Here is a 143435-nt window from a genome sequence, read left to right as displayed (position 1 = left end):
GCCTGATCCTCCCGGCTCAAGTGATCTTCCTGCCAGCCCCAAGTATTTAGACCACAGGTGTGCACCGGCCACTGGCTTTTTTAATTTTTTGTAGAAACATATCTTGCTGGAGCATGCCTCCTGCCAGCCCCAAACTCCTGAACTGAAGAGATCATCCCACCCTAGCCTCCCAGTTGGGATTTGCATGGAGCTCACTGGCACCCAGTCAAATTTTTTCTCTTTCTGAGGGAGGCAAGAATTAGTTGCTGCAGACCGATGGATTTTGCCACTGCTCACAGGCTTTACACTCACGAGCCTGCTTGTCCCATTTTCCTCTCTATGTTATTGTTTTGAAACCTGCCACATTGTAATTGCAAACCTATTGTTTCAAATGAGGGTAGTGTAAGCCTTGTTCCCAGCATCTATCTTGGCCAGAAGCAGAGGTGCTTTCCTACAACTTTTACAAATGTACTTTGCTCTTCTTCTTTTTCATTTCTGGAGATAGAGGCTTACTTAGCTCAGTAATTATTCAAACTTTTTGCCTCGATATGTTTCTAATCATAGATACTAAAAGACAGTAAAAACTCCATATACATACATGTATTACTTTTAACACTGTTGGATTTTTTTTTTTTTTTTTTTTTTTTTTTTTTTTTTTGAGATGGAGTCTGGCTCTGTCACCAGGCTGGAGTGCAGTGGCTGATCTCTTCAATGCAAGCTCCTCCGGCCTCCGCTTATGCCTACTTTCCTGCCCCTCAGCCTCCCCGAAAGAAGACCATAGGCCACCGCCTGCTAGTTTTGTATTTTTTTAGTAGAGACGGGTTTCACTGTGTTAGCCAGATGGTAGTCGATCTCCTGACTGCAGATCTCACTGGCCTCCAAAGTGCTGGGATTACAGGCTTGAGCCACCACTCGCCCACTGTTGGATTTTTTATAATTTTTATAATGCCTACATGTGGTATTGACCGGCCTCCTCATGTTACAAATGATGGAGAAGTCACTTGGGAGGTTGGGCATCCCGCCCAAGGTCATGTAGCATGGGCGGGTATCTTTAGCTAGGTCTTTTTCTCCAGCTTCACACCCTTTCTACTCACAGGTCGCTTCTAACATGTACCTAAGCAATTTTATTTGTTTCTGGAAAGAAACTACTTTCTCAGTTCTCCTATGATTATATGTGTTTAAAAAAGTAAAAGGAATGTGAGTTGGCATTGTTGGAGCCTCTGTGCTATACACTTTGGGAGGGGCAGAATCCCTTGAGCCTAGGGAGTTGGAGAGACCCGCCTCGGGTAACATAGTGAGACCTCAATTACAAAAAAAATGCTGAGGTGTACTCAGTCCTAGAAGGCTGAGCCAGGAGGATTGCTTCTAAGCCCAGAGGTTCTACTGCCATAAGAAGATGGTGCCACCAGCCGTCCTGCGAGAGTGAAACTCTTCAAAAATAAAAATAATTTATTTTATTTTATTTTTATTTTTTTTTGAGACGAGTCTCTCCGTCAGCCCAGGCTGGAGTGCAGTGGCACGATCTTGGCTCACCTCAAGCTCTCTGCTCTCCCAGGTTCACGCCATTCTCCTGCCTCAGCCTCCCGGAAGTAGCTGGGACTACACATGCCACCATGCCTGGCTAATTTTTTGCATTTTAGTAGAGATGGGGTTTCACCAGCAGCCAGGATGGTCTCTCGACCATCTCCTAACCCTGTGATCTGCCCGCCGCCTCCCAAAGTGCTGGAATTACAGGCGTGAGCCACCGCGCCCAGCCAATAAAAAAATTTTTTTTTAGAAAAGAAGTGTATTTCTATTATTCAAAGGGGTGAGCCATGTGAGTAGGGTCAACTCTTTAGAAACCAGTTAGTTATTCTAGATCAGCAGTCCCCAACCTTTTTGGCACCAGGGACCGGTTTCACGGAAGATAATTTTTCCACAGACCGGGGGTTGGAAGGGGATGGTTTCAGGATGATTCAAGTCATCCCATGATTGTGCACTTTATTTCCATTATTATTATTACATTGTAATATATAATGAAATAATTATACAACTCACTGTAATGTAGAATCAGTGGGAGCCGTGAGCCTGTTTTCCTGCAACTAGACAGTCCCATCTGGGGCTGATGAGAGACAGTGACAGATCATCAGGTATTAGATTCTCATAAGGAGAACCTGCACAGTTCACAATAGGGTCCGAATTCCTATGAGAATCCACTGCTGCCACTGATCTGACACAGGCGCAGCTCAGGGGGTACGTAGCTCACACACCACTCACCTCCTGCTGTGTGGCTGGTTCCTAACAGGTCATGGACTGGTACCCAACCATGGACCAGGGATGGGAACCCCTGCTCTAGATCATCTTATTCTTTAGCTTTACCTCCTTCTACCCTGCCATGGTGGGATTAATGACATCTTAGCTTGTGAAGGGCATTCCATCACAGGATGGGCAAGGCAGCAGATGTTGTGAATTTGCTGGGATTGCTACTTTATTGGTGGTTCTGGCATGAGGTTTGAAAGCAACCAGTTTAGCAAAGCTAACTGACTTTCTCCAGGACTTTTGTTTTCAAATTTCAGCTATTTGCAGTAGCTCTTTGTCTTAATCCAGAATGGAAAAACCGGAGGCTGTTATTCTGTTGCTAGAGCAAAGAGAGAACATCACCTGCTTTGACTGCTACAATGTATTTCATCTATCCATCCCTACTTTCCGAAACCACCAAGGCCACAGGACTGCCTCCCCATTTTTACAGGACATAGAAACACCAAGAGCCTCAGATTGTGTTGTTAGGAGAATTGCCATGCTCAAGGAACGCTGACAAGAAAATAAGCTAAAAAGATTATTTTTTGTATTTGGAGAATGGAGTTTGTAATAATCATATTCCAAAGCTTACATCTCTTCTGATGTTAAAACAGCTGAAAGCTGCAACAGCCGGGCACAGTGGCTCACGCCTGTAATCCCAGCACTTTGGGAGGCTGGGGTGGCAGATCACTCTGAGGTCAGGAGAGTTTGAGACTCAGCCTGACTAACATGGCAACCCCATCTCTACTAAAAATACAAAAAATTAGCTATGGTGGTGGCTTCTGTAGTCCCAGTTACTTGGGAGGCTGAGGCAGGACAGCCATGCGGACCTGGGAGGCGGAGCTTCAGAGTGAGCCAAGATTGCACCACTGTACCCAGCCTGGGCTTACAGAGCAAGACTGGCCTCAAAAAAGAAAAAAAAGCTTAACAGAAACTTGAGATGATACAACAGAGAACTGCTCAGTAGCATCAGACCCTTGCAAGGAGGTTACTTTGATGGGATTTCTATCAAATTCAAATAGATAACAAGGAAATATATTCAGTGCATGTGTTACTTGTCGTTGACTACTCCAAAGCCCTAATGGCAGCAAAGGGATCTGAGCATGCAAGGAGAGAGTGCACTGAGTCCACAGCTGCTATGTTCTCCAGGGAGTTTGTTTGTTTGTTTGTTTGTTTGAGACAGAGTCTCTCACTCTGTTATCCAGGCACAATCACAGTTGCAAGCTTGACAACAACTGCCAGGCTCAAGCAATCATCCCACCTCAGCCTCCTGAGTACCTAGGACTACAGGTGTGTGCCTGTACAAAAAACATCCGGTTAGTTTCTTATTTTTGTAGAGACAGGGTCTCCTTCTGTTGCCCAACCTGGTCTCGAACTCCTGGGCTCAAGCAATCCTCCTGCCTCAGCCTCCCAAAGTGCTGTGATTACAGGTGTGAGCCACTGTACCTTGCTCCAGAGAGGTTTTCTTTTGTTTTCTTTTTTGTTTTGTTTGTTTGTTTGTTTGTTTGACGGAGTTTGGTGTGTTGCCCGAGCTGGAGTGCAGTGGCATAATCTCAGCTCACTGCAACCTCCATCTCCCAGGTTCAAGTGATTCTCCAGCCTCAGCCTCCCTAATAGCTGGAATTACAGGCGCCCACTACCACACCCAGCTAATTTTTTGCAGGGCTTTTTAGTAGAGACAGGGTTTTGCACCATTTTGTGCTGGCCAGGCTGGTCTCTTGAACTCCTGGATCCAGGGTGATCTGTCTGCCTCAGGCCTCCCAAAGTGCTGGGATTACAGGTGTTTACCTAACCCGTTCTCGAGAACATCTATAGAAGAAGAGACATCTTTAATTTCTTCTTCTTCTTCTTTCTTTTTCGAGACAGAGTTATTTTGTCACTCCAGGCCCCAATGCAGTGGTGCACCTTTGGAGCACCACCGCAACCTCCGCCTCCCTGGTCTGCCTCTATCTCCCGCCCCAGTTCCCGCTAAAATGACCGTGCCACCATGCCCAGCTAATTTTTGTATTTTCAGTAGAAACAGAGTTTCACCATGTTGGCCAGGCTGGTCTGGAACTCCTAACCTGAAATGATCCGCCTGCCTCGGCCTCCCAAAGTGCTGGGATTACAGGCATGAGCCACTGCTCCTGGCTGCCATCTTTAATTTCTTATTGGACTGCTGTGATGTTTCTTATTTCTCTCACTCTTCTAGCATTCCGTCTGCTCCCTTCCCCCGCTTTTCCTCCAACAGTCTCCTGAGTAGGATTTATGGAAAATATGTTTGGTTGTTTTTCTAAGTTAGAATTTTATGAGTATTCCCAAGCAATCAGGAGTTATGTGTCTATTTTGGAAGCACAATTTTAAAAACTGCAGCATTCACTTAACACTTTCACTGAAAGTATAGCTTCAAAAAGTGATATTTGTACTCTTAAAACATTTAGATGAGTGAATCAGAGATAAAGGAACAATTCACATCCCAGAACTCCGTAATGTCCTGAAAGAGGTGCTTTATATGTCACAGACATTCTCAAATGTCACTGAGTCTTTCCTTGGTCTGAAGGTCGCATTTCTCCAGTGTCTCTTCCATACCATCTTGCTCTCAGGAAAAGGAGAATATTTGGGTTCCGGTCACAGCCCTCCTCCTAACCTCCATTTCTGGCCTTGATCTCATTCTCTACAGCTGTAAAAGTAATAAATTGAATGATCCTCTGAACAGAGAGCTCCTGTAGCTCTGAGTTTTCATGGTTCCAAGAGCACAAATGAAATAACAGCATAACCTAAATTTTATAGGAACGTGACACTCACTTGACTGTGTCTAGACTGTGTGTGTGCGTGTGTGTGTTTTAGTATTCTGGGAAGACTGAGAATTGCAGTGAATGCGCTTCCAAGCAACGACAAGCAATAAAACTCAGCGCAATATGGCTGACCGTTTCTATGGCAACCTCTGTTGACCCTGTGTATGCATGTTTTACTCATTTTGGTGAATCACATTTTAAAATATAAATGATCTTATGTTGATGATCATGATTTTGTGACCATCAATTATTCGTGACTGTGATAACTCCGCTATTGTTTCTGTTCTGGAATCAGAAAAGCTGTGGAGGAGGTTGGGGGAGGACACACTGGGAGAGAGATGACTCATTTTAACCTTTTCTGGAACAAACAAGTGATTACTTCAGAAAAAGATGACTTCAGCATGTACTTCCTCCCACCACCCCCATGAGCTGTTCATGGTGATGTAGACATGCCTGTCTGCATTGACCCTGTCCTTTAAGCACTGCCATCAGGCTGGGGCTTTGTTCTTTTGTTTTTGAGACAGGGTCTCACTCTGTCACACAGGCTGGAGGACAGGGGCACAATCACAGCTCACGGCAGCCTTCATCTCCCAGGCTTAAAGGATCCTCTCACCTCAGCCTCCTGAATAGCTGCGACTACAAGCATGCACCACCTTGCCCAGGCAATTTTTAAATTTTTTGTAAAGATACGGTCTCACTACTTTGCGCGGGCTGGTCTTGAACCCTTGGGCTCAAACAATCTTCCACCTCCACCTCCTAAATTGCTAGGGTTACAGGCTTGAGCCACTGTACCCAGCCAGCTTCCGTTGTTTTCTTTCTTTTCTTTTCTTTTCTTTTTTTCTTTTTTTTTTTTTTTGAGACGGAGTCTCTCTCTGTTGCCTGGGCTGGAGTGCAGTGGTGCAGTCTCAGCTAACTACAACCTCTGCCTCCTGGGTTCAAGCAATTCTTCTGCCTCAGTCTCCCGAGTAGCTGGGACTACAGGGTGCCCTGCCACCATGCCAGGTTAATTTTGTTTTTTGTTTTTGTTTTTTTGTTTGTTTTTGTTTTTGTTTTTTGTTTTTTGAGATAGAGTCTTGCTCTGTCACCCAGGCTGGAGTACAGTGGCACAATCTCGGCTCACTGCAAACTCGCCTCCCGGGTTCAAGAGATTCTCCTCCTTCAGCCTCCCAAGTAGCTGGGACTATAGGAATCCGCCACCATGCCAGGCTAATTTTTGTATTTTTAGTAAAGACAGGGTTTCATCACGTTGGCTAGGCTGGTCTTGAACTTCTGACCTCAGGTGATCCACCCACATTGATTCCCAAAGTGCTGGGATTGCAGGCATGAGCCACTGCACCCAGCCAATTTTTGTATTTTTAATAGAGACAGGGGTTCACTACATTGGCCAGGCTAGTGTCGAACTCCTGACGACAGGTCATCCACCCCCTTCAGCCTCCCAAAGTGCTGGGATTAGAGATGTGAGCCACCACACCCAGCTCAGCTTCTGTATTTAAATGAGTCTGGAGGAAATTTTTTGGTGAGACACTGGGTTGTCCTATTCTTGTTGGGGACAACTCTTTGGGGGCCTCAATTGCTAACGTCTCATCATGGGAATTTAAGAACTGCTAAGAAGCATCTTCATCAGCCCCATTAAACCAGATGGCCACACAGACTCTAACATGACAAATCTGAGGCTTCCTGGTGTCACAACTAGGATAGTGAATTATAGATTCAGATCCTGGCTGGGTGTTGTGGCTCACAACTGTAATACTAATGATTTGGGAGGCCAAGGTGAGAGGACTGCTTGAGACCGGGAGTTCAAGACCAGCTTAGGCAACATAGTGAGACCCTGTCTCTATAAAAAATTTAAAAATTAGGCAGGCATGGTGACATGCACCTGTAGTCCCAGCTACTTGGGAGGCTGAGGTGGGAGAATTATTGCCTAAGCCCAAGAGGTTGAGGCTGCAGTAGGCCAAGTTTGCACCACTGCACTCCAGCCTGGGTGACACAGCTGGGCCCTGTCTCTTAAAAAAAAAAAAAAAAATTAGATTCAGGCCTCTACATCTGCAGGACACCAGCATTTGAGAAATCGCTTGTCTCCATGGCCTGGCCTGGCACTGGTTTTCATCCTGGTATTAGAAATGCGTCAATGCTCCCTGGAGAAGGGGCCAGTTTCACCAGCACCTGCCCCATGAGCTGTGAGAATGCACATTCTAAAAAGGAGCCAGACAGGGCCTGAGTCCCTCTGTGACTCATGGGCCGTGATAAAGGTGTTGGAACAATCATGTTTCCATATTGGCTACAGGAAGCACGATTGTTCTCTCATTGTGCATTGCAGGGGCTGGAGACTGAAGGAGTGACCTGCGCTGTTGTCCCAGGAGCCGGGGCTTTCTCAGAAGCCCTTTTCTTGTGATGCCCAAACAACCACGTAGAAAATGCTAATTGGTTACCCTCCAAAACAACTGTGAAAAATTATGCTTTGAGTTTCAAAGCCCCATCACAGCTTTTATCTCACCAAGACCCCCTAGGCCAAGCTTGTGCACAAGCTGGGCCACATGCGGCCCACGACGGCTTTGAATGAGGCCCAACACAAATTCCTACACTTTCTTAAAACATTATGAGATGTTTTTGCCATTTATTTTTTAGCTCATCAGCTATCATTAGTGTTAGTGTATTTTATGTGTGGCCCAAGACAATTCTTCTTCTTCCAATATGGCCCAGAGAGGCCAAAAGATTGGACACCCTGCCTGGGCTTTTCCGATTTAGCCCTCCCGCATTTCCCAGAGCAGGACAGTCCCTCACACCAGTCTCAAGGGCCAGCAGGGCTTTTCCTCACAGACTGAGCTGTGGTTGCTAAAGTGTTCAGAAGCGATGATAACATAATCAAGACTCTTCCTTAGGGCTTGAGGGTTCCAGCAAACATCTCTGCCATCTGTCTGCCTGCTTTTGCTGTCACTTCTGAAATTCTGGTATCATGCCTATGGTCAAAGCAACTAACTTCTGTGGCTACTAGAACTTTCTTCCTGCTTTTCTCATTCTGTGCTTCCTGCTGCTGTCGATGAAACTCAGCTTCTTATTCCCAGGCACTCTCAGAGTGAGGATCCACAGGAGGCTTTGATTCTCAGGACAGATAACCCCATCTTTCCTCTGGTTCTGACCTATTTTTCTGTGTCCTTGTTACTGTGGTCATACCCAGAGAAGTAACATTTTGTCTTGCATTTGTAAAAATCTCTACCTTTCCCCACAAAGGAGTTTCAGCACAGTGGCTGTTTTAACAGATATCTTGCAGCACCTACCACATGTTCCCTTCCTGAGTCCTTGAAAGTAATTTTCAGCTTTTGATCGGCTACATTGTTCTTCCCAGCTACATTTTTGGGAATCCCAGCAGAATAACTTGTTACTCTTTTAAAGGTCCTAATGATCAAATGAAACAAAACATCCCCTTTTTAGCATCACCCACAAAGCCCTAATGCTTGCAACAAAGATTGTGAAATGGCCAGGGAACAGTTTGTGAGACAGAAAGGATGGCTTTGTTGATTAGCAAAAAGCTACAAGGTGGACACTGGCAACACAACAGGATTGTGTAGCTTCAAGTGAAACTTGCTTCAAGTGAAACAAAGTTGAAATTATTTTCACTTTCAGTGTTAAATGGGCTTTTTGTTTGTTTGTTTCCAAATTACTTGAGAAGTTACTAATCCAAGCTGGTATGAGTGGTATCATTTTAGTAATTAGATTAATGCGCTACCAGATCCTAGAATTTCCCACTTTACCAAATAAAAGAATGTCCTGTGGAATTCTGCTAGACCAAGACAGGCTTTTCCTCTGAGCAATAGTGATAAAGTTGTCAAAATACATGAACTGGTGGCATTTTAAAAAAAAGTAATAATGTTATAATCGAGAGGTGGTCTTGCTATGTTGCCCAGGCTAGTCTGGAACTCCTGGGTTCAAGTGATCTGCCAGCCTCGGCCTCCCAAAGTGCTGGGATTACAGGCATGAGCCACCGTGCCTGATGGTGGCATTTTGTCTTCTTCAAGGAAAAAGTTAAAAGATGAGTCAGATGACATTGTCAACAACATAGTGAGACCCCGTCCTTTCAAAAAAAAATACCAAAAATTAGCCACACGTGGTGGTGTACCCCTGTAGTCCCAGCTATTCGGGAGGCTGAGATGGGAGGATCATCTGAGTCTGGGAGGCCAAGGCTACAGTGAGCTGAGATTGCACTGCTGCACTCAAGCCTGGGTGACAGGCTGAAACCCTGTCTCAAAAACAAAACAAAACAAATACTGCCACCATGCCTGCCTAATTTTTTTTTATTTTTAATTTTTTTTTTTTGTAGAGATTGATGGGAGGGTCTCACTAGGCTGTCCAGGCTGATCTCAAATTCCTGATGTCAAGTGATTCTCCCGCCTTGGCCTCCCAAAATGCTGGGATTACAGGGATCTTTAAATGCTGGGGATTGGCATATTTAAAACGAACACACTGTTTTAGTTTAAGAGACTAAAGAAGTGTGTGTGTATGGAATAAATGAGCCTGGACTGAATCTTGTCTTTTAAAAAAGTTATAAAAAGATGTATGGGACAACTGGGGAAAATTAAATATGGACTGGATATTAAGTGATATTAAATTGTCTTAGGTGTGTAAACATAACATGATAATGTAAGAGAATGTACTTACTTTTAGGAGATGCATGCTGAAGAATTTAGAATTGAAGGGGATTGTTGTCTGCAACTTACTTTCAAACGGTTGGAGGCCGGGCACAGTGGCTCACGCCTGTAATCCCAGCACTTTGGGAGGCCCAGGCAGCGAATCACCTGAGGTCAGGACTTACAGACCAGCCTGGCCAACATGGTGAAACCCTGTCTCTACTAAAAATACAAAAAATTAGCCGGGCATGGTGGCGAGCACCTGCAATCCCAGCTACTTGGGAGACTGAGGCAGGAGAATCGCTTGAACCCGGGAGGCAGAGGTTGCAGTGAGCTGACATTGCACCATTGCACTCCAGCCTGGGCAACAAGAGAGACACTCCATCCAGGCGTGAGCCACTGTGCAAAAAAAAAAATGCAACCTTGCAAGAAAAAGTACAGAAAAGACTGTAAGTCATATACAGACACATGATTGAAATTAAATCATATAAACATTTCCTTATATCTGTACAGAGGCAGTTTCATGTAGTAATTAAGATTCTGGAGCCAAACTGCCAAGGTTCAAAGTGAAGCTCTGTCACAACTGGCTGACTGTATGGCCTTGGGCACGTTATTTTTATTTGCTGGGCCTCACATGACCCCAGTGCTCAGTCTGGAAAATTTTGCCTTGTGACATTTTAAAAATTATTAAATCTAGACGGTGGACATATTAATGATTCATTGCACCCATTCCCTCCGGCACAAAACCTGCAGCTGGGCACGCTGGCTCACACCTGTAAATCCTAACACCTCAAAGCCTGCAAGTGATCAATTTGGAGGCCAGGAGCTCTGAGACCAGCCTGACCAACATGCAGAAACCCCATCCTACCGTAAAGATATAAAAAAATTCCATCTGGGTAGTGGGCTGCAGGGTCTGCTTATCCTGTGCCACCCGGAGGCTGAGGCAGAACTGCTTGAACCTCCAGGAGTGCTTGGAGGCCGCAGTGAGCCGAGATTTCACCCCACTGCACTCTGGCCTGGGGAGAAAGAGCAAACTACCTCCTCAAAAAAAAAAAAAAAAAAAGTGTGCAGATAACCTTGGTTGGTATTTTAAAATATATTACTTTAAAACAATCCCAAACTTACAGAAAAGTCACAGGTATAGTACACATAACTTTTCTCTCTGAACCACTTAAAGTTTAGGTGCTTAGTCACATACTTTTTGGGTTGAAAAAAAAATTAAGTTGTTAACCTGAGGCCTGATCATCCCTGAATGCTTTAATGTGTATTTCCTACAAATAAGAATGGTGGCCAGGCGCAGTGGCTCATGCCTGTAATCCCAGCACTTTGGTAGGCGGAGGTGGGTGGATCACCTGAGGTTAGGAGTTCAAGACCAGCCTGGCCAAACATGGTGAAACCCCATCTCTACTAAAAATACAAAAATTAGCCAGGTGAGGTGGCGGGCACCTACAGTCCTAGATACTCAGGGGGCTGAGGCAGGATAATCGCTTGAACCTGGGAGGCAGAAGTTGCAGTGAGCCAAGATCACACCACTGCACTCCAACATAGGTGACAGAGGGAGGCTCCGTCTCAAAAAAAAACAAAAAAAAACAAAAAAAAAACCATTCTCTTATATAACCAAAATATAGCCATCAAAATCAGGAAACAATGTAATATGTTGTTACCACCTAATCCTCAAACCCCATTCAAGTTTTATCACTTATCTCAATAATGTCCTTTAATCAGGCATGGTGACTCACATTTGTAATTCTAGCACTTTAGGAGCTAATACTTTTGAAGGTTAGAAGCCTGTTATTTTGTAGCATGTCCCTCAGTTTGGGTTTGTCTGATGTTTCCTTGTGGCTAGGTCAGGTTCTGCATCTTCTTCACCCATGCTACTTCATTGATCCACTGCACATCAAGTCCTTGGTTTCGAGGACACAAACTTAATGAAGACGGTCCCCACACCACAAGGTCCCTCTTCACCACACACACTGAGTGACCTCATCTGCCACTCACCCTCTTCTGTAGCTTGGGTGCCGGGAGCGGGCCATGTAAGAACTCTGGGCCGGCACGCAGCCCAAGCCTGTGTAATCCCAGCACTTTAGGAGGCCGCCGAGACGGTGGGATCACAGGTCAGGGAGACGAGACTAACTCTGGCTACATGTGAAACCCCTGCCTCTACTTAAAATATAAGAAATTAGCTGGCTAGGTGGTGGGTGCCTGTAGTCCCAGCTACTCGGGAGGGGCGAGGCAGGAGAATGGCGGAACTCAGGAGTTAGGTGTAGCTGATTGGCACATTTAATTCTGTGCCTGGGTATTAGAGTAAGACCTGTCCTCAAAAAAGAACTCTAAGTGGATGAGGAGTAGAAGGTGATCTACCTGTTGCCACTGAACTCCAAGAAAAACTTTGTTGAGTTCACATGTCCAGTTTCAGGTCCAAGATATACAGCAGTACTTTATTTTCTATATTAGTTACCAATGGAGCCAGGAAGAAACCAGGAGAGGGAAAATAGGGTTTCTACATGAAGAAGATGAGTGGAAGCCTGCATCACTTAATGGTTGTCCTGAGTTAATGGAGGACAATACATGGAACACGTTCTAGTACGTCAGCCCAACCCAACTGCACTGAGGTGAGGGAGCAGGCAGAAGACGGGAGTGTGCATGTTGGCAAGAGGGGCAGATGGCACTCAGGGATTCTTAGTAAGTACAACTGACTAAAGTGTTTTTGGGTAGAAGGAAGAATTGAGCTGCAGCCAGGCGAAGACAGAGCGCCCCCCTGCCAGGAGCTCATGCTGAAGCAACACAGTAAGTCCCCGAGAATCTTGAATCTGTGAACATCGCCCAGACAGAACAGGCATGCAGGCAACACTTGGAATGCACAGCAAACACACTTTGGCCTCTGGTGGCCCAAACAAGTCTGAGTGGGCACAGAAAGGCCAATATCTTGGCTAGGAGCCACCATTCAAGTGTAGGAGAGCAAGTTCAGGTCATAAAAGCCATCCACATCAAAGTGGCCGATCCTTGCGGAGGTGTGACTGGCCCGGATCATCTCTGTCAGTGCCCACATCTGCTGCACCTTGGAGGATAGCCTGCTGGGGTCTGGGAGCCCCTCATAGAGGAGTGCAGGTTGCTCCCAGGGCACTGGGGGAGAGAGCCACTTGGGGGAGATCATGGAGGGGCTCTTTGGTCCCTGCTGATAGATCTACAGCTCCTCCACTGTGAAAGACAGCCACAGTGGTGATGGTTGCTGCAGAATCAGGCGTAGCTCCGATACTCTGGCCATATCACACAGTATCTGATACTTGAACAGCGACACATATTCCTGGGCTCCTTCCTCACTGTGTGGGTCAGGCATCAGACAGTAGTCCCGTAGTCAAGTCACCCACTTGGCTGATATGTGTGCAGAGGTGTGCTGACAGACACGGATGCTCTAAAAAGCTGTGTAGTAATTCTTTTTTTTTTTCTTTTTGAGACGGAGTTTCACTCTTTTTGCCCAGGCTGGAGTGCAATGGCACGATCTCGGCTCACCACAACCTCCGCCTCCCAGATTCAAACGATTCTTCTGCCTCAGCCTCCCGAGTAGCTGGGATTACAGGCATGCGCCACCACCCCAGCTAATTTTGTATTTTTAGTAGAGACGGGGTTTCTCCATGTTGGTCAGACTGGTCTTGAACTCCCGACTTCAGGGAATCCACCTGCCTCGACCTCCCGAAGTATTGGGATTACAGGCGTGAGCCACCGTGCCCAGCCGCTGTGTAGTAATTCTTAAACATGATCTCCTCGAGGGGAGTGACTCAGGGGAAGATGACATCAATGACTAGCATGCCAGGCCAGCATTGGGAAGTCTGCACGTCACCCACCTGCAGGGCTATGGTGCCTTTCACATGGTAAGGCACCAAAACGCAGGACATGGTGCCAGCAGCTGAGATTAAGTGCAACCGCCACTCCAGGCCCCTGACCACCAGCCCTTCCCGCCATCCTCAGGTTCTCATCTTGGATAGGAAGATGACAGAGGCAATGTTGTGCCCTTCTCATTTCAGCCTATGAGGTGGCACATGGTTTGAATACTGGTGATATTCACTTTGATTCTTTCGTTAAGGCAGTATCTGCCATGTTTCTCTATTTTAAAGTTATTATTTTCCTATTTCAGTTCAGAGTTGGGAGGTACTTTGAGGCTACGTCAATATCCCATTCCTCATCAAACTTTCCACTTATTCATTAATTTATGGCAGTATGGACTCACGGTTTTCCATTTTATTCAATAGGTTATAATTCATTCCTTTCATTATTTATTTTGATTTTTAACTTTTTGTTTTAAAATAAGTATAGATTCACATGCAGTAGTAACAAAAATTATAAGGGAGAAGCCATGCACTCTTCACTCAGTTCCCCAATTGGTAGCATCCGGCATAACTATAGTACCATGTCAAAACCAGGATATTGATGTTGGTGCAATCCAGAGTGTATTCAGATTTCACCAGTTTTATGTGCACTTATTTGTGTGAGTTTAATTCCATTCAGTTATTTCACCTGTAACCACCACCACATTCAAGACAGAGAAGGCTTCCATCCCCATAAAGCTCCCTTGTGCTACCCCTTTATAAATGGAACAGACACCTACCTTCTCCACCACCCTAATCCCTCGCAGCACCTAATCTCTATTTTCTTATTTCAGGATTATTGTAGAAAATAAATCATACAATACGCAATTTTTTCAGATTGGCTTTTTCACTCAGCATAATCCCGTGGAAATCCACCCAAATCGTTGTATGTATCAAGGGTTTGCTCCTTTGTATTGCTGAGCACTGTTCCATAGTATGGACATATCACAGAGATAAACATTCATCCCTAATGGTGAAAAGGCATTTGGGCTGTTTCACTTTGTGGCTATTACAAATAAAGCTGCTATGAATGTTCATGTACAGGGTTGTATTTTTTGTGATCCTCCCACCGCAGCCTCTAGAGTACTTGGGACCTGGCGCTGACATGCCCTGCGCCCCCACCCCAGGCGCCCGCCTGCTTCTCGTTCTTTTTTTTTTTTTTTTTTTTTGAGACAGGGTCTCGCTCTGTCGCCCAGGCTGGAGTGCAGTGGCGGATCTCAGCCACTGCAAGCTCCGCCCTCCAGGTTCACGCCTTTCTCCTGCCTCAGCCTCCCAGTAGCTGGGACTACAGGCGCCAGCCCAGCCCGCCCGGCTGGATTTTTGTATTTTTAGTAGAGGGGGTTTCCTGCGTGTTAGCCAGGATGGTCTCGATCTCCTGACCTGCGTGATCCGCCCGTCTCAGCCCCTCCCAAAGTGCTGGGATTACAGGCTTGAGCCACCTTGCCCGGCCTCGTTCTTTTTTTAGATGGAGTCTTGCTCTGTCACCCAGGCTGGAGTGCAGTGGTGCAATCTCAGCTCTCCACAACCTCTTCTGGGTTCAATTGATTCTCCTGCCTCAGCCTCCCAAGTAGCTGGGATTACAGGCACCCACCACCACGCCCAGGTATTTTTGTATTTTTAGTAGAGATGGGGTTTCAGCATGTTGGCCAGGCTAGTCTCGAACTCCCGACCTCAGGAGATCCACCTGCCTCGGCCTCCCAAAGTGCTGGGATTACAGGCATGAGCCACTGCGCCCAGCCTCTTTTTTTTTTTTTTTTAATAGAGATAGTCTTGCCATATTGCCTAGGCTGGTCTTGAACTCCTAGGACCAAGCGATCCTCCTGCCTCCCGAAGTGCTGGGATTATAAGCATAAGCTAGCGCACATGGCCCGTAGAATATATTTTCTTTTCTTTTCTTTTTTTTTTTTTGAGACGGAGTCTCACTCTGTTGCCCAGGCTGGAGTGCAGTGGCATGATCTCGGCTCACTGCAACCTCCACCTCCTGGGTTCAAGCAATTCTCCTGCCTCAGCCTCCCGAGTAGCTGGGATTACAGATGCCTGCCACTGCGCCTGGATAATTTTTGTAGTTTTAGTAGAGACAGCGTTTCACCATGCCAGGCTGGTCTTGAACTCCTGACCTTGTGATCCACCCTTCTCGACCTCCCAAAGCGCTGGGATTTTAGGCGTGAGCCACCATGCCTGGCCAACAAAGCCATCCTTTCTGTCTCACAAACTATTCCCTGGCCATTTCACAATCTTTGCTGCACGCATTAGGGCTTTGTGGGTGATGATAAAAAGGGGGTATTTTGTTTCATTTTATCATTAGAATCTTTAAAAGAGTAGCAAGTTATTTGGCTGGACTTCCCAAAAATGTAGCTGGGAAGAACAATGTAGCCGATCAAAAGCTGAAAATTACTTTCAAGGACTCAGGAGGGGAACATGTGATACGTGCTGCAACATATCTGTTAAAACAGCCACTGTGCTGAAATTCCTTTGTGGGGAAAGGTGGAGATTTTTGCAAATGCAAGACAAAATATTACTTCTCTGGGTATGACCACAGTAACAAGGACACAGAAAAACAAGTCAGAACCAGAGGAAAGATGGGGTTATCTGTCCTAAGAATCAAAGCCTCCTATGGATCCTCACTCTGAGAGTGCCTGGAAATAAGAAGCTGAGTTTCATCGACAGCAGCAGGAAACGCAGAGTGAGAAAAGCAGGAAGAAGGCAGGGTGCAGTTGCTCACGCCTGTAATCCCAGCACTTTGGGAGGCCAGGGCAGGTGGATCATCTGAGGTCAGGAGTTCGAGACTAGCCTTACCAACACGGAGAAACTCCATCTCTACTAAAAATACAAAATTAGTTGGGCGTGGTAGCACATGCCTCTAATCCCAGCTACTCGGGAGGCTGAGGCATCCCTCAGAATTGCTTGAACCCAGGAGGCAGAAGTTGCGGTGGGCTGAGATCACAGCATTGCACTCCAGCCTGGGCACCAAAAGCGAAACTCAGTCTTAAAAAAAAAAAAGAAAAAGAAAAAGAAAAGTATAGACACTAGATTGTAGTTGTAGAATTACATCACAATGGAAATATGTTCAGGCTGAGTCCTTCCTTTGGCATGTTTGCATTGTGTGAACACTGGAATGAATCCATTTCTGTTACCATTACCATATGTTTTCCTCATCCCGTGGGGTCTTCTCAGTACGTAGCATTGCGTAAGCCACTCTAACACTGGAGTTCAGAGAACTGGTTTGAGTTCCAGCTTGCTAACCAGGTGGTGCTCAAAACACAGCCATGGCCACAAAAGCCCATTCTCTGAAGTTGGTGTGTGATGTATAAATTCATAGCCTAATTCTCCTTTTGACTCCTCAATACACTGCTTCAGAAAGATGGTAGCCAACCACCCTTTTGTGGTTCATAAGTGTGGTGGTTCAGTGTTCACGCTCATGTGTGAGACGTGCCTCCCTCCAACCTTGTTATAGCACAAGCACATTACCCATCTGACATGAGGGGAAAAAAGGTTACGGTTCTAAATGTCATTTTTGGAAAAGAAAAATTCAGCCAGGAGGGGTGGCCCACGCCTGTAATTCCAGCACTCTGGGAGGCCAAGGTGGGCGGATCACTTGAGGTCAGGAGTTTGAGACCAACCTGGCCAACGTGGCGAAATCCTGTCTTTACAAAAAAAAAAAAAAAAAAAAAAATAGCCATGCGTGGTGGCAGGCACCTGTAGTCCCAGCTACTCGGAATGCTGAGGTGGGAGGATCACTTGAGCCTGGGAGGTGGAGGTTGCTGTGGGCCGAGATTGCACCACTGCACTCCAGCCTGAGTGACAGAGTGCAACCCTGTCTCAAAAAAAAAAAAAAAAAAAAAAAACACAGAAAAGAAAAGAAATCCAAAGACTGTGATACTTTCTTCATAATTCCCTAGTTTTAACATGGAGGGAGGGTATATATTAAAATATATTTGTATTTCATATTATATATGTTATATATGACACACACATAAAACATATGCACAGGACAAGAGACAAGCCAGGACATCATAGGACTTTAGTACTTCAAATACAGCCATCACTTTTGCCATATCCATGTACCAAATGAACATTATTTACTTAACATGTTTCTTTAAATTGGTGCACATTTTATTTATTTATTTATTTATTTATTTATTTATTTATTTGAGATGGAGTCTCAGTCTGTAACCCAGGCTGGAGTGCAGTGGTGTGATCTTGGTTCACTGCAACCTCCACCTGCCAGGTTCAAGTGATTCTCCTGCCTCAGCCTCCCGAGTAGCTGGGACTACTGGCGCCCGCCACCACGCCCGGCTAATTTTTTGTGTTTTTAGTAGAGACGGGGTTTCACCATGTTAGCCAGGATGATCTCGATCTCCTGACCTCGTGATCTGCCCGCCTCGGCCTCCCAAAGTACTGGAATTACAAGCGTGAGCCACCGCGCCCAGCCTATTTATTTTTGAGGCAGGGTCTTACTTACTCTATTGCCCAGGCTGGAGTGCAGTGGTGCGATCTCGGCTTACTGCAACCTCCACCTCCCAGGTTCAAGTGATTCTCCTGCCTCAGTCCCCTGAGTAGCTGAGATTACAGGCACCCGCCACCATGCCCGGCTAATTTTTGTATTTTTGGTAGAGACGGGGTTTCACCATGTTGGCCAGGCTGGTCTCAAACTCCTGACCTCAGGTGATCCACTGGCCTCGGCCTCTCATAGTGCTAGGATTAAAGGTGTGAGCCATCACTCCTGGCCCACATTTTAAAACGTAAGTAAAAATGCATTTATTTGTCTCTGATGGAGTTAATGGGCACAGCAGGAGACAGATGGTACCTTCCCCAGTTTCTTTCAGCCTCCATGGTGTATATCTTTTTTTTTTTTTTAAGAGACAGGAGCCAAGCAAGGTAGCTTACATCTGCATTTCCAACATTTTGGGAGGCTGAGACAAGAGGATGACTTGAGGCCCAGAGTTTGAGACCAGCCTGCACAACTTAGTGAGTCCCCTGTCTCTACAAGGAAGGTGTGGTGGCTCTCACATGCAGTTTCAGCTACTCAGGGAGGCTAAGGTGGGAGGATCACTTGAGCCCAGGAGTTCAAGCCTGCAGTGAGCTATGATTGCATCCCTGCACTCCAGCCCGGACCAGAGATTGAGACCTTGACTCTTAAAAAGACAGAGAGATGCCGGGCATGCGTGGTGGCTCACACCTGTAATCCCAGCACTTTGGGAGGCCTAGGTGGGCGGATCACAAGGTCAGGAGTTCAAGACCAGCCTGGCCAACATAGTGAAACTCCATCTCTACTAAAAATACAAAAAATTAGCCGGGCGTGGTGGCCGGCACCTGTAATCCTAGCTACTCGGGAGGTTGAGGCAGGAGAAACGCTTGAACCCGGGAGGCAGAGGTTGCACTGAGCTGAGATTGTGCCACTGCATGCCAGCCCCTGTGACAGTGTGAGACTTCATCTCAAAAAAAAAAAAAAAAAAAAGGGAGAGAGAGTCTCACTGTCATCCAGGCTGGAGTGCAGTGGTGCAATCATAGCTCACTGAAGCCTCAAACTCCTGGGCTCAAGGGATCCTCCTGCCTCAGCCTCCTGGGTAGCTGGGATTACAGGCATGAGCCACCATGCCTGGCCCAGTACATCTTTTGACAACAGAAGAGCAGATTTCAGGCCCAGAGCTTCCACCAAACAGTAGTATTCAGCTAAAATTCAGTAACTTTTGTTTTTGTAGTACTGACCCCAGTATAGAAAGGAAAAAAAAAACAAAAAACAAAAAAACAAACAAAAAAACCAATAACTTGGAAAAACATTTTGTGATTACACAACATTCTCTTTTAAGGACATAAATTATGAAATAAAGTTAATTTTCTTTAAAAAGATATAAGTTAACATGTTAGACATCAGCATATTGCTATCACTTTAATTTAATCAAAGTGATTCAGTTATTGGAGGGATATTTTCAAACAGCCACATTGCAACTCAGAAAAGAAACTAAAGCCAGGTCAAGAAGGCAGACCTTTCTAGTATTTTACTTCTCATGCAAATATTGAGACTATGTTTGTTATGTAACTCACTATAAGTAGCCATGTAACTTGTAGTTCAATAAGTGTGATTAATGTGTATAATCAAAAACTGCAAAGAAAATAAATATTTGATTCTCTTACTAATATCCCTCTACAAACCCAGAGAGACATCTGAATATGCAACATGCAATGCTGGGGTGATGGCCTCAGAACAGAGATCAGGAGTGAGAGGGTGGCCAGCCATAGAAGCGAAATCATTACAAACACTGGCACAGTGGCACACAGGCAAGTGATGCCCTTCTCGTGTGAGTACCGAGAGAAAGACTATCACTTGCACGCTAGTATTGCACCCTCAAAACTACCAGCGCTATAGACTAGCATTTGCCACATTCCCAGAGCACCCCAGATGCTCTGGGCATATGTTTTCTTTTTGTTGTTGTTGTTGTTTTTGTTGTTGTTGTTTTGTTATTGTTGTTGTTGTTGTTGTTTTTAGACAGTTTGGCTCTGTCACCCAGGCTGGAGTGCAGTGGTGTGATCTCGGCTCACTGCAACCTCCACTTCCCAGGTTCAAGTGATTCTCCTGACTCAGCCTCCCGAGTAGCTGGGAGTACAGGCACGCACCACCATGTAGGGCATATACTTTCTATAAGAGTGAAAAATTTCATCTGTTGGCCTGCCTGAAGATTTTGCTTAATGCAACATTATGTTTTAATTTTTCTTTCTTCCCTTCCCCCTTTTCCTTCCTTCCTTCCTTCCTTCCTCCTTCCTTTCTCCCCTCCCCTTCCCTTCCCTTCCTTTCCTTCTCTCTCTGTCTCTGTCTTTCTTTCTTTTTGAGACAGAGGCTTGCTCTGTTGCTCAGGCTAGAGTGCAGTGATGTGATCTCAGCTCACTGCAGCCTCAACCTCCCTGGCTTAAGTGATCCTCCCAGCTCAGCCTCCCAAGTTGCTAAGACCACAGGCACGCGCCACCACACCCAGCAATTTTTTCTTTCTTTTTTTTTTTTTTTGTATTTTTTTGTAGAGAGAGGTTTTCACTATGTTGTCCAGGCTGGTCTCAAACTCCTGGCCTCAAGCGATCTGCCTGCCTCAGTCTCCCAAAGTGTTGGGATTACAGGCTTTTTAAACTTTTCAAAGGGGAAAAGAATTGCAAACTAAAGACTGAGAGCATATTCTTTGTTGTAGGTGTACGTGTTTGCTCACAGCTTGTGTAAGGAGCCCAATTTTTGGTGGAAGAAAGGGAAACTGTCAGTCTCAACTGCACAAGTGAGATATTGGATAAGTCACTTCACAGTTCGGTGTTTCTGTTTCCTGACCTGTATGACAGATACAAGACTGTGTACCCATTTGGTTTAGTTTGGTTTTGGGCTTAACTAATCTCCAAATACCCTTTTTACTGTGAAATGTCTGTGATCTGCATTCTTAGGTTACACTGATTACTAATTTCTTTGCACTGCAGTTTTGTTTTTTTTTTCCTAGAAAAAGTACAGTTATGGTTTCTTGTCTTCCTTTTTAGAATATCTTAAGTAACCCCCCACATCCAAGTTTCCAGTAGGTTTCCAGTCCTAATATGGTTCATAGTTCCATAGTGCTCAAGGGTATTGATGTATTAGGGCAATGTGACCCAGGAAACTGCTGCGGAAAATTGTAAGGTAAGGTGACATTAGAAAGATGTTTCATCAAAATGTCAAAGTGTGCGAGAGTGTATCCTCCCTCGCATTTCTGCACATTTGTGTCAAGTGGTCAAGCAGTTCCTAAGCAACGGTGCGGAGGTGGTTGCTAGGCTGGTTTGTCACGTGTCCACGGATTCAGCCGCTAAAGAAATGGTGGGCCCAACTGCATTCAGACAGTTTATTGTTTAAAGAGACAGTAAGACCATCAAGGTGTCAGCTCCAACATCCCTAGTCCCACAGGATGACACTGAACCAGAGGGGCCAGGTGACATTGAAGGGCCAACTCAAAAACGACCACAAGCAGTTTTGTAATAGACTTACACAGAAGCTTGCAGCTGAAATATAAGTCTGGGCAAAGTAAAAACCAGAGCCAGGGAGGCTGATGAGAAACTGTCTCATGGTGGCTCCTCAGCAGGTTGCTTGTCTTGCCCAGTTCCAGGAAAAAAATCACAGGACGTTCTGCCAAGACTCAAGTCTTCAGGCAAGCCTTTGCCTTTTGCCCACGTGGAGATGTGCAGGGTCTCCATGGCATCATGGCAGAGCTGGTCCCTACAACTGCACTGCCTGGCCTTTTGGGTAACCAGCTAAGAATTTGTTTTCAAGAAGCACAGGCCAGGTCGGGTGCAGTGGCTCACACCTGTAATCCCAGCACTTTGAGAGGCTGAGGTGGGTGGATTACCTGAGCTCAGCAGTTTGAGACCAGCCTGGCCAACATGGTGAAACTCCATCTCTACTAAAAATACAAAACATTAGCCAGGCGTGGTAGCGGACGCCTATAATCCCAGCTACTTGGGAGGCTGAGGCAGGAGAATTGCTTGAACCCAGGAGGCAGAAGTTGCAGTGAGCCGAGATCACACCACGGCACTCCAACCTGGGCAACAAGAACAAAACTCTGCCTCAAAAATTCAGCAAGGCATGCTGAAGGCATGCGCCTGTAGTCCTAGCTGCAGGTGGCTGAGGCAGGAGAATCACTTGAACCTAGGAAGCAGAGGTTGCAGTGAGCCGAGATGGTGCGACTGCACTACAGCCTGGATGACAGAGCAAGATTCTGTCTCAAAAAAAAAAAAAAGAAAAGAAAAGAAAAGAAAAGCACAGGCCACTCTATCAGATGTCCCAATTAATTGTACTGTGACGGGGGCATGGATGAAATCCTTTTTATTGGTATTAAGTGACATCAGATACAAGAATAGCTGTGTGGCTATGATCAAGTAGAATGATCAGATCCACTGGAGGAAATAGACCACAGTCAGGTTCCTGAGTCAAGCCAAGCCAGCTAAGTTGGTCATTAATCCAGGTGCAGCAAGAGGTGTCAGCAACTGCACACAGCCAGCTCTGACTGCCGGCAGGAAATCCAGAGCAATATGACTGCTCCTCACCACTCATGTTGGAGAGCTTAGTCTGGTCTGTGTGTGCAAGCAAGGATAGGCCTGATGTCCATGAAAGAAGAGGTCCCCTATTGGGGCATGAACTGTAGCTAGAGTTTAAGACCCTGTTTTTTTTTTTGGCTTTTTGGGGGAGGTGGGGATGGGGGTGGAGTCTCACTCTGTCGCCCAGGCTGGAGTGCAGTGGTGCAATCTCAGCTCACTGCAGCCTGTGTCTCCTGGGTTCCAGTGATTCTCCTGCTTCTGCCTCCCAAATAGCTGCAATTACAGCCACCCGACACCACGGCCAGCAATTTTTTTTTTTTTTTTTGAGACGGAGTTTTGCTCTTGTTGCTCAGGCTGGAGTGCAATGGCATAATCTTGGCTCACTGCAACCTCCGCCTCCTGGGTTCAAGAGATTCTCCTGCCTCAGCCTCCCAAGTAGCTAGGATTACAGGCATCCATCACCATGCCCAGCTAATTTTTTTATATTTTTAGTAGAGACAGAGTTTCACCATGTTGACGAGGCTGGTCGAGAACTCCTAACCTCAGGTGATCCATGCACCTCGGCCTCCCAAAGTGCTGGGATTACAGGCATAAGCCACCATGCCCAACCAATTTTTGTATTTTTAGTAGAGATGGGTTTTTGCCATGTTGGCCAGTCTGGTCCTGAACTTCTCACCTCAAGCGATCTACCCTCTTCAGCCTCCCAAAGTGCTGGGATTACAGGCATGAGCCACCTTACCGGGCCTTTTTTTTTTTTTTTTTTTTTTTTTTTTTTGAGACAGAGTCTTGGTCTGTCACCCAGGCTGGAGTACAGTGGCATGATAGCTCACTGCAGCCTCTGTAAGAATTAAAGAGGAGAGAAACACGAAGGGTGGCTAGACAGTCAACAGATTTATTTTAAACCTGGGAGGGACTTCTGACCCTTTTGAGTTAGGTCAGAGCCACACTCTCTTACAGACTAAGAGTTTTTAAAGATTTAAGGTGGGAGAGTTTATTAGAGGCTTGGACTGCTTCTGTGTCTCTGTGTTGTGCTTATCTGGGAAGGAGAGTTGTGTGTCTGTTCCAATACATTTTTCTGCAGCTGCAGGCATCCTGAGTCTGTCTTTAGCTTCCCTATCTTAGTGAACCTGAAGGGAAAGGAATGTGCTTATTAAGGCCCACTGTTTTACTGGGGCCCCTTGTATGAGGGTGAAGTTCGGCAGTTGTCCAAGAGACTTTCTTCCTGCCTCCCTCTGTGCCTGTGCTGTCTTATCTGTGTTTTACTGTCTGCTCTTTTCTGGCTGCTTATAGTTAGAAGAAAAGTGATTTCCTTGAAATTCATGAGGCTAGAAAGGGAGCTGGAACTTAAAGTGGCAGTGTTTGTCGGAGGTGACGGTGCTCCTGCTCTGTCATTGCAGACCCTATAGTTATAAAAGGATGAGGGGGCGACGTGTTCTTTCTGGCTACTTCCTGCTGACGGGGGGCGGAGAGTTTCTTGGTCTCGGATTGACTGCAGGAGTAACACCATCTGTAAATGTTTATGGGTGGTTGCAAAATGGCCATGATTCTGTCAGTTAAAAATTTTTGAAAAAGGTTAATTAGGCAGGATTAAAACATTAGTCCTTGGCGTATTACGAGGAGAGGACCCAGGAATGGGATGACTCATGCTATGATTTTATTTTTAAACCAATAATTTATTTGGTTGTTGTGGTATTCCCTTAGCTTTTTAACCCCTCTTTTTAGTTTTTCAGCAGCATTTCTTACTAGGCCCGATTGGTTGAGATAGAAACAACATTTCTTACCCAATGAGAGACAGAGGCCCCCTTTTTCAGCCGTTAAAAGATTTAATCCCTGTTTGTTTTGGAGGACTACTCCAGCCAAGGAGTCTAGTTGGTCGTGGACTCTTATAAAGCTTCAGGCTATATCTTCTAAAGAGCCCTGTAGTTTTGTTGAAAGTGCCTTAAAGTATGTTAAGGAGGTGGTTAATCCGCTTGCTCCCAATCCAAGTCCAGAGGCTATACCTAAGGCGGCCATTAAAGGAATGACGTGGATGGCCCTTCTTTTTCTAACGTATTGGACGGATGGGATGGGCAAAGGCTGATTAGGAGGAACTAGTCCAATGGAGGGAGATAGATAAACTAGGGTACAGGTTCCAGTCCAGCTGGTGGGGAGACAAAGATAGGTGTTGCTGCCACACAAAAAGAATAAGACTTTGTTGGCCGGGTACGGTGGCTCAAGCCTGTAATCCCAGCACTTTGGGAGGCTGAGACGGGCGGATCACGAGGTCAGGAGATCGAGACCATCCTGGCTAACGTGGTGAAACCCCGTGTCTACCAAAAAAAAATACAAAAAACTAGCTGGGCGAGGTGGCGGGCGCCTATAGTCCCAGCTACTCGGGAGGCTGAGGCAGGAGAAGGGTGTATATCCAGGAGGCGGAGCTTGCAGTGAGCTGAGATCCGGCCACTGCACTCCAGCCTGGGCAACAGAGCGAGACTCCGTCTCAAAAAAAAAAAAAAAAAAAAAGACTTTGTTGTAAACACAGGCAGAAATATGGGAAGAGAACAAGTGAATTAAAGATGGGGTGTTTTGTTGTTGTCTTTCTGTTTGTTTTGTTTTGTTTTGTTTTTTTCCTGTGGCTCATTACTCCAGACTGACAAAGAGGAGGCCAGGGAGACACCTACTATAGTAGAGATATAAGAAGAGTTACTTTTTACACATTTAATGTGGTCAGATGTTGCGCCATTAATATTGAGCCATGGAAAAAGGTGGGCATTAGGGACAGCACAGGTTAGGCCAGAGGCATTGGTTAAGGGAGAGGCCGTGAAACTAGCCGGTTGCAGAAATGTTCCCATTTGCTTCCAGTGACACTTGGTAGTTAATTTGATTAGTTTGGTGGTCAGACGGGTGTTTAACAACGATAGTGCGGTTGCATTGGTTAAATGTTAATGAACCTACAGGGATATTTCCCTTAGAGGCCGAAAAGTAAAGTGAGGCTTGCTGAAAAAGGGGAGTGTGTTTAGTTATAGGCCCTTCAATGGGAGGGCCTTGGGGCTTAAGTCATTGTAGGGAGTTGTAGTAGGTTTGAAATAATTTGTTAGCTTGATTGGCCCTGGAAGTGGGATAACTGCCGATTAGAGTGTCAACTTTTTTAAAAAGGGAAACTCCTTTTTGGAGTTTATAAATTAGGGTTATATTTCCAGTTAAAATGTCATGAAGGAGTGCAGAAAGGGCTGAGTAAGCTGAGGAAGACAGTGATAAACACATCCAGCATTCTGAAGCAAGGGAAGAGTTAGCTGACAGTAAGAGGGATTGTGTAAGGTTTATAGAGCGTTTGAGCTTGAGAGCAGTGAGGAGCGGTTGTATTGGTGAGATTTATGTACTTAGGGAATTCATATTAAAAGAAGCAAGCAAAAAGAGAAAAAGGTTATTTGGGTAGCAGTAAAGTCCTGGAAAGTTCCTTGAAGCCATAGGTCCCATAAAATAGTAAGGAGCTGATCAGGATGTGCAATGGGAGCTTCGTAAGGGTACCACTGAAGGTCTGTAGCAAGGCAGATTAGGAAGCGATGAAAGTTTGGAAGAGAAAGAGACATAAGCGGCTTATGTGGAGTTTTCCTTTTTTTCCTCTGGGATTCGGGTGAGGCAAAGGGAAGCGGGTCCTGTGGAGACACAAGAAAAGTCTGAAGGAGTTTTAGATTCAGTTGTTTGAGCATGTGGTGAAGGGAAGTTTATTTTTTTTGAGAGAAGTATAACGAATCCAGTTAGGGAGCCCCTGGAGTTTTGCTGCTGTAGGTGTGGTGAGGATGATCTGGTAAGGTCCCTTCCATTTAGACCTAAGGGGGGATTTGGGGATAGGACTGGGAATTTTTATGAGAACCCAGACAGGTTGTGGCAGGTATTTGTCAGCATATTCCCAAATAAAATGGCGGACAGTAAGTAGAAGAGGGCAAACGGGAGGAGTTGGTTGAGGTGGTGCTTGGCCGTGAGGTGGAACAAAGGGGCCGAGTGGTCTCCCACACATGAGCTCAAACGGGCTGAGCGTTAAGGGTTTACATGGGAGTGCCTGAATTTTTAGGAGGGCCAAAGGTAAAAGTGTAACCGAAGGTAAAAGTGTAACCCAGTCTTTATGTGTTTGGAGTGAGTGAGTAGCTGGTGAGGTGTTTTTTGAATGCCATTCATTTTTTCAACCTTCCCTGAAAATTGAGGTCGATGGGGGATGTGTAGCTTCCAGGTGATTTGTAGAGCTTGTGCAAGTGTTGGAGTAATTTGAGAAATGAATTCAGGACCATTGCTGGATTGAAAAGAATGAGGCACCCCGGCCGGGCGCGGTGGCTCAAGCCTGTAATCCCAGCACTTTGGGAGGCCGAGACGGGCGGATCACGAGGTCAGGAGATCGAGACCATCCTGGCTAACACGGTGAAACCCCGTCTCTACTAAAAATACAAAAAACTAGCCGGGCGAGGTGGCGGGCGCTTGTAGTCCCAGCTACTCGGGAGGCTGAGGCAGGAGAATGGCACAAACCCGGGAGGCGGAGCTTGCAGTGAGCTGAGATCCGGCCACTGCACTCCAGCCCAGGCTACAGAGCAAAGACTCCGTCTCAAAAAAAAAAAAAAAAAGAAAAGAAAAGAATGAGGCACCCCAAACCTGGGGATGATTTCTGTTATTAATTTGGAGGTGACAGTAAAAGCTCGTTTGTTGGTTGTGGGAAAAGCCTTGACCCATCCCAAAACGGTATCGACCAGAACTAAAAGAAATTTAACCTTTTTTACTGGGGGCACATGGGTAAAATCAATTTGCTAATCCTGTCCTAGAAGGTGTTCCCTGGCCTGATGGGTTGGGAAAGAAGGGGGTTTAGTGTTGGAATGTGGTGAAGTATTCTGGCAAATAGAGAATTGATGGGAAATGGCTTTTAACTGTTCCTTTATATCTGGGGCTATGTGTATATGGGAACTTAAGAAATGTAGAGGGGAATGGCTGGTGTGGAAGAGGTTGTGAATGTCCCGTAAAAGAGTTGTTTTTTCAGGGTCAGGTAGGACTAATTTGTTTTCTATGAACCAGTGTGGGGGGTTGAATTGTGCCCCCACCGTGATTAGTTGTTGTGTTGGTGTTTTGCATAAAAGGAGGGGATATGTTGTATGAGGGGAAATAGGTACTGGAGAACTGGATTAGTGGTTGAGGCTTGTTTTGCCCAACAGTCAGCTTTACAGTTTCCTAAAGAAATGTAGCTGTTATTTGATTGATGTCCTTTGCAATGGATAACTGCAAACTTTTCTGGGAGTAAAGTTGCCTTTAGCAAATGATGGATTGATTTTTCACGAGTTATTAGAGTTTCTTTAGCCATGAGATAGCCCCACTTGCTCCAAATTTGGTCATTGGAATGGATGATGTTATAGGCATATTTAGAATCGGTGTATATATTAACTTGTATGCTCTTTGCTAGGGTTAATTCTTTTATTAGGGCAATTAATTCTGCTTGCTGGGAGGATGTGCCCAAAGGCAAAGGGGCAGCCTTTACAATGCTTCTAGGTGGGAGAGAGTGGGTATTATTATGATATTCCTCAATGATGGCATATCCTGCTTGGAGGGTAGGGTTTTTTGATGTGCTGCCATCTATAATCCAATCTGGGGCTCCCTTTATGTGAGTGGAAGTAAGGTGGTGAAACATGGTAAGCAAACTTTCAATTAGATTAGAGCATGAGTGTTGGTCGGGGTCCAAAGTCGGTGTTGAAGGTAAAAGAGTGGTGGGATTTGGGGGGGAGCATTTATGAATGGAGATAGAGGGTTGAAGGAGAGTTGAATGTAGGACTTGCAAGCGAGAGGATGAAATTGAGGTGAGCGCCTTACGGCTGAGCATATCTTGTAGACTGTGAGAAGAAAATACCTGAAGGGGTTCATAGAACGTGGGTTTTTGTGCCTCAGGGATGATAAGAGAGGCTGTGGACAAAATTTCTAAGCAAAGGGGCCAGGTTTTATAAATGGGGTCTAGTTGTTTTGAAAAATATGCCACTGGTTGGAGAGAATATCCCATAGGTTGGACTAATAGTCCAAGGGCCTGATTATGAGAACTGTGTATATATAGGTGAAAGGGTTTCAGGGGGTTTGGAAGGTCTAAAGCAGGGGCCTGTAATAAGGCACGTTTTAGGTGACAGAAAGCATGATAAAGGTCTGGGGTGGAAATGAGTGGTTGGTCAAGATTTCCTTTTGTGTGTTCATAAAAGGGTTTAGCAATAATGGCAAAATTTGCTATCCATAATCAGAAATATCCCACTAATCCAAGGAAAGAAAGTAAGTCCCTTTTTGTTTTGGGAGATGGGATTTGTTGAATGCCTTGCTTTTGTGACAGTGGAATTTCTTGGGTATTTGGAGTTATGATTAGTCCTAAATATGAAACTTTTGGGGAGATCAATTGGGTCTTCCCTTTTGATAACTGGTACCTGCATTCAGCCAAAAAATTTAAAAGCCTGGTAATGTGTTGAATGCAATGTTCTAAAGAGGGGCTGCAAAGAAGTAAGTTGCCCATATATTGAAGCAAAATGCTAGGCTATAGAGATAGCTGGCAAAGATCCAATTGAAGTACCTGACTGAAATAGTGAGGGCTGTCCCTAAACCCCTGAGGGAGGACAGTCCATGTGAGTTGTTGGGAGCAGCCTGTGTCAGGGTTAGTCCAAGTGAAAGCAAAAAGGTTTTGAGTGGAGGGATAGTTTAAAAAAAAAAAAAAAAAAAAGGCATCTTTGAGGTCTAATACAGAGAAATGGCTAGTGTTGGGAGGAATTCGTGGTAGGAGGGTGAAGGGGTTTGGGACAACAGGATAAACAGGAACAACAGCAGAGCTGATTTGTTGCAAATCCTGAACCAGTCTATAAGAGCCATCCAGTTTTTTTTTTTTTTTTTTTTGAGACGGAGTCTCGAGCTGTCGCCCAGGCTGGAGTGCAGTGGCGCCATCTCGGCTCACTGCAAGCTCCGCCTCCCGGGTTCACGCCATTCTCCTGCCTCAGCCTCCTGAGTAGCTGGGACTACAGGCGCCCACCACCGCGCCCGGCTAATTTTTTGTATTTTTAGTAGAGACGGGGTTTCACTGTGGTCTCGATCTCCTGACCTTGTGATCCGCCCGCCTCGGCCTCCCAAAGTGCTGGGATTACAGGCGTGAGCCACCGCGCCCGGCCCATCCAGTTTTTTAATTGGGAGAACCGGAGGTATTGTGGAGAGAACAGGTGGGGATTAAAATATTGGCAGCCAAAAGTCAGGAGATGATGGGTTTGAGTTCCCGCAATCCACTAAGGTTGAGGGGGTATTGTGGGACCACTATATGGCGCTTAGGATCCTTCAGTGAAATTTGAATTGGAGAATAGTGGGTAGCTATTATGAGGGAGTTGGTGTTTCATACCATGGAATTTACATGGCAAAGGAATTTGGGGTTTAAGTCTATTTGATGTTGAGTGTCTGAGGAGGGGTTCTGTTCTTGATGTAATAACAAATAAGGGTGGCTTTGGTGTAGGGCTGATAAATGGATGATTCTCCCTAATTTCTGTAGGATGTCCCTTCCTAGTAAAGGAGTGGGACAATGAGGGATGACCAAGAAAGAGTGAGTGAAGGTGACACCCTGAAATGAGCAGTATAGAGGTGGCGTTTTGTGTGGGGTTTTTTTGTGTGCCCTTCATGGCAACAACAGAAATGGATGAGTGTTTTCATGGGCCTTGATACTCAGTTAACATCGAAAGACTCGCCCCGGTATCCAAAAGAAAGGAAATAATCTTACCGGACACCGTCCTAATTACCCTGAGTTCCGTGGACTCACTAGGCGTGGAGGCGAAGGATCCCGGTCACTTTCAGTCTTCTGTTGTCAGCACCAGCAGTGAAGAGATTTCCTCCTGTGATGGTCAGGGGGCTTTATTATGAGCCGCACCCAAATGGGGAGGGTGCCCCTGTTGGGGGCAGTCCACTTTCCAGTGTCCCCAAAGACCACAAGCTGGACACGGTCTGGTGGAGGTCTGGTAGTTAGGACAAGCCTTTGCCCAGTGTCCAGAGTTGCCACATTGGAAACAGACTCCCAGAGGCGTCGGGGAGTTTTATTTTGGGTCATTGGGAGGCTTTTGTGTAACTGACTTTTGGATAGCAGAGGCGAGCATCCGGGTTTTTAATGAGAGATGTTTGTCTTTTTGAATGTTTTGTTCCTCCTCTCTGTTGTTAAAGACATGGAAGGCTACATTTGGGAGGTCCTGCCAGGATGTCTGGGGACCCTCCTTTAAGTTTTACAATTTTTTCCAGATATCTGGGGCAGACTGGGAAACAAATTGGAGGTGGAGAAAAGTTTGACCTTCTCTAGATTCTGGGTCCAAATTGGTATATTTTAGCATAGCTTCAGTGAGGCGTGATAAGAAAAGGGCAGAATTTTCTTGGGGGTCTTGTGTAATTTCTCTAAGTTTCTCATAATTAACTGCCTTATGGGCATTTTTGTCCATACCCACAAGGAGACAGAAAATCATGTGGTCTCTTCATCTGATGCCATTGTCTCCCTATTGGTAAGTCCAATCTGAGTCTCTACGGGGGACTGCATCATTAGCCACTGGATTTTGTATAGGGACTTGATTATGGAGTTCATCTGCGTGGGCTTCAGCTGAATGTCAGATGAGCTCTTTTTCATCAGGAGTGAGGGTGGAGGTTAGAATTATATAAAAGTCGTGCCAAGTTAAATTAAAGGATTGAGTTATGTGCAGGAATTTATTGTGATAATGAGATGGATTTTCAGAGAAAGATCCCAGATGCTGTTCAATTTGCGGCAGATTAGACATGGAGAAAGGAACATGAACGCAAGTAATGCCTTTAACTCTAGCCACTTCCCGGAGAAGGAAAATGGCAGAGGTGGTTTGACTGGATGGAGTAGTTTTTGAACGGGTTACAGGTGGAGAAGGACGAGGGGCAGGGTTAAGGGCTGCCGGGGTGGAGGGTTCGGACAGGCGGGGAACAGGTGCAGGGGGTTGAGAATATGGAGGGGGTTCATTTGCAGGGTCAAAAGGAGCTTCAGAGGAATGGGTTCCAGGGGAATGAGAGACCTGGGGAGGGTTTTCATTAAGAAGAAGGATTTCATGAGGTGAAAGCTTGACATAGGGAGGGTCGGGATCTAAGGTAGAAAAAAGCCTGAATATAGAGAATCTCTTGCCATTTGCCATTCCTGGTTATAAAGTTGTCAAGATCCCTGATAATTTGAAAGTTAAAGGTGCCATTTTTGGGCCATCGTCTGTTGTTATTTAATCTGTATTGGGGCCAAGCCGTGTTGCAGGAGAAAATTAGACGCTTTGGCTTTAGGGTCCCCTGTAAGCCAAATTTGGTGAGGTTGTGAAGGAGACAGCCCAGTGGGGGAGGACATAGGAATGTGAGATTGTTTGGCACCCATGTGGACTGATAAGAGGAAGCCAAGGGTGTCTGTTTTGTTTTAGGTATCCCCAGACAAAAGACAGAGACCCAGAATCTTCTTTCCAAAAGAGGATAGTTAAGCTAAGAAGAAACTGGGCTTCCCCAGGATTTCCTCTAGCTTAGTCCTGTTGGTCCTCTGAGGACCTGGATAGCAGGCTGGACTTTTTCTGTTACTGGGAGAAAGCCAGGAGAAGGCAGATCTTACCAGTCAGCTGAATTAGTGTCCGATGTTGGATGTTCCGGTTGGAATCAGCAAGGGGCCTCCCAGACTGGAGCCACACAAGGAAGAGAGAGAGAGAGAGAGCGAGAGAGCGAGAGAGCAAGAGAGAGAGAGAGAGGAGACAGAGAGAGAGAGAGAAAGAAGAAGGAGGAAGAGGGAGCAAGGGTTAGGGAGTGAAATACCTGTTACAGGCAGTCGGAGGTAAATTCCTGAGACCTGAGGGTTTTGAAAGCTCATGGGGGAGTAGCCCCAGCCTGAGCCTTGCAGTCCCCTTCAAGTCAGTTGTCCTCCTCATGCAAATCACTAGAAAATTGAAGTGAAAGAAAAGACTGGGAGGGTGGCCAGAGACCCTCAGGATCCGGGAGTTAACTCAGGATGCACTGCCATTGCCCATTGGTTCCTGGGTTGCAAGAGAGTCTCTGCCCCCAACACCCGTCCCGGGTTTCAGCATCAAATGTAAGAATTAAAGAAAGAGGAGAGAAACACGGAGGGTAGCTTGACAGTCAACAGGTTTATTTTAAACCTGGGAGGGATTTCTGGCTTCTGGTCAGAAGCTGCACTCTCTTACTTTAAGGGTTCAGGGCAGGAGAGTTTATCAGACGCTTGGACTGCTTCTGTGTCTCTTTGTTGTGCTTATCTGGGAGGGAGAGTTTTGTGTCTGTTCACATACATCTTCCTGCAGCTGCAGGCATACCCCACCCAGTCTGCCTTTAGCTTCCCTATCTTAGTGCACCTGAAGGGAAAGGAATGTGCTTATTAAGGCCCACTGTTTTACTGGGGCCCCGTTGTACGGGGGTGAAGTTTGGCAGTTACCCAAGAGACTTTCTCCATGCCTTCCTCTGTGCCTGAGCTGTCTTGTCTGTGTCTTACTGTCTGTTCTTTTCTGGCTGCTTGTAGTTAGAAAAGGAGTGATTTCCTTGAAATGCATGAAGCTGGAAAGGCAGCTGGAATTTAAAGTGGCAGTGTTTGAGATGACGGTGCTCCTGCTCTGTCAGCCTCGACCTCCTGGGCTTAAGCAATCTTCCCACCTAAGCCTCCCAAATAGCTGAGACTACAGGCATGCAGAGCTAGTTTTGTTATTATTAATATTATTATTAACTTTTATTTTATGTTCAGGGGTAAATGTGCAGGTTTCTTATATAGGTAAACTCATGTCATGGGGGTTTGTTGTACAGATTAATTCATCACCCAGAGGCCTAGTACTTAATAGTTATTTTTTCTGATCCTCACTTTCCTCCCACCCTCCACCCTTAAGTAGGCCTCAGTGTTTATTGTTCCCTTCTTTGTGTACGTGAATTCTCATCATTTAGCTCCCACTTATAAGTGAGAACATGTAGTATTAGGTTTGCTGTTCCTATGTATTATTATTTTCTTTTAGAGATGGCATCTCCCTATGCTGTCCAGGCTGGTCTTGAACTCCTGGGCTCAAGTGATCCTCCTGCCTTGGCCTCCCAAAGTGCTGTGATTGCAGGCATGAGCCACCACACCTGGCCTGAATCATTTATTAAAACAGGAATAAACCAATTGTGTGTCCCTCATAGGAAACAAACTCTTTGAGCAGAATTAAATAGCTGGAGGCCAGGTGTGGTGGCTCACGCCTATAACCCCAGCACTTTGGGAGGCTGAGGTGGGCAGATCACTTGAGGTCAGGAGTTCAAGACCAGCCCGGCCAACATGGTGAAACCTTGTCTCCACTAAAAACACAAAAATTAGCCAACTGTGGTGGCACATGCCTGTAATCCCAGCTACCCAGGAGGCTGAGGCAGGAGAATCGCTTGAGCCCAGGAGGTGGAGGTTGCAGTGAGGCAAGATCATACCACTGCACTCCAGCCCGGGTGACAGAGCAAGATTCTGTCTCAAATAAAAATAAAAATAAAAAATAAAAAAGTAAACAGCTGCAAAGCAGGCTGGAGTGCTTCTGAAGAGGACGATGAGGCTATCACTATGACCTGAATATTTGCATCCTCCTGACCCCCAAAAATTCATCTGTTGAAATCCTAACCACAAGGTAATGGAATTAGGAAGTGTGGCCTTTTAGAAGGTGATTGAGTGATTAGGGACTAGTGCCCTTATGAAACAGGCCCAGGGAAGCTTGTTGGCCCCTTCCACCATGTGTGGACACAGTGAGAAGGCGCCATCTGTGAACCAGAAGGAAGGTCCTCACCAGACACTGAATCTGCTGATGCCTTAGTCTTGGACTTCCCAGCCTCCAGAACTATGAGAAATCCATTTCTGTTGTTTACAAGCCACCTACTTTGTGGCAGTTGGTTACAGTAGCCCAAACAGACTGAGACAGCCCTTAGAGTCAGCAGGGCCCCACCACTATGGCCTCCTCAGAGTGCACCGGATTTTGTTAATAGGTTCGTTACCACCTCAGCAGCAGCATTTTTTTTTACTTAGGGTCTAGGACAAGGTTACCAAAGCATTCGGAGACAACAGGTCAGGCCAGGAGATAACTGTAAGCAAGAGCCCAGGAGAGACTAAAATGGTTCCAGCTCTACACCTCTCCTAGGCCCCTCGCAAAACCCAGAACCCAGTTTCCATGAGGTGGGCATGGAAGGGACAAAGGTAGAGTGGAAAGGATTCCTTGTGTGGTTTGGGTCTCTTACAGACAGTTTGGGCCTCTTCCTCTTCCCCTTGAATGCATAATTAAACATTTTATCCAAATGGGAAATGCTTTTTGGACAATTGCCACATTTAGAGCCTATATTGCCTGTTTTAGATATATACTTTGCTAGGAGCTAAACCTTGGTGATCCAGTTATCTTTTTTTTTTTGAGACAAGGTGTTGCTCTGTTGCTCAGGCTGGAGTGCAGTGGCACAATCATGGCTCACTGCAGCCTCAACCTCCGGGACTCCAGTTATCTTCCCTCCTCAGCCTCCTGAGTAGCTGGGACCACAGATGTGTGCCACCACATCCAGCTAATTAATTTTTCTTTTCTTTCCTTTCTTTCTTTCTTTCTTTCTTTTTTTTTTTTTGTACAGACAAGGTCTCCCTATGTTGCCCAGGGTGGTGTCAAACTCCTGAACTCAAGTGATCCTCCTGCCTCAGCCTCCCAAAGTGCTGGGATTACAGGTGGGAGCCACCACTCACTGCCTTTTTAACTGTTAATTTAGAAATAATGAGCCGGGTGCGGTAGCTCATGCCTCTAATCCCAGCACTTTGGGAGGGCAAGGCGGGTGGATCACGAGCTCTGGAGATTGAGATCATCCTGGCTAACACAGTGAAACCCCGTCTCTACTAAAAATACAAAAAATTAGCTGTGCGTGGTGGCAGGCGCCTGTATTCCCAGCTACTCGGGAAGCTGAGGCAGGAGAATGGCGTGAACCTGGGAGGCAGAGCTTGCAGTGAGCCGAGATCACGCCACTGCACTCCAACCTGGGCGACAGAGCGAGAGTCCATTTCAAAAAAAAAAAGAAATAATGATACATTCTGTTGAAGTTGGAAAAAAAAAGTACAAAGGTTCTGTGAATAATTTACGCAATTTTTGCATAACTATAGTATAATATCAAAAGGAGGAAATTGATACTGGTACAATCCACCAATTTAATTCAAATTTCTTCAGTTTTACAAGCACTAATTTGTGTGTGTGTGTGTGTGTACTGCTATGCAATTGCACCACACACATAGATACACACAAATAATTCGTTACATGAATCACATGCGTAGATTCATGTAACAACCACTACCATTGAGATTCAGAATCATTCCCTCAGCACAAAGAGCTGCTGCTAGCCTTTCATAGCCCCTTTTCCCCATCCCTGTCTCCTTGACAACCACTAATCCCTTCTCCATTTCTGTAATTGTGTTATTTCAAGAATGGTACATAAATGGAATTACACAGTACAAAACCTTTGAGATTGGCTTTTTTTCACTCAGCATAATTCTTTTGAGATCCAACTAAGCTGTTGCATTTATCATATGGAGGTACCACCGTTTGTTTAACCATTCACTCACTGAGCAACATCTGGGCTAATTCCAGTTTTTGGCGGTTATGGATAAAGCTGCTAAAGCCATTCATTGTACAGGTTTCTGAGTGAACGTAAATGTTCATTTTTCTGGGATAGATGCCCAGGAATGTAATATTGGGTCATATGGTAGTTGCATGTTTGGTTTTATAAGAAACTGTCAAAATATTTTCTGCCAGTCTGTAGCTTGTCTTTTCACTCTCTTCAAAGAGTCTCTCTGAGGGCAAAAATTTTTGGTTTTGAAGCCCAGTTAATCACATTTTCTTTTTATGGACTGTGATTTTGCGTCATGTATGACACTTCATCAGGCCTGAGGTCATGAGGATTTTTTAGGCTGGGGGTGGTGACTCACGCCTGGAATCTCAACACTTTGGGGGTCCGAGGCGAAAGTATGGCTTGAGCTCAGGAGTTTGAGATCAGCCTGGGCAACATAGTAAGACTCTGTCTCTATAAAAAGTACCAAAGGCTGGGCGCGGTGGCTCACGCCTGTAATCCCAGCACTTTGGGAGGCTGAGGCGTGTGGATCATGAGGTCAGGAGATCGAGACCATCCTGGCTAATGCGATGAAACCCTGTCTCTACTAAAAATACAAAAAAATAAAAAAATTAAAGTACCAAAAAAATGAGCTGTGCATGGTGATGCATGGAGACTGAGGTGGGAGGATCGCCTGAGCCAGGGAGGTTGAGGTTGCAGTGAGCCAAGATTGTGCCACTGCACTCCAGCCTGGGTGAGAGAGCGAGGTCCTGTTTCAAAAATAAATTAATTAAATTAAATAATAAAAAATAATAGTGTACTCTATTGCAAAGGTTTCTGATCAGCTTGTGACAGGCTATTAGTGTTGTCACTTTCCTATGTTACTCTTATCTCTAAAGCAAAACCTGTTCTTAAACTAAGAATGCTTTTTCTTCTTAAAGTACTAGGACATTTCCATAAGTTCTGGGTCTTTATTCAGTTAGTTAACATTATTACCCTGTTCCCTCAACCACGAACATCTTGTGACCAAGAGTGCCCAACCCTCGGGGAATGTAACCCAGCAGGTTTGGCTTTTTCTGGCCTTTATTTTTTTTGAGACAGAGTCTCACTTCGTCATCCAGGCTGGAGTGCAGTGGTGCAATCACAGCTCACTTACAGCCTTGATCTTCTCCCAGGCTCAAACAATCCTCCTACCTCAGCCTCCTGAGTAGCTGGGACTATAGGTGCACACCATCACATCTGACTAATGTTTGCAATTTTTGTAGTGAGAGGGTTTCACTATGTTGCCCAGGCTGATCTTGAATTCCTGGCCTCAAACCATCCTCCCACCTAGGCCTCTCAAAGTGCTGGGATTACAGGCGTGAGCCACTGCACACTGCTCCTTTCTACCGTGTTGTCTTCCAATCCGTGAACATGATATGTCTCTATTTATCTGGATCTCCTCTGATTTCTTTCATTTATATTTTGTAATTTTTTTTTTTTTTTTTTTTTGAAGGAGTTTCACTCTGTCACCCAGGCTGGAGTGCAACGGTGAGATCTCTGCTCACTGCAACCTCCGCCTCCCAGGTTCAAACGATTCTCCTGCCTCAGCCTCCCGAGTAGCTGGGATTACAGGCATGTGCCACCATGCCTTGCTAATTTTTGTATTTTTTAGTAGAGATGGGATTTCACCATGTTGGTCAGGCTGGTCTGGAACTCCTGGCCTCAGGAGATCTGCCCGCCTCAGCCTCCCAAAGTGCTGGGATTACAAGCATGAGCCACCATGCCCGGCCTATATTTTGTAATTTTTAAAATACTAACCCTTTACATGTTTTGTTAGCTGTATACCTAAGTATTTTATCTTCTCTGGAGCAATTAGGTATGGTATTGTGTTTCAAATTTTGGTGATAATATATAGAAATGCTAATCATTTTTTGTGTTCCAATAAAACTTTATTTACAAAAGCAGAGGTCCACCAAGGTCAGGAGTTTGAGATCAGCCTGGCCAACATGGTGAAAACTGTCTCTACTAAAAATACAAAAATTAGTGGGTGTGGTGGTGGGCACCTGTAATCCCAGCTACTTGGGGGGCTGAAGCAGGAGAATCACTTGAACCCAGGAGGCAGAGGTTGCAGTGAGCTGAGATCATGCCATTGCACTCCAGCCTGGTCCACAAGAGTGAAACTCCATCTCAAAACAAAAACAAAACCAGAAACAGTGGTCCATATTTGGTCACAGGCCATTGTTGGCTGGGCCCTACTCTAAGAGAACATAACAATAACTTGGCCGGGCACGGTGGCTCATGCTCATAATCCTAGCACTTTGGAAGGCCGAGGCAGGCGGATCACCTGAGATCAGGAGTTCAAGACCAGCCCAGCCAACATGGCGAAACTCCATCTCTACTAAAAATACAAAACTTAGCTGGGCGTGGTGGTGGGTGCCTGTAATCCCAGCTACTCGGGAGGCTGAGGCAGGAGAATCGCTTGAACCTGGGAGGCAGAGGTTGCAGTGAGCCGAGATCGCGCCATTGCATTTCAGCCTGGGCAACAAGAGCAAAACTCTGTCTCAAATAAGTAAGTAAATAAATAAATAAAACTTAAAAGCAGATATACTCAGGGTTTCTTCTCACAGGCAGAGTTCCATTATTTCTTTTTTTTTTTTTTTTTTTTTTTTTTGAGGCAGTCTCCTGTGTCTCCCAGGCTGGAGTGCGAGTGGCGCGATCTCGACTCCTGCGCCCGAGTTCAGCCATTCTCCCGCCTCAGCCTCCCAAACTGCTGGGACTACAGGCATCCCTTCCCAGCCGCCCGGCCCCTGTTATTTTAGTAGGGTGAGGTTTCACCATGTTGCTCCAGAATAGTCTCGATCTCCTGACCTTGTGATCCACCACGCCTCGGCCTCCCAAAAGTGCTGGGATTACAGGCTTGAGCCACAGCCCGGCCCATTATTCTAAATAAGCAAAAAATGACAATTATCTTTTTCATTTAAAAATTTTTCTTTTCTTTCTTCCTTCTTTCTTTCTTTCCTTCTTTTTTTTTTTTTTTTTTTTTTTTTTAGACAGAATTTTTGCTCTGTTGCCCAGGCTGGCAGGCTGGAGTGCAGTGGTGCAATTTCAGCTCACTGCAACCTCTGCCTCCCGGGTTCAAGCAATTCTCCTGCCTCAGCCTCCCAAGTGGCTGAAATTACAAGTGCATGCCACCACACCTGGCTAATTTTTTGTATTTTTAGTAGAGACAGGGTTTCACCATGTTAGCCAGGCTGGTCTTGAACTCCTGACCTCAAGTGATCCACCCACCTCAGCTTCCCAAAGTCCTGGGATTACAGGCATGAGCCACCACACCTGGCCCAATTTTAGAAATTTCTAACGTATGACTGTCAGAAATATTATGATTAGTCCAGGTGCTGATGGCTCAAACCACCCCAATCCCAGCACTGAGGAGGCAGAGTGGGAGGATCAGTGAGTCAAGGATAGATCAACCTGGCCAAGAGACTGAGAAACCAGACTTGGCAACATAGTGAGACCTGTCTCTACAAAATAAAATGAAGAAAAATTAGCCAGTCATCATGGCATACAACTGTAGTACCAGTTACTTGGGAGGCTGAGGGGGGAGGATTGCTTGAACCCAGGAGTTCAGGCTGAGAGCTATGACCCACTGTACTCCAACCTGGGTGGGCACAGATCCAATTATCTCAAAAAAAAGCAAGCGAGCACAGTGGCTCAAAACCTGTAATCCCAGCACTTTGGGAGGCTGAGGGCAGGTGTGGATCCACCGAGGTCAAGAGATGGAACCATCCTGGCCAACATGGGTGAAACCCCATCTCTACTAAAATACAAAAATTAGCTAAGGCATGGTAGGCATCTGGCTTGTAGTCCCAGCTTCTTGGGGAGGCTAAGGCAGAGAATCACACTTGAACCTGGGAGGCCAGGAGGTTGCAGTGAGCTGAGGATTGTGCCACTGCACTCCAGTCTGAGGTGATGGGCAAGACTCAGAATCTCAAAAAAAAAAAAAAAAAAAAGAAGCTGGGTAGCAGTGGCTCATGCAAATCCTGCATTTTGTGAGGCTGAGGCAGGTGGGATCATCTGCAGTCCGGAGTTCAAGATCCAGCCCTGGCCAACATGATGAAACCGATCTAAAAAAAATTAGCCAGGTGTGGTGGCAGGTGCCTGTAATTCCAGCTACTCAGGAGGCTGAGGCAGGAGAATCACTTGAACTCGGGAGCTGAGATCTCGCCACTGCACTCCAGCCTAGGCGACAAGAGGAGAACTCCTTTGAAAAAGAAGAAGGAGAAGAAGAAGAAGGAGAAGGAGAAAGAGAAGAGGAGGAGGAGGGAGAGGAGGAGGAGGAGGAGGGGGAAGGGGAAGGGGAGGGGGAAGGGGAAGGGGAAGGGGAAGAAGAAGAAACAATATGGTTAATTTTAGGCCAGAGTCACATAGGCTAACACATATCTCCATGACTAAACCATATCAGTTCTGAATCCCTTTTATATATCTCCTCATCAAATGAAAATAATCTCTTTTATGCTTTTTCCCCTGGATGAAACCTTTAGATGGAAGATCACACATGGCCAGAAATTCAAGTGTGGGGGCCACAAGCTGTTGGCCCTTTAAAGGTTCACTGAAAATCACTGACACGAGGTGAATGGATTGACAGGATAAAAGGCATCCAGATGTATTTAACAAGTGTACACAAGAGCCTCCTTAAATACCACTTTGAGGTTACAGAAAGAATGGAGTTTTAGATTCTGGTCACCCAGATTATGGGAGGGGGAGAAGAGGCTTGGTTGGCAAAGGTGGCCTTGTTATGCAGATGAAGTATCCTCCCTCAGAGAGAATTGATGGTGAAGGCTTTTTTTTTGAAACAGAATCTGTTGCCCAGGCTGGAGTGCAGTGATGCGATCTCAGCTCATTGCAACCTCCGCCTCCCGGGTTCAAGCAATTTTCCTGCCTCGGCCTCCGAAGTAGCTGGGATTACAGGTACGTACCATCACGCCAGGCTAATTTTTGTATTTTTAGTAGAGACAGGGTTTCGCCATGTTGGTCAGGCTGGTCTCGAACTCCTGACCTCAGGTGATCTGGCCTTCTTGGTCTTCCAAAGTGCTGGGATTACAGGCATGAGCCACCGCACTCAGCCTGATGGAGACTTTTAAAGGTGCCGGATTCTCAATCTCTCCTGGATCCAGGAAAAGGCAGAGAAAGGGAGGGGACATGGATGCATTCGTGAAGATTCTCTACAGATGCACATTCTCCCCACTTCAGACAGCTCTGCCAGGCCGCTGCTGTCAAGATGGCCAAGCGGCAGCCATTTCAAAATATGTCAAAGAAATGTATTCTGGGGTAAAATATTTTCATTTTTTTCATAAGCAACCTGTTGGTCTTTGTTATATACATAGCAAGTTTGTTGTCAAGCCCTTTTGTATCATCATATGTTGTGTATCAATTCTCTCTCTTTTTTTTTTTTTTTTTTTGATGGAGTTTCACTCTGGTATCCAGGCTGGAGTGCAGTGGTACGATCTCGGCTCACTGCAACCTCTATCTCCTGGGTTCAAGTGATTCTCCTGCCTCAGCCTCCCGAGTGGCTGGGATTACAGGCATGCGCCACCCGCCCAGCTAATTTTGGATGTTTAATAGAGACGGGGTTTCGCCATGCTGGCCAAGCTGGTCTCGAACTCCTGACCTCAGGTGATCCGCCCACCTCAGCCTCCCAAAGTGCTGGGATTACAAGCGTGAGCCACCGCACCCGACCCATATGTATCAATTCTGACATTTACCTTTCTTCCCCTTGTGAAAGGAAACTAAAAACGCAGGACCCCAATTCACTCTTCCAAAAGGAAAAAATTAAGCTGAAAGCTGAGTTATGCAACTAGCTGTCTTTCCTTTTGTTCCTAAGCCAATAGCTACAGATAGAAGGTTAAATATCTGTAGGGGTAGCTACTCTGTGCTCCCTTATCTTATGTAAAGTGATTTACTGAGATGAATACATAATTGACTCTTCCTCTGCCTGTTCCTTTCCTCTTGCAGCATGTGGATGACCCATACCCTCCTCCCTCTTTCCTCTCCAGTCCGCTTTTCCCCTTTAAATATTGAAGCCCTCAAAATCATCTTTGGAGAAAGGCACAGACGTGTCTCCTGGGCATTGTCCTTAACCTTGGCAAGTAAAAAAAAAAATTTTTTTTAAATTGAGATGGAATCTTGCTCTGTCACCCAGGCCAGAGTGCAGTGGCACGATCTTGGCTCACTGCAACCTCCGCCTCCCAGGTTCAAGCGATTCTCCTGCCAGCAGATAGCCAGGGAGTAAGACTCGAGAAATGACATGGTGCTGAGCCCTGTGGGTTTTCTTACGTATCCAAGACCAGGTGCTAGAGAAACCAACAACCCAGAACATCAAGCGGTGCAGACAAAAAAGACCCAGGAAAGCCTGGCGGGCACGGTGGTGCGCGCTTGTAGTCCCAGCTATCCAGGAGGCTGAGGCAGAAGGTTCGCTTGAGCCTAGGAGTTCAAATCCTACATGGGCAACATAGTGAGACCCCCATCTCTAAACAAACAAAGACCCAGAGACCCAGGGAAACTTCTTCCCCTTAGCCAAAGGACCAGGTAAAGAAGGGGCAACCTCGTAAGAGGGTGTAAACCAAAAAGCATCTCAGACAGGTCTCAATCAGTTTCGAAGCTTACTTTGCCAAGGTTAGAAAAAAAAATCATGTACATTTAAAGTAATTAGTATTTGTTTTTTATTTTTTTATTGAGACAGAGTCTTGTTCTGTTACCCAGGCTGGAGTGCAGTGATGCAATCTCAGCTCACTGCAACCTCTGCCTCCTGGGTTCAAGTGATTCTCCCGCCTCAGCCTCCTGAGTAGCTGGGATTAAAGGCATGCCCACCACACTCAGCTAATTTTTGTATTTTTAGTAGAGACGGGGTTTCCCCACATTGACCAGGCTGGTCTTGAACTCCTGACCTCAGGTGATCCACCCGCCTCAGCCTCCCACAGTGCTGAGATTACAGGCGTGAGCCACTGCGCCTGGCCAAAAGTATCCCAGACAGGTCTCAATCAATTTCGAAGTTTACTTTGCCAAGGTTGGCCAGGGATGGTTGTTCATGCCTGTAATCCCAGCACTTTGGGAGGCTGAGGCGGGCAGATTACCTGAGGTCAGGAGCTCAAGACCAGCCTGGCCAACATGGTGAAACACCCTCTCTACTAAAAATACAAAATTAGCCTGGTGAGGTGGCGCACACATGTAATCCCAGAGACTCTAAAGGCTGAGGCAGGAGAATCCCATGAACCTAGGAGGCAGAGGTTGCAGTGAGCCGACATTGCACCACTGCACTCCAGCCTGGGCGACAGAATGAGATTCCATCTCAAAAAAACAAACAAACAAAAAAATGTGCATGCTAAGTAATTAGTAATATGTTTAGGCTTGTGTCTGCCATTTAATTTTATTTTTATTGTAAATTGGCAAATTATAATTGTATTTGTCTATAGAGTTCAAAGTGATGTTAGGATATATGTATACAATGTGGAATGATTAAATCAATCTAATTAACATATTCATCACTTCAAATACTTGTCATTTCTTGTGATGAGAAATTTGAAATTTACTCTGTTAGCAATTTTAAAATATATAATATGCTATCATTAATTATAGCAATCATACTATGCAAAAGGTGTCAAAAAACTTTTTCCTGTCTAACTAAACTTTGTACCCTTTGACCGACATCTCCCCATTCCCCTCACCTTCAGCCACTGGTAACTACGATTCTATTCTCTGCTTCTATGAATTTGTTTGTTTTAAATTTCATACACAAATGAGAACATGTGGTATTTGTCTTTCTGTGTCTGGCTTATTTTACTTAGCATAGTGTCCTACAGGTTCATCCATGTTAGTGCAAATGACAGAATTTCCCTCCTTTTAAAGGCTGAATAGTGTTCCATTGTGTGTATTTACCACATTTTCTTTATCCATTCATGCGTTGATGGACACAGGTTGATTCCCTATCTTGGTTATTGTGAATAATGATATCATGAACATAAGAGTGCAGATATCATTTTAACAAATTGATTTCAAATCCTTTGGATGTATACCCAGAAGTGGGATTTTTAATTTTTAAGGAACCTCCATACAATTTTCCATAATGGTTGTACTAGTTTACATTCTCCCCAACAGTGGGTAAGTGTTCCCTGTTCTCCACATTCTCACCAACATTTGTTATCTTTCATCTTTTTAAAAATTGTATTTTATGGTCTGGGTGTGGTGGCTCATGCCTGTAATCCCGGCACTTTGGGAGGCTAAGGTGGGTGGATCACGAGGTCAGGAGTTCAAGACCAGCCTGACCAATATGGTGAAACCCTCTCTCTACTAAAAATACAAAAATTAGCCGGGCATGGTGGTGCATGCCTGTAATCCCAGCTGCTCGGGAGGCTGAGGCAGGAGAATTGCTTAAACCCGGGAGGCAGAGGTTTTGGTGAGCCAAGATCGCACCACTGCACTCCAGCCTGGGCAACAGAGCAAGACTCTGTCTCAAAAAAAAAAAAAAGGAATTGTATTGTTTTGTTTTGTTTTTAGAGATGGGGGTCTCACTATGTTGCCCAGGCTAGCCTAGAAGTCTTGGGCTCAAGCAATCCTCCCATCTCAGCTTCCCTAGTAGCTGATACTAAAGGCATCCACTGCTGTGCCCAACTTCGTCTTTTGGGTAATAGCCATTCTGACAGGTGTGAGGAGATATCTCATTGTGGTTTAAATTAGTATATTTTATTATTTTTTTCTGTTTGTTCCCTCTGATTCTCATTCCTTTGTTTCTCTCCCTTTGCCTTCCTTGGGGTAGGTACATGACCATTGTTTTTAGAATTCCATTTTGACTTATTTATATAATTTTTGAGCATATCACTGTTATGATTTGAATGTTTGTGTCCCTTCCAAAAATTCGTGTCTAAACTTGATCCTTAATGCAATGGTGTTGGGAGGTGGAGTCTTTTGGGAGGTGTTTAGGTCAAAAGGACTCTGCCCTTATGAACAGATTAATGTTGTTAGAATAGGGCTTGATGGAGGGAATGCCTCCCTTTTTGCCCTTTCCCCTTTTTTGCCATGTGAGGACACAGTGTTTCCCCTCTCCAGAGGATGCAGCATTCAAGGCACTGTCTCAGAAGCAGAGAGCAGCCCTTCCCAGATGCCAGACCTCTTGGTGACTTGATCTTGGACTTCCCAGCCTCCAGAACTGTGTGAAATAAATGTGTTTTATAAATTTTCCAGTCTCAGGTATTCTGTTACAGCAGCACAGAATGTACTACGACAATCACTTTGTATGGTCTTCTTAGTGATTGCTGTGTGGGTATTACAACCTGCAACTGTGTAACTTATCACAGTCCACCCATGTCAGTGTTTCACCACTGTAATTGACATGGAGGAATTTACATCCCTTTAGATCCCTTTACCCATCCTACTTTCAAAATGTAATTGTCCTAAGTATTCCCTCTATATACATTGAAAACCGTATCAAATGTTGTTACAATGTTTTGCTTCAACCATCAAATATGTTTTAAAAACCTCATGAGAAAAAAAAAAAAGCTCATGAGGAGAAGAATATTTACTCCTATTGTAACCCATTCTGTTGTTCTCTTTTCCTTTCTGAAGTTCCAAGTCTTTGTCTGTTATTTCACTTCTGTTTGAAGAACTTCCTTTCACCTTTCTTTAATAGCAGATGTCCTAGAAACAAATTTGATATGGACTGAATTTGTCTCCCCCAAAATTCATGTGTTGAAGCCTTCACCCCCATGTGACAGTATTTGGATGTGGGACTTTGGGGAAGTAATTGGGTTTAGATGAGGTCATCAGAGGCCCCTGTGATGGGATGAGTGGCCTTATAAGCAACACCAGAGAGCTTGCTTCCCCTACCCTTCTCTCTCCTCCCACCATGGAAGGACACAGCCAGGAGGCAGCCCTCTGCAAGCTGCGAAGAGAGCTCTTTCCGGGAACCAGATCAGCCAGCATCTTGACTGAGGACTTCCCAGCCTCCCGAACTGTGAGAAATGAATTCATGTTGTTCAAGCTACCCATTCTATGGTATTTCGTCATGGTAGCCTGAACTGATTAACACAGACTTGTTTTAGTTTTCCTTCGCCTGAGAATGCCTTTGTTTCCCTCTCATTCCTGAAAGATACTTTTGCTCAATGTAGGACTCTCAGTTGACAGTTCTTTCAGTACTTGAAGAATATCATGCCACTTCCTTTTAGTTTCCCTAGTTTCAGATGAGAACGCCACTGTCATTCTAATCAGTATCCCCTATGCCTCGTGTGTGCGTCGTTTCTCTCTAGCTGCTTTTAAGGGTTTTCCTTTGTTTTTAGTGTTAAGACGTTAAATGATGACGTATGGGCGTGGTTTTCATTTGGTTTATCCTACTGGGCTTTGCTCAGCTTCTTCAATTGGTAGCTTTATATCCTTTGCCAAATTTGGGAAGATTGGGCCGGGTGCGGCGGCTCATGCCTGTAACCCCAGCCCTTTGGGAGGCCAAGGCGAGTGGATCACCTGAGGTCAAGAGTGAGACCAGCCTGGTCAACATGGTGAAACCACGTCTCTACTGAAACAAAACAAAAAAAAAAATTAGCTGGGCGTGGTGGCGTATGCCTGTAGTCCCAGCTACTGAGGAGGCTGAGGCAGGAGAATTGCTTGAGCCCAGGAGGCAGAGGTTGCAGTGAGCTGAGATCGCACCACTGCACTCTAGCCTGGGCAACAAAGGGAGACTCTGTCTAGGGGAAAAAAATAAAAAATATAAAATATATATACATGAAGCTTTCAGCCATTATTTCTTCCAATATTTTTTCATCACTACTCTGTTTCTTATCTACTTGTAGAAGTCCAGTCCAGTGATATAAATCTTAGATCTTTGTTATTGTTCTGTAGGTCTCTGAGACTGTCCATCTTTTTTTCAGTGTATTTTATCTCTGTTGATGAGATTGGACAATTTATACTGTTCTGTCTGCAAGATCACTTCTCTGTCACATTCATCATGACATTGAACCCTTTGCATTAGTTTTAACTTTTTTTTTTTTTTTTAGATGGAGTTTCGCTCTTGTTGCCCAGGCTGGAGTGCAATGGCACGATCTCGGCTTACCACAACCTCCACCTCCCAGGTTCAAGTGATTCTCCTGCCTCAGCCTCCCGAGTAACTGGGATTACAGGCATGCGCCACCACGCCTGGCTAATTTTGTATTTTTAGTAGAGACAGAGTTTCACCGTGCTGGCCAGGCTGGTCTCGAACTTCTGACCTCAGGTGATCTTTTTGCCACAGCTTCCAGTCTGCATAATTGTCAGTCTCTGGCATTCAAAAGGCCCATTAGGTCTGACCTGCCCAAGTGTGATGGCACTCTGTATATCCCGTTGGATTTTTTATTCAGAGCACTGCCATCTCTATTAGGTTTTTTGTTTATATACAATGATCTTCTCCCCACCCCTCCTCCATCTTGTGTTATTTTACTGATACCTCATGGTTGGGCGAAGGAAGCCAGATGGACGCCTGCTTGTGTCCTATCCCACGGCTGCTGTTTTAATTGTAGCATTCCTCCATTGAGAACATCTTATATAATCTGGAGAAGGTGGGGCATAGTGGCTCATGCCTATAATCCCAACACTTTGGGAAGCTGGGGTGGGAGAATTGCTTGAATCCAAGAGTTTGACACCAGCCTGGGCAACATAGCAAGACTATGTTTGTACAACAAATACAAAAATTAACTGGGCATGATGGTGCACACCTGTAGTCCCAGCTACTCGGGAGGCTGGGCAGGAGGATTGCTTGAGCCTGGGAGGTAGAGGCTGCAGTGAGCCATGATTGTGCACTGCACTCTAGCCTGAGCAACAGAGTGAGACCCTGTCTAAAAAAAAAAAAAAAAAGAAAGAAAACCAGGAGCAGTATTACACATCTATTATTATAGTACTTTTATTATTTATTTATTTTTCTGGAGACTGAGTCTTGCTCTGTTGCCCAGGCTAGAATGCAGTGGAGCAATCTTGGCTCACGGCAACCTCTGCCTCCTGGGTTCAAGTGATTCTCCTGCCTCAGCCTCCCAAGTAGCTGGGATTACAGGCGTGCACCACCAAGGGCTAATTTTTTTTTGTATTTCAGTAGAGACGGGTTTCACCATGTTGGCCAGGCTGGTCTTGAACTCCTGACCTCAGGTGATCTGCCTGCCTCGGCCTCCCAAAGTGCTGGGATTACAGGCTTGAGCCACCGCACCCAGACTATTGCAGTACTTTTAGCAGCATCAGTGCAAACCACTTGGGTGTGTGTCCATCAAGTAAAACATGACACAGTTTGAACAAGTATTGTTCGCAGTGGCAAATCCATGTGGGTCTGTGGCAACCTCAATCCTTGCCTCATAAGAAGAAAGAATTCAACCGAGGGGCATAAAACAGAAAGAGAGACTGAGGCAAGTTTTAAAGCAGGAGCGAAAGTTTATTAAAAACCTTTAGAGTAGGAACAAAAGGAAGTAAAGTACACTTGGAAGAGGGTGAAGTGGGCGACTTAAGAGTCAAGTGCATGGTTTGACCTTTGACTTGGGGTTTTATACTTTGGCATGCTTCCAGGGTCTTGCGTCCCTTCTCCCCTGATTCTTCCCTTGGGGTGGGCTGTCCCCATGCACAGTGGCCTGCCAGCACCTAGAAGGGGCCACATGCACACTGGTTTACTGGAGTTGTACGCAAGCTCACTCGAGGCATTCTTCCCTTAACAGCTGAAAGGTCAGTACCAGTTAAACTCCGCCTCTTAGTGCGCATGCTTGAGTCAATTTGCCCAACTCCTGGGATCTTATCAGAAAGCTGCTGATCTCCAGTTTCAGGTGTTTTCTATTTATTGGGAGACCACCTTTCCCTGGTGCCAACCTCAACCAATTACCATTTTAGAAAAACAGTTTAACAACCACCTGACCGTTGTCACCTGATGGTCGCCTGACATTCCTGGGGGTGGGGAGTGGGGGCTCTCCTGCCCTGCTGGTGTCTGCCTGACTACCTACTGTAACAGTATCAACCATAGTGAGGCACTCCTGAGAACCTGAGAGGGTGTCACAGGTTCGATGTGGTCAATCTATTAGGAGCAGGTGGGGGCCAATGCCTAGTGTAATGGGGACTCTGTAACCACAAGACTAATGGACTGATGGTCTGGCATCCAAATCAGAAATGTAGAGTTCTCTACTTTGTAACAAACAGCAATTTTCCCCCCTCTTGGCTTCCAGAGAGCTGAGTATTTTGAATTCACCCCTGCAGATTCAGTGTAAGAAACTTTACTTGGCAAGCAGGGCTCTGGATTTTTGTTGGGGTTGACCAGCTACCCCTGCTGGTGGAGGCGAGACAACACCTTAGTTGGGGCTGTTGAGACTAAGGGTTTTTGTTTTGTTTTGTTTTTGTTTTTTTGAGATGGAGTCTCATTCTGTCACCTAGGCTGGAGTGCAGTGGCGCAATCTCGGCTCATTGCAACCTCCACCTCTTGGGTTCAAGTGATTCTCCTGTCTCAGCCTCCCGAATAGCTGTGATTACAGGCACCCATCATCATGCCCGGCTAATTTTTTGGTACGATTAGTAGAAACGGGGTTTTGCCATGATGGCCAGGCTGTTCTCGAACTCCTGACCTCAAGTGATCCACCTGCCTCATCCTCCCAAAGTGTTAGGATTACAGGCGTGAGCCACTACGCCCAGCCACGACTAATGCTTTTGAATTGCCACCCAACAGAACATCAGCTATGTAGTGAAAGCTCCGGACATCAGAGGGTAGAGGCACTTGCACTGAGAACTCACCCACTGGTGACAAACGGTAGTAGAGTTTTCCCTGTGAGTGCTTTTTACATGTGGCAGTGCCCTGAAAAGAGAAAAAAAGCGTGTGTGATCAGACCTGGGCGGCGGTGAGGGGCGTGGTAGGGGATGGACGGTGTCACCTCATTGCCCTTAACTTGGCTTGCAGAGCTCCTCTGTCTTCTCTCCAAAAAGACATTATGACCTTACTTGGCTTCACATTGGATGCCAATTTGTCAAGCGGCCAAGCAGTTGTTAAGCAGCAGCACAGTAAAGTTGGCTTGTCACATTTCTATAGATTCAGCTGGTAAGGAGACAACAAACTCATTTTTATTTTTGTTTTCATTTTTATTTTTTTTCAGACACGGTCTTGCTCTGTCACCCAGGCACGAGTTCGGTAGCACAAGCACGGCTTACTGCAGCCTCGACCTTCCAGGCTCAAGCGATCCTCCCACCTCAGCCTCCTGAGTAGCTGGGACTACTGGTATGTGCCACCATGCCTGACAATTCTATTTTTATTATTTGTAGAGATGGGGTCTTGCTATGCTGCTTCAGCTGGTCTTGAATTCCTGGACTTAAGCATTCCTCCTGTCTCAGTGCTGGGATTACAGGCGTGAGCCACTGCGCCCGGCTTTAATGGGCAAATCTTAAATTTAACTGCTTAAAAGAAAAAAAAAAAAAAATGAGAACAGGTGCAGTGGCCACGCCTGCAATTTCAAGCACCTTGGGAGGCTGAGGCGGAAGGATTGCTTGAGTCCAGGAGTTCAAGGCTGCAGTGAGCTATGATCGCACCACTGCAATCCAGCCTGGATGACAGAGAGAGGCCTTCTCTCAAAAAAAAAAAAAAAAAAAAAAAAAAAGAAAACTAAAAACTAAAGGTCCTTTGCATTCTGACATTTATCCTTTGTACAGTTGCTGTGTATTCATAGCATAGTGACTTTATTTTATTTTATTTTATTTTATTTTATTTTGAGAGAGTTTCATTCTTGTTGCCCAGCCTGGAGTGCAATGGTGCCATCTTGGCTCACCGCAATCTCTGCCTCTCGGGTTCAAGCAATTATCCTGCCTCAGCCTCCCGAGTAGCTGGGATTATACGCTTGCGCCACAACACTCGGCCAATTTTTGTATTTTTAGTAGAGATGGGCTTTCTCCATGTTGGTCAGGCTAGTCTCGAACTCCCGACCTCAGGTGATCCACCTGCCTCGGCCTCCCAAAGTGCTGGGATTACAGGCGTGAGCCATCGCGCCTGGCCATAGTGACTTTTTGCAAACCCTCAAGGGCTGTAAATAAAACAACTTTCCATTGCCAGAGAATTATATTTAAATCAATGTTACTCTCCAAACATCTAAATGTCTTTTAACACATGGTTACTTGTTTATTTCTTCTCTATTCTTCTATGCAGGATAAATTCAGACTCTTGTCCTCAGGAGTCTGTATTAAAAATATACGTTGTATTGCTGGTAATATTGTCATAAAATTAAATTTTCTTAAAAGGATACATTAAAAAGCACAGGGAGTGCTGGGCTTGGTGGCTCATGCCTGTAATCCCGGCAATTTGGGAGGCTGAGGCAGGTAGATCACTTGAGGCCAGGAGTTCAAGACCAGCCTGGCCAACATGGTGAAACCTCGTCTCTACTAAAAATACAAAAAAAAAGTAGTGGGGAGTGGTGGCATGGACCTGTAATCCCAGCTACTCGGGAGGTTGAGGCAGGAGAATCGCTTGAACCTGGGAGGCAGAGGTTGCAGTGAGCTGAGATCACGCCACTGCACTGCACTCCAGCCTGGGAGACCCCGCCTCAAAAAAGAAAAAAAAGAACAGACAAAATGAATCTACAGTGCAACAGGTGAGAAAAGTGCTTACTTTGAGGAGGTAGGAGGCAAATGCTTGGGAAGGACACAAAGGGAGGTTCCAGGGGTGCTGGTGATGTTCTGTTCCTTGACCTAGGCATTGTCACTGTGGGGAGTGTGTATTCACTTTGGAATAATTCGGTCAGTTGGACCCATGGGTTGTGTATATATTTTTTCCTGGCAGGTGAGTGGTTACACACTCCACTCCTTAGTGGATTTTGGCTTCCATGGCTACCGTCCCGCTGCTTTGTACATTTTTCTGATAAAAGCTTCAGTGAAAGGTTTTACGAATCAACCGAAAGAATAAACTATGAAGAGGAAAATGGCCTGGGAAAAAAATGATTTCATATAGATAAGCTTCCCAGATGCTCTTGTTTCCTGGCTCCTGTCCAAGCGCGGTGACCAGCCATCTAGGCAGCCTTCCTCAGGCTTTCTCTCGGCTTCCGCCTTTGTCTGTAGCCCTCCTTTCCTTTCACTCCAGGGGCTCTTTATTGATCTCCTTGCTGCCATGCCTTCTGTTCCCATGGTAACGCAGGGACTGCCCCATGCTGTTACGCACTTTTCTCTCCTAGGCTCAAAACAAGCATTGCAGAAACGGTTCTTTGGAACGTGAGTCCCTCTAGATACTCTATGGAAAGAGAAACCGGTTCGTCGTCAAAATAATTTTCGGGGGGCAGATATGGTGGCTCACGCCTGTAATCCCAACATTTTGGGAAGTCGAGGTGGGAAGATCGCTTAAGGCTAGCAGTTCAAGACCAGCCTGCGCAGCAAAGTGAGAGACCACCCCCTCCCCGCCCCCCCCAACGCAGCCACACACACACAGTCTCTAAAAATAAATAATGAATGCCCTTACTCTTGGAATTTCCCAGTAGATATTAGCATCTTAAAGGCTCTGCACCTGTTTAACTAAAATTTTCCCTAACTTCTTTGACCCTGGAGAGCCCTCCCACCGCTTTCCCTTTAACATTTGCTGGTGTCCTGGGGGACTATCTTTTGTGGCAACCTTTTTGGGAAACGCTGCCCTTAGCCCTTTTATATAACTATTTGATGGGTAGCTCTATCTGGATGTCACAAAGATACATCAAACTCATCTTGTTCAAAACAGGTCTGATACTGTCCCTATAATCTTCAGTTCCTACATCTAATCAGTCCTCCAACCCTAGGATTTACTTTCTTCAATGTCTCTCAATCCCCTGACACACCTCATGCTTACTAGTTTTTTTTTTTTCCCCCAATGGGATCTCCCCCTGTTGTCCAGACTGGAGTGCAATGACATGATCTTGGCTCACTGCAACCTCTGCCTCCTGGGTTCAAGCAATTCTCCTGCTTCAGCTTCCCAAGTAGCTGGGATTACAGGCGCCTACCACCACGCCCAGCTAATTTTTGTATTTTTAGTAGAGATGGGGTTTCACCATGCTGGCCAGGCTGGTCTCGAACCTCCAGCCTCAGGTAATCTGCCGCTTCAACCTCCCAAAGTGCTGGGATTACAGGTGTGAGCCACCATGCCCGGCTGCTCACTGCTTTTTAAAAAATTAATTTATTGATTTTTATTTTTATAGAGACGGGGATCTCCATTATGTTGCCTAAACAGGTCTTGAACTCCTGGCTTCAAGCAATCCTCCTGCCTCAGCCTCCCAAAGTGCTGGGATTACAGCCAGGTACTACCATGCCCGGCTAATTTTTGTATTTTTAGTAGAGACAGGGTTTCACCACATTGCCCAGCCTGGTCTTGAACTCCTGGGCTCAAGTTATCCACCCACCTCAGCCTGCCAGAGTGGTGGGATTACAGGTGTCAGCCACCACACCCGACCTAATACTCCAATTTAACAAGCTCTGACTTTGCAAAAGAAGATCTTGGTTCCAGTTGTCAAGAAAAAGTTTCCCTGGGGTCAGGGTGTATGGGCCAGGAGGTGCGCATGCAGTGAGCTAACAGGGAAACTGGCTAAGAGTGCTCCCTATTTTTACTTCAGGCCTTGATTACATTTTGCACCTGAACTACTGCAGTAATATCCTAAATATCTCTCAGATCCCCACTTCTCTCCCCCTCCTTAAATGTACACTTTGCACGGCAACGTGACTGCTGGAAATACACCGTGATTATGCTATTCCCACTAGTTAAAACTTCCCATTGGGGCCGGGCGCGGTGGCTCAAGCCTGTAATCCCAGCACTTTGGGAGGCCGAGACGGGCGGATCACGAGGTCAGGAGATCGAGATCATCCTGGCTAACACGGTGAAACCTCGTCTCTACTAAAAAAATACAAAAAAAAACTAGCCGGGCGAGGTGGCGGGCGCCTGTAGTCCCAGCTACTCCGGAGGCTGAGGCAGGAGAATGGCGTAAACCCGGGAGGCGGAGCTTGCAGTGAGCCGAGATCCGGTCACTGCGCTCCAGCCTGGGCGACAGAGCAAGACTCCGTCTCAAAAAATAAAAAATAAAAAATAAAAAATAAATAAAACTTCCCATTGGGCCAGGCACCGTGGCTCACACCTATAATCCCAACACAGGGAGGCTGAAACGGGCGGATCACTTGAGTTTAGGAGTTGGATACCAGCCCAGCCAACATGGCAAAATCCCATCTCTACAAAATATACAAAAATTAGCCAGGTGTGGTGGTGCGTGCCTGTAATCCCAGCTACTCGGGAGGCTGAGGCACGAGAATCACTTGAACCCAGGAGGAGGAGGGGGATGTAGTAAGCCGAGATTGCACCACTGCATTCCAGCCTGGGCGACACAGCAAGACTCTGTCTCAAAAAAAAAAAAAAAAAAAAAGCGAAAGAAAGAAAAAGAAAAGAAACAAGGTAGGGTGTGGTGGCTTACGCCTGTAATCCTAGCACTTTGGGAGGCCGAGGTGGGTGGATCACAAAATCAGGAGTTTGAGACCAGCTTGGCCAACATGGTGAAACCCCATCTCCACCAAAAATACAAAAATTAGCAGGGCGTGGTGGCAGGCACCTGTAATCTCAGCTACTTGGGAGGCTGAGGCAGGAGAATTGCTTGAACCCGGGAGGCAGAGGTTGTAGTGACCCGAGATCACGCCACTGCATTCCAGCCTGGGCAACAGAGCGAGACTCTGTCTCAAATAATAATAATAATAATAAATTTGAAAAGAAACAAACCTCCCATTGGTTTCAATGAAAAGCTTGAATTCCATCAGCTCTGAAGCCTCTCATGCCCCACCTTCTCTTCCCCTGCCCCGTGTACAGATCACAGAAGGTAGCAAATGTATTCCCACCCTCCACTCACTCTGCCTAGAATTTCTTTATCATCTTTATAGATTAGTAAAGTCAGACCTGGGTTCAAATCCTTGCTTTACATCTTGCTAGTTATGTGACCTCATGCAAGGTATTTCAGCACTACAGGCCTAATTTTCCTCATCTCTTAAATTGGGAATCATCATAGACCCGGTGCTTAGCAAAAACAAGCAAACAGGCCAGGTGCAGTGGCTCACGCCTGTAATCCCAGCAGTTTGGGAGGCCGAGGTTGGTGGATCACATTAGGTCAGGAGTTTGAGACCAGCCTGGCCAACATGGCAAAACTCTGTCTGTACTAAAAATACAAAATTTAGCTGGGCATGGTGGCATGCGTCTGTAATCCCAGCTACTTGGGAGGCTGAAGCAGGAGAATCACTTGTACCCAGGAGGTGGAAGTTGCAGTGAGCCGAGATCGTGACGTTGGACTCCAGCCTGGGCAACAAAAGCAAGACTCCATCTTAAAAAAATAAAGAAATAAATACAAATAAAGCTGTGGCCGGGCACAGTGGCTGATGCCTACAATCCTAGCACTTTAGGAGGCTGAGGCGAGAGGATTGCTTGAGCCCAGGACTTCAAGACCAGACTAGGCAACATAGCAAGACCCTGTCTCTATAAAAAATACAAAAAATAGCTGGGTGTGGTGGAGTGTGCCTGTAGTCCCACCTATTCAGGAGGCTGAGGTGGGAGGATCACCTGAGCCTGGGGAGTTGGAGGCTGCAGTAAGCTGTGATCGAGCCACTGCACTCCAGCCTGGGCCATAGAGTGAGACCCTGTTTCAAAACAACAACAACAACAACAACAACAATTTTAAGACTCAGTGTTTTATATACAGTCCTTATTCTAACTCTGAATCTAATATTTAACCGAAAGTTACACATCTCAAGCCAGGTTCACCCAGAACACTGCTAGAGAGAATCAACCACCTTAACCCCACTCAGCTTCAAGCTTTACAAGGAGACCCAAGCTGCACACGGGCCTCTGCTTACAATGCAGAAGAGAAGGTATGTTGTGAGCCTGCATGCCCCTTCACTCTGAGATCTGATTCCCTGTCATCTCCGACATCCTCTCTTTCTTCTCTCTTTCTGGTCGCCCCCCTCCAACTTCCCTCAAGCCCCATGCCTCTATATTACACCCCCAGTAACTTCTCACTTCAAGCCTTTGTGTTTGCTCTTTCCCAGGTGCCTCCGTGGCTTCCTGCTCCCTCCTGTCTTTGCTCCAATATCACCTCTGCATGGAGGCCTGCCTTGACCTTCTTTCCCCAAGTCAGAAAGCCATCATCCAGAATTTGAAAATGATAGCTTTTCGTTGGTATATCCATACCGATGGATCTATTGATTTACCTATTGATAGATATAGTGCCTTCTTTAACTTTCTTTTGGCCTGACCTGTCTGGAGTGCAGTGGCATGATTTCAGCTCACTGCAGCCTCCACCTTCTGGGCTCAAGCGATCCTCCCACTTCAGCCCCCTGAGTAGGTGGGATTACAGGCATGCGCCACCACGCCCGGCTAATTTGTGCATTTGTAGTAGAGACGGAATTTTGTCATGTTGCCCAGGCTGATCTCAAACTCCTGAACTCAAGTGATCTGCCCCCTCGGCCTCCCAAAGTGCTGGGATTACAGGCATGAACCACAGCACCTTGGCCTTGAGGAGATCCTTAATGTAATTGTTCACTTTACATTATATAAAAGTGTAAAATGATTAATTTCTATATAATTATATATGTATATCTCTAAATTTATACTTTCTCGGTTTCCCATGTTGATATAAGAGCTGTTTTCTTTATTTAATTAATTTATTTATTTGAGACGGAGTTTTGCGCTTGTTGCCCAGACTGGAGAGCAATGGTGTGATCTCATCTCACTGCAACCTTCGCCTCCCGAGTTCAAGAGATTCTCCTGCCTCAGCCTCCCGAGTAGCTGGGATTACAGGCATGCGCCACAACACCCAGCTAATTTTGTGTTTTTTGTAGAGATGGGATTTAGGCTAGTCTCGAACTCCCCACCTCAGGTGATCCACCCGCCTCGGCCTCCCAAAGTGTTGGGATTACAGGCGTGAGCCACCGTGCCCAGCCTTCTTCACTTTAAAAGTATGGTCTGCCATTGAGATTTTATTAAGTTAACCATGTTCTTAAACCTGGCACAATCCCCATAGGCTCCATCTAGGAAGCTGACAGTCTCCTTCGGGCAAGCTCACTAGGGATTTGCCGTTGTAGACGAGGGGAGTAGGGCGGTGCTATTCATCCTTTAGCTTCCTTTGCCTCAACCTCAAACAAAATGGCGGCGCACACTGTAGCCTTCCTCGGGAGCCGCCATGTTGGATGACTTTTAGCTTCTCACTCCCCCGAGAGTCAGCTAGTTTTTAGCCACGCCCACCCCTGGGCTTGCGTGATTCCCCCTCCCCCAGATGCTCTGGGCCTCAATCCCATCCTCCTCACCACACCTGGCCAGGCCTGGGTACGATCCAGTCTCCAGGACAGATGTACTCTGTGGAGCATTCTGTCTCTGATCCTGACCTCCAGGCCTCAGCGTGACCTGACAAACGTTCCCAGGGGAGGTCCGAGGCCTGCATTGCTAGTGCCCCCACTGTAACTAAGGGGCTGGCTTGTTGCTAGGAGTTTCCCTGTAGCTAAATTCCAGTTTAGGAACTTAAGCTGCTTGATTGCAGGACAAAACCCTAAATCCCAGGCCTAAGCGTAGTGTTAATGTCAGTCCCTAGACTGATCACCAAGCTCAAGCTTGCGCCCCTCAACCGATTAGACGCCCACACACCAAGGGGAATGCCTTGCCTGAGTCCACTCTCAGCACTCCCAACGTCACCCCACCCCCGCTAGCGTGGCACTCTTGACCCTGTCTGAGCCTCCGTGTGGCCACCTGGTCCCATTCAGAGGTGGAGAGCAAGTGGTGAGACGCACAAGAGTTTATTCTGAGCTCCTTGCATTGGCCCCTCGCACACCGCTCAGTAGCTTTGTCTCGAGGCTTTCTCAGTCCTCGCGTAGTGAGCCGCGAGCAACGGTCGGCTTCTGCCGTCTGCCTGGGCAGATCATGCACACTGAGAGGAGAGACATGGTACCTGCGGGGAGAGCAGCTGGGGGCCGCTGAGGAGAAAGGGAAAACAATACAAGAGAGGATGAGGGCCAGGACACAAACATCCCTACACTCTCTCCTCAGGCTGTCCCCTTCACCTTAGGACACTGTCTTTCCCTCCTCCTCCCTCCCACACTGCTTCCCAGGCATCCCTCCCTGCTCCTGGGGACAAGCAGGTCTCTGACATCATTTTTGGCCTTTCAGGCCCACTCACAAGTGCCAACCTGTTCTGGCTGCGGTTCACAGGTCAGCCCGGGGAAACAGCTTTAACTCTTATACAGGAGTACACACCTGTCATGCCCATCCAGGAAAGAATGGGTGAGCCTCTGCCTGAATGACCAACATTCACCACCGCCACCCAGGACCTTCAGAGACGTCTTGAGGCAGGAACTGGCGTCTTGGGAGGTGATGGTCATGATCGTAGAGTCCCTGAGACCTGCCCACTGATATTTGTCATCCATGAGACTGTTAATGCCCACTGGGGGCACAGTGGGGGAGGACTTGCAATTGTCATCAGCAGCAAGAAGTTACTTCTGGGGTAATGACTCATTTGGAACGCAGTGGCTCATGCCTGTAATCCCAGCACTTTGGGAAGCTGAGGCGGGGGGAATCAGTTGAGGCAAGGAGTTCAAGACCAGTCTGGGCAACATGGTGGAATCCCTTCTCTACAAAAGTACAAAAACTAGCCAGGTGTGGTGGTGGGCACCTGTAGTCCCAGCTACTCAGGAGGCTGAGGTGGGAGAATTGCTTGAACCCGGGAGGTGGGGGAGGTGGAGGCTGCAGTGAGCCGAGATCACCCCATGGCTCTCCAGCCTGGGCAACAGAATGAGACCTCAGGTGATCCACCTGCCTCAGCCTCCCAAAGTGTTGGGATTACAGGCGTGAGCCACCACACCTGGCCAGCTCACATTTATTTCAATATTTGATGTGAGAAGTATTTGGGGTCTTTATTTAGAAGTTTGGTGATATTTTGGTGATCAGAAATATGCCATAGGAGCTTAACTCTTGTTATGTCAATTAGTCTATGGAAAGATTGGTTTTTGTTATATGTCGTTTCTTCTAAAGTCAAAGTTTCCAAGAACCTATGGAGAATGTTAAGTGAGGACTCCCTGTATACCAGATGAGTTGAAGAAAATTTCAAGATATGAGTGAGAAAGCAACTAGGGTTTTACAATGTGATCTTATCTTTGTGTAAAAAAAAAAAAAAAAAAAAAAAAAATGCCGGGCGTGATAGCTCACGCTTGTAATCCCAGCACTTTGGGAGGCTGAGGCAGGCAAATCACCTGCGGTTGGGAGTTCAAGACCAGCCTGACCAACAAGGAGAAACCCCATCTCTACTAAAAATACAAATTAGCCAGGCATGGTGGCACATGCCTGTAATCCCAGCTACTCGGGAGGCTGAGGCAGGAGAATTGCTTGAACTCTGGAGGTGGAGGTTGCAGCGAGCTGAGATCGCGCCATTGCACTCCAGCCTGGGCAACAAGAACGAAACCCCATCTCAAAAAAAAAAAAAAAAAAAAAATACAACCCAACCAAAAACAGTTCAAATATGTGTTGGTTGTGTGCCCTTGAGAAATTTCCTCAGCTTCTCTGTTTGGCAACACCATGGCAATAATAACAGTATGGGGTTTTTGTAAAATATAGTATATATGTAAAGTCCTGGTTCTTGCTTTGTAGTAAACGTTCAATACATGTCAGCAACTTATCAGAAAAAGGCATGGAAGGACATTGCCAATCGAGAAAAATGATAAGATAAGTCTCAATCATTTTAGAAGGTTTATTTGCCAAAGGTAAGGAAGTGTGCCATGACACAGCCTCAGGAAGTCCTAATGACATGTGCCCAAGGTGGTTGAGACAGAGCTTGGTTTTATACACTTTAGGGAGACATGAACATCAATCAATATATGTAAGAAGTACACTAGTTTCATGCAGAAAGGCAGGGACAGCTCTTGAAGCTGAGAGGGGGTTTCCAGGTCACAGGTAGGTGAGAGAGAAATGGTTGCATTCTTTTGGTTTCTGATAAGCCTTTCCAAAGGAGGCAATCAGAATATGCATCAATCTCAGTGAGCAGAGGGATTACTTCGAATAGAATGAGGCAGATTTGCCCTGAGCAGTTACCAGCTTGAAGGGGCCCAAGATATTTTCCTTTCACAACATAAACCAAGATGCAGAAACTGGTTACCAAGTGGAAGGAGGAAAGAAAACACAATAACATTAAAATAGATAGATGTGAAAAATCATTATAATAACATAAATATTATGATCCACTTTGGTAGAATTACGTGTGTGTGTGTGTGTAGTGCTAACTGTATGGTGGTAGGATTTCAAGTCATTAATACTTTTTTTCTTTCCTTTTTTTTTTTTTTTTTTTGAGATGGAGTCTCGCTGTGTCACCTAGGCTGGAATGCAGTGGCATAATCTCGGCTCACTGCAACCTCTGTCTCCCAGGTTCAAGTGATTCTCCTGCCTTAGCCTCCGAAGTAGCTGGGATTATGGGCCCATGCCACCACACCCGGCTAATTTTGTGTTTTTAGTAGAGATGGAGTTTCACCATGTTGGTCAAGCTGGTCTTGAACTCCTGACCTACAGTGATTCACCCAATTCGGCCTCCCAAAGTGCTGGGATTACAGGCATGAGCCACTGTGCTTAGCCTTTTTCTTTTCTTTTTTTTTTTTGAGGCAGGTCTTGCTCTATCACCAGGCTGGTGCAATAGATGTGATCTTGCGGCTCGCTGTAACGCCACCTCCCAGGTTCAAGTGATTCTCCTGCCTCAGCCTCCCAAGTAGCCAGGATTACAGGTGCTCGTCACCATGCTCGGCTAATTTTTTGTATTTTTAATAGGGATGGGGTTATGCCATGATGGCCAGGCTGGTCTCAGAGTCCTGACCTCAAGTGATCTGCCTGCCTTGGCCTTCCAAAGTGCTGGAATCACAGGCGTGAGATACCGCACCCAGCCCCAAACCATTTGAAAGTTAGTTGCACACGGTAATACCCTTCAAGTCTAAATAATTGTAAATAATTCCCTAATATTCTAAATAACTCCCTAATATCGCCTGATATCCAGTCCATAGTTAATTTTCCCCAGTTGTCCTTTTTTTTTTTTTGAGATGAAGTCTCACTTTGTTGCCCAAGCTGGAGTGCAGTGGTGAGATCTCGGCTGAGTGTAACCTCCACCTCTCGGGTTCAAGCAATTCTCCTGCCTCAGCCTCCTGAGTAACTGGGACTACAGGCATGTGCCCACCATGCCTGGCTTCAATTTTATTATTTTAGTGAGACAGGGTTTCACTATGTTGATAGGATGGTCTTGAACTCCTGACCTCGTGGTCCATCCATATGGTCCCAAAGTGCTGGGATTATAGGCATGAGCCACTAAGCCGGTATACCTCTTTATAACTTTTTTTTAAAACACAAGACTCAGTCCAGGCTCATTTATTCCATACGGTTGCACCTCTTTAGTCTCTTAAACTAAAACGATGTGTTCATTTTATTTTTATTTATTTATTTTTTTTATTTTTTGAGACGGAGCCTCTCTCTTGTCACCCAGGCTGGAGTGCGGTGGCACGATATGACTCACTACAACCTCTCTTCCTGGGCTTAATCGATTCTCACCCAGCCTCAGCTTCCCGATAAGCTGGGACTATAGGCACCACCACCATGCTTTCGGCTAATTTTTTATATATATATATATATTTTTTTTTTTTTTTTTTTTTTTTTGAGAGGCCAGATCTGCAGCTGCTCAGGCTGGAGTGCAGTGGCCCTGATCTCGGCTCACTGCAAGCTCCGCCTCCGGGTTCGCCATTCTCCCGCCTCAGCCTCCCAAGTAGCTGAGACTACAGGCGCCCGCCACCGCAGCCCGGCTAGTTTTTGTATTTTTGAGGCGGGGTTTCACCATGTTAGCCAGGATGGTCTGGAGTCTCTCCTGACCTCGTGATCCACCGCCTCGGCCTCCCAAGTGCTGGGATTACAGTGAGCCACGCCCGGCCTAATTTTTATATTTTAATAGGGGCGGGGTTTTGCGCATGTTGGCGAGGCTGGTCTCGAACTCTGACCTCAGGTGATCCACCTGCCTCGGCCTCAAAGTCACAGGACATAGAGAGTGAGCCACTGTGCCTGGCAGTGTGTGTTCATTTTAAGATGCTGACCCCCAGCATTTAAGACCCTGTCAGCAGCATTTTGGAAGGCTAAGGCAGGTGAATCACCAGTTCAAGTTTGAATCAACCTAGTTTTAACACTCAGTGAGACTCACTAATCTCTACAAAAAATAAAAAATAAAAATTAGGCGAGCTTGTAATTCAACGATATTTATTTTGTTTGTTTTGAGACAGGGTTTCAGCCTGTCACCCAGGCTGAGTGCAGCAGTGCAATCTCAGCTCACTGTAGCCATGGCCTCCAGACTCAGATGATCCTCCCATCTCAGCCTCCCAGATAGCTGGGACTACAGGGGTGCACCACAGCGTGTGGCTAATTTTTGGTATTTTTTTTGAAGGGCGGGGTCTCACTATGTTGTTGACAATGTCATCTTGAAGCTACACGAAATCCCTGTTGTGTTTGCCAGTGTGTCCACCTTGTAACTTTGCTAATCAACAAAGTATGCTCTGTCTCTAAAACTGTTCCTGGCCCATTTCACAATCTTTGTTGCAAGCATTAGGGCTTTGTGGGTGATGCTAAAAAGGGGGATGTTTTGTTTCATTTGATCGATAGGACCTTTAAAAAGGAAGTAACAAGTTATTCTGCTGGGATTCCCAAAAATGCCAGCTGGGAAGAACAATGTAGCCGATCAAAAGCTGAAATTACTTTCAAAAGGACTCAGGAAGGGGAGACATGTGGTAAGGTGCTGCAGATATCTGTTAAAACAGCCACTGTGCTGAAATTCCTTTATTAGGGGAAAGGTAGAGATTTTACAAATGCAAGACAAAATGTTACTTCTCTGGTATGACCACAGTAACAAAGGACACAGAAAAATAGGTGGGAACCAGAGGAAAGATGGGGGTTATCTGTCTGAGAATCAAAGAAGCCTCCTGTGGATCCTCACTCTGAGAGTGCCTGGGAATAAGAAGCTGAGTTTCATCGACAGCAGCAGGAAGCACAGAATGAGAAAAGCAGGAAGAAAGTTCTAGTAGCCACAGAAGTTAGTTGCTTTGACCATAGGCATGATACCAGAATTTCAGAAGTGACAGCAAAAGCAGGCAGACAGATGGCAGAGATGTTTGCTGGAACCCTCAAGCCCTAAGGAAAGAGTCTTGATTATGTTATCATCGCTTCTGAACACTTTGCCCAACCACAGCTCAGTCTGTGAGAAAGCCCTGCTGGCCCTTGAGACTGGTGTGAGGGACTGTCCTACTCTGGGAATGCGGGGAGGGCTAAATCGGAGAAAAGCCCAGGCAGGGTGTCCAATCTTTTGGCCTCTCTGGGCCATATTGGAAAAGAAAGAAAGAAATTGTCTTCAATACACACATAAAATATACTAACATGTGATGGCCTGATGAGCTTAAAAATCACAAACAGGCGAGGTAGTGGCTCAAGCCTGTAATCTCCAGCACTTTGGGAGGCGAGGCCGAGGGTGGATCACTGAGGTCAGGAGATCCGAGACCATCCTGGCTGGCACGGTGAAACCCGTCTCTACTAAAAATACAAAAATTAACCCGGAGGCAGGGTGGGCGCCTGTGGTCCCAGCTACCGGGGAGGCTGAGGCAGGAGAATGGCATGGGCAGGGGCCCGAGGATCTTGCAGTGAGCTGAGGTCGACCACACCTCAACCAGGCGACCCGGGCGAGACTCCGTCTCAAAAAAAAATCCCTGAAACATCTCATAATGTTTTAAGAAAGTGTTAGGCCACATTCAAAGCCATCCCTGGGTCTATATGGCCACATGTGGGCGAGGTTACACAAGCTTGGCCTAGGAGTATATTGGTGAGATGGAAGCTGTGATGGGAATGGAAGCTAAAGCATCATTTTCACAGTTGTTTGGAAGTAACCAATTAGCATTTTCTCGTGGTTGTTTAGGCATCTGAAAAGGGCTTCCGAGCTTGACTCCTCTGGGACAACAGGCATGAGTCACTCCTTCAGTCTCCAGCCTGCAATGCACAATGAGAGAACAATGCGTGCTTCCTGTAGCCAATATGGAAACATGATTGTTCCAACACTATCCGCGGCCACAGGTCACAGAGGGACTCAGGCCCTGTATCTGCTCCTTTTTAGAATGTACATTCTCACAGCTCTCATGGGGCAGGTGCTGGTGAAACTGGCCTTCTCCAGAACGTGGCCTTTCTAATACCAGGATGAAAACCAATGCCAGGCCAGGCCATGGAGAACAGCGATTTCTCAAATGCTGGTGGCTTGCAGATACTGTGGCCTGAATCTTTTTTTTTTTTTTTTTTTTTTTTGAGATGGAGTCTGCGGCTCTGTCACCCAGCCTGCAGTGCAGTGGCTAGATCTTGGCTCAATGCAGTCTCCGCCTCCCGAGTTCAAGCAATTCTCCTGCCTCAGCCTCCCGAGTAGCTGGGACTACAGGCATGCGCCACCACACCCGGCTAATTTTTGTATTTTTAGTAGAGATGGGGTTTCACCATGTTGGTTGGCCAGTAGGGTCTCAATCTCTTGACCTTGTCATCCGCCCGCCGTGGCCTCCCAAAGGGCTGGGATTACAGGCTGAGGCTTCATGCCAGCCTTTTTTTTTTTTTTTTTTTTAAGAGACATGGTCTGGCTATGTCGCCCAGGCTGGGGCACTGTGGTGTGACCTTGGCTCACTACAGCCTTGACCTCCTGTGGTCAGGCAATAATTCTCCCACCTCAACCTCCTGGTTGAGTAGCTGGGACTACAGGCACATGTCACCATGGCTGGCTAATTTTTTAATTTTTTGTAGAGACAGGGTCTCACTATGTTACCCAGGCTGGTCTTGAACTCCCTGCCTCAAGGGATACTCCCACCTAGGCCTCCCAAATCATTAGGATTACACTTGTGAGCCACAACACCCAGTCATGGTCTGAATCCATAACTCACTGTCCCATTTATGACCCCAGGAAGCCTCAGATTTGTCATGTCAGAGTCTGTGTGGCCATCTGGTTTAATGGGGCTGATGATGATGCTTCTTAGCAGTTCTTAAATTCCCATGATGAGACGTTAGCAATTGAGGCCCCCAAAGAGTTGTCCCCAACAAGCATAAGACAACCCAGTGTCTCACCAAAAAATTTCCCCTAGACTGACTTAAATACAGAAGGTGGCAGGGTACAGTGGCTCATGCCTGTAATCCTAGCAGTTTGGGAGGTCAAGGTGTAAGGATCCCCTGTTCAAGACCAGCCTGGGCAACATAGCAAGACCCCATCTCTACAATAAATTAAATAATAATACTAATAATAGTAATTAGCCTGGGCTGCAGTGAGCCATGAAGTGAGGAGACTTACTTGAGGCTGGGGTGTTGAGGCTGCAATGGGCCATGGTCATGCCACTGCATTCAGGCCGGGTGACAGAGGGAGACCCTGTCTCAAAATAACAATAATAATAATAATAATCTCTACATAATCTGTACATTATGCCACTGCACTTACTCCCAGCCTGGGTGCATTCCAGCCTGAGTGACAGAGCGAGACTCTGTCTCAAAGAAAAACAAAATAAAAAAATATATATATTTTGATATACACAAAGTATGTACAGATTTTTAACAAAATGTGTACAGATTTTTTTTTTTCTTGAGGCAGGGTATCACTCTGTCACCCAGGTTGTTGAATGGCACAATCATGGCTCATTGCAGCCTTGACCTCCCAGCCTTAAGTAATTCTCCCTACCTCAGCCTCCCAAGTATCTGAAACTACAGGCGTGGATCATCACACTCTGCTAATTCATGTTTTGTTTTTAGTAGAAACTGGGTTTTGCCATGATGCCCAGGTTGGTCTTGAACTCCTGGGCTCAAGTGATCCGCCCATCCTTGGCCTCCCAAAGTGCTGGGATTACAGGTGTGGCTAACACTTTTTTTTTTTTTTTTTTTTTTTTACTGTTTTGTAGAAATGGGGTCTTGCTATATTGCCCAGGACGGTCTTGAACTCAAGTGATGCTCCCACCTCGGTCTCCCAAAGTGCTGAGATTACTGGCATGAGCCACTGTGCCCAGCCCATGTACAGAATTTTTAAAAAATATATTATTTATTATTATTTTTGTATGTACAGAATTTTTATGATAATAATTACAAAATGCCAATCCAAGAAATCAAAGGACAAAATCAATGTAGAGATATACCATGTCCAAGACTTAGTAAAGTCAATACAATAAAGATGTCAGTCCTCCTAAAAGGATCTACAGGCTTAATGCAATTCCTAGCAAAATCTCAGCAAGGTTTTTTTTTTTGTAGGCACAAGCAAGCTTATTGTAGAATTAATATGCAAAGGCAAAAGAACTAGAATGGCTAGCACAATTTGGAAAAGAAGAAAAAAGTGAGTGGGCCGAGCGCGGTGGCTCAAGCCTGTAATCCCAGCACTTTGGGAGGCCGAGACGGGCGGATCACGAGGTCAGGAGATCGAGACCATCCTGGCTAACACAGTGAAACCCCGTCTCTACTAAAAATACAAAAACTTAGCCGGGCGAGGTGGCGGGCGCCTGTAGTCCCAGCTACTCAGGAGGCTGAGGCAGGAGAATGGCGTAAACCCGGGAGGCGGAGCTTGCAGTGAGCTGAGATCCGGCCACTGCACTCCAGCCTGGGTGACAGAGCGAGACTCCGTCAAAAAAAAAAAAAAAAAAAAAAAAGTGAGTGGGCTCACTCCACTTGATATTAGGGCTTACTGTATAGCTATAGTAATTTGGGTGGTGTATTCATGCAGGAATAAACATATAGATCGGCGAAATGGAATAGAGCCCAGAAATAGATCCACGCACAAATCTGATTTTTTTTTTTTCTGTGATGGAGTCTTACTCTGTCACCCAGGCTGGAGTGCAGAGTTGCAATCTCGGCTCACTGCAACCTCTTCCTCTTGGATTCAAGCAATCCTCCCACCTCAGCCTCCCAAGTAGCTGGGATTATACAAGCGTATGCCACCACACCTGGCTAATTTTTGTACTTTTGGTAGAGAAGGGGTTTCACCATGTTGGCCAGGCTGGTCTTGAACTCTTGACCTCAGTGATCCGCTTGCCTCAGGCTCCCAAAATGCTGGGATTACAGGCATGAGCCACCACACCCAGATTTTTGACCAAAGGTGTAAGAACAATTCAGTGGAGGAAATACAGCCTTTTCAACAAATGGAGCTGGAACTATTGGACATCCACGGACAAAGAAAAAAAAAAGCCTTGGACACACTTTATAGAAAAACTATCTCAAAGTGAATCAGAGTTAAATGCAAAATGTCAACCTGCAAACTTTTAGAAAAAAAATGTAGCAGAAAATCTTTGGGGTCACAAGCTAGGCAGACTTCTTAGACTTGACACCAAAAGCATGATCCATAGAAAAATTGGATTAACTGGACATCATCAAAATTTAAAACTTTTGGCCAGGTGTGGTGTGGCTCATGTCTGTAATTATAGCACATTGGGAGGCCCAGGAAGAACTACTTGAGACCAGGAGTTTGAGAGCAGCCTGAGCAACATAGTGAGACCCTGTTTCTACAAAACAAAGAAACAAAAATAAACAAAAAACTTGTGCTCTGCTGAGGACCCCATTAAGAGGATGAAAGACATCTGCAAGCTACATACCCTATGAAAGACTAGGATTTTGAATATGCAAAACTTTCAAATCATCAAAATCGCGTCAGATATTCCGGATCGATCGCGTCGAGAACCGTCGAGATCCCTCGAATCAGAGTTCGTCGACAAATCGTCAGCGGCGCATCCATCAGGCGCTTTGCGGCTTCCGCTCAAAACCATCCGTTAACAAACAAATTCCGGCAGAATCCGACAAAACCAATTTGCGTTCCGGCGCCGTTCAGTGCGTGCGATCAGGCGGCAAATCAGATCGATCAATCAAATCGTTGGATCATAGCAGCTTCATTTGTAGCCACAAGTGAAACAGCCAAATGCCTTTTCTTTTCCTTTTTTTTTTTTTTTTTTTTTGGCGGAGTCTCACTCTGTCACCAGGCTGGTGCAGTGGCGTGATCTCAGCTCACTGCAAACTCCGCCTCCGGGTTCAGGCCATTCTCCTGCCTCAGCCTCCCCGAGTAGCTGGGACTACGAAGCCTGCCACCACGCCCAGCTAATTTTTGTATTTTTAGTAGAGGGTTTCCTTCGTGTTAGCCAGGATGGTCACCGATCTCCTGACCTCGTGATCCCACCGCCTCGGCCTCCCAAAGTGCTGCTGAGAGTACAGGCGAGCCTGCGCTCGGCCCCAAATGCCTTTTAACATTAGGGATGAATGTTTATCTCTGTGATATGTCCATACTATGGAACAGTGCTCCAGCAATACAAGGAGCAAACCCTTGATACATGCTTGATTTGGATGGATTTCCACGGGATTATGCTGAGTGAAAAAGCCAATCTGAAAAATTGCTTATCATTATGATTTATTTTCTAATAATCCTGAAATAAGAAAATAGAGATTAGGTGCCTGCGAGGGATTAGGGTGGTGGAGAAAGGTAGGTGTCTGTTCGTTTATAAAGGGGTAGCACAAAGGGGCTTTATGGGGATGGAAGCCTTCTGTCTTGAATGTGGTGGGTGGTTACATGTGAAATAATTAGATGAATTAAGCTTCGCACAAATAAGTGCACAGAAACTGGTGAAATCTGAATACACTCTGGATTGCACCGTCAATATCCTGGTTTTGACATGGTACTATGGTTATGCCAGGATGTTACCAACTGGGAACTGAATGAAAGGTGCATGGCTCCTCCTTATAATTTTTTATTTACCACTGCATGTGAATTTATAGTAACAATAATAATTATTATTATTTTGAAATGAGGTCTCACTCTGTCCCCCAGGCACAGGTGCAGTGGCATGATCTCAGCTCACTGCAGCCTCCACTTCCCAGGTTCAAAGCGATTCTCCTGCCTTAGCCTCGGTAGCTGGGATTGAGCCCAGTGCCACCTAGCCTGGCTAATTTTGTATTTTTAATAGAGGCGGGTTTCACCATGTTGGTCAGGCTGGTGTCCCGAACTTTTGACCTGCATTGATCCGCCTGCCTCGGCCTCCCAAAGATGCTCACGATTACAGGCATGAGCCACAGCACCTGGCTTTACAATTATTTTTAAAACAAAAAATTAAAAATCAAAATAAATAATAGAATTAATTATAGCATTATTGAATAAATGAAAACTTCTTGAGGAGTCCATACTGCCACTTAAATAAATTAATAAATAAATGGAAGTTTGATGAGATGGGGGTACTGATATAGCCTGAAAGTACCTCCCACTCCATATTGAAATAGGAAAATATGCTTTAATGTAGAAAACTTGGCAAATACCATCTTAATAGGAATCAAAATGAATACCACCAGTATGAAAATCATGTGCCACCTCATAGGCTGAAGTGAGGAGACAGCATCACCTCTGTGATCTTCCTATCCAAGATGAGAACCTGAACCTAACCACAAGGAAAGGTCCAGGCAGCACCCAGACAGGGACATTCTACAAAATAACCAGACTTGTAATTTTCAAAGTATCAAGGTCACAAAATCAATAATTTTTTTTTTTTTTTTTTGGACAGAGTCAGGCACTGGGATTTGAATTACAGTGCTTGCGATCTGGGCTCACTGCAACCTCCTGCCTCCCAGGTTCAAATGGTTCTGCTTCTGCCTCGGCCTCCCAAGTAGCTGAGATTACGAAGCCCACCACCATGCCCAGCTAATTTTGTATTTTAGTAGAGGCGGTTTCACCATGTTGGTCAGGCTGGTCTTGAACTCCTGACCTCCGGTGATCTGCCCATAATAAAGGCCTCCCCGGATCTTTGTTTTGTTTTGAGGCGGAGTCACCGCTCTACGTAGGCTGGAGTGCAGTGGCGGATCTCAGCTCACTGCAAGCTCCAGCCTCGGAGTTCACGCCATTCTCCTGCCTTAGCCTCCCGGTAGCTGGGACTACAGAGCCCGCCACCCGTGCCCGGCTAGTTTTTGTATTTTTAGTAGAGGCGGGGGTTTCCGTGTTAGCCAGGATGGTCTCGATCTCCTGACCTCGTGATCCGCCCGTCTCGGCCTCCCAAAGTGCTGGGATTACAGGCTTGAGCCACCGCACCCGGCCACGTATTTTTTTTTTTTTATTTTATTTGAGTCAGGGTCTCACTTTCTTGCCCAGGCTGGAGTACAGTGGCAAAATCTGGCTTGCTGCAGCCTTGACCTCCCAGACTCAAGTGATCCTCCTACCTCAGCCTCATGAGTAGCTGGGACTACAGGTGTGCACCACCACACCTAGCTAATTTTTAAATTTTTTTGTAGAGACAGGGTCTTACTATGTTGACCAGGATGGTCAAACTCCTGGCCTCAAGTGATCCTCCCACCTTGGCCTCCAAAAGTGCTGGGATTACAGGCATGAGCTCAACCTGATTGTGTTTTGAACATCTTCTATAACCTTGCTGATTTATGTCTAGTGGTTGTATAAAATGGGGAGCAGTGGGTATTGATGTTTCCAACTATAATTGTGGATTTAAGAATTTCTCCTTTTAGCTCTATCATTTTTTGCTTAATGTATTTTGAGGCTCTGTTGTTTAATGCATAAATAATTGGGATATTTATGATTTGCTGGTGGATTGATTGATACTTCTATCATTATGCAATATTTCTTTTTTTTTTTTTTTTTTTTTTGAGACAGAGTCTCGCTCTGTCGCCCAGGCTGGAGTGCCGTGGCCGGATCTCAGTTCACTGCAAGCTCCGCCTCCCGAGTTTACGCCATTCTCCTGCCTCAGCCTCCTGAGTAGCTAGGACTACAGGCGCCCGCTACCTTGCCTGGCTAGTTTTTTGTATTTTTTAGTAGAGATGGGGTTTCACCGGGTTAGTAAGGATGGTCTCGATCTCCTGACCTCGTGATCCGCCTGTCTCAGCCTCCCAAAGTGCTGGGATTACAGGCTTGAGCCAGCGCTCCCGGTCCATTATGCAATATTTCTCTTTTTCTCTAGTAATTTTCTTTTCTCTGAAGTCTACTTTATCGAGTTTTAATAAAGCCACTTCATTATTTTTCATTAATATTTGCATGGTATAGCTTTTGTTTTGTTTTGTTTTGTTTTTCTTGAGACAAAGTCTTGCTCTGTTGCCCAGGTTGGAGTGTCGTGATGCGATTGTGGCTCACTGCTGCCTCGACCTCCTGGGCTCAAATGATCCCCCCACCTCAGCCACCCCTGGGACCACAGGTGTGCACCACCACATCCGGCTAATTTTTCGATTTTTTTGTAGAGATGAGGTCTGGCTGTGTTATCTGGGCTGGTCTTGAACTGCTGGACATAAGCAATCCTCTTGCCTCAGCCTCCCAAAGTGCTGGAATTACAGGTATGAGCCATCCAGCCCGGCTAAATGTCTGTCTTTGAATTGGCGTATTTAGACCATTTACATTTGAGGCAGTTATTGTTATGTTAACACTTGTGTTTTTCATTTTATTATTTGTTTTCTGTTTGTTTTCTTTGGTTCTTGGTCCTTTGCTTTTCTTGTCTTACTGTGGGTTACTTGAATACTCTTTAGAATTCTATTTTGATTTATTTAATGTTTTTGAGTGTATCTCCTTCCTTGTATACTTTTCATAGTGATTGTTCTGGGTATTAAAATACGCATGTGTCTCTTAGTCTCTTGTCACAGTCTACTGTGTGTTTTTATTTTTTTTTAGAAGGAGTTTTACTCTTCTCTTGTCGCCCAGGCTGGAGTGCAATGGAGCGATCTCGGCTCACTGCAACCTCCGCCTCCCCAGGTTCAAGCAATTCTCCTGCCTCAGCCTCCATAGTAGCTGGGATTACAGGCGCCTGCCACCACGCCCAGCTAATTTTTTGTATTTTTAGTAGAGATGGGGTTTCACTATGTTGGCCAGGCTGGTCTTGAACTCCTGATCTCAGGCAATCCACCCGCCTAAGCCTCCCAAAGTGCAGGATTTATAGGCGTGAGCCACCACACCCGGCTCAGTCTACTGTGTCAATAACGGTGTCTTTTTTTTTTTTTTTTTTTTTTTTAATAGCGGTAACCTTCCTGCTATTAACCGTGTCTTTTACTTTCTGTTTTCTGATCCTTTACCATCTGGAGCCTTCCTGACTATGGAGGGGCTGTCCCTTTCAGGCTTCGCCAATTCCTAGAGATATTAGGCAACTTGTCCCTGGGTGTGCCTTTCAAACGCAAACCAGCCAATCCAGAGTCCATAACTCCAACCATCTCTTCTATGGGGCTGTCACATTCTTGGCCACTATGCCCCTGTCCTAACCTTGCCAGGGGCAGGCAACTAGAAACTACCTCTATGCCCCGTATGCTGAAATTATTCAAACAAGCGAATGCTAAACCTTCTTACCCTGCATTGTCGGAGACAGAGACATGGAGATGCATGTTATGGTGTCTTTTTTTTTTTTTTTGAAACAGAGTCTGGCACTGTCACCCCAGCTGGAGTGCAGTGGTGCGATCTTGGCTTGCTGCAACCGCCACCTCCTGGGTTCAAGCAATTGTCCTGCCTCAGCCTCCTGAGTAGCTAGGATTACAGGTGCGTGCCACCACGCCCGGCTAATTTTTTGTATTTTTAGTGGAGATGGGGTTTCACCATGTAGGCCAGGTGGTTGTTCTTGAACTCTTGACCTCGTGATCCGCCCGCCTCGGCCTCCCAAAGTGCTGGGATTACAGGCGTGAGCCACCGTGCCTGGCCTTTTTCTTTTTCTTTTCTTTCTTTTCTTTTCTTTTCTTTCTTTCTTTCTTTTTTTTTTGAGGCAAGATCTCACTCTGTCGCCCTGGCTGGAGTGCAGTGACATGATCTCGGCTTACTACAACTTCTGCCTCCCAGGTTCAAGCAGTTCTCCCACCTTAGCCTCTCTAGTAGTTGGGATTATAGGCATGCACCACCATGCCCAGCTAATATTTGTATTTTTAGTAGAGATGGGGTTTCACCATGTAGGTCAAGGTAGTCTTGAACTCCTGAGCTCAAGTGTTCCGCCCACCTCAGCCTCCCAAAGTGCTGGGATTACAGGCATGAGCCAAAACACCTTGCCTCATATTTTAAACCTACAGGTACTAACAATTTTTCACTTTATGTGAAATGTGGAAACCTCACCTTCACTTAGGTCCTTTACCTAACCCACTTTTAAATATCATTGTTTTAATATCATGCTGTTATAATTTTTGTTTCAATAATCAAATATGGTACATAAAACTCATGAAGAAAAGGAGAGTCTGTTTTATGTACCCATATTTCTGCTGTTTTCATTGAGCATTTTTCCTTCCTGATGCTTCAAGAATTTTTTTCTTTTTCTTTGTTTGTTTTTCTTTTTCTGTTTTGTTTTGTTTTTTTTTTTTGAGACAGGATCTCACTGTGTTGGCCAGGCTGGAGTGCAGTGGTGCCATTATAATTCCCTGCAACCTTGAACTCCTGGGCCCAGGTGGTCCTCCTGCCTCAGCCTCTGGAGTTACTGAGACTACAGGAGTGCACCACCATGCCTAGCTAATTTTGAATTTTTTTGTAGAGATGGGGGTCTTGCTATGTTGCTCAGGCTAGTCTTGAACTCCTATCCTCAAGCAATCCTTCAGCCTCAGCCTCCCAAAGTGCTGGGATTACAGGTGTGAGCCACTGCACCTGGCTGAATCTGTCTTTTCTCATTTTCTTTTTCTTTCTTTCTTTTTTTTTTTTTTGATGAACTTCCTTAGCCAATTGTTAAGGGTAGGCCTGCTAGCAACAGATTATTTAGTTTTCCTGTCTATGTCTTTATTTCCCTTTTTTTTTTTTTTTTTTTTTGAGATGGAGTCTCGCTCTGTCGCCCAAACTGGAGTGCAGTGGCTGGATCTCAGCTCGCTGCAAGCTCCGCCTCCCGGGTTTACGCCACTCTCCTGCCTCAGCCTCCCGAGTAGCTGGGACTATAGGCGCTCGCCACCTTGCCCGGCTAGTTTTGTGTATTTTTTAGTAGAGACAGGGTTTCACCGGGTTAGCCAGGATGGTCTCGATCTCCTGACCTTGTGATCCACCTGTCTCGACCTCCCAAAGTGCTGGGATTACAGGCTTGAGCCACCGCGCCCGGCCTTTATTTCCCTTTTTACCTGACAGTTTCACCAGATGTAGAATTGGTAGTTGACAGCTCTTTTCTTTCCAGCACTTTGAAAAATGTTATGCTACTTCCTCCTGACCTCCAGATGAGAAATCTCCTGTCATTTATCTTTATTTATTTATTTTTTTTCCCATTCAAGAAAGGAAGAATGCTGGCATTTAAAGTGGTGTTCTGCTATGAGTAACGCTTGTTTCTCTCTGGCTGCTTTCATGTTAGTTTCATTTTCTTTAGCTTTCAAAAGTGTTTTTTATTTGTTTGTTTGTTTTAAGATGGAGTTTCGCTCTTGTTGCCTAGGCTGGAGTGCAATGGTGTCATCTCGGTTCACTACAACCTCCGCCTCCCAGGTTCAAGAGATTCTCCTGCCTCAGCCTCCCGAGTAGCTGGGATTACAGGCATGCACCACCATGCCTGACTAATTTTGCATTTTTAGTAGAGACAGGGTTTCACCATGTTGGTCACTTTTCTTACTGCCATTCCATGAACCCTTTGGTTGTCTCTTGTATAGCTTCCAGGGTTGATAGTTGTGCTCAGCAGGAAGGAGCAGGGTGAAATAGATATGTTACCTCATCCAGACTGGAGCTCTATTTTTAGCCACCAATGCCTCTCAGGTCTGACCTTAAACCCAAGCCTCACGGTAACTATTTCCATCAACAATGCCTACTCTTTTAAATTTTATTTATTTTTTTTTTAGACAGAGTATCACTCTGTCACCTTGAGCAGGTGCAGTGGCACGATCTCAGCCTCACTGCAAGCTCCACCTCCTGGGGTTGGCCATTCTCCTGCCTCAGCCTGCAGTAGCTGAATTTTCTGAACAACCGTCTGCATACAATTTAATTTTTTTTGTATTTTTAATTGTGGGGTTTCACTTTCACGTTAGCCAGGATGGTCTCGTCTCTGATCCACCGCCTGAGCCTCATTGCTGGGCACCTTACAGGCATGGTCACATGCCGACCTTTTTTTTTTTTTTTTGAGATGGGTTTGGCTCTTGTCCCCAGGCTGGAGTGCAGTGTGATCTCATCACTGTAACCTCCTTGCCTCCCAGGTTTCAAGCCGTTCTCCTGCCTCCAGCTTCCCTGAATAGCTGGGATTATAGGCATCGTCACCATGCTGAGCTAATTTTGTATTTTAGTGAGACACAGTTTTACCATGGTAGGCCAGGCTGATCTCAAACTCCTGAACTCAAGTGATCCACCTGCCTCAGCCTCCCAAGTGCTGGGATTACGACCTTGAGCCACAGCACCCTGGCCTCTTTTTTTTTTTTTTTTTTTTTTTTTTAAATACAGAGTCTGGCTCTGTCACCCAGGCTGGAGTGGGAGTGGCAGTCGCCAGCTCACTGCAAGCTCCAGCTTCCCAGGTTCATGCCATTCTCCTGCCTCGGCCTCCCGAGTAGCTGGGCCCTGAAGCCCGCCACCACGCCCAGCTAATTTTTTAAAAATATATTTTAGTAGAGACAGGGTTTCACCATGTTGTAGGATGGTCTCGATCTCTGCCGGCCTCATGATCCGCCTGCCTCGGCCTCCCAAGTGCTGGGATTTCCGGCGTGTGAGCCGCTCAGCCAGCCTCTTTTTTTTTTTTTTTTTTTTAGAGACAGGGTCAGCGCTGTATTTGGCCAGGGTGTGCATTGCCTCCTGGCCTCAAACGTCCTCCTGCCTTGGCCTGCCTCCAAAGTGCTGGGATTACAGCGTCAGCCACTATACCAACTAAAATGCACTGTTCTGTCCTTGAATATGGAGCTGTCAATACCACCCTCAATGCTCATCTTTTATACATCTTTAACTCTGGCCTCTGTTGCTCTTCATTCATGGTCCTCTGGTCTACAATAAAAAATCATGTCTCTCTCAGCTTGATGTGATTTACGATTCTCCTGCCTCAGCCTCCTGGTAGCTGGGATTACAGAGCACGTGCCACCGTGCTTGGCTAATTTTGTATTTTTAGTAGAGACAGGACTTCACCATGACCGGCCAGGCTGGTCTGAACTCTTGACCTCAGATGATCCGCCTGCCTCGGCCTCCCAAAGTGCTAGGGATTACAGGTGTTGCTGACCACCATGCCTGGCGCTAATTTTTTTTTTTTTTAGAAATGGTGGCGAGGCTGGTGGCTCAAGCCTGTCCCAGCACTGGGGCGAGAATGGCGTCAGGAGAGATGGCATCGGCTAACATCAGTGAAACCGTCTCACAAAATAAACTGCAGAGAGGCTGGTCAGTGTGGCTGCTCAGTCTGCAGGCATGGCGTGGGAGGCCGGGCTGCAGTGAGCGAGGATCAGCGCCACACTGCCTCCAGCCTGGGTGACACAAGCTGAGACTCCGTCAAAAAAAAAAGAAGTAATTTTTTATTAGGGCCAGGCAGCGGTGGCTCACTCCTGCATAATCCCAGCACTTTGGGAGGCCAAGGTGGGCAGATCCGAGGTCGAGACCCATGCAATACTGCAGTGAAACCATCTCTATAAAATACAAAAAAAGGTGCTTGGGGCATGGTGGGGCACCTGTAGTCCCCTGGAGGCTGAGGCAGGAGGTGGCGTGAACTTTCAGACTTGCATTGAGCCCAAAGGTCAGCATGCTGCCACTCAGCTGAATGACAAAACAAGACTCCCCAAAAAAAAAAAAAAAGACAAAATGGTACATTAGGATGTTCTTACGCAGCATATATTACTACCATTACTGCCCTTCTGCCCTCTTGCCAAGACCCGAGTGCTGGAGGTGGCTCATGCCTGTAATCCCAGCACTTTAGGAGGCCGGGCAGATCCACGAGGTCAGAGATCAAGACCACCGCAGTGTCAACATGTGTTTGGCTTCCCTGTCTCTGCCCTAAAATACAGGTGGCCAGAAGCGTGGTGGGAGGCGCCTGTAGCTGGGAGGCTGAGGCAGGAGAATCGCTTGAACCACACGGGAGGCAGAGGTTGCAGTAGAGCTGAGATGGCACCACTGCACCCACCAGCCTGGCGTGCAATAGACCTCCATCTCAAAAAAAAAAAAAAAAAGCTGAGGCGCAGTGGCTCACGCCTGTAATCCAGCACTTTGGGAGGCGGGAGGCGGGGATCCGCCCGGCGAGATCCGGAGGTGAGGGGCCATCCCCTGGCTGCTTACAGTGGAAACCCGTCTCTGCTAAAAAGCCTAGCCAGGCAGGCAGAGGTGGGAGCCTGTAGACCCAGCTACTGGAGGTGAGGGGCCAGGAGAATGCGTGGTGAGCAGGTGAGGCCGCGGTGAAGGCAGGGTCAGCACTGCACTCAGCCTGGAGGACAAGCTGAGAGATCCGTCTCAAAAACAAAGGCAAACAAAACAACAACAACAACAAAAACTCCTGACCTCAGGGTGATGCACCACCTCGGCCTGCAAAGTGCACAGGATTTCCGGGCATGTGCCACCATACCAAGAAATGTTAACGTGTTTTCCTTCAAATTTTGTGAAAAGATATCTGAGTACAAATAAAGTACTTCTGATGAAATTTCAGCACCGAAATTGAGTTTTGCTGTCAATTAATAAAATACACATCTGATTTCTGATCTTATTACCACAAAATAATGCCAAATATCTACGGTAATTTTAAAATTAATTACATGTTGAAATAAGAATGTTTGGTTATGTGTAGTTCAAACAAAGTATATTTATTCTAAAGTTCATTTAACTTATTTCTTACGCTTTTTGTGTCATCTGCTCTGCAACGTCTGTGGTACATCTCACTCCCTGTAATACTTCCACTAAGAGTTGGAAATTGAGGCTGCTGTTCTGTGTCAAAGTGATTTAGTCTCTCAGGCATTAAGATGCTTCATTCTTTTTTTTTTTTTTTTTTTTTTTTTTTTTTTTTTTTTTTTTTTTTTTTTTGTGAGTCTCCTTTCTATCCCCAGGCTTCGGAGATGCAGTAACTCACTGCAGCTTTCTCTCACCCTCTGCCTCAGCCTCAGCTGAGACTACAAGCATGCCACCAGCCTAATTTGTGTTTAGTAGAACAGGGTTTCTCATGATAGCCAGGATGAGAGTCTCTGTTCTGATCCCTCAGCTCTTCAAGACCTCTGACTTGAACACTGCCTCCGGCAAGATACTTCAAGTATAATTTGAACTGCAAAATTGGCTACGCCTAGTGACAAGGATGTTCGCACTTCATTGGCCATGGAGACTAAAGCCTGCCTCCCACACAGAGCCATTGGCTAGCTGCGCCAGCTCTCCAAAGCAACCTCGGGCTGTGTTCCCAACCACTTCAACTACCTCCAGCTGTGCCATTTACCTGCATCCCCGTCAGGCTATGTCCGACCGGCCCCTTCCTTGCACTGGACAATGGGGACTTCTGCTGATTTATAGATCAGGCAGCCTCATATTGACCTGGGAGACCAGAGCCTGTTTCTTATATTCAGCCATTAGCTAACTGCACCTTCAGTCCACAGCTTCTCAAGCTAGGCTTTGGCTGCCTCACTTCACATGGCAACGGGGTTAGTTACTACCTAGTAACAGTTTACCGTTACTGCCATAGGCTGAAGAGACAAACGCCCAACTTCTCGTGCATTCATTCGCTAACTATTTGCAGCAACTCAGGTCCTTTCCACCCTGCACATAGCAACAGGGGCTTCTCCCTAGAACCGGCTGCTTCATCCCATTGGCCACCAGAAACCAGATCCCACCTCCCCGATGCAGCCATTGGTCAGCTGCACCATCTTTCCACCCCCCCCCCCCCCCCCGATTTGGTCTAGACAAGAAATCTCAAGCTGCTGGTTTCTATGAACTCTGCTGCCACCACTGCTCATCTGGCTGGACCTCGAACTTGGTCATCTGTTATCTAATCCACCGTCAATAATTCCCTTGTCAAAATCTAAAATCTAGGCCCCTGTTAACATTTTCACCACTTCTGGACCAACTTCAAACCCCATCTTTTTTTTTTTTTTTTTTTTGGACAGTCTCGCTCTTTCTATCGCCCAGGCTGGTGTGCAGTGGCGCGATCTCGGCTCACTGCAACCTCTGCCTCCTGGGTTCAAGCGATTCTCCTACCTCAGCCTCCCAAGTAGCTGGGATTACAGGTGTGAGCCACCACATCCAGCTGATTTTTGTATTTTTGGTAGAGACGGGGTTTCACCATGTTGGCCAGGCTGGTCTTGAACTCCCAATCTCAGGTGATCTGCCCGCCTCGGCCTCCCAAAGTGCTGGGATTACAGGCGTGAGCCACCACGCCCGGCTTCCCAGCAGTATTAATTTAGTCTGACCTCAATCTAGTGCTCTAATAACTCTTCCACCATCAATGCCTTTCTGGTATAGCTTAGCATTCAGCCTTTGACTAACTATTCCCCCAGCAATGCCCCGCTGACCTGGAGCCTGAATCAGGCTTATTCATTTTTCCACCGTCAATGCATACTAGGAATGATCTCAAACTTCACCTCTGTGAACTCTTCCAACATTAATGAACTTGATAAAGACTACCAAGGTCACATTCCTAGTCCCGAAAGAAATGGGTTTATTAACCTGCTGCAGCAAGGAAGACCACGCCCCACAGGAACTGTGGGGATGTCTCACCTAAGGTAACTTAATTTGTTCCAGTTTGCCCAGGACTTTCCTGCTTTTAGAACTGAATGCCCTTGTCCCAGTAAACCCCATTCCTAGGCAAACAGGGATGGCTGATCACCTTAGTGTCAATGAACAAAGGAAGGAATGGGATTACTATAAGATATAGGAGTGGGATTTAGGTAAAATGTAAATGAAGCAGTGTTTTGACAAGCCCAAAGCAAAGGAGGTTGGTATGGAAAAGGATCAACATTAGGTTCAGACTGTGAAGCAGACCTAAGGTCCTTTTTCTTTAGAAACACAAAAGAAGCTGGGCGCAGTGGCTCACGCCTGTAATCCCAGCACTTTGGGAGGCTGAGGCGGGTGGATCACTTGAGGTTAGCAGTTCGAGACCAGCCTGGCCAACATGATGAAACCCTGTCTCTACTAAAAATACAAAAATTAGCTGAGTGTGGTGGCACGCACCTGTAATCCCAGCTACTCGGGAGGCTGAGGCAGGAGAATCACATGAACCTGGGAGGCAGAGGTTGCAGTGAGCTGAGACCACACACTGCACTCCAGCCTGGGCAACAGAGCAAGACTCTGTCTCAAAAAATGAAAAATGAAAAAACGAAACAACAACAAAAAAGAAACACGAAAGATAGGCTGTGTGCAGTGGCTCAGGCCTGTAATCCTAGCACTTGAGGTGGGCAAATCCCTTGAGCCCAAGAGTTCAAGACCAGCCAGGGCAACATAGTAATATCTTGTCTTTACACAAAACGAACAAAGGTAGCTGGGTGATGTGGTGTGTGCCTGCTGAGGTGGGAGGATCACTTGAGTCCAGGAGGTTGAGGTTGCAGTGAGCTATGATCATGCCACTGCACTTCAGCCTGGGTGACAGAGTGAGACCTACTCGAAAAAGAAAGAGAGAGAGAGAAAAAGAAAAGAAAAAAAAAAAAAACCACTAAACATAGATGTGAAGTTTTGACTTCAGATACCCATTATCTGAAGCTCTGCCCCTGGGTCAGAAATCGAGGCTATTTCTCTGTGTCACAGTAGCTTAGATCCTCCAGGGAAGAGTAAGAGGTTTTATTCTTATTGATATTGTTTCAAACAGGAAAATTTCTGATAGTCTATGATTTTAGAGAACAAGGTTTCTCTGCAGGGCTAGGACTAGGGTAAGGTGAGGGAGGCATTTGCCTTAAGTGTAAAATGTAAGGGGGTATTAAAAAAACTCAGTAATCAAGATCAATACCATTTGATTGATTGATTGATTGAATGATTGAGACAGTGTCTCCCTCTGTCCCTCAGGCTGCAGTGCAGTGGTGCGATCATGGCTCACTGCAGTCTGGACCTCCCAGGCTCAAGAGATCCTCCCACCTCCTCACCTCCTGAGTAGCTGGGACTATAGGTACACGTCACCATGCACAACTAATTTTGCTTATTTTTTGCGGAGATCAGGTCTCACTATGTTGCTCAGGCTCGTCTCAAGTGATCTGCCCACCTCGGCCTTCCCCAAAATTCTGGGATTACAGGCGTGGACTATTGCGCCCAGCCAAGATCAATAACATTTTTTGTTTGTTTGAGATGGAGTCTCGTTCTTTCACCCAGGCTGGAGTGCGGTGATGTGATCTCGGCTAACTGCAACCTCCACCTCCCGGGTTCAAGCTATTCTCGTGTCTCAGACTCCTGAGTCACTGGGATTACAGGCACGCACCACTACGGCCGGTTAATTTTTATATTTTACTAATACAAGAGACAGAGTTTCACCATGTTAGCCAGGTTGGTCTCAAACTCCTGACCTCAGGTGATCCACCCACTTTGGCCTCCCAAAGTATTGGGATTACAGGCCTGAGCCATGGCACCAGGCTCCTCTTCTCTCTTCTCTTCTCTTCCCTTTCCTTTCTTTTTTAGACAGGGTATCACTCTGTTGACCAGGGTGGAGTGCTGTGTCGTGATCTCTGCTCACTTGCAACCACCACCTCCCAGGTTCAAGCCATCCTCCCACCTCAGCCTCCTGAGTAGCTGAGACTACAGATGCACACCACCACACCCGTTAAGTTTTGTATTTTTGGTAGAGACGGGTTTTGTCATTTTGCTGAGGCTGGTCCTGAACTCCTGACCTCAAGTGATCCTCCTGCGTCCCCTTCCCATAGTGTTGGGATTACAGGCATGAACCGCCGTACCTGGCCGCGCCTGGCCATTTTCTAAGCATTTTTCTTTAAAAAAAAAAAAAAAATTGAAATGGGGTCTCACTCTGTCACCCATGCTGGAGTGCAGTGGTGCAATCATAACTCCCTGCAGCCTCTAACTCCTGGGCTGAAGCGATCCTCCCACCTCAGCCTCTTGAGTAGCTAGGACTACAGGTGTGTGCCACCACACCCGGCTAATTTTTGTATTTTTAGTAGAGATGAGTTTCATCATGTTGTCCAGGCTAGTCTCGAACTCTGGATCTCAAGTGATCTGCCCACCTCAGCCTCCCAAAGTGCTGGGATTAGAGGTGTGAACCACGGCGCCTGGGCTTTAAGCATTTTTCTATTGATAATTTGCTAAAAAAAAAACCATTGGTTGTCCATGGCCCGGCGCGGTGGTTCACGCCTATAATCCCAGCACTTTGGGAGGCAGAGGCGGGTGGATTACCTGAGATCGGGAGTTTGAGACCAGCCTGACCAACATGGAGAAACTCCGTCTCTACTAAAAATACAAAATTAGCCGGGCGTGGCGGAGCATGTCTATAATTCCAGCTACTCCGGAGGCTGAGGCAGGAGAATCGCTTGAACCCGGGAGGCGGAGGTTGTGGAGAGCCGAGATCGTGCCATTGCACCGCAGCCTGGGCAACAAGAGTGAAACTCCATCTCAAAAAAAATAAAAAATTAAAAAATTAAAAAATAAAAAAAAAAAGGAAAGAAAAACCATTGGTTGTCCATATCAAAGACTATTATTATTATTATTATTCCTAACTACTATCATTGTAGTGGGGCAAGGAGGGTAACGGAGATGGGGGAGTTCAAGTCTTCTCCATGGTAACCGCAGCATATCGGGAGATTGTACACCCTGACTCCTTTCCCCTCTTCTCCAGTGGTATCGCCCACGACGGGCACCTGTGTTAACCTGATTTCTCCCCCTCTTCCCAGTGGTATCGCCAAGGGGGGGATTGTACCACCCTGACTTCTTCCTCTTGCCCAGTGGTGGATCCCTTGAACATCAGAACACGCCCCATCCTCCTTGGGTAGGAGGCGCACCTCTGCTTCTTTAAAATTTGCCCAAACTTATAGAACCGAGTTCCAAAGACCAGCTTCTCCCAGAATCTTGCCCCTAGAAGGATTCTACCCGTGAACGCCCTCTCGCCCCCGCCTTCTGTGGAACAGCCCACTGTACGGAATGGGTGCTAAGATGGCCGCCCCCATGAGACACGACATAGCGCAGCCATATTCCTCGCCTGACAACGCCACTCATGGACCAAGTCTCCGCCGATCCGTAACAGGGCTGTGTTCAGTGAGTAGACTACAACCTCTCAGTTCTACTGATCGTGTGCAAAATCAACAGCCCTAGAAGGTGCAGTGTCGGGGTGAGGACAGGAAACGGAAATCCCCCTCAGAGGCCGTTTAAGCCTTCTTGGCGCGCGACGCTAAATGCAGTGCACGAGGTTTTATGGCGTGATAGTCGCTCAGGTGATTTTGAAGCTTTGTTGGCTTCGGGGGATGATGCATTGGCAGTTGTGGTGTCAACTGGTGGGGAAATAAAGAACCTAATGAATGGGAATCTATGAGTGTCAGGGATGAGGGCCTCTGGAGTAGTCAGGTTTTAGATTCCCTGCTGTGTCTTGATGTCCAGCCTTAATAGTGTGCGCTTTGGGTTTTTCCTTTATCAGTATTCCCAGAGGTTTGCTAATTTTATTAGCCTTTCCAAAAAAACAACTTTTGACGTTGTTGCTCCTCTGATCACATATCTCTTCTGATGTACCTTTGTTTTCTATTTCTTTAATTTCTGCTCTTATCTGTACTGTTTTCTCTTTATCTAACTTCTTACATTGAATGTTAATTCATTAATGCTCAGCCTTTCTTTGTTAAAAAAATTTTAAAACATACTTTCCTTAAGAATATCTTTAGCTGCAGGCGGGCAGCGGTGTCCAAGCCTGTAATCCCAGCCTTTGGGGAGGCAGGGCAGGCCCGGGATCACAAGGTCAGGAGATCGAGACCATCCTGGCTAACATGGTGAAACCCGTCTCTACTAAAAAATACAAAAATAGCTAGGTGAGGGTGTGAGCCTGTAGTCCCAGCTACTCCCGGGAGGCTGAGGCAGGAGGGAGATAAAGCGTAAACCGGAGGCAGAGCTTGCAGTGAGCTGAGATCCAGCCACTGCACTCCAGCCTGGGCAACAGAGCGAGACTCCGTCTCAGAAAAAAAAAAAAAAAAAAAAAAAAGAGATATCTTTAGCTGCAATCAAAAGAATATGTGTATACACCGTCTTTTTTTTTTTTTTGGCGGAAGTCTCACTCTGTCATTTCAGGAGTGGAGTGCAGTGGCTGATCTCGGCTCACTGCAACCCTCCGCCTCCCGGTTTCCAGGTCTGTGCCTGGCTTTGAGTCGCTGGGATTACTGGCCCAGCATGCAAAGCTGACTAATTATATTTTAGTGGAGATGGGGTTCGCCATGTTGCTGGAGCAGTCTAGAACTCCTGAGTCAAGCGATCCACTGCGCCTCGGCCTCCCAAAGCTGAGATGGCGTGAGCTTTCCACCAGCATCAGGCTGGCTGGCCTATAGTAGTCAAAATTTTTCTCTTTTTGTAATCGTATAGGCCCACCTCCTTAAAATGTTTATTCTGGCCGGGCGCGGTGGCTTACCCACAGAAATCCCAGCTGCTTGGAGGCAGGAGGCGTTGCTTGGAGTCCAGGAGTGGAGAACAGCCTGGGCAGCACAGGAACTGCCGTCTGTCCGAAAAAAAAAAAATAGCTGAGGTGGAAGGTGGCCTGATTAGAAGGCACTTGGTGCACCACTGCACTCCAGCCTGGATGACAGAGGGAGACCTTGTCTCCAGCAGCAGCAAGTGCCACATTATTTTATATAGTTTTGCTATCATTATTTATGCAATTTTGTTTCCATTGGCTCGTTGTTATTGTAGGAAAACTGTCTGCTTTTGACCAGGCCTTGGCCCGGCTCACATACCTGTAATCCCACTTAGTTTAGGGGAGGCCGAGGTGGGCAGATCACGAGGTCCTGGAGTTCGAGATCAAGCCCTGATGGCTGTGTGAAACCCAGTGCCAAAGCCCAAATGTGGCGAGGCCTTGGTGGCTCAGAAGCCTGTAATCCCAGCACTTTGGGAGGCCAGTGGTGGATCCGAGGTCAGGAGAGATCAGGGGCCATCCACAGCTAACTTTATGAGTGAAGCCGTCTCTAAAAATAATACAAAACTAACCCGAGGCGTGGCGGCTGGCTCATGATCCCAATACCGGAGGCTGGCGGGAGAATGAAATGAACCAGGAGGGAGTGGGCTGCACAGTGAGCGAGATCAGCGCCCTGCACTCAACCCTGGAGGCGACAGAGGGCTGGTCAAAAAAATTAAAAAAAATACAAATGTGCCGGGCATGGGTGGCTCGCCTGTAATTCCGTATCGGGAAAACTGGTATGAGATCTCAGAATTGGCGAACCTGGGAGGTGGAGGTGCATAGGGAGGCAGAGGTCGCCAGTGAGCCAAGATTAAGCCACTGCACTCCAGCCTGGGTGGCAGAGTGGGGATCCATCAAAAGCTATCTGCTTTTATAATTTTACCTTGTATCCAGCCCCTTACGTTGTAGTATACCCTATGGATTTTAGTAGTCTTTTAGCAGTCTAGTGGAGGTTTTCTTTTTTTTTTTTTTTTTTTTTTTTTTTGAGGCAGATTTAAACTCCTCGCCCAGGCTGGAGTGCAGTGGCCAGATCTCAGCTCACCAAGCTCTACTCGGGTTCCGCCATTCTCTCCTCAGCCTCCCAAGTAGCTGGGACTACAGGCCATGCCAGCTTAGATTTTTGTACTTTAGTAGAGGCAGGGGGTTTCACCATAACAGGATGGTCTCGATCCTCCTGACCTCGTGATCCATCCGTCTGACCTCCCAAAGTGCTGGGATTACAGGCTTAAGACCCACCGCCCGGCCTCCTGGTAGTTTCTATGTCATGCATCTTATTGGCAAAGAAAGCTACATTTTCATTTTTGAACCTTTCCAGTGTTCATGTTCACCCTAATTATTTTTTTCCTTTTTCTTTCTGCCTTTTTTTTTTTTCTTTCTTTCTTTTTTTTTTTTTTTTGTTTTGGTGAGTCACATGTTGCCCAGGCTGAAGTGCAGTGACGCAATCTCGGCTCACTGCAATCTCTGCCTCCTAAATTCAAGCAATTTTCCTGCCTCAGCCTCTTGAGTACCTGGGATTACAGGTGTGTTGCCACCATGTCCAGCTAATTTTTGTGATTTTAGTAGACACGGGATTTCACCATGGTCTCGAACTTCTGACCTGCTGACCTCAGGTGATCAGCCTGCCTCGGCCTACCAAAGTGCTGGGATTACAGGCGTGAGCCACCTCGTCCGGCCTCTTTTTTTTTTTCTTTAATAGAGACAAGGTGTCACTCTGTCGCCTAGGCTGGAGTATAGTGGAGTGATCTCAACTCACTGCAACTCTGTGTGTGTTTTTTGTTTGTTTGTTTGTTTTTTAAGGATACTGGGTTTTGTCATGTTGTCCAGGTTAGTTTTGAACACCTGGGGGCTCAAGGGATCCTCTTGCCTCGGCCTCCCAAAGTGTTGGGATTAAAGCCACGAGCCGCTGCACCTAGCCTGATTATTTATTTCTTTTCTTTTCTTTCTTTCTTTCTTTTTTCTTTTAGAGACAAATTCTTGCTCTGTCACCCAGGCTGGAGTGCAGTGGCACCATCAGAGGTCACTGCAGCCTCCACCTCTCAGGCTCAAGTTATCTTTCTGCTTCAGCTTCCTTAGTAGCTGGCACTACGGGTGTGGACCACTACACTTGGATTATTTCACTTCTTGTAAAGACGGGGGTCTCACTTTGTTGCCAATGCTGGTTTCGAACTACTGGACTCAAGCAACCTTCCTGTCTTGGCCTCCTAAAGTTCTGAGATTACAGGCATGAGTCACTGTGCCCAGCCCACTCTAATTATTTCATCTTCTCTTGTGTGAGCTAGAGCCCACAAAACAATTTTGGGTTATAGCAGACAGTACTAATTTTATGGCAATAGCTTCATCATTTTACTTTTTAGCATGGTGTTTCAGGGTTATGTTTCATAATTGATTTTTGTGGCATTTAAGTGATTTCCTTCTTCCCTGATTTCAGTTTGAGCTTACATTAGTAATGGCTGCTGAATTGCGTTGGATGCTTTTTTGGTGTAAGTTAATAGCAGAGTGTTTTCCCCTGTAATTTGTTGATGTAATTTATAGCATTAGGCCAGGCGCAGTGGCTCACGCCTGTAATCCCAGCACTTTGGGAGGCAGAGGTGGGAGGATCACTTGAGGTCAGGAGTTTAAGACCAGCCTGACCAACATAGTGAAAACCCGTCTCTACTAAAAATACCAGCATTAGCTGGGCGTGGTGGCGGGCACCTGTAATCCCAGCCACTAGGGAGGCTGAGGCAGGAGAATTGCTTGAACCTGGGAGGCGGAGGTTGCTGTGAGCAGAGATTGCACCATTCCACTGCAGCCTGGGCGACAAGAGCGAAACTCCATCTCAAAAAAAAAAAAAAAAATACATAACATTATTAAGATTGAACCATTTTTTTTCTGGAAAGAAAAGGCTAAAAGCTTCCCAATAGAAGAATTTAAGAGGGATATTTCATCTAAGAGTGGAAAAAAAACAAAAGAAGGCAGAAGAAAGGATTGGCTAATTTCCTTTCATTTAGATTATCAGCTTTCCAGGTTTCCTGCCCTCACAGTCACCCACCAGGTCCCCTTGAACATGCCCATCACCTGCCCACCCCATGGGCCTTCAGCACCCTTAAGCACTGCCCCGGTTCTACTTCTCCTAAACCCAGATCTGCTTTGAACTTGAACTGAGGTGTAGGCTGGCTGAGTAGCAAGTGAAGCACCTGGTAGAGCCACTCAAGAAGAGACCCCAAGCTCATTAATTTGGCTCCAAATTTGATCATTTCATAATCCACCTTGGCTAATGCTCTGGGGATGCTGAACATTGTGGCATGAATGTGGGATGACACTGATGATACGGATACTGTCCTTTTAGGATTTCTTGGTGTCCCTGTGGAGCCATTGAGCCTTACCCCTTACTGGAGGCTGCAGGACCCTCTACACACAGACAGCTGTCCAGCACGGAAGGTGGCCTGAGGCCCAGGGTGAACATGCCAGCTAATGGGACATCACCCCAGGGATTCCCTGCCCTGATTCCGGGAGAACCTGGCAGATCTTTTGAGGTGAGGAGGAGGATCCTATATTTTTTTCTATATGTTGTTTTAGTTTATCTATTTTTAGTTAAATTTATATTTTGGGATAATTGTGGATTCAAATGCGATGTACCATTTACCTAGTTTTTGTCCCCAGTAGTAACATCTTGTAATACCCAGGATATTGACATGCAGAGCATTTCCATCCTCACAAGGATCCCCCATGTTGTCATTAAACAGACACAACCACTTCACTTCCTCCATCACTCCCCTCTTAACTCCGGGACACCACTAATCTGTTCTCCAATAGTATAATTTTTTCATTTCAAGAATGTTGTGGCTGGACGCGGTGGCTCACGCCTGTCACCTGTAATCCCAGCACTTTGGGAGGCCAAGGTGGGTGGATCACTTGCAGCCAGGAGTTTGAGACCAGCCTGGCCAACATAGTGAAATCCTGTCTGTACTAAAAATACAAAAATTAACCGGGTGTTGTGGTGCGCACCTGTACTCCCAGCTGCTCAGGAGGTTGAGGCCGGAGAATTGCTTGAACCTGGAGGCGGAGGTTGCAGTAATCCGAGATCACATCACTACACTCTGCCTGGGTGACAGAGTGAGACCCTGTCTCACAAAAAAAAAAGAGAAATGTTGTATTTGCTGGGCATGGCGGCTCATGCCTGTAATCCCAGCTCTTAGGGAGGCAGAAGCGGGAGGATAGTTTGAGCCTAGGAGTTTGAGACCTGCTGGGCAATATAGTGAGACCCTGTTCTCCATGAAAAGGAAAAAAAAAAAAAAAAAAAGGGCAAAAACAAGATACTGTTGTATTATTCAGATTGTACAATATGTACCTTTCGGGACTGGCTTTCGTCATTCAGCAAAATTCTGTGGAGATATCAATAGCTAACAGTATATCAATAGTTCATTCCTTTTTTTTTTTTTTTTTTTTTTTTTTGAGACAGAGTCTCGCCCTGTCACCCAGACTGGAGTGCAATGGTGCGATCTTGGCTCACTGCAACCTCTGCCTCCCCGGTTCAAGCTATTCTCCTGCCTCAGCCTCCCAAGTAGCTGGTATTACAGGTGTGCACCACCACACCTGGCTAATTTTTTGTATCTTTAGTAGAGACGGGGTTTCACCATGGTGGCCAGCCTGGTCTCTAACTCCTGACCTCGTGATCCACCTGCCTCAGTCTCCCAAAGTGCTGGGATTACAGGTGTGAGCCACCGTGCCCTGGCCATTCCTTTTTCTGCTGATACTTTTCCATGGCATGGATGTACCACACAGTGTAACCATTCACTGGTTGAAAGACATCCTGGTTGTTTCTAGTTGTTGGATATTATGAATAAAGATCCTATGATAGTTTGTGTAAGGTTTTTGTAGGGATGTGATATTGTGAAATATATAATGGTATTTCCTGGCAAACAACTCCTAATATCCTCAGAATCTCTAAAGTAGTAAAGTGTCTTTTTGTATGCTAATGAGTTGACTGATGCCTGGCAGTCCCTAGGCAGCTTCCGAATGGGGCTGGTCACAAGAAAGACTAAGGTAGGTTTAGAGGGTTGGGACCCTCCAACCACCTGGGAGGGGAGAGGGTGCTGACAGTCAAGTCGATCCACAAGGGCAAATGATTTAATCAATCATGCCTACATAATGAAGCCCACCTAAAACCCCAAAAGAATAGTTTGGAGGCCGGGCGCGGTGGCTCAAGCCTGTAATCCCAGCACTTTGGGAGGCCGAGACGGGCGGATCACGAGGTCAGGAGATCGAGACCATCCTGGCTAACACGGTGAAACACCGTCTCTACTAAAGAATACAAAAAACTAGCCGGGCGAGGTGGCGGGCGCCTGTAGTCCCAGCTACTCGGGAGGCTGAGGCAGGAGAATGGCGTAAACCCGGGAGGCGGAGCTTGCAGTGAGCTGAGATCTGGCCACTGCACTCCAGCCTGGGTGACAGAGCCAGACTCCGTCTCAAAAAAAAAACGAACAAACAAAAGAATAGTTTGGAGAGCTCTGGGTAGCCGAACGCATGGGGATTCCTGAAGGGTGGTGCACCCAGAGAGGGCATGAAGACTCCAGGCCCCTTCCCCCATGCCTTGCCCTGTGTATCTCTTTATTTGACTGTGATTTGTTTGTATTTGTTTTTTGTTTTTGTTTTTGTTTTTGTTTTTTTTGAGATGGAGTTTCACTCTTGTTGCACAGGCTGGAGTGCAATGGTGTGATCTCGGCTCACTGCAACCTCTACCTCCCGGATTCAAGCGATTCTCCTGCCTCAGCCTCCCGAGTAGCTGGGATCACAGGCATATGCCACCACGCCCAGCTAATTTTGTATTTTTGATAGAGATGAGGTTTCTCCATGTTGGTCAGGCTGGTCTCAAACTCCCGACCTCAGGTGATCCGCCTGCCTCGGCCTCCAAAAGTGCTGGGATTACAGGTGTGAGCCACCAAGCCTGGCCTGAATTTGTATTCTTTAAAATATCCTTTATTGGTGGGAGAGGTGGTTTATGCCTGTAATCCCAGAACTTTGGGAAGCCAAGGCTGGAGAATTGCTTGAGTTCAGGAATTCAAGACCAGCCTGGGCAACAAAGTGAGACCTCATCACTACAAAAAATAAAACAGGTGGGGCACGGTGGCTCATGCCTGTAATCCCAGCACTTTGGAAAGCTGAGGTGGGAGGATTGCTTGAGGTCAGGAGTTCGAGACCAGCCTGACCAACACGATAAAACCTCATCTCTACTAAAAATACAAAATTTAACTGAGTGTGGTGGCGGGCACCTGTAATCTCAGCTACTTGGAAGGCTGAGGCAGGAGAATCACTTGAACCTGTGAGGCGGAGGTTGCAGTGAGCCGAGGTCACACCACTGCACTGCAGGCTGGGCAAAAGAGTGAGACTCTGTCTTTAAAAAAAAAAAAAATCCTTTATAATAAACCAGTAAACATAGTCAGTTTTGTGTTTCCTGTTGAGGGTAAGCGGCCACTGTCTGGGCCGGTGGCTCACAGGTAAAAGAATTTACCACGACAGTTGTAGGTAAAGAAAGGCAGATTTATTAGAGAAAGTAGGAAAATACATTGCAAGAGAGCAACGGGTAGAATCAGCAAAAGAGGAACTGACTTCGAGGAAACGAAGGCTTGCTGGAGATTTTATAGGATGGTTCTTGATCTGTTTGATAACGCCAAGGTAGCAGGGAGCTAACTTGCATTCTTCTATCAGCCGAGGTGTTTGATGATGAATTGGAGTGTTTGATGATAAGCAGGAAGTTTATGAGTTACGTATGTTATTTGCTCAAGAGTACTATATGTCCTGGGCCATAAAGAAAGACAGAGCCATAACTTAAACTTACCTGCGTCTTCTTTTTGTTTATATGCCCTGGACCAACTCCTTTTCCCTAATTAGGACTGCACATTTCCCTGAACTTTTTTTTTTTTTTTAAAGGCAAAGTCTCTCTGTTGCCCAGGCTGGAGTACAGTGACAGCTTACTGCAGCCTCAGCCTCCTGGGTTCAAGTGAGCCTTCCAAGTAGCTAGGACCACAGGTGTGTGCCACCACGCCCAGCTAATTAAAAAAAATTTTTTTTTTTTTGTACAGATGAGGTGCCATTTTGTTTCCCAGGCTGATCTTGAACTCCTGGCCTCAATCAATCCTCCCTCCTTAGCCTCCCAAAGTGCTGGCATTACAGGCATGAGCCACTACTCCCAGCCTTTCCTTGAGTTCTATGAGCCACTCTAGCAAATTAATTGAACCCTAGAAGGGGATTATGGGAAGTTTAACTTGTAGCTGGTCAGTAAGAAGCTCTGGAGTCTGAAGTGGGAGTAGTCTTCAGAACTGAGCCCTCAACCTGTGGGACCTGATGCTATGTCCTGGAAGATAGTGTCAGAATGGAATTGAATTGGAGGACACCCAGCTGTTGTCTACTGCAGAACTGACCTCTTGCTTGATGTGTGAAGAAAATTCCTCACTCATCTGTTGTCACAGCGTGTTATGAGAGTCTAGTAGGAGAAACTATGTTTGTATTTCTACTCCTACACAGTGGGGTAAATGCATGCGAGGACAATTGCGGGATTATATGCCAAGTGCATATAGAACAGAATTAATAGACAATCTTTTTTTTTTTTTTTTGAGACAAAGTCTCACTCTGTCGCCCAGGCTGGAGTGCAGTGACGTGATCTTGGCTTACTGCAACCTCTGCCTCTCGGGCCCAAGTGCTTCTCCTGCCTCAGCCTCCCAAGTAGTTGGGATTACAAGTGCCCGCCACCACACCCTGCTAATTTTTTATATTTTTAGTAGAGACAGGGTTTCACCACGTTGGCCAGGCTAGTCTCTAACTCCTGACCTCAGGTGATCCACCTGCCTTGGCCTCCCAAAATGCTGGGATTACAGGCGTAAGCCACCACACACAACTTTTTTTTTTTTGGATGAGACGGAGTCTCTATCTGTCACCCAGGCTGGAGTGCAGTGGCACAATCTCAGGTCACTGCCACCCCCGCCCCGGGTTCAAGCAATTCTCCTGCCTCAGTCTCCTAAGTAGCCCGGCTAATTTTTTTGTATTTTTAGTAGACACAGGGTTTCACGATGTTGGCCAGGTTGGTCTCGAACTCCTGACCTCAGGTGATTCGCCTGCCTCAGCCTCCCAAAGTTCTGGGATTACAGGCGTGAGCCCCGACCCAGGCTGGAGTGCAGTAGCATGATCTTGGCTCACTGAAACCTCTGCCTCCCGGGTTCAAGTAATTCTCCTGCCTCAGCCTCCCGAGTAGCTGGGACTACAGGTGTGCGCCACCATGCCCGGCTAATTTTTGTATTTTTAGTAGAGACGGGGTTTAACCATGTTGGCCTGACTGGCCTTTAACTCTTGACCTCGTGATCCACCCACCTCGGCCTCCCAATGTGCTAGGATTATAGGCGTGAGCCACCACGCCTGGCCGACAATCATTTTTAATAGTTTTAGAGGTACAGAAGAGTTAAGATACTACCTGTAATTCCATGTACTGTCACCTCCTCAACCCCGCAGTTTTCCCTGTTATTCACATCTTGCATTAGTGTGGTACATTTGTAAAAATTAATGAACCAATAGTGATATATTACTATTAATTATAGCCTACAGTTTACAGTAAGGCTCACTGCTTTGTGTTGTACATAGGGGTTTTGGCAAATAGATCATGATATATATCCACCAGTGCAGCTTCGTACAGTTTCATTCCGTTTCACCTGTGCTTCAGTGATTCATCTTGCCTTTCCCTCTGCCTGAACCTCTATCAACCACTCATTTTTTACTGTCTTTGTAGTTTTGCCTTTTTTTTTTTTTTTTGGACACAGTGCCTCACTCTGTGACCCCGGCTGGAGTGCCACGGTGTGATCACTGCTCACTGCAGCCTCCACCTCCCAGGCTCAGGTGATCCTCCCATCTCAGCCTCCTGGGTAGTTAGGACCACAGGCACATGCCACCATGTCTGACTAATTTTTAGTATTTTTTATAGAGACACAATTTTACCATGTTTCCCAGTGTGGTCTTGAACTCCTGGGCTCAAGCAATTTGCCCACTTCAGCCTCCCAAAGTGCTGGGATTTACAGGTGTGAGCTATCATACCAGGTCTAGTTTTGCCTTTTCTAAAATGTCATATAGTTGGAATCATGGAGTATGTAGTCTTTTCAAACTGGCTTCTTTCACTTAGCAATTTGTATTTAAGGTTCCTCCATGTTTTTTTGTGGTTTGATAGTTCCATGGATTGCAGTGCCAGTTTGCTTAATTCCTTCACCTACCGAAGGGCACTTTCATTGTTTTTAGGTTTTAGCAATGATGAAAAAAGCTACTATGAACATTTCATGTGCGGATTTTTGTGTGAACATGTTTTGAACTCAATTGGCTAAATAACTAGGAGCATAATTGCTATGTCATATGAGCTTTATAAGCTTTATAAGAAACTGCCCAGGTGGAGCACAATGGCTCATGCCTATAATCCCAGCACTTTGGGAGGCTGAGGTGGGTGGATCACCTGAGGTCAGGAGTTCAAGACCAGCCTGGTCAACATGGTGAAACCCCGTCTCTACTACAGATACAAAAAATTAGCTGGGTGTGGTGGCAGGTGTCTGTAATCCCAGCTGTTTGAGAGGCTGAGGCAGGAGAATGGCTTGAACCTGGGAGACAGAGGTTGCAGTGAGGCGAGATCGTGCCATTGTACTCCAGCTTGGGCAACAAGAATGAAACTCCGTCTAAAAAAAAAAAAAGAGAGAGAGAGAAAGAAACTGCCCAACTGTCTTCCCAAGTTTTTCACCATTTTGCATTTCCACCAGCAATGAATGAGTATTACTGTTGCTCCACATCTTCACCAATGAAACCACTATTGCAAAATTGTAACTGAGACAGTGAAAGAGATCTGATCTAATCAGCTGCATCTTGCTTCATGCCTCCGAGCTGTCCTTGTTCATTCCTGGGCGTAGGCTGAACTAATTTAGGGAGGAACTTAGTTTGTAGTTTAAAACAAAGATGTTAACAGGCCTTTCCCAAGGCAAATCCCCTGCTTGCCTGGGGACTAGATTGCCTTTGTAGGACTAACAAATTAGCCACCCGACTAGAAATTATGGTTTAGGAGTCATGCAGCCGGAGACTACAAGATTCTGACCCTCCCTAAACTGCTCCTAAGATCAGTGCTTGAGATATTTTGCAGACCCTGCACTTGATGGATCAGCTGGCACCACCCAGATCGATAAACTGGCTCATCTGATCTTGTGGCCCCCACCCAGGAACTGACTCAGCACAAGAAAACAGCTTCGATTCCCTGTGAATTCATCTTTGACCTGACCAATCAGCACTTCCGGCTTACACTGCCTCTCCGCCCTCCACCCCCCAAATTATCCTTTAAAAACTCTGATCCCCAAATGCTTGGGGAGACTGATTTGAGTATTAATACAACTCCGGGTCTTTGCGAATTACTCTGTGTGAATTACTTTCTCTATTGCAATTTCTCTGTCTTGATAAATCTGCTCTGTCTGGGCAACAGGCAAGGTGAACCCATTGGGCGGTTACACCAGCATTTGGTATTGTCAGCTTTTTAATTAATTAATTAATTATTTTGAGAGTGCAGTGGTATGATCACAGCTCGCTGTAGCCTCAACCTGCCTGGGTTCAGGTGATCCTCCTACCTCAACCTCCCAAAAGTAGCTGGGACTACAAGCATGTGCCACCATGCCTGGTTAATTTTTGTATTTTTAGTAGAGACGGGGTTTCACCATGTTGCCCAGGCTGGTCTTGAACTCCTGGCCTCAAATGATCCTCCTGCCTCAGCCTCCCAAAGTGCTGGGATTACAGGTGTGAGCCACCGTGCCCACCCATTTTTTTAAAAAAAACCATTCTAATAGGTGTGTGGTCGTATATCCTTGTTTTAATTTGCAATTCTCTAGTGACATGATGTTGAGGACCTTTTTATATGCTTATTTACCATCTGAATGTCTTTGATGAGGTTATCTTTTCAGATCTTTTGCCCATTTTTTAATTGAGTAGTTTGTTTTCTTATTGTTGAGTTTAAGAGTTCTTTGTATGTTTTGGATACTGTAACCTCCCAATGGGTTCACCTTGCCCGCTGCCTAGACAGAGCTGATTTATCAAGACAGGGGAACTACAATAGAGAAAGAGTAATTCACGCAGAGCCAGCTATAGGGGAGACTGGAATTTTTATTATTACTCAAATCAGTCTCCCTGAAAAGTCGGGGATTGGAGTTTTTAAGGATAATTTGGTGGGTAGGGGCCAGTGAGTTGGAAGTGCTGATTGGTCAGGTCACAGATCAAATCACAGGAGTTGAAGCTGTCCTCTTGTGCTGAGTCAGTTCCTGGGTGGGGGCCACAAGACCAGATGAGCCAGTTTATGGATCTGGGTGGTGCCAACTGATCAATTAAGTTCAGAGTCTGCAAAATATCTCAAGTACTAATCTTAGGTTTTACAATTGTGATGTTATTCCCAGGAACAATTTGGGTAGAGTCAGAATCTCGTAGCCTCTAGTTGCATTACTCCTAAACCATTATTTCTAATCTTGTGACTAATTTCTTAGTCCTACAAAGGCAGGCTAGTCCCCAGACAGGAAAGGTGTTTGTTTTGGGAAAGGGCTGTTATCCTCTTTGTTTTAAACTATAAGCCAAGTTCCTCTCATGCTGGGCTCGGTGGCTCATGCCTATAATCCCAGCACTTAGGCTCACACAGGCGGATCACCTGAGGTCAGAAGTTTGAGACCAGCCTGGCCAACATGGTGAAACCTCATCTCTACAAAAATACAAAAATTAGCCAGGTGTGGTGGCCTGCACCTGTAATCCCAGCTACTCGGAAGGCTGAGGAAGGAGAATCGCTTGAACCCAGGAAGCAGAGGTAGCAGTGAGCCGAGATCGCGCCACTGCACTCCAGCCTGGGAGACAGTGCCAGACTCCATCTCAAAAAACAAAACTAAGTTCCTCTCAAAGTTAGTTTGGTCTGTGCCCAGGAATGAACAAAGACAGTTTGAAGGTTAGCAGCAAGATGGAGTTGGTTTAGGTTGGATCTCTTTCACTGTAATAATTTTCTCATTATAATTTTACAACAGTGGTTTCTTTTTTTTTTTTTTTTTTTGAGACAGAGTCTCGCTCTGTCGCCCAGGCTGGAGTGCAGTGGCGCGATCTCGGCTCACTGCAAGCTCCGCCTCCCGGGCTTACGCCATTCTCCTGCCTCAGCCTCCCGAGTAGCTGGGACCACAGGCGCCCGCCACCTCGCCCGGCTAGTTTTTTGTATTTTTTTAGTAGAGACGGGGTTTCACCGTGTTCGCCAGGATGGTCTCGATCTCCTGACCTCGTGATCCGCCCGTCTCGGCCTCCCAAAGTGCTGGGATTACAGGCTTGAGCCACCGCGCCCGGCCCGACTATTTTGGATTTTTGCCTTTCCGTATAAACTTTAGAATCAGTTTGTTGATAGCCACAAAATAATTTGGCGGGAATTTGATTGGGATTATGTTGAATCTCCTGATCAAGGTGGGGACAACTGACATGTTAACAGTATTGAGTCTTCCGTTTAGCAGCAGAGAATCCATACGGGTCTGCAGCAACCTCAATTCTTGCCTACTCAGAAGAAAGAATTTGAGGGGCATAAGACAGAGTGAGAGACCGGGACAAGTTTTAGAGTTGTAGTGAAAGTTTATTAAAAAGCTTTAGAGCAGGGATGAAAGGAAGCAAACTACACTTGGAAGAGGGTCAAGCAGGCGACTTCAGAGATCAAATGTGCGGTTTGACCTTTGACTTGGGGTTTTATGCTTCCTGGGTCTATATTACTCCTCTGATTCTTACCTTGGGGTGGGCTGTCCGCATGTGCAGTGGCTTGTCAGCGCTTGGGAAGGGGCTGCATGCACATTGTGGTTACTGAAGTTGTACGCATGCTCACTTGAGGAGTTTTTCCGTTACCAGTGGAGTGTTCCTAAAGGAAGGTTACATACCAGTTAAACTCGGCCATTTTGCATCATAGTGCACATGTCTTGAGCCCACTGGCCCAACTCCTGAGATCTTATTGGGAAGCTGCTGATCACCAGTTTCAGGTTTTTTTGTATCTATTGAGAGACTGCCTTTCCCTGGCGCCAGCTGCAACCAATTATTATTTTTATTTTTTATTGTTTTTTTTTCTTTTTTTTTTTAGGAGGAGCAGGAGGAGGAGGATTAGCAGGAGAAAAGGAGGAGGAGAAAGAGGAGGAGCAGGAGGAGGAGAAAGAGAAGGAGAAGGAACAGGAGGAGGAGGAGAAAGAAAAGGAGGAGGAGCAGGAGGAGGAGCAGGAGGAGGAGGAGCAGGAGGAGGAGGAGCAGGAGGAGGAGCAGGAGGAGGAGAAGCAGCAGGAGGAGGAGGAGGAGCAGGAGGAAGAGGAGCAGGAGGAAGAGGAGCAGGAGGAGGAGAAGCAGCAGGAGGAGGAGGAGAAGCAGGAGGAGGAAGAGAAGCAGGAGGAGGAGGAGCAGGAGGAAGAGAAGGAGGAGGAGCAGGGAGCAATTATTATTTTAGAGAAACAATTTTAACTGCCTGACCATCACCTCCTGGTGGGATTTGGGGGGTGGTGCTCTCCTGCTCTGCTCATGTCTAACTACCTAAGATAACTACCTAACTATTCTAACATTTCTGTCAATAAACATACAATATCTCTCTGTTTACTTATATTTTCTGATATATTTCATGTCAAATTTTGTTTGATTTTCCTCATGTATGTCTTCTAGATATTTTGTTAGGTTTATGTATATTTTCTCTTTTTGGTGCTAACGTAAATGGTATTGTGTTTTTAATTTCAAATATCAATTGTTCATTTCGGGTATATAGGAAAACAATTGACTTTTATTAAGCCTGTATCCTGTGACTTTACTATAATCACTTAATAGTGCCAGAAAATCCTTTACTGAAATGGATTGTGAGAGTAGCTAATTTATAGTGGTAGTATGTTTGATTTTGAATGCTGTAGAGTGGAAGAGCGTGTCTGGGTTGATGCAGGACCCACAACTCATAGTGACCAATCACAGATGGCTATACTTGAGCCAGACACACAAAAACACAAGAAGTTATTCATGAGGGAAGACCTAGCATGCCAGACTCGCCCAAAGCCCCTGTAAAGTGTGTTTACCCTGTCGACGAAAAGATTCAAACTCTGTAAAATATTTGAAGAGATTTATTCTGAACCAAATATGAGTGACCAATGGTAAGTGACACAGCACTCAGGAGATACTGAGAACCGGTGCCCAAGGTATATGTTAGATGTCCATTGATTCCGTTCGGAAAGGCGGGACAACTTGAAGTGGGGGCTTCCAGGTCATAGGTAGATAAGAGACAAAAGATTGCATTCTCTTGGATCTTTGGTCAGCTTTTCACTGAATACATAATTTACATGTGAGAGGGGATAGAATAGTCTGCCTAATGAAACAACAGGGCAGAGGAAGCAATCAGATATCCTTTTGTCTCAGGTGAGCAGAGGGAGGACATTGAGTTCTGTGTGTCCTTTGTCATCCTGCACCTGTGAAGATAAGCTATCAATTTAGGTTGCCAGGGTGAAATTCAACAGAACTTTTTTTTTTTTGAGACGCCCAGGCTGGAGTGCAGTGGCGTGATCTCGGCTCACTGCAACCTCTGCCTCCCGGGTTCAAGCGACTCTCCTGCCTCAGCCTCAGAGTATCTGGGATTACAGGCAGCTACCAGCCCGGCTAATTTTTGTATTTTCAGTAGAGACCAGGGGTTTTGCATGTTGGTCGGGCTAGGCCTCCCAAGTCTGGGATTATGGGTGTGAGCCACCGGCCCAGCCGAACATGCTTAAGGTAGGAGTCTTGAGGCCCACAAGGTATTTTCTTGGGCAAATTGGCATGAGGAGGCATGCTTAGCCTTTTTTTTTTTTTTTTTTTTTTTTTTTTTTTTTTTTTGAGGCGGGTCTCACTGTCTCAGGCTGGAGTGCAGTGGCCGTCCTCTCGGCTCACTGGCTCCGCCCCGGGTTCACGCCATTCTCAGCCTCAGCCTCCCAAGTAGCTGGGACTACGAGGCAGCCTGCTACGGCGCCCGGCTAGTTTTGTATTTTTAGTAGAGAGGCAGGGGTTTCACCATGTTAGCCAGGATAGTCTCGATCTCCTGACCTTGTGATCCACCGCCTCGGCCTCCCAAAGTGCTGGGATTACAGGCTTGAGCCACAGCCCGGCCCTTTTTTTTAATATTTGTAAGCTTCATCTTACTTGGGAATAAAATGTGAAGCAGGTTTGCCCTAACACTCCTTGGCTTATGATTTTGCAGGTCCGAGATTTATTTTCTTTCACAACCCTGCGTCACGGGGACTGTGTAACATATGCCAAGAGGAGCACCCTGATGAAGCAGCTGATATGATGGATTTGGCATGGTGCCTGTCACCTGCCTCGGAATATGCCGTTACCCAGCATATTCAGCTATGGTTAAGGGTCTTTTGCATAGAGCACCTCATGTAAACTTTTAGCTGCAAAATGCAGCAATAGTCCCAAAAACCTCATTGAATTTGCTGCCCCAGCTTCCTTCAGGGATCCCAGCTGCTAATGAAAACATTAAGTCAACATGAAAATGAGGCCTAGGAAGGTCGGTCACAGCAAAGGCGAAGTCTCTCAGTGGCTATTAGAAATGGGATGGCGGTACATGATGGCTCATACCCTAAATCAACACTGGGAGGCGAGGTGGAGTGGATCTAAAGGTCAGGAGTTCAAGACCAGCCCTGGTTAATATGGTGAAGACCTCTCTAAAAAATACAAAAAAAAAAGTGCTTGGTGGTGGTGCCTGTAGTCCCAGCCTTCTTCGAGGAGGCTGAGGCAGGAGAATTGCTTTCGAACCGGGGAGGCAGAGAGGTTGCAGTGAGCGAGATCGGCGCCCTGCCTCCAGCCTGGAGTGACAGGGAGAACTCAGTCTCAAAAGAGAAAAGAAAAGAAAGAAAAGAAAAAAATAAAAAAGAAAAAAGAAATGGGATAAAGCTGGGCTTGGTGGCTCATGCCTGTAATCCCAGCACTTTGGAGGCCTTGAGCAGGCAGATCACCTGAGGTGGGAGTTTGGGAATTCCAGCCTGACCCAGCATATGAGAACCCTGTCTCTACTAAAATACAAATTAAGCGGTGGTGGCGCATGCCTGTAGTCCCAGCACTTGGGAGGAAGCTGAGGCAGGAGAATGCAGCTTGAACCTGGGAAGCAGAGGTTGCAGTGAGAGCCAGATCACACCACTACCTCCCAGCCTGGGTGACAAAGCGAGACTCCATGCTCCAAAAAAAAAAAAAAAAAAAAAAAAAAGAAAAAGGGATGAACAAAATGAAACATTGATGTTGGAAACAGAAGTCTTAAAACAGCACCATCAAGGTTGGGTGGGCCAAAGGGATCCTCCTTAGTCCCGAAACACTAAAGGGTCCTTAACAAGTTGATTCCATTTATCACAGTGTGGGAGAATTTAAAAGCTGGAAAGGCAAAGATTACAATGGGAACTCGCCATCAACTGCCTGGGGCATTAGCCAGGCAAGATTAGTGAGTAAAAATTGACCCGGCTGGCTGGTGAGGCTCCATATGTAATCCCAGCACTTTGGGAGGCAGTGAGGCTGAGATCCACAAGGTCAGGAGATGGAGAACCATCACAGCTTCTAACAGTGAAACCTAGCCTCTACTGAAAATAAACTAGCGAGGGAGGCGTGAGTGGCGAGAGCCTGTAGTCCCAGCTACTCAGGAGGCTGTGAGGCAAGAGAATGGTGAACCCGAGGGGCTGAGGCTTGCAGTGAGCGAGATCATTTTCACTCCAGCCTGAAGCGACAGAGTGAGACTCCGTCTCAAAAAAAAAAAAAAAACAAAAATATTGGCCAAGGTCTGTTGATCCGAGATTTCGCGGATTCCAGGCCTGTAATCCCAGCACTTTGGGAGGCGGACGGGTGGATAGCTGAGCCCGATTCCACTCCAGCCTGGGCAACATAATCCCATCTCGCTGGCGTGGTGGGTACGCGCTGCTGAGCTGCTTGTGAAGCGGAGGTGGGAGGATCACTTGAGCTGGGGAGGTCAAGCCTGCAGTAAGTCATGATCGCACCACTGCACTCTGGCCTGGGGGCAGAGCGAGACTCTATCTCAGAAAAAAAAAAAAAAAGTAAATAAAATAAAACAAAACAAAATAAAATAAAATAAAAAAGACCAAGGGCAAAGGTTCTTTGGCTCCACCCCGGGATGGGGACTCAAAGCTTTATGCACACAAAATGGGTGGCAAAGAGAAGTCTCTGGGTAAAATGGGAGGAAAAGAGAACTTTCTGGGACTCCTTTACATGGAAGCCTCATATATGGAGGTACCAAAATCCATTAGTGAAGGTGTAACATGGGCTACAACTAGATTGGGAGAATATAGAAATGTAACAGTTGATAGGATTAAGGTGTACATTTGGGTGAAAATTGGAATGTGTTTAAACAGGCTTTGTGGCTGGGTGCAGTGGCTCACCCCTGTAATCCCACCACTTTGGGAGGCCGAGGCGGGTGGATCACTTGAGGTCAGGAGTTCGAGACCAGCCTGCCTCACGTGGTGAAACCCTGTTTCTATTGAAAATTAAAAAAAAAAAAAAAAAAACAATTAGCTTGGTGTGGTGACACGTGCCTGTAGTCCTAGCTTCTTGGGAGTCTGAGGCAGGAGAATCGCTGGAGCCTGGGAGGGGGAGGCTGCAGTGAGCCGAGATCGCGCCACTGCACTCCAGCCTAGGTGACAGAGCGAGGCTCAGTCTCAAATAAATAAATAAATAAATAAATAAATAAATAGTTTTTTTAAAAAATAAAAACAAACAGGTTTTACCTGAATGTTTTATGGGAATGGATGTTATGACTGACAGGGAACACTTCCTCTAACTAGTATTGTGACACACAAACCTGTTGATGAAATCCCAGTGGAGGAATGTAAGGGTTGATGGGATTAAGGTGAAAGTTTGGAAAATTTGCAGATTTGAACAGGCTTTATTTGAAATGGTTGCATCTCTTTTACCTTAATGTATTATGGAGATTGAAATTGTATCTGACTGTGGAATGTTTCCCCTCTCTAGTATTGTAAATCTACCCTTCAAGCAGTATTACTTGGACATGCTAAATGGGAACCAATAAGATTGCCCAGGCCTACGAAGTATAGAATAGAACCTGGGGTGCCGGCACAGACAGATTATCTGTACAATAGCCCTTTGTGGAACAGAGACTGGCGTTTATGGCAAAAGCCTAAGAGCGCCTCCTAGTGGTAATCTGGGACTTTGGACTAGAGAATTTCCAGTTGAGCTTGGATTAGACATTAATTGAAAGTGCCCTTATGATTGAAGGACATAAAATAATTTTGAAACCTAAAATATCCATGATGTCTTGGGTGATAGTGTAAAGCTCCAATAGGGAGTGCAGTGCCCAGAGGAGTTCCATAATTACATGGAAATGGTTCGTACAAGAATATGCTGCCAGGGGAGTGCAGAGTTAGCAGTTTTCACAACCAGGTAGACTCTTCCACCAGGACTAATGAAGGAGGAGTTGGTCAGTTCTATCATCGACTGGACAATGCTCCAGCTCTCAACTGACCAACAAAAAGATGCTTGGTTTGTGGATGGCAGTTCCAAGGCGAATGGACTGCGTCGTGTTTGGATGTCCCAATAGCATCCATTATAGCAAAAGGATCCAATTTAGGATTATGTTTAGCATTTACTTGTCATCACTTTAGTGTTATTCAGTTGAGAAGGGTCCTTCTTTGCCTTTCATAACTCTTTGAAGATTTAATTAAATAATAGTATTTAAGTATTTACAAATGTATATTCTTCTCATAACAAACTCTTGAATGCTGGCTCTGTGTCAGGTGCTGCCCTAAGCGATTCCACGTGTGTGTGTGTGTGTTTGAGACAGAGTCTTCTCATGTTGTCTAGGCTGGAGTGAGGTGGCTTGATCTCGGCTCACTGCAACCTCCACTTCCCGGCTTCAAGCCATTCTCCTGCTTCAGCCTCCTGAGTAGCTGGGATTACAGGTGCACGCCACCACGCCCAACTGATTTTTGTATTTTTAGTAGAGACAGATTTCACCATGTTGGCCAGGCTGGTCTCAAACTCCTGACCTCAGGTGATCCACCTGCCTCGGTCTCCCAAAGTGCTGGGATTACAGGTGTGAGCCACTGCACCCGGCCTTGATTCCACATATGAATTCACCCAAGTTTCACAGATGACAAGACTGAGGCTCAGAGGAAGGCAGTAACTTAGCCAGAGTAACAGCACAAGCATGAGTCAGAGCCAAGATTCAAACCCAGGCAGCGTGGCTCCCACCACCATGTTCTTACTTGTTCTCTTCTGTGTCCAGGAGATTCCCTCCTACCCGACCTTGTTCTCGACACCCTCTGGTTACTACTGCGTAGCCACAGTCTAAATCAGTTACGCAACCATCCTAGGTGAGCTATGCATTTTTAAAAATTAAACTTTGATTTTGAGATCAGTATCGATTCCCAGGCAATTGTAGGAATAATACAGAGAGATCCAGTTTCCTCCAATAGTGACACCTTCCAGAATAACATCACAACAAGGATGTGGCCATTGACACAACCCCGAGATGTCTCCTGCTGCCATTTCACAACCAGACCTGCTACCCTTGTGCCTGCCATCTATCGCCTCCAGGTTCCTAACCCCGACACTAATCTGTTCTCTATCTCTAGAATGTTATCATTTCACGACTGTTATATAAATGAAATTATACAGTATGTGACTTTTTTTTTGAGATGGAGTCTTGCTCTGTCACCAGGTTGGAGTGCAGTGGTGCGATCTCGGCTTGCTGCAACCTTTGCCTCCCAGGTTCAAGCAATTCTCCTGCCTCAGCCTCCCAAGTAGCTGGGACCAGAGGCGTGCACCATCACACCGGCCTAATTTTCGTATTTTTAGTAGAGATGGAGTTTCACCATGTTGGCCAGGCTGGTCTTGAACTCTGGACCTCAAGTGATCCGCCCATAATCCCTGAGTCCTGGGATTATAGGCGTGAGCCACCCCGCACGGCTCCCAATCTGCCTTTTATTTATTTGTTATTTATTTGCTTGTTGCCTTTGTTTCCTGTGTATTTTAGGATGCTTCTAGGTATAAATAAATATTAGAATAAAAGGAAGAAAAAAAGAAGAAAATATCAATACAAGTTTTAGAAAGTAGGCATGCGTGTCAGCAATCCTACTGAACTTACCGAACAAGAAAACTTTGCAGTCTTTTTTTTTTTTTTTTTTTTTTTTTTGAGATGGAGTCTCACTCTGTCACCCAGACTGGAGTGCAGTGGCATGATCTTGGCTCACTACAACCTCTGTTCAAGCAATTTCGTCCCTCAGCCTTCCAAGTAACTGGGACTACAGGCGTGCACCACCATTACCTGCTAATTTTTTTTTTTTTTTTTGAGTTGGAGTTTCGCTCTTCTTGCCCAGGCTGGCAACAAGTGGGGCGATCTCAGTTCACTGCAACCTCTGCCTCCCGGATTCAAGTGATTCTCCTGCCTCAGCCTCCCGAGTAGCCTGGGATTACAGGCGTGCACCACGATGCCTGGCTAGTTTTGTATTTTTAGTAGAGATGGGGTCTCTCCATGTTGGTCAAGCTAGTCTTGAACTCCCGACCTCAGGTGATTTGCCCACCTCGACCTTCCAAAGTGCTGGGATTACAGGCATGAGCCACCGTGCCCAGCCTGATTTTTGTATTTTTAGTAGATGGAATTTCACCATGTTGGTCAGGGTGGTCTTGAACTCCTGAGCTCAAGTGATCCACTCACCCCAGCTTCCCAAAGTGCTGGGAGTACAGGCGTGAGCCACCATGCCTGGTCCTGAAGTCTTGCTTAATCTGTATATTCTAGGAAGACACAGCAGAGCAGGAGCTGCAATCAAGAATTACAATGCCTTAGTCGGGCGCGGTGGCTCACACTTGTAATCCCAGCACTTTGGGAGGCTGAGGTGGTCTCAGGAGTTCGAGACCAGCCTGGCCAATGTAAAACCCCCATCTCTACTAAAAATACAAAAATTAGCCAGGCATGGTGGCGCATGGTAGAACCCCCATCTCTACTAAAAATACAGAATTAGCCAGGCGTGGTGGCGCGTGTGTGTAATCCCAGCTACTTGGAAGGCTGAGGCAGGAGAATCACCTGAACCCAGGAGGCAGAGTTTGCAGTGAGCTGAGATTGTGCCACTGCACTCCAGCCTGGGTGACAGAGCAAGACTCTGCCTCAAAAAAAAAAAAAAAAAAAAAAATTGCAATACTTATACAGAGAAATCAATAATTCCTTTATAGTGGAGAGTTCCTGATACCTAATTTTTTATTACCTTATTATTATTATTTTCTTAGAGACAGCATCTTGCTTCATCTCCCAGGCTGGAGTGCAGTGACACAATCATAGCTCATTGCAGCCTCGAACTACTATACTCAAATGATCCTCCCACCTAAGCCTCCTGAGTAGCAGGGACTGCAGGTGCTTGTCATCACATCCAGCTAATTTTTAAAAAATTTTTAGTAGAGATGAGGTCTGTGTTGCCCAGGCTGGTCCTGAACTCCTGAGCTCAAGTCATCCTCCCGCCTCAGCCTCCCAAAGTGCTGGGATTCCAGGCCTGAGCCACTGTGCCTGGCTATGGTTTTTTTTTTTTTTTTTCAGTCAGAGTCTTCCACCTGAGTCTCCCGAATAGCTGGGACCATAGGCGCACACCAACATGCCTGGCTAATTTTTTAATTTTTATTTTTGTAGAGACAGAATCTCACTACGTTGTCCACTCTAGTCTCGAACTCCTGGCCTCAAGCACTCCTCCTGCCTCAGCCTCCTGAGTTGGTGGGATTACAGGCGTGAACCACTGCATGCGGCAGTTCCTAATACTTGAGTGTCAAGAAATCTTCTGGGGTGTGCTCAGAGCACGGGGCCTGAAGAATGCTTCCTCTGTTTACAACACACCCAATGGGAATCTGGGGTCATTGTGATGAGGGGCACAAAACTTGTGACATCTCTCTGAACAAATGCCCCACATATGAAAAAAAAAAAAGAAATCTTTTGTTAAATCTTCATATGGATGATAGAAACAATATTTTATTTTCTTTTTCTTTCTTTTTTTTTTTTTTTTGAGATGGAGTCTTGCTTTTTTGTCCAGGCTGGAGTGCAGCGGTGTAATCTCAGCTCACTGCAACCTCCACCTCCCAGGTTCAAGCAGTTCTCTTGCCTCAGCCTCTCAAGTAGCTGGGATTACAGGTGTGCACCACCATGCCTGGCTAATTTTTGTATTTTTAGTAGAGACAGGGTTTTACCACGTTGGCCAGGCTGGTCTCGAACTCCTGACCTCAAGAGATCCTCCCATCTCAGCCTCCCAAAGTGCTGGGACTACAGGTGTGAACCACCACACCCGGCCGGAAACAATATTTTCTTTTTTTTTTTTTTGAGACGGAGTCTCGCTCTGTCGCCCAGGCTGGAGTGCAGTGGCCGGATCTCAGCTCACTGCAAGCTCCGCCTCCCGGGTTCCCGCCATTCTCCTGCCTCAGCCTCCCGAGTAGCTGGGACTACAGGCGCCCACAACCGCGCCCGGCTGATTTTTTGTATTTTTAGTAGAGACGAGGTTTCACCGTGGTCTCGATCTCCTGACCTTGTGATCCGCCCGCCTCGGCCTCCCAAAGTGCTGGGATTACAGGCGTGAGCCACTGCGCCCGGCCCGGAAACAATATTTTCAATTACAACCTTTTCATAAGTGATATTACCAGTCTTCTGTGGCTGTTTGTCTTTTTGAAAAGATTTTTTCATCAATTTCTTTCTTTTTTTTTTTGAGACAGAGTCTTGCTTTGTCACCCAGGCTGGAGTGCAATGGCAGGTCTCAGTTCACTGCAACCTCTGACTCCTGGGTTCTAGCGATTCTTCTGCCTCAGCCTTCCAAGTAACTGGGAGCCATTAACTTGTTTTCAAGACAGAGTCTTGTCCTGCTGGCCAGGCTCAAGTGCAGTGGCCTGATCACAGCTCACTGCAGCCTCAATCTCCCAGGCTCAAGCAGATCTTCCCACCTCAGCCTCTCGACTAGCTGAGACTACAGGCGCACGTCACCATGCCTGGCTAATTTTTTAATTTCTTGTAGATAGGAGATCTCTCTATTTTCCCCAGGCTGGTCTCGAACTCCTGGGCTTAAGTGATCCTCCCTCCTTGGTCTCATTCAGTTTTTAAGTAAGATTTTAAAAACTACAGGATGAAGGGTGGGCACAGTGGCTCACACCTGTAATCCCAGCACTTTGGGAGGCCGAGGTGGACAGATCACTTGAGGTCAGGAGTTCGAGACCAGCCTGGTCAACTTGGCGAAACCCCGTCTCTACTAAAAATACAAAAATTAGTTGGGTGTAGTGGCACATGCCTGTAGTACCAGCTACTTGGGAGGTTGAGGTGAGAGTATTGCTTGAGTCCAGAAGTTCGGGGCTGCAGTGACACAAGATCATGCCACTGCACTCCAGCCTGGGTGACAGAGGGAGACCCTGTCTCAAAGAAAAATAAAAGGAAGCCGTGGTTATTGCATACTGTACTATACTTGCCTCGATACATCTGAGTAGAATTTGCATTCCACGTGTTTTCATCTTTACCATCCTCTTGAATCTTCAGTCTATCTTCCCTTCCTTTTTGATGTCTTCATGCTTTTCCAACACTCTTCTTCTGGCTGGTTCTATTTTTTTCTGAGTTGGTAGATGATGCACAATTTGAGTTTTCTGATGATTTTGTTCTCAAATAAGTCTGTGTGGGAGGAGCATTACTAAATAAGGAAGTGCTAGTCAATACCCAGATGACTAGGAATGGATAAAGTATTGTTCCCAACAGGGACTCAGTGTCCCCATGGGAAGAGCATACCTTGGATATAGTCAGTCTTCCTATCTGTGCCTCAAAATGCTGTGCTGCTTCTTAAGGAGCTTCCAAAGGGAAACTGATTTGTGAAGTGAGAACCACCAAAAAGACAGAATTGAATGACCGCAGTAGTGCTTCTTTCTCTTGCATAAGATTTCCTCTTGGGCCAGGCACAGTGGCTCACGCCTGTAATCCCAGCACTTTGGGAGGCTGAGGCGGGCGGATCACCTGAGGTCGGGAGTTCGAGACCAGCCTCACCAACATGGAGAAACGCCGTCTCTACTAAAAATACAAAATTAGCCGGGCGTGGTGGCACATGCCTGTAATCCCAGGTACTCGGGAGGCTGAGGCAGGAGAATAGCTAGAACCTGGGAGGCGGAGGTTGCAGTGACCTGAGATCCTGCCATTGCACTCTAGCCTGGGCAACAAGAGTGAAACTCCGTCTCAAAAGAAAAAAAAAACTTTCCTCTTGAATTCCATTTCTGCCTGTTTTTAGCAGAACAGCAGCTTTGGCAGCTTCTCTCTCTGTCTCTGTCTCTCTCTCTGTCTCTGTCTCTCTCTCTCTTTTTCTGGTCTTTGTGAAATGAGCAGCACTCTGCGTGATTCCATGTGGTTGTCTGTTTCATATGTCTTTCAGCTGCCCTATATTCTGCCTTTCCCATTTCTTTGTTCTTACATTCTTTTTGTCGATTGTTCTTGTTTCTTTTGATATCCAGCATTTCTCTTTCAGTTTTCCTTCTCAATTTCCCCCTTGATCTCTTTGTTCTTCCACTTACCTTTTCAAGTATTTTGGTTAGTCTTAGTCTGTTCATTCTGACAGTGAGGTTCTTGGTAGGTCTTTGATTTGACCTTCCTCTAAGCTCCCTTTGAGGCAATGACATGCCCTGATCTGTTTCCTCTTGTTTAATATATATGACTTTGTGTCAGGAGAGGTAGGTGGTGTATCACAAAACTCAGCATTTCTGCACTGAAAGTTTTCCGAAGTGTTACTGGTTTCAAATGAGGGATGAAACAGTTACTAAACTTTCCGACTGACTCCCATTTGCAACTCATGTTTCAATTTTTAGTTAGTGCATCTTTTGGTTTACTCTCTTGTCTGAAATACTCGGGACCAGAAGTGTTTCGGATTGTTTTTTTCTTATTTTGGAACGTTTGAGTTATATTCACTGATTCAGGATCCCTAATCTGAAAATCTGAATCCAAAATGCTTTAATGAGCATTTCCTTTGAGCATCATGTTGGTGCTCAAAAGGTTTTGTATTTTGGAGCATTTCCGATTTTGGATTTTTTTTTTTTTTTTTTTTTTTTTTTGAGACAGACTCTTGTTCTGTCTCGCCCAGGCTGGAGTGCAGTGGCACGATCTCAGCTCACTGCAACCTCTGCCTCCTGGGTTCAAGCAATTCTCCTATCTCAGCCTCCTGAGTAGCTGGGACTATAGGTATATGCCACCACACCCGGCTAATTTTGTATTTTTAGTAGAGACTGGGTTTCACTGTGTTGGCTAGGCTGGTCTTGAACTCCTGACCTCAGGTGATCCACTCACCTCGGCCTCCCAAAGTGCTGGGATTACAGGCATGAGCCACTGCGCCCGGCCCTGAACCTGTATTGATTTTAATAGCAACAGAACTGTTTGAGGATGCTTCTGTCACTTTGTCGTCTTCCTAACCTGCAGCCATCTGTGTAGGCTGTTTGTCATCAGCTGCCATGACACTATGACAACTGTGATGCTACTCTTGGCCACTGTGATGGCGACCTGAATGGTGCCCTGGAAGTATAGCATCATTCCCCTCTCCTCTTCTGGAAAAAGACACTTGTCATTTCATTTAGGGGCTACCCAGTTAATCCAGAATGATCTCAACTCAGATCCTTAACTACATCTGCAGAGATCCTTTTTCCAAATAACACCCAGGTAACATTCACCATGCCTGGGTGTTAGGATGTGGATATATCTTTTGGTGGAGCACACCATTCAACACTATAGTTTTTCCTCTAGCCTCCAAATTTATGTCCATCCCACATGCAAAATACATTCATCCCATCCCAACATACCCCAAAGTCTTAACCCATTACGGCATCAGTTTCTGCCTGTGGATCTGTGAAACTGGAAAACAAGTTACCTGTTTCCAGAACTACAATGGTGGGATAGGCATAGGATAGATATTCCCATTCCAAAAGGCAGAAATTGGAAGTCATAAAGGGTTCACTGATCCCAATCGAGTTTGACACCCAGTAGGGAAAATATTGTTAGATTAAGGCCTGAAAAGAATCCCCTGTTGAGGCCGGGCATGGTGGCTCACACCTGTAATCCTAGCACTTTGGGAGGCTGAGGCAGGTGGATCACCTGAGGTCAGGAGTTCGAGACCAGCCTGGCCAACATGATGAAACCCTGTCTCTACTAAAAATACAAAAATTAGCCAGGCACGGGTGGCGCACCCCTCTAATCCCAGCTACTCAGGAGGCTGAGGCAGGAGAATCGCTTGGACCCGGGAGGCGGAGGTTGCAGTGAGCTGAGATCCTGCCACTGCACTCCAGCCTGGGGGACAGAGCAAGACTCTGTCTCAAAAAAAAAAAAAAAAAAAATCTCCTGTTGCTTTGCTCTCTTGGCCTCTGCCTTACCCATGCCTCTGCACCTGTGGTTCTGCCCTTGGAGTCATTCTTCCTTTTTCTTGAAGGTAGCACATGTTTATAACCAGACAGTTCAATTAGCCCATTTCCTGCCTGTAAAATTTTGGAAGTCTGACAGCCTTCTGTCATTTTGTCTTTTCTCTGTTTCTTTCCATTTAAGCTGGCAGTGTTTGTACTGGTATAACATTCTCAAAAGCCTTGTCATTCTCCTGTGTGTGTTCCTATTAGACAAGAAGGCCATCCACAGAGCTTTCTTGGATAATCCCATCTCTATTCCTGATTCTGCTGAAATGGGTCATCAGATCCTTGAGTCACATATCTAATCTTTCCAGGAAAAGAGCATGCTTTCCCAACAGTGAATTTTCTTTTTTTTCTTTTTGAGACAAGGTCTCACTCTGTCATCCAGGCTGTAGTGCAGTGGCATGATCACAGTTCACTGCAGCCTCAACTTCCTGGGCTCCAGCCCAGCTATCCTCCTGTCTCAGCCTCCTGAGTAGCTGGGACTACAGGTGTGAGCTACCACCCCCAGTACCCCCCCTCTTTTTTTTTTTTTTTGAGGCAAAGTCTTGCTCTGTCGCCCAGGCTGGAGTGCAACGGCGAGATCTTGGCTCACTGCAACCTCTGCCTCCCGGGTTCGAGTGATTCTCCTGCTTCAGCCTCCCAAGTAGATGGGACTACAGGTGTGTGCCACCATGCCTGGCTAATTTTTTGTATTTTTAGTAGAGACAGGGTTTCACCATATTAGCCAGGATGGTGTCAATCTCCTGACCTCATGATCCGCCTGCCTTGGCCTTCCAAAGTGCTGGGATTACAGGCGTGAGCCACTGCGCCCCTTTGGTTTTTTATGGAGGCTTCATTACCTAGGCATGATTGATTAAACCATTGACCACTGGTGATCGAGTCAACCTTCAGCCACTCTTCCCTCCCAGGATGTTGAGTGTGGGGCTCTAAGTTCCAACCCCAATCAGGCACTTGGCTAATTCTGTTATTTTTTGTAGAGATGGGGTCTCACTTTGTTGCCAAGGCTGGTCTCGAACTCTTGAGCTCAAGTGATCCTCCCACCTTGGCCTCCTACAGTGCTGGGATTATAGGCATGAGCCACTCTACCTGGCCAACAGTGAATTTTCTAATTTTAGCATCTATTACAATCTGGATCGGCTGAGAATCTCCCAAATCATCAAGTGCTGGTTCCTTTTTGCTTAGCAGTTTCTTACTCAATGTATCTCTTATGTCTCACATTTTTCTGTAAGCTGTAAGAAAAAACCAGGCCGCCCCTTCAAACACATTGCTCGAAAATCTCTCAGCTAAATAAATACCAAAGTATTTGTATGGAAAGTACCTCTGGGTATTTCCAGAATAAAATTCTGTTAAGTTTTCTGCCATTATATAACAAGGATGGGTTTTCATCTAGTTTCCAATATCATGTTCCTCATTTCTTTCTGAGTCAAACTAGAAGCACTTTTAACATTCATATTTCCAACATTTTGTGCAGGATGATGTTTGTATTTTGTAAGATGATAGAAGCTTTCTTAGTTGTGTTACTTCCTTCCTTCTGAGCCCTCCTCAGCAGTGTTTTTGTTTTGTTTTGTTTTGTTTTGTTTTTGGTAAGATCTCATTCTATTGCTCAGGCTGAATGGAGTACAGTGGTGTGATCTCAGCTCACTGCAGCCTTGACTTCCCAGGCTCAAGTGATCCTCCTACCTCAGCCTCCCAAGTAGCTGGGACTACAGGCGCACACCACCATGTCCAGCTAACTTTTTGTATTTTTGTTTGTAGAGACGGGGTCTCACCATGTTGCCCAGGTTGGTCTTGAACTCCTGGGCTCAACCTGTCTGTCCACCTTGGCCTCCCAAAATGCTGGGGTTACAGGGGTGGAGGCATCGCCATGTTTCCCAGGCATTGCTCAAACTCCTGGGCTCAAGAAATCCTCCTGTCTTAGCCTCTCAAAGTGTTGGGAATATAGGCATGAGCCACTGCTCCTGGCTAGATTTTTTTATTCAAGAGATGGGCATCTTGCTATGTTGCCTAGGCTGGTTTTGAACTCCTGAGCTCAAGCTATCCTCCTGCCTCAGCGTCCTGAATAGCTGGGGCTACAGGTGTGTGTCACCATGCCTGGCTTAATTGTAGATGTTAATCACATCTACAAAATATCTTCACAGCAACACTTAAATTAGTGTTTGATTGAATAACTGGGGCATATATCCATTCCAATCGACACATCAAATTGATTATTGCAGTCCACCCTTCATTATCTTGGCACCTATACACATCTCTTTAAATCATACTTAATCTCTAAATAAATATAACAAGCTCGTACTTCTGTCTAACATGATGCAATTGTCAAATATACAACTAAAAACACCTTCTTTTCCTCAGAAGAAAAAGTCAGTGGGCGATGCTCACACTTTCCCCTCATGTCCTGTAACTTAAATAAATATTGTGGTCCAGGAGTGGTGGCTCACGCCTATAATCCTAGCACTTTGGGAGGCCGAAGTGGGAGGGTCACTTGAGGTCAGGAGTTTGAGACCAGCCTGGGCAACATGGTGAAAACCCATCTCTATAAAAAATGCAAAAATTAGACAGGTGTGGTGGTGTGTGCCTGTGGTCCCAGCTACTCAGGAGGCTGAGATGGGAGGACTGCCTGGGCCTTTGGAGGTCGAGGCTGCAGTGAGCTGTGATTGAGCCACTGCACTCCAGCCTGGGTGAGACAGCGAGACCTTGTCTCAAAAAATAAATATCATACTACAAAGTTAAGTATTAATAGATTTTATGTTAGATGATAAGAGGATAAGAGAGGGAACAAAACAAATACTTGTGATGTACATGCATATATATTTATATATCTACACACATATGCCTAACAAAATAAGGAAGAAATACTCATAAAAATTATAGTCCTGTAGCCAGGGGCAGTGGTGCATGCCTGTAGTCCCAGCTACTTAGGCGACTGAGGGAAGAGGATCCAGTCCAGCCTGGGTGACATAGCAAGACCTTGCCTCTAAAAAAAATTATATATTGGCCGGGTGCGGTAGCTTATGCCTGTAATCCCAGCATTTTGGGAGGCCAAGGCGGGCAGATCATCTGAGGTCAGGAGTTCCAGACCAGTCTGACCATGGTGCTGGGATTATAGATGTGAGCCACCACGTCTGGCCTATTCTTTCTGTTTCTCTCTATTTGTCACTGATTTCTACCCACTTCAACCAACATGGTGAAACCCCATCTCTACTGAAAAGACAAAAAATTAGCTGCATGTGGTGGTGCATGCCTGTAATCCCAGCTACTCGGGAGGCTGAGACAGGAGGATTGCTTGAACCCAGGAGGCGGAGGTTGCAGTGAGCTGAGATCGTGCCATTGCACTCCAACCTGGGCAACAAGAGTGAAACTCCATCTCAAAAAAAAAAATTATATATTTATATACAGACGTAATTTCTGAGATTTGGGTGGGGACACAGCCAAATTATATCAGCCGGCTACTGTTAGTCCTGCCTGAATTGGGTTGTTGTAGTTTTCAATTGACTTTAATCACAGGGCATTGTAGTGTGCTTTAAGGGGTCCTCTGTATTCCAGGCCTACTCTTCTTTATCTTCATTGTTTAATAGCAACCCAATGTCTTTTTTCTTTCTTTCTTTCTTTCTTTTTTTGAGATGGAGTCTCACTCTGTTGCCCAGGCTGAAGTGCAGTGAAGCGATCTTGGCTAACTGCAACCTCTGCCTCCCAGGTTTAAATGATTCTCCTGCCTCAGCCTCCCAAGTAGCTGGGATTACAGGCATGTGCCACCATGCCTGCCTACTTTTTTTTTTTTTTTTTTTTTTTTGCGATGGAGTCTTGCTGTCACCTAGGCTGGAGTGCAGCAGCGCGATCTTGGCTCACTGCAACCTCCGCCTCCTGGGTTCAAGCGATTCTCCTGCCTCAGCCTTCCAAGTAGCTGGGACTACAGGTGCTTGCCACCACGCCTGGCTAATTTTTGTATTTTTAGTAAGGACGAAGTTTCACCATGTTGGCCAGGGTAGCTTAGAACTCCTGACCTCAAGTGATCTGCCTGTCTTGGCCTCCCGAAGTGCTGGGATTACAGGCGTGAGCCATCGTGCCCTGCTGCAAGTCAATTTAATCTTGGTAGTTAGGATCAGATGCTCCAGCCAATACAGCAACTCCCTTCTTTTCCTGTTACCTCAGAGGCATGAGAAGCCTCAAGTGGCCGTGTGGCAGTCTTAGCTTCCAGTTCAATGAAATCACTGTTGTGTGCCTTGGTGAAAGCTTTCCTCCTTTTGGAACAAAGACCCCTATATCAGTGGAGCATAAGATCATGAAGGTAGGAAATAAAAATTTTGCTAGTGGGTTACTAGGGGTAATAGTGAGTAGTGCCATTTGCATTTCTGTTTGTTTTTGTGAGTTTTTTTTTTTTTTGAGACGGAGTCTTGCTCTGTTGCCCAGGCTGGAGTGCAGTGGCGCGACTTCAGCTCACTGCAACCTCTACCACCCGGGTTCAAGTGATACTCCTGCCTCAGCTTCCTGAGTAGCTGGGAGCCATTTGCATTTTTGCCCCCTTGATTCCTGGACTTGTGAATCCTGGCTATGGGAGAAGTCACACCATATATTAAATGTGGATTCAGAGAATATTCAGACTCCTGCAGGACATTGCCCCAGCCCGGCAAGGTATTGTCACCTAGTTGGCACTGTAACTGAGTCTTCAAAAAGCATGGTGAGGAACATGGTGAGACTTGTGAATTCCATGAGCATGGTCCCATTGCCCCACTGCTTTTGCTATGAAATAAGTTCCTTGGTCAGAAGCAATGCTTTGTAGAATACCATGATGGTGGATTTCCTTTGTTGCATAACCCATGTATTCATTCCTTTACTTTCAGCTATTATTTCTTTTCTTTCTTTCTTTCTTTTTTTTTTTTTTTTTTTTTTTTGAAGATGGAGTCTCGCTCTGTCGCCCAGGCTGGAGTGCGATGGCGGGATCTCCAGCTCACGCAAGCCACTTTCACCACGTTTGCGTTTCACCCTGCCTCAGCCTCCCGGTAGCTGGGCTACGAGCCAGCCACCCTTGACTGGTTTTTGTATTTTTAAGTAGAGAGGCCGAGGTTTCATCATTATTAGCCAGGATGGTCGATCTCCTGACACCATTGATCTGCCCATCGGCCTCCAGGTGCTGGGATTACTGGGCTGGAGCCACCCGTGCCTGGCCATGTTCTAGGCCCTTTGAATTCCCATACTTAGTTTTTAAACGAAAACACATCCAATTTCTAACTATTAATTTTTGTTTTATTGATTGTGATCAGTGTTGTTTATGTAAATATATCTTAGGAATCTTCACAGAGGTTGTTTTCTTTGTGCCCTAGTATTTGACCAAGTTTTGTGAATATTTTGTATTGCCGCATTGAGAAAAAAGTATATTCTATATGATCAGGGTGGTGTTCAATATATACATTCAAAAGTTAACCTTACTGATTATGGTTTTAGGTTCTTTATGTTATTGCTATGTTTTGTCCATTTAATCTGTCTCATTCTGTGAATGGTATGTTAAGTCTCCATTAGAGAATATTTATATTTCTTCTTGCATTCTTTTTTTTTTTTTTTTTTTTTTTTTTTTTTTTTTTTTTTGGAGACAGGGGAGTCTTGCTGTGTTGCCCAAATTGAGTCACGGTGATTTAGTGATCTCAGCTCACTTTTTAGCTTTCTCTAATTCCTAACCAAATTATTCTGGATATTATTCTTATTCTCTATTGTCTTGACTTTTTGTTTGCTTTGTATTTATTTAAAAAATTTTTTTTTTTAACTTTTATTTTAGATTCAGGTACTGTATTAGTCTGTTCTCACACTCCTATAAAGAGCGACCTGGGTAGTTTTGTAAAGAATAGAGGTTCAGGCCCGGTAGCGGTGGCTCATGCCTGTAATCCCAGCACTTTAGGGGAGGCCGAGGTGAGCGAGGATCATGAGGTCAGGAGATCGAGACCATCCTGGCTAACACAGTGAAATCCCGATCTCTACTAAAAATGCAAAAATTAGCCCGGCCGTGGTGGGCGGGCACCTGTAGTCCCAGCTACTTGGGGAGGCTGAGAGCCCCAGGAATGGTGTGAACCCGGGAGGCGGGGACGAGATCACGCCACTGCACTCCCAGCCTGGAGTGAGCTAAAGTGGGGACTCGTCTCAAAAAAAAAAAAAAAAGAATAGAGTTCAAAGTGTTTCACAGTAGGTTCCACAGAGCTGGACAGGCTTCTGCTTCTGGGAGGGACTCAGAAGCACCATTTATGGTGGAAGGTGAAGGAGAAGCAAAGGCATGTCTCACATGTAGCAGGAGAAACCGCAAGGGAAGTGCCACACACTAAAACAGCAGATCTTATGAGAACTCTCACTATCACAGGAAAGAAGGGAGGCCGAGGCGTGGTGGCTCACACCTGTAATCCCAGCACTTTGGGGAAGCCAAGATTGGGTGAATCACCTAAGTCAGGAATTGAGACCAGCCTACCAGCCAGCATGATGAAACCCCATCTCTACTAAAATACAAAAAGTTAGCTGGGTATAGTGTCATGTAATCTAGCTACTCAGGAGCTGAGGCAGGAGAATCACTTGAACCCCACAGGTGGAGGCTGCAGTGAGCCAAGATGGTAGCCACGCTGCACTCAGCCTCAGCAACAGAACAAACTCCTGTCTTTTAAAAAAAAAAAAAAAAAAAAAGGCCCGGTGATGGCTCAAGCCTGTAATCAGCACTTTGGGAGGCGAGGCAGGCGGGATCACGCAGGAATCCAGGAGATCCCGGAGACCATGCAAGCTAACCGGTGAGAGCCCTGTCTCTACTAAAAAATACAAAAACTAGCGAGGCGGTGGCTGGTACTAGTCCCAGCTACTCGAGGGAGGCTGAGGCAGGAGAATAAAGTAAACCGAGACAGAGCTTGCAGTGAGGCTGAGATCCTGGCCACTGCCTCCAGCCCTGGGCAACAGAAGACTGATCTCAAAAAAAAAAAAAAAATAAAAAAAAAAAAAAAAAAAAAATGAGGCGGTGGCAGTGGCTCAAGCCTGTAATCCCAGCACTTTGGGAGGCCGAGGCAGTGGGATCCACCGAGGTCAGGAGATGAGACCATCCAACATGGGCTAACATGGTGAAACCCGATCTCCATAAAAAATACAAAAACTAGCCCGGGCGAGGTGGGGCGAGGAGCGCCTGTGAGTCCAGCTACTCGGGGAGGCTGAGGCAGGAGAGAATGGCGTGAACCTGGGAGGGCTTGCAGTGAGCTGAGATTCAGCCACTGCACTCCAGCCTGGCTGACAGAAGCCGAGACTCATTCTCAAAATGAACAAGAGGAAATCCTGCCGTTCCAGTCACTTTCCGGCGGCCCTCCTCCAGCATTTGAAGATCGTAATTCAACATGAGATTTGGATGGAGTCACAGAGCCAAACCGCATCAGGAACACGTGCAGGTTTATTAGGCATTTGGTAAATTTTTGTCCAACCCTTTTAATTTTAGCCTTTTGCATGAATGTGTTTTAAGCATGTCTCTTGTATGCAGCATAGTGCTGGGCTTTGCTTTATGAGGCAATGTTAAACCCTTTTTATTTTATTTATTTATTTTTTGATTGTATATGTTTTTATTTTATTATTCACCTAAATATTGCTGACCCATCAACAGAATAGCCCAGCCAGACATATGTAATAGTAATTAAATGCAGTTGTCTTTGATACTTCGCTGACTTTACATGGAAAACGTAGCTTTTACATATTTTTAGGTTTTTTCATTTTTATTTTTCAGTTTCTTTTTTATTTCAGTAGATTTTGGGGAATGGTTGGTGTTTGGTTACATGAATAAGTCCTATAGTGGTGATTTCTGAGATTTTGGTGCACCCATCACCCAAGCTGTATACCCAATGTGTAGTCTTTTGTCCCTCACCCACCTCCCACCCTTTCTTCTCAGTCCCCAAAGTCCATTGTATCATTCTTATGCCTTTGTGTCCTCGTAGCTTAGCTTTAATATTTTATTAAAAATATTATTATTATTATTTTAAATAAATAAAGATAGTGTCTTCCTATGTTGGCCAGGCTGGTCTTGAACTCCTGGCTTCAAGCAGTCCTACCGCCTCAGCCTCCCAAAGTGCTAGGATTATAGGTGTGAGCCACCACATTTGCCCCCCTTTTTCTTGTAATAAGTGAATTAAGCCCATTTGTATTTATTCACATTACTGTTAAGCTTGGTCTCAGTTCTCTCATTTTATTTTATGTTGTAATTACTGGGTGTATATATTACATTTACTGTATTTCTTTCTCACTCTCTCTCTCTTTTTTTTTTTTTTTTTTTTTTTGAGACGGAGTCTCGCTCTGTCACCCAGGCTGGACTGCAGTGGCCGGATCTCAGCTCACTGCAAGCTCCGCCTCCCGGGTTCACGCCATTCTCCGGCCTCAGCCTCCCGAGTAGCTGGGACTACAGGCGCCCGCCACCTCGCCCGGCTAGTTTTTTTGTATTTCTTAATAGAGACGGGGTTTCACCGTGTTAGCCAGGATGGTCTCGATCTCCTGACCTCGTGATCCGCCCGTCTCGGCCTCCCAAAGTAAAATTTTTAGTAGAGACAGGGTTTCGCCATGTTGGCTAGGCTGGTCTTGAACTCCTGACCTCAGGCGATATGCCTGCCTGGGCTCCCCAAAGTGCTGGGATTACAGGTGTGAGCCACTATGCCCAGCCGAAACATGATTGACTTCGATGAGTTGACTTTGTGTCTTGCAGTCTTGTTAAGAGCTTCTTTGTAGATTCCTTGGGATTTTCTACATAGACAATCATATTGTGTGAGAACAGAGACAGTTTTATTTATTCTTTCCAACCGGTTATATGCCTTTTATTTCCTTTTTCTTGCCTGATTTCACTAAAGTAGGACTTTGAGTAGGATTTTGATTTCAAATAGGATTCGTAAAAGTGGACGTCTCTCGCCTTTTTCCTGATCTTCTAGAGAAAGCATTCAGTCTTTTTCATTACGTATGATGTCAGCTGTAGGTTTTTGGTAGATGATCTTTAGCAGGTCAAAGAAGTTTCCTTCTATTCCTACTTTGATGAGAATTTTTGTCACGAATCAATGTTGAATTTTGTCAAATGACTTTTCTGTATCAATTGATGATTGTGTGGTTTTTCTGTTTTAGTTTCTTAACATGGTGGATTATATTGATTGATTTAAAAATGTTCAGCCAACCTTGCATACTCTGGATAAACACCAACTGATCATGCTATGTGTTTACATATGTTGCTGGATTTGATTTGCTAATATTTGTTGAGGCTTTTTTTTTTTTTTTTTTTTTTTTTTGAGACGGAGTCTCGCTCTGCCGCCCAGGCTGGAGTGCAGTGGCCAGATCTCAGCTCACTGCAAGCTCCGCCTCCCGGGTTCACGCCATTCTCCTGCCTCAGCCTCCCGAGTAGCTGGGACTACAGGCGCCCGCCATCTCGCCCGGCTAGTTTTTTTTTGTATTTTTTAGTAGAGACGGGGTTTCACCGTGTTCACCAGGATGGTCTTGATCTCCTGACTTCGTGATCCACCCGTCTCGGCCTCCCAAAGTGCTGGGATTACAGGCTTGAGCCACCGCGCCCGGCCCGAGGCTTTTTACTTCTATGTTTATAAGGGATATTGGACTGCAATTTTCTTTTCTTGTCATGTCTTTGTCTGATGTTGTAATCAGGATAATGATGGCCTCATAAAATGAGAAGTGTCCTTGTCTAGAAAATGGAAGAGGAAGGATTGTATAGAACTGATGTATTCCTTAAATATTTGGTAGAATTTACTAGTGAAACTATCAAGGCCTGGGAATTTCTTTTTTGGAAGGTTTTAAACCACAAATTCAGTTTCTTTAATTGATATTCCATTCAGTTGTCAGTTTCTCTTTGGGTAAGTTTTGGTGTTTTATATATTTCATGGAATTGGTCCATTTCATCTAAGTTGGTGAATTTATGTGAATAAAGATGTTCGTGGCATTCTCTTATTCTCATTTTAATGTCGTTGGGGGTATATAGTAATATATCTTCCATTTCTTTTCTTTTTTTCTCTCTCTTTTTTTTTTTTTTGAGATGGAACTTGGCTCACTGCAACCTCCACCTCCCGAGTTCAAGAAATTCTCCTGCCTCAGCCTCCTGAGTAGCTGGGATTACAGGCCTGCACCACCATACCTGGCTCATTTCTTACCTATCACTTTAAACTGGAAATGGCACTGTTACTTGAAACTGTCTCCCCTCCTACCTTCCAAGACCCCACACTTTCCTGGTTCTATTTCTACCATCTAATAATTGTATTAGTCTGTTCTTGCATTGCTATAAAGAAATACCTGAGACTGGGTAATTTATAAAGAAAAGAGATTTAATTGGCTCATGGTTCTGCAGGCTCTACAAAAAGCATAATGGCTTCTGGGGAGGCCTCAGGAAACTTCCAATCCATAGCAGAAGGCAAAGAGGAAGAAATAACTTTTTTTTTTTTAAACGGAGTTTCACTCTTGTCACCCAGACTAGAGTGCAAGGGCATGATCTCAGCTCATTGCAACCTCCGCCTCCTGGGTTCAAGTGATTCGCGATTCTCCTGCCTCAGCCTCCTGAGTAGCTGGGATTGCTGGGATTACAGGTGTGCACCACCACGCCCCGCTAATTTTTGTATTTATAGTAGAAATGGGGTTTCACCATGTTAGCCAGGCTGGTCTCAAACTCCTGACCTCAGGTGATCCACCCACCTCAGTCTTCCAAGGTGCTGGGATTATAGGCGTGAGCCACCATGCCCGGCAGCATATCTTTGTGTGTGTGTGTGTGTAAGATAGGATCTCGCTCTGTCACACAGGCTGGAGTGCAGTGGTGTCATCTTGGCTCACTGCAGCCTTGACCTCCTGGGCTCAAGTGATCCTCCTGCCTCAGTCCCCCAAGTAGCTGGGATTATAGGCATGCACCACAATGCCCAGCTAATTTTTGTTTGTTTGTAGAGACAGGATTTCGCCATGTTGCCCAGTCTGCTCAAATTCCTGGGCTCAAGCTATCCGCCTGCTTCAGCCTCCCAAAGTGCTGGGATTACAGGCATGAGCCACTGTGCCCAGACAGCAGGCACATCTTACATGGCCAGAGCGGGAGGAATTGGGGCACAGGTGCCACACACTTTTAAACAACCAGATCTCATGAGAACTCACTATGGCGATGACAGCACCAAGGGAGGATGGTGTTAAACCATGAGAAACTACCCCCATAATCCAATCCCCTCCCACCAGGCCCCACCTCCAACATTGGGGATTACAATTCAACATGAGATTTGGGTGAAGACGCAGATCCAAACCATATCAAGAATTTACTCTGCAACCTTCATAGCATATTGGTGCTCCCTCAAACTCTGTACTTGGTGCTTCTCTCAAACTGTGCTCTTTCTTAGCTATCCAATTTATTCTGGTGGTTTCAGCTGGTACTGAAATGATCCTACCCTCCCCAAACCTTGGCCTCTGCTAGCCTTCTCTCCTGAACTCCAGCTGAACATCTCCGTCAGTATGTTCCATAAACACTCTAAAATCAATCTCAATTTTTCTTCCATCAACTCTTTGTCTATCCTGTTTTGCTAATGTCTATATATGGCTCCAGCCTCATCCCAGCTGTTCATGCAGTTATCCTGGGAGCAATACTGTCTCCCTTTCTCCCACAGAACAGCACTTCTGTATTGTTTATAAGTATAAATATATTTTGTTTGTTTGTTTTGAGACAGGGTCTCTCTGTCACCCAGGCTGGAGTGCAGTGGCACAATCTCAGCTCACTGCAGCCTCTACCTCCTGAGTTCAAGTGATTCTCTTGCCTCAGGCTCCTGAGTAGCTGGGACTGCAGGCACCCTCCACCATGCCCAGCTAATTTTTATTTTTTATTTTTTATTTTTAGTAGAGATGAGGTTTCACCATGTTGGCCAGGCTAGTCTGAACTCCTAACCTCAAGTGATCTGCCTGCCTTGGCCTCCCAAAGTGCTATGATCACAGATGTGAGCCACCATGCCCAGCCAGCTTCTTCTTCTTCTTCTTCTTCTTTTTTTTTTTTTTAAGATGGAGTCTTGCTCTGTCACCCGAGCTGGAGTGCAGTGGTGTGATCTTGGCTCACTGCAACCTCCACCTCCTGGGTTCAAGCGATTCTCCTGCCTCAGCCTCCTGAGTAACTGGGACTACAGATGTGCACCAGCAAGCCCAGCTAATTTTTGTATTTTTAGTAGAGATGGGGTTTCACCATGTTGGCCAGTCTGGTCTTGAACTTCTGACCTCAGGCGATCTGCCCAGCTTGGCCTCCCAAAGTGCTGGGATTACGGGCGTGAGCCACTGCGCCCAGACTGCTTCTTCATTTTTTAACCCAGCAACTTGCACATGTCCCGACACATAGTGTTTGTTTGTTTTTTTTATTGGTTTTCCAGAAATATGCTTACTGAGGCACATAGTGTTAACTCAGGAGTGCAGTGGTCTTTTCTTCATGCATTAATAAATTAACACAGTAACAGAGCTGTTCTGGGTACCCCCCACCCCAAAAGTATATCAAGCAAGACACGAAATCAGGTATCCAGTGTAGCTCCTTTTAGTCGACTTTCAACAGGGCTCCATTGAGAAGATTAGTTCCTGCACATCTTTTTCATGCATCCCATTCTGATCACTGGAGATTGTTATTACAGGGGTCCGTGTCATTCGAGGACGTGGCTGTGGATTTCACCCGACAGGAGTGGCACAGACTGGACCCTGCTCAGAGGACCATGCACAAGGATGTGATGCTGGAGACCTACAGCAACCTGGCATCTGTGGGTGAGGATGATTGTCCATGTAACTCCTAGGAGCATGTGTTTCCTTTCTTGGTTGCTGTAACATGTGCAGCCTTGTGAGGGTTTAATGATATTGAGAGTCACAGATGAGTAGTCAGTTTAGGGCACCAGGAAAAATGTGTGTGTTCTTACTTCCCCAATGAAAGCTTTAAATGGGCCCCCTTCCTTGTGCAGCTCATGAAGATGCACCTTCCTCCTCCATCAGAGGCCCTAGAGCTCAGACAACTTGGCCCACGTCCTGTGCCATTTCCCATTAACAGGCCTCTGCGTGGCCAAACCAGAGATGATTTTCAAGTTGGAGCGAGGAGAAGAGCTGTGGATATTAGAGGAGGAATCCTCAGGCCATTGTTACTCAGGTAAGTGGGCAAGAACTGGACATATGGAAAATAGGGGAAATAAGAGCCCGGAAATTCAGGTCAAAGGGTGCAACACTTTCTAGGAATCTCTTTTTAGAGGTCCTAGCTCTTTGAAAATAAGGACGGAAGGTCTACATGCTTCAGATACCAGTCACACATCTTAATATCACACTCAAACTTCAGTGCTTTCTCCTGTTTTATCTTGATTTTTTTTTTTTTTTTTTGATGGAGTCTCACTCTGTCATCCAGACTGGAGTGCAGTGGTGTGATCTCAGCTCACCACAACCTCTGCCTCCTGGGCTCAAGCAATTCTCCTGCCTCAGCCTCTCGAGCAGCTGGGATTACAGGTGCATGCCACCACGCCTGGCTAATTTTTGTACTTTTAGTAGAGATAGGGTTTCACCATGTTGGCCAGGTTGGTCACAAACTCCTGACCTCAAGTGATCCACCTGCCTTGGCCTCTCAAAGTGCTGGGATTATAGGCGTGAGCCACCGCACCTGGCCTTTATCTTGATTTTTAAGTTATTTACCACTGTTATTTATCTCTGCCTCATCTTAAGCATTTATTCTTTTATTTTTTTGAGACAGAGTATCTCTCTGTTGCCCAGGCTGGAGTGCAACGGTGCAATCATGGTTCAACCTCAACTTAACACCTCAACTGCCCCGTTTTAAGTGACCTTTCCAGGGCAGCCTCCCTAGTAGCTGGGACTACAGGCACACACCACCATGCCTGGCTGATTTTTGTATTATTATTATTTTTTTTGTTGTTGAGACAGAATCTCACTATGTTGTCCAGGCTGGTCTTGAACTCCTGGGCTCAAGTGATCCACCTGCCATGGCCTCTGGAAATGCTAGGGTCAGAGGTATGAGCCACCACGCCTGACAACATTTATTCTTCCTTCCCTCCATTGCCTTGGATGCTTTCTGTTATCAGGCATTCGTTCATATATTCATTTAGTCATCCATGAAACTTTAAATGAGTATCAGTTATATGCTGGGTATGTTCTAGGTGTGGGAAACTGGTAGTGAATAAAATAATATCTCTGTTCTCTTGGAGATTACAATATAGTAGAGGAAAGTGACCAGAAACAAATAAATACATCATATGTTTGATGTTGAAAAGAAAATCAGTGCAAGGTAAGAAGGATAGATATTGCCGGGCGCGGTGGCTCAAGCCTGTAATCCCAGCACTTTGGGAGGCCGAGACGGGCGGATCACGAGGTCAGGAGATCGAGACCATCCTGGCTAACACGGTGAAACCCCGTCTCTACTAAAAAATACAAAAACTAGCCGGGTGAGGTGGCGGGCGCCTGTAGTCCCAGCTACTCGGGAGGCTGAGGCCGGAGAATGGCGGGAACCCGGGGGGCGGAGCTTGTAGTGAGCCGAGATCGGGCCACTGCACTCCAGCCTGGGCGACAGAGCGAGACTCCGTCTCAAAAAAAAAAAAAAAAAAAAAAAAAAAAGAAGGATAGATATTGATATGTGCTTTTAGGAAATAGAGGGTTTTTTTTGTTTGTTTGTTTGTATTTTTCAGATGGAGTCTCACGTCTGTCACCCAGGCTGGAGTGCAGTGGCACGATCTTGGCTCACTGTAACCTCCACCTCCTGGGTTCAAGTGATTCTCTTGCCTCAGCCTCCCAAGTAGCTGGGATTACAGGTGGGCACCATTATGGCCAGCTAATTTTTGTATTTTTAGTAGCGATGGAGTTTTGCCATGTTGGGCAGGCTGATCTCAAACTCCTTACCTCAAGTGATCCGCCCACCTTGGCCTCCCAAAGTGCTGGGGTTACAGGCATGAGCCACTGTGCCCGGCTGGAATAGAGTTTTAAAGGTTGTGTTAAGGAGTTTAATTTTATACTGTGACAAGAGAAGCCAGTTTGGGATTTTACATAAATGAGTGACATGCTGTGATTTGTTTTTAAAGGATCTCTCTCACTGCTGTGTGGCAATGGTTCTGTTGGGGATAATGCCCTCAGACATGATAATGACTTTCTTCACCATCAGAAGATTCAAACATTGGATCAAAATGTTGAATATAATGGATGTGGGAAAGCCTTCCATGAGAAAACAGGCTTTGTTAGACGTAAAAGAACACCCACAGGAGATAAAAACTTTGAATGTCATGAATGTGGGAAAGCTTATTGCAGGAAATCAAACCTTGTTGAACATCTGAGAATACACACAGGAGAGAGACCCTATAAATGTGGTGAATGTGCAAAAACCTTCAGTGCAAGATCATACCTCATTGCTCATCAGAAAACTCACACAGGGGAGAGACCCTTTGAATGTAATGAATGTGGGAAATCTTTTGGCAGGAAGTCACAACTCATCCTACATACAAGAACACACACTGGAGAGAGACCCTATGAATGTACTGAATGTGGGAAAACCTTTTCTGAGAAGGCAACCCTCACAATTCATCAGCGAACTCACACAGGGGAGAAACCCTATGAATGTAGTGAATGTGGGAAAACATTTCGTGTAAAGATATCCCTTACCCAACACCACAGAACTCACACAGGGGAGAAACCTTATGAATGTGGGGAGTGTGGGAAAAACTTCCGTGCAAAGAAATCCCTAAATCAGCATCAAAGAATTCACACAGGTGAGAAACCCTATGAGTGTGGTGAATGTGGGAAATTCTTCCGAATGAAGATGACTCTCAATAATCATCAGAGAACTCACACAGGTGAAAAGCCCTATCAGTGTAATGAATGTGGGAAATCTTTCAGGGTGCACTCATCTCTTGGGATCCATCAGAGAATTCACACAGGAGAGAAACCTTATGAATGTAACGAGTGTGGTAATGCTTTCTATGTGAAAGCACGCCTAATTGAACATCAGAGGATGCATTCAGGAGAGAAACCCTATGAATGTAGTGAATGTGGGAAAATCTTCAGTATGAAGAAATCCCTCTGTCAACACCGGAGAACTCACACAGGAGAGAAACCTTATGAATGTAGTGAATGTGGAAATGCCTTCTATGTGAAAGTACGCCTCATTGAGCATCAGCGAATTCACACAGGAGAGAGACCCTTTGAGTGTCAAGAATGTGGGAAAGCTTTCTGCCGGAAAGCACATCTCACAGAACATCAGAGAACTCACATAGGCCAGTCCTGGCGTTATACAATGAAGAAAGCCTCTGTCTGAAGACTTCCCTCACCATTGGATCAAGCTCCTTGGGGCATATGATCACCAGGGCACACAGTGAGCCTGTGAAAATTTGGCACCTACATTTGTATCAAAATATGTCCTGATCCCCTTAGGGGATAGCTCATTGCTTTTATTCAGATTTCCCTAATTAGTGGTGTGTGAACATCTTATCTGTTGATTGGCTATTTGGGTTTTTTTTTCTGTGCATTGACTGTTCATGTCCTCTGCTCATTGTTTTCAAATGGGCTGTTCATCTTTTGCTTTTTGGTTTAAATGTTGTTTTTTAACATATGAGAATATAAAAATCCTTTTTTTTTTTCCAGTCATGTGTGTTGCAAATATCTTCTCCCAGACTGTCATTGGTTTTTAAAATTTTGTCATCTGTTTTCTTCTGCTGAAGTTTTATGTTTTATTTATTTATTTATTTTTAATTTTTTTTGAGATGGACTCTCACTCTGTGGCCCAGGCTGGAGTGCAATGGCATGACCTCAGCTCATTTCAACCTTTGCCTCCCGGGTTCAAGCATTTCTCCTGCCTCAGTCTCTTGAGTAGCTGGGATCACAGGTGTGCACCACCATGCCTGGCTGATTTTTGTATTTTTGGTAGAGATGGGGTTTCACCATGTTGGTCAGACTGGCCTCTAACTCCTGACCTCAGGTGATCCACTCACCTTGGCCTCTGAAAGTGTTGGGATTACAGGTGTGAGCCACCATGCCCGGCTAAAGTTTTATGTTTTAATATTATCAGTTTCAAGATGATAATATTCTCCTATGCTTTCCTCTAAAGGTTTTCCTTTCAACATTTAGAATTTCAATCTCCTGTGAGTTTTTTGGTATAGCATGAAGTGTGCAATACATACTACTATATTGTCTTTATATAATTTTACATAAATGGGATCACACTGTATTTAAAGTTCTGCAGCTTGCTTTTTTCATGTAATGTTACCTTTCCAAGATCTGTCCTTGTTGATAAGTATAGGTCTGACTAGTCATTTATCTCTCCATTCCCGTAGTAAAAGACATTTGTATCTTTTTCAAGTTTAGTGTCTAAATCTAGAAGTGGAACTGATGGGTCATAGGACTTAGGCAATGTGCTGGTTATTAAGCTATTGTGTCCCAGCTCCAAACCCACCCTTCTTGACTGTGCTTTGTGACTCTACAAACTACATTTTGGCTTTGCCAACTGCTCCCTGTTGGGCCTTGCCAATAAGAGATACTAGATATACACTTTGGGGCTGGAGAGGGAAGAAGGGACTTGATCCTTTTTTTCTATTCCTATTAGCTCTTGGTCATTGGAGTGTCTGCTCAGCATTGCTTCTTCACTCAGACACCAGCAGTTCCTTGTCATAGCAGCGGTTTAATCTAGTTTGCAGCTTTCCAGCACTCACAGATGGTAGCCCATTCCCTCTGAGACACAAGTATCAGCTGGCAGGTGTCACCTCCTTAGAGATGTGAATTCTAGCCACGTGGGACCCCTCCTCCATCTTTCTAAGTTTTAGTAATTTCAACTTATGGTTGGGTGTAGTGGATCGCGTCTATAATCCCAGCACTTTGGGAGGCCAAGGTGGGTGGATTACTTGAGCCCAGGAGTCAAGACCAGCCTGGGAAATATGGTGAAACCCTATCTCTACAAAAAAATTCAAAAATCAGCTAGGCATGGGACCACACCTGTGGTCCCAGGTACTTGGGAGTCTGAGACTGGAGGTTGAAGCTGCAGTAAGCCATGATTGCGCCACTGCACTCCAGCTTGGGCAACAGAACAAGACCCTGTCTCCAAAAAAATTGTCAACTTCTTCCCTTTGTTATGCCAGCCCAGCTGTTTTCTGCAGTGGCTACCTCCCTGATAACTTTAATGTTCTCTTTTTGTCTCTTCACTTACTTGGTTTACAACCTCATAACTAGTTAAAGTTATTTTTAAGTTCTCTCTGTTAAAATAACTAGTGTGGTTTTTGTCTCCTTGTTGGCTCTGATTGATACAGAAGGTTTTTTAAACTTTATTAAGTATTACATTTCCCTTCCAAATTGTATTAATTTATACTCCCATGAGCAGTTTGAGAAAGTTTTCATTTTGCCATTCAGCAGCACTTATTATCAGTCCTTTAAATTATTGTCAATCTGAAAGGTATGAAATGGCTTTGAGCCTTGGCTCCCATGAATGTGGTTTGTCTTTCTTTCTTTTGTTCTTTCCTTCTCTTCTCTTCTCTTCTCTTCTCTTCTCTTCTCTTCTCTTCTCTTCTCTTCTCTTCTCTTCTCCTCTTCTCTCTCTCTCTCTCTCTCTCTCTCTCTTCTTTTCTTTTCTCTTTTTATTTTTTGAGACTGAGTTTCACTCTTGTTGCCCAGGCTGGAGTGCAATGGCGTGATCTTGGCTCACTGCAACCTCTGCCTCCCGGGATGGAACAATTCTCATGCCTCAGCCTCCCGAGTAGCTGGGATTACAGGCGCACATGACCACACCCAGCTAATTTTTGTACTTTTAGTAGAGACGGGGTTTCACCATGTTGGCCAGGCTGGTCTCAAACTCCTCACCTCAGGTGATCTGCCCGCCTCAGCCTCCCAAAGTGCTGGGATTACAGGTGTGAGCTACTGCACCTTGCCTATTTATTTATTTATTTGAGACAGAATCTCGCTCTATCACCCATGCTGGAATGCAGTTGTGCAATCTTGGCTCACTGCAACCTCTGCCTCCTGGTTCAAGTGATTCTCATACCTCAGCCTTCCGAGTAGCTGGGACTATAGGTGCACACAACCACGCCCACCTGAGTTTTGTATTTTTAATAGAGATAGGGTTTTGCTGTGTTGGCCAGGCTGGTCTTGAACTCCTGACCTCAAGTGATCCGCCTGCCTCAGCTTCCCAAAGTGCTGGGATTGCAGGAGTGAGCCACTGCACCTGGCCTGTCTTTATTTATTTTTTAACTCATCTTTCCTACCCTTCAGTAGTATTTTATGGTTTTCTCCAAGAAATTGTCTATGAAAGTTAACTTTTTAATAGCAGCTTTGCATTTATACAGGTATACACATATATATTTCTAAATATAATGATGTGGGGTTTATATATATATACTTATATATAATATTTGTGTCTCTCTCACACACACACACATCTCCCTGCACAACATTTTTGTTTGATGTGGGCAGTTTTCATTTCATTTTACCCAAATATTTACCACCTTGATTGCACTTCATTACTTTCTGCGTTTCATCCAGGATCATTTTCTTCTGTGCCTGAAAAATACTCCAAAGGGTTTCCTTTAGTAAGAGTCTGTTAGTGGTGAGCCTCTCAGTTTTGTCTTAAAATGTTTTTCATTGTACCTTTTGTCGGTGGCTGGGGCCGGCATCGCGGGTGGTAAAAGATTTACCAAGACAGTCATGAATTAAAGAAACCAAGTCTATTAGAGGGAAAGTAGGTTGCAAGGAGGCAATGGGCAGCACAGCAGAGAAAGGGGCTGTCTGCAAAGAGGCAAGAGCTGGAGGGAAGTTGTATAGGGTTGTGCTGGAGGGGCTATGTGAAGAATGAGTTTGTGCTGCTGGGGCTTTGCACAGAACAAGGTATTTGGGAACAGGTTGTTGTGCCAGCAGGTTGTTTGCGATTAGATTAGTCATCTCTCAAAACAATGGTTCTTCCCCACCTTCTTGCCTATTTATCTTATTGGGACTCTATACCTTTTTGATAAGTAAAAGTGAATCCTTTACCTTAAATATTTGGTAGCACTGCACTATGTCACAGTAAGTTGATAAAAAATTAAGTACTTGACTGGGTACAGTGGCTCACATCTGTAATCTCAGCACTTTGGGAGGCCGAGGCGGGTGGATCACTTGTGGTCAGGAGTTCGAGACCAGCCTGGCCAACATGGCAAAACCCCGTCTCTAGTAAAAATTAGCTGGGTTTGGTGGTGCATGCCTGTAATCCCAGCTACTCGGGAGGCTGAGGCAGGAGAATCACTTGAACCCAGGAGGCAGAGGTTGCAGTGAGCTGGGATGGTTCCACTGCACTCCAACCTGGGCGACACAGCAAGACTCCATCTCAAAAAAAAAAAAAAAAATTTTTAAATTAAGTACTTTTTTGCTTTTTTCCTGAGTATCCTTTAATGATTATCGTGACCCAAGGTATTTGAATTACTCATCAGCTACCCCACAATACAGCATATATTTGAATATATATAAAATATATTTTTTGTGTTTTCTGTGCAGTATGCCCTCACTCTATTAAGTATTAATTAACTATATCAAGATGCCATTTCATCAATACTTCCGATCTTTAGCTCACTGCTTCTCTCCCCCTTTTTTTTTCTCTTTGAGATGGAGTTTTGCTCTTGTTGCCCGGGTTGGAGGTGCAATGGCATGATCTCTGCTCACTGCAACCTCTGCCTCCCGGGTTCAAGTGATTTTCCTGTCTCAGCCTCCTGAGTAGCTGGGATTACAGGCATGCACCATCACACCCAACTAATTTTTTGTCTTTTAAGTAGAGACAGAGTTTCACCATGTTGGTCAGGCTGATCTTGAACTTCTGACCTCAGATGATCTGCCCACATCGGCCTCCCAAAGTGCTGGGATTATAGGTGTGAGCCACTGCGCCTGGTTGATGTTTTTAAATTTTTATTATGGAATATGCCAAACATAAATAAAGATAATTTATAGTGACACAAAACAGAACAGTTGTTGCCTCTGGAGTGAAAATTGACTTGTAAGGGATAGGAGGGAACTTACTGGGGCGATGGAGATACTCCATATCTTCATTGGAGTGTGAATACAATAGTCATCAAGTGGGTTAACTTAAGGTTTATTTATTTTATTGTATATAAATTATATCTCAATTGAAATGTGAAAACAAAGCAATAAAACACCCCCTGTTCCCATTTCAGGAGTCATGTCTGGGCTGCCTGGGAGGAAAACAGAAATACTGATTGCTAGAGCAAATAAAAGACTCTTGGCAGTGGGCGACTTGGTCCTCCTAAGGCTTTAGAAATTGTTTTGCCCCATGAAAATGACATGTTCTGAGGCCCCAGTCTGGGGTATACTGACTTTCATCAGCTACTGTCACCATCTGTGGTGCTCCCTCACTTGCCAACACTGCACTGTAGATTTGACTCCCAAGAGCCTAAGGATAGTCTCTGCCAATCCTCCAGTAGCCACCATCATAGTAGTTTTTACCCCCATGAGTCAGCAGTCCAGTGTCTACTAACCCCTCCATTAATTCAGAGCAGTTCTTACCACCCCTTTAAGCCAGAGCACGATGTCTGATCACCCACCATTAGCTCACATCATGTCTTATCACCAACCTTCACCCTCAGCTTAGTGTCTGATGATCTTCCATTAAGTCAGTATCATGTCTTACTTCCCTCCTTTAGACTTAGCATGATGACAGCTGACTCCCATTAGCTCACAGCCCTGTGTTTTGTCTTCCTGTTGACCTAATGTAGTGTCTGTTGACTCCATGTTAGCTTCACCATTTTGTTTGCTAATTCCCCATTGGCTACAGCCTCCCAAGTTGCTGAGACTACAGGCATGCGCCACTATGCCTGGCTAATTTTTAAATTTCTTTGTGGAGACAGGATCTTGCTATGTTGCCCAGGCTGGTCTCAAACTCCTAGACTCAAGAGATCCTCCTGCCTCAGCCACCCAAAGTGTTGGGATTACAAGTGTGAACCACCGTGCTGGGCCTCTCTGCTGATTTTTTATTAGCTGTGGGTGCCGTGTCTTTGCCACATGAGCCCACAGCACAGTGGGCTCAGCACAGCACAATGGCACCCAATGGCTGTTCCCCAATTAGCTACCAATATGATGACTTTGGTCCTCTTGGGTCTCAGCACAATGTCTCCAGAACTCACATGACCATGTCACTGTCTTTTGATCTCCCCTTATCGGGTTGCAAGATTTTTAAGCTTGAGGACCCAGTGGTGTCTGCTTTCCCTAAAATAGCCCCTAATGGTGTGTCAACTGCCCATATATTACAGCCCATGAGTATATCTGCTAACCATACGTGAATGTCTTCTGGTTTACTTGCCACCAGCACAGATGCCCTGCTTTTGGGCCCATCACCATATTTTTGTCCTTACCATAGTTCCATCATTTTGTCTGCTGAATCCCCCCATTAGCCACTAGTATTGTATCATTGGCCCACTGAGGCCTCAGTGGAGTCTGCTGACCCCAGATTAGCTCTTATCACTGTTCGTTGCTCCCCCATTAACCAACAGTACAGTTTCCTCAGCACCCATGAGGCCCCAGCAATGTCTTTGCTGACCCAACTTTAGCAACTATTACTCTGCTGATCCCCACTTAGTCACAAGAACAGAGACTTTAACCTCCATGAACTCCCAGTACAGTATCTGCCGATTCCACATTAGCTTTGGCTTTCTGGTCACCCATTGGCCATGAATACAGTGGCTTTGGCTCTCATAAGACCCAATCACAGTGTTTGCTGACCCTGTATTGACTGCCATCACTGCCTGGTGATCCTCCATCAACCATGCATAGAATGTCTTTGAATGCAATGGTGCCCCATCACAGCACATGCTGCCCTGCATTGGAGCCCATCACTATGTCCGGTAATCTGATTATATGAGCCTCAGCACTGTGTCTGCCGTCTACTAGACACCACTATGGAGTCTGCCTCATGTTTCTCAATCACAGTATCTGTCAATCCTATCTTAGTGTCATCACTGTATCTGCTCATCTTTTTTTTTTTTTTTTTTTTTTTGAGACAGTTTCAGTCTTGTTGCCCAGGCTAGAGTGCAATGGCACAATCTCGGCTCACTCCAACCTCCACCTCCCAGATTCAAGCAATTTTCCTGCCTCAGCCTCCCCAGTAGCTGGGATTACAGGCACCCGCCACCACGCCCGGCTATGTGTCTGCTAATCTTGGTCACAAGTACAGCGTCTTCAATCTTCATAAAAAATCAGCCTATTGTCTGCTCTCCCCACATTAGCCCTTAGTCACTCTTTGCTGATTAGCCACCACTAAAGTGGTTTTGTCTCCATAACAGTATCAGCCCCATCCCTGCCACACTGATGCGTCATTGTCCCTTAGTACAGTGTGCTGACCTCATGAGCCCCGGCATAATGCCTGGGGTTCATTAGAGCCTACCCTTCATGAAAGCACGTCATGGTTTCAGATGATCCTGTATTAGCTACCTGTACAGTGTCTTTGACCGTCATGTGTTCCCACAGCCATGTCTGCTGATGCTACAGTAGCTCCCAACACTGTGTCTGTTGAATCCCCATTGGTCATCAGTATAGTGGCTTTGATCTCTGTGATGACACTACAGTTTCTGATGACCCTCTATGAGGTGCAGTTATTGTTCCCTGATCTCTTTACACTGGTTTGTTGACTGTTCTTTCAATCTCAGCAATGCTTCCTTCAACTCTGGCAGTTCCCCAGGCCTTCAGGCTATTTTCTTATTTTTCTGACTGCTAATTGAGCGTCAGGGATTGTCCCTTGGTCTTTTTTGGCTGTGGAGTCTTATCCCCTTTTCCTCTGTCTTCCAAATGCAAGGACTGTTTGTGGTCTCCAGATGTTCAACAATCCTGCTGTTCTTCAAGGCCAGACACTTTTGCTTTAAGCCTCCGGCTGTTTGTTTGTTTCTCTGGCTGTTTCCAAGGTAGTTCTCACTGTTGCATGACATGTGGTGACAATTGCCTCTTCTGTTTGACTATTGTAGAGTCTTTGCCTGTCCCAACTACAAGGACTGTACTCTGGCTGTTCATGTCACTGCAAGACTCTTTCTCAGTCCCTGTGGCTGTTTTCTAGTGTCCTGGCATGTTTGCTCAGCCCTGAGCTATTTTCTGGAACCAGACTGTTCAAGCTGCTTCTAGTGACTCCCCAAAGCCTGGAATAGGCTACCTTATCCTCCCTCTTGCTACCTCAATCCTGGGTGTGTTCAGGCTTCCTCTTGCCTCTTTTCTGGTCTCCTACTGTTTCTCCATCCCAAGGACTGTTGCACACCCTGGATGCAGCTGGGTGGCATTAAACAGCAAGTGGGAATGGCAGGCTGCAGGGGAGCACCTTCCTTCCAGGTAGACCTCTTTAGCTGTGGCTGCCCTGGGGAAACAGTCCCTGCAGAGAGACTGCCTGCTCCAGAGCCCTGGTGTGGCCTCCTGGCAGGATATCTATAGCCCTAGAGTCACTAGATTTGCTTCCATCACCCTGCTAGAAAATTCGTTAAAGTGAACACCTCCCAGCATTAGGGGTGTCTGTATGTGAATCTCTGTTTGGGAGAAACTGTGATGGCTGAGAGGAAGCACATGGAGGTCACAGTGGTGTGCGGTGTGCAGCATGGGGACCAGTCCTGCTCTCACCTGAGACTCATTCCTTCTCCCTAATACATGGCATCACAGTTCCAGCCCAGGATCCTTCAGAAGTCCGTGCTGATGTTGGAGGATGAATATAGGGTGTCTGCCCCATGGGTGTTTTTTAGCTCAAAACATGAAACCCTTGTAATAACTTAATGTGCAATGTTACTAACAGCCATTTAGTTTCTAGACAGGCAGTGTAGTGTAATGGTTAAGAATATGAATGTTGGCCGGGCGCGGTGGCTCAAGCCTGTAATCCCAGCACTTTGGGAGGCCGAGACGGGCGGATCACCCGAGGTCAGGAGATGGGGCCATCCTAGCTAACACGGTGAAACCCGTCTCTACTAAAATACAAAAAAAAAAAAAACAACTCTTTCAGGCGAGGTGGTGGTAGCCTGTAATCCCAGCTACTCGGAGGCTGAGGCAAGAATGCGTAAACCCCGGGAGAGGCAAGAGCCCCGCAGTGAGCTGAGATCTAGCCTACACTCCAGCCTGGGCGACAGAAGCGAGACTCTGTCTCAAAAAAAAAAAAAAAAAAAAAAAGAATATGAATGCTGGAGCCAGATATGCATTCAAATCCTGTGCCTTAATGGTTTCTTAGATATGGGACAAAAAGCACACGCAAAGAACACTTAAACTTTGCTAAAAAAACAAAAACAAAAACAAAACCATAAATAACCCAACTAAAAAATGGGCAAAGGCTGGGCGGAGTGGCTCATGCCTGTAATCCCAGCACTTTGGGAGACCAAGGTGGGTGGATCACTTGAGGTCAGGAATTCGAGACCAGACTGGCCAACATGGTGAAACCCCATCTCTACTAAAAATACAAAAATTAGACAGATGTGGTGGCATGGACCTGTAATCCCAGCTACTCGGGAGGCGGAGGCAGGAGAATCGATTGAACCCAGGAGACAGAGGCTGCAGTGAGCTGAGATTGTGCCACTGCACTCCAGTCTGGCTGACAGAGCGAGACTCCATCTCAAATAAATAAATAACTAAACAAAAATGGACAAAGGACTCAAATAGACATTTCTCTATGGATGATATACAAATGCCCAGTAAGCACATGAAAAACTGCTCGACATAACTAGCCATCAGGGAAATGGAAATTGAAACCACAATAACACTACACACCCACAGGATGGCTAGAATCCAAAAGACAGATAACAACAAGTGTTGGAGAAGATGTGGACAAATTGGAACCTTCTACATTGCTGGTAGGATGTAAAATAGTGCAGCTGTTTTGTAAAACAGCTTGACAATTTCTGAAAATGTTAAAAATAAATGTATCATGTGATCCAGCAATTGCATTCTTGGGTATCTACCTGGGAGAAATGACAACATATGTCCACACAAAAACCTGAACACAGATGTTCACAGCAGTGCTATTCCTGCTTGCCAAAAAGTGGAAACAACCCAAATGTCCATCAAATGATACACAAAATGTGGTATGTTCATAAAATGAAATATTAATCAGTAATAAAAAGAAATGAGGTGCTGATACATTCTGCCAATGTGGATGAATTTTGAAAACATGTTAAATGAAAGAAGCCAGTCGGGAAAGACCACATATTGTATAATTCCATTTATATGAAATGTCCAGAATAGGCAAAACTGGGGAAACAAAAAGTAGATTAGTGGTTGTCTAGGACTGGGGTGGGGGGTAGGTGGTAGAAATGGAGTGACTGCTCACAGGTGCTGGTTTTCTCTTGGAGGTGATGAAAATATTCTAAAATTCTATTGTGATGGTTGCACAACTCTGAATGTACTAAAGCTAATTTAATTGTCATGTTAAGTGGATGAATTGTATTGTGCGTATGTGAATTACATCTCAATAAAGTTTTAAAAATAGGAAATTATAAAAATAAAGATTTGAACTAGGTCAGTATTTTTAAAAGTTGAGTCTTTGTAATATTATTTTTAAGAAAAAATTATTTATGTATTTATTTACTTTTATTTTTAATTTTTGAGATGAAGTCTTGCTCTCTCGCCCAGGCTGGAGTGCAGTGGTGTGATCTTGGCTCACTGCAACCTCCGCCTCCTGGGTTCAAGTGATTCTGTCTCAGCCTCCCTAGTAGCTGGGATTACAGGAGCGTGCCACCACTCCTGGCTAATTTTTGTATTTTTTTAGTAGAGATGGAGTTTCACCATGTTGGCTAGGCTGGTCTCCAACTCCTGACCTCAGATGATCCATCTGCCTTGGCCTCCCAAAGTGCTGGGATTACTGGTGTGAGCCACCACACCCCACCTCATTAAGAAAAAAATTTAGGCTGGGTGCGGTGGCTCACGCCTGTAATCCCAGCACTTTGGGAGGCCAAGGTGGGCAGATCACGAGGTCAAGAGCTCAAGACCATCCTGGCTAACATGGTGCAACCCTGTCTTTACTAAAAATACATAATTAGCCGGGCAAAACTCCATCTCAAAAAAATTTAAAAAATACAATAATTAGCCGGGCATGGTGGTGTACTCCTGTAATCCCAGCTACTCGGGAGGCTGAGGTAGGAGAATCGCTTGAACCTGGGAGGTGGAGGTTGCAGTGAGCCGAGATCACGCCACTGCACTCCAGCCTGGGCGACAGCGAGACTCTGTCTTTAAAAAAAAAAAAAGGAAAAAAGAAAAAATTTAATTAGTGCCTGCATTAAATTTTAGGAAAAACATTTCTGTTTCTGCCTTGACTTAGCTATGTGTCCCTGGGGAAATAATATTTACCTCTCTATGCCTCAGTTGCTGCATCTGTAAAATGGGGACAAAAATGATGCCTAAATCTGAGGGACAGTGAAGTCATATATGTACAGTACTTAGAATAGTGCTAGGCACATATCCAGCTCTCTGTATTGGTTATTATTATTACTAGTAGTGGCAAATATACTTTAATTTATAACTTAATAGTGATACATTTTAGTAATGGCAACTTACGATAATAACAATAATTTTATTCACACTGACAACTTTAACTCAATGATTTTGACAATCTCTCCCAAAGATGTCACAAATATAATATGTTCATTTGTAATGTTTTCTTTTTTTTGAGACAGAGTCTCACTCTGTCGTCCAGGCTGGAGTGCAGTGGCGTGATCTTGGCTCACCGCAACCTTCACCTCCTGAGTAGCTGGGATTACAGGCATACACCATACGCCACCATGCCCGGCTAATTATTGTTTTGTTTTGTTTTTTTTGAGACGGAGTTTCACTCTTGTTGCCTAGGCTGGAGTGCAATGGCACAATCTTGGCTCACTCCAACCTCCGCCTCCTGGGTTCAAGTGATTCTCCTGCCTCAGCCTCCTGAATAGCTGGGATTACAGGCATGCACCATCACACCTGGCTAATTTTGTATTTTTAGTAGAGATGGGGTTTCTCCATGTTGGTCAGGCTAGTCTCGAACTCCTGACCTCAGGTGATCTGCCCACCTCAGCCTCCCAAAGTGTTGTGGATACAGGCGTGAGCCACCTCGCCTGGCCTAATTTTTGTATTTTTAGTAGAGATGGGGTTTCGCCATGTCGTTCAGGTTGGTGTCGGACTCCTGGCCCCAAGTGATCTGCCCACCTTGGCCTCCCAAAGTTCTGGGATTACAGGCGTGAGCCACTGGGCCCAGCCTGTAATGTTTTCATTCTTATTATGATGCTTGTACACTAATTTTTAGTGTGAACATCTCCCCACTGACAAGTAGCAACATTTCAAAGACTTCTGAGGACAGTTATTCTCCCGGTGATAATGTGCCTGTTTTCACATTCTAAAGTATTGGGGGTTAGGACTTCAATGCATCTTTTGGGGAGACACAGTTGAACCCATAACAGTTCCTCAGTATGCAGTCCTCACATGATAAGTCTTCAGGTTTAAAAATCTCTACTGGGCTCGGCACAGTCTAATCCCACCACTTTGGGAGGCCAAGGTGGGAGGATTGCTTGAGACAAGGAGTTGGAAACCAGCCTGGGCAATAGGGAGATCCCCATCTCTTCAAAAAGTAAATAAATGAAGATCTGTACTATTGCCAACTATTGCCAAGACTATAACTTCCAAATCCCTAAGCCCTTGGTAAACAATTATCTTAAAGAGCCCCCTCTCCTCAGTGTGACATATGTCCTCTTTTACAAATACCCAACTGGCAAATACTAACTGTATTAGTTTTCTTTTTCTTTCTTTCTTCCCTTTTTCTTTTCTTTTTTTTTTGAGACAGTCTCATTCTGTCACCCAGGCTGCAGTGTAGTGGTACAATATCAGCTCACTGCCACCTCCGCCTCCCAGGTTCAAGCGATTCTCATGTCTCAACCTCCTAAGTAGCTGGGATTACAGGCGCGCACCACCACACCTGGCTAATTTTTGTATTTTTAGAGATACGGGGTTTTGCCATGTTGGCCAGGCAAGTCTCAAACTCCTGGCCTCAAGTGATCCGCCCTCCCAAAGTGCTAGGATTAGAGGCATAAGCCACCTCGCCTGACCAACTGTATTAGTTTTCTATTGATGTATAACAAATTACCACAAACTTAGCAGCTTAAAACAATACCCATTTATTATCTCACAATTCTGTAGGTCAGAAGTCCAGGCAGGTTGTATTGGGTTCTCTCCTTAATGGTCTCACAAGGCCAAGGTCAAAGTATTTGTTACCCTGGACTCTTATCTGGAGGTTCTCAGAAAGGACCCACTTTTAACCTTGTTCAGGTTATTGGCAGACTTCAGCTCCTTGCAGTAAGTAGGACTGATATCCCCATTTCCTTGCTGGCTGTCAGCCAGTGGCTGTTTTCTGCTCCTAGAGGCTGACTGAGTTCCTCACCGTGTGGGCCTCTTCATCTTCGAAGCCAGCTAGGACGTGTCAAATGCTTCTCATGCTTCCAATCTCTCTGACTTCCTCTTCTGCCGCCAGCAGGAGAAAATTCTGCTTTTGTGATGGACTCATGTGCTTATATTAGGCTCACCTGAATAATCTCCCTATTTTAAGGTCAACTGATGAGCAACCTTAGTTATATCTGCAAGATCCCTTTTTTATATAATGTAATATAACCACAAGTGAGATCTCATCATATTCACAGATTCTACCTGCAATCAAGGAGTTTATACAGGGGTGAGGGATATGGGGGCACATTTCTAGAATTCTGCCTACTGTGGCCACTTCTGAGCCTTTCCTTTTCATGAATATCCCACCGACATATCCCCACTGATGACCCCCTGACTGGCAAATATTCCCTTTCAGAGATATCTACCCATTGGCAAATCTTTCATTCATGAACCTGTTGCGGAAAACAAATCACCCCATTCAAAAACATCTATCAAAATATCCCATTCATGACGCCTCTTAACAAATCTCCCCATTTAGAAATAAGCACATTGACATATCGCCTATAGATGACTTCCACTGAAAACTCTTGTTAATAAACGCCATTTGGCATATTTCTTATTTGTAATTTATTTATTTCTTTCTTTCTTTCTTCTTTCTTTCTTTCTTTCTTTCTTTCTTTCTTTCTTTCTTTCTTTCTTTCTTTCTTTCTTTCTTCTTTCTTTCCCTCCCTCCCTCCCTCCCTCCCTCCCTCCTCCCTCCTCCCTCCCCTCCCTTCCTTCCTTCCTTCTTCCTTCCTTCCTTCCTTCCTTCCTTCCCTTCCTTCCTTCCTTCCTTCCTTCCTTCCTTCCTTCCTTCCTTTTGAGATGCAGTCTCAGTCTGTCACCCAGCCTGGAGTGCAGTGGCGTAATCACAGCTCACTGCAGTCTTCACCTCCCGAACTCAAGTGATCCTCCCGCCTCAGCCTCCCAAGTAGAAAACAGGACACAATTGAGAATAGTTTATCAATCAATAAACTGACCCAGAGCTGACACAAATGTTAAAATTAGTAGACAAGGATATTAAAAGTTATTGTAACTTTTGCATGTGCTCACAAAGTTAGTAGAGACATGGGAAATGTTTGTAAAAGACCCAAATCAACTTTATAAGACTTCTACTCCTGGGAAAATGAGGTAGATGCATTTTTTTCTGTTCCTCCCACTAAGTACAACTAAAAATCCTAGATTGATGTTTCTAAAACAAACATAAGAAGATTCTGGGCTGAGCGCAGTGGCTCACACCTGTAATCCTTGCACTTTGGGAAGCTGAGGCGGGTGGATCACCTGGGGTCAGGAGTTCAAGACCAGCCTGACCAACATGACGAAACCCCGTCTCTACTAAATATACAAAAAGTAGCCGGGCGTGGTGGCAGGTGCCTGTAATCCCAGGTACTTAGGAGGCTGAGGCAGGGAGAATCGCTTGAACCCGGGAGGTGGAGGTTGCAGTGAGCCAAGATTACACCACTGCACTCCAGCCTGGGCAATGGAGTGAGACTCCATCTCAAAAAGAATAAAGTAAAATAAAAATAAAAGTGTGGCACTTCCCCCTGCTTGGCTTCTGCTCTGGCTATGTGTTGCACCTGCTCCCCCTTCGCCTTCTGGCATGATTGTAAGTTTCCTGAGGCCTCCCCAGACGCTGAGCAGATGCCAGCACTATGCTTCCTGTACAGCCTGCAGAACTGTGAACCAATCAAACTTTTTTCTTTTTTTTTTTTGAGATCGAGTCTCGCTTCTGTAGCCCAGGCAGAGTGCAGTGGCCGGATCTCAGCTCACTGCAAGCCCGCCCCCGGTTCACGCCATTCTCCGGGTTCCTCAGCCTCCCCGAAGTAGCTAGACCAGGTTTGCCACCACCCGCTATTTTTGTATTTCTTTAATTTTTGAGACTGAGTCTGGCTTCCTGTCGCCCAGGCTGGAGTGCCGCAGGCCGGATCTCAGCTCACTGCAAGCCCGGCCCGGTTCACACGCCATTCTTCCTGCCTCAGCCTCCCGGAGTAGCTGGGACCACAGGCGCTCTCGCCCACTTCGGCCTGCTGGTTTGTATTTTTTAGTAGAGACGGGTTTCATCGTGAGCAGCTAGATGGTCTCGACTCTGACCTCGCGGATCCACTCGTCTCGGCCTCCCCAAAGTGCTGGGATTACAGGCTTGAGCCACCGCTGCCTCGCCTATTTTTTTTGTATTTAGTAGAGAGACGGGTTTCACTGCGGTTAGCCAGGATGGTCTCGACTCCCTGACCTCGATCCACCATCTCGCCTCCCAAAGTGCTGGGATTACAGGCCTGGAGCCAATCACACCGGGCCTTTTTGTTTTTAGACAGGGTCTTGCTCTGTCACCCAGGCTGAGTGCAGTGGCATGACCTCAGTTCGCAATCTCTCTGCCTCCCGGTTCAAGCAATTCTCTGTCTCAGCCTCCCAAGTAGCTGGGATTACAGGCATCTGCCACCACTCCAGCTACACTTTGTAGTTTTTTAGTACAGATGGGGTTTCACCTTATCTTGGCCAGGTTGGTCTTGAACTCCCTGACCTCGCAGGATCCACCCCCTTGGCCTCTCAAAGTGCTGGGATTGCAGGCATGAGCCACTGCACCCTGTGCTAATTCTTGTATTTTTTAGTAGACATGGTTTCACCATGTTTGTCAGGTCGGGTCTCAAACGCCGCTTTCAGCCTCCCAAGCAGAAAACAGGACACACTGAGAATGGTCAACTCAATAAAACTGACCCAGAGCTGACATTGTACAAATGTTAAAATTAGCAGATACATATGCTATTTAACTTTGTATGCTCGTGCTAGTGAGAATATGGGAAATGTTTGTAAAAAGACCCCAACCAACTTCATAAGACTTCTACTCCTGGAAAATGAGGTAGATGCATTTTTCTGTTCCTCCCACTAAGTACAACTAAAAAATCCCAGATTGATGTTTCTAAAACAAACATAAGAAGATTCTGGCTTAGCCAGTGTCACACCTGTAATCTTGTACCAAATGGTGCCAAGTGGATCACCGTAGCCTGTATGCCCCAAGACCAGCCTGACTACCATGACGCAACCCGCCTTTATTAAGAATATACAAAGCCGAGTGAGAGAAAGAGAAGCAGGGCTGAGGCAGGGAGAATTGAACCCGGGAGGTGGAGGTGAGCCAAGACCATCAGACTCCCCAGCCGGGCACGGAGCGAGACTCCATCTCGCACAGCAAATGCAATGCGTGGTACTTCCCC

At 45.7% G+C, this 143435-nt stretch overlaps 1 protein-coding gene, 2 non-coding genes and 1 pseudogene across 5 annotated transcripts; 3 read left to right on the top strand and 1 right to left on the bottom strand.

Moving 5' to 3' along the window:
- Positions 1 to 12180: 12180 nt before the first annotated feature.
- On the bottom strand, positions 12181 to 14594 carry LOC101018333 (annotated as a pseudogene).
- Positions 14595 to 16889: 2295 nt separating this feature from the next.
- On the top strand, positions 16890 to 16993 carry LOC116272283. The gene has a single exon (XR_004180999.1). It is a non-coding gene; the product is annotated as a small nucleolar RNA U13 (small nucleolar RNA).
- A 65513-nt stretch (positions 16994 to 82506) lies between these two features.
- ZNF157 (zinc finger protein 157) lies at positions 82507 to 128742 on the top strand. 3 transcript variants are annotated; one of them, XM_003917634.5, is made up of 5 exons: positions 82507 to 83078; positions 87797 to 87983; positions 123483 to 123609; positions 123887 to 123982; positions 125907 to 128742. In XM_003917634.5, the coding sequence occupies exons 2-5, from the start codon at positions 87912 to 87914 to the stop codon at positions 127130 to 127132; spliced, it is 1521 nt and encodes a 506-aa protein (XP_003917683.1). In that variant the 5' UTR covers positions 82507 to 83078; positions 87797 to 87911; the 3' UTR covers positions 127133 to 128742. The 3 variants fall into 3 exon arrangements, with proteins under 3 accessions (XP_003917683.1, XP_009195758.1, XP_009195760.1); XM_009197494.4 differs by having other exon boundaries at positions 82507 to 83254; XM_009197496.4 differs by having other exon boundaries at positions 82507 to 83254; positions 123801 to 123982; positions 125907 to 127464.
- On the top strand, positions 106271 to 106399 carry LOC116272270. The gene has a single exon (XR_004180988.1). It is a non-coding gene; the product is annotated as a small nucleolar RNA SNORA11 (small nucleolar RNA).
- Positions 128743 to 143435: the final 14693 nt, after the last annotated feature.

This window comes from Papio anubis, chromosome X (genome assembly GCF_008728515.1).
Source record: "Papio anubis isolate 15944 chromosome X, Panubis1.0, whole genome shotgun sequence".
Taxonomy (NCBI): Eukaryota; Metazoa; Chordata; class Mammalia; order Primates; family Cercopithecidae; genus Papio; species Papio anubis.
Note: the sequence above shows the minus strand (reverse complement) of the source record. Positions and strands in the feature narration are given on the sequence as shown.

What these genes read in the sequence shown, in the direction of transcription:
- ZNF157 (XM_003917634.5), top strand. Translation starts at nt 87,912, where the DNA reads ATGCCAGCTAATGGGACATCACCCCAGGGATTCCCTGCCCTGATTCCG. An exon ending in CAGCAACCTGGCATCTGTGG is followed by an intron (nt 123,610 to 123,886) that starts GTGAGGATGATT and finishes TCCCATTAACAG; the next exon opens with GCCTCTGCGTGGCCAAACCA. An exon ending in CTCAGGCCATTGTTACTCAG is followed by an intron (nt 123,983 to 125,906) that starts GTAAGTGGGCAA and finishes TTGTTTTTAAAG; the next exon opens with GATCTCTCTCACTGCTGTGT.